Source organism: Odontesthes bonariensis, chromosome 16, assembly GCF_027942865.1.
Source record: "Odontesthes bonariensis isolate fOdoBon6 chromosome 16, fOdoBon6.hap1, whole genome shotgun sequence".
NCBI lineage: Eukaryota > Metazoa > Chordata > Actinopteri > Atheriniformes > Atherinopsidae > Odontesthes > Odontesthes bonariensis.
This window is the reverse complement of record NC_134521.1, coordinates 5081737-5224150: the sequence shown is the minus strand read 5'-3', so window position 1 is coordinate 5224150 and position 142414 is coordinate 5081737. Positions and strand designations below refer to the sequence as shown.

At 41.2% G+C, this 142414-nt stretch overlaps 7 protein-coding genes across 15 annotated transcripts; 2 read left to right on the top strand and 5 right to left on the bottom strand.

Annotated features, from left to right (window-relative positions):
- The first annotated feature begins 1687 nt into the window (after positions 1 to 1687).
- Positions 1688 to 24925, top strand: LOC142402030 (serine/threonine-protein kinase TAO1-like). 2 transcript variants are annotated; one of them, XM_075487481.1, is made up of 22 exons: positions 1688 to 2163; positions 3152 to 3274; positions 10438 to 10701; positions 11136 to 11207; positions 11976 to 12077; positions 12158 to 12203; positions 12353 to 12449; positions 12573 to 12686; positions 14249 to 14340; positions 14497 to 14590; positions 14827 to 14908; positions 16142 to 16309; positions 16531 to 16737; positions 17345 to 17479; positions 17635 to 17871; positions 18018 to 18146; positions 18649 to 18732; positions 18903 to 19022; positions 19104 to 19343; positions 19995 to 20207; positions 20326 to 20508; positions 21008 to 24925. In XM_075487481.1, the coding sequence occupies exons 3-22, from the start codon at positions 10570 to 10572 to the stop codon at positions 21524 to 21526; spliced, it is 3066 nt and encodes a 1021-aa protein (XP_075343596.1). In that variant the 5' UTR covers positions 1688 to 2163; positions 3152 to 3274; positions 10438 to 10569; the 3' UTR covers positions 21527 to 24925. The 2 variants fall into 2 exon arrangements, with proteins under 2 accessions (XP_075343596.1, XP_075343595.1); XM_075487480.1 differs by lacking the exon at positions 3152 to 3274.
- A 1890-nt stretch (positions 24926 to 26815) lies between these two features.
- On the bottom strand, positions 26816 to 29858 carry LOC142401901 (protein ABHD15). Its single transcript, XM_075487357.1, has 4 exons — positions 29845 to 29858; positions 28725 to 29580; positions 28315 to 28544; positions 26816 to 27548 (listed from the first exon to the last, which is right to left on the bottom strand). The coding sequence occupies exons 1-4, from the start codon at positions 29856 to 29858 to the stop codon at positions 26816 to 26818; spliced, it is 1833 nt and encodes a 610-aa protein (XP_075343472.1).
- Positions 29859 to 31888: 2030 nt separating this feature from the next.
- Positions 31889 to 41033, top strand: LOC142402028 (von Willebrand factor A domain-containing protein 7-like). Its single transcript, XM_075487479.1, has 17 exons — positions 31889 to 31919; positions 32497 to 32564; positions 33695 to 33882; positions 33976 to 34248; positions 34656 to 34749; positions 34900 to 35028; positions 35511 to 35697; positions 35801 to 35976; positions 36215 to 36327; positions 36423 to 36539; positions 37158 to 37367; positions 37465 to 37597; positions 37743 to 37892; positions 37987 to 38079; positions 38162 to 38439; positions 38519 to 38812; positions 38907 to 41033. The coding sequence occupies exons 2-17, from the start codon at positions 32555 to 32557 to the stop codon at positions 39708 to 39710; spliced, it is 3249 nt and encodes a 1082-aa protein (XP_075343594.1). The 5' UTR covers positions 31889 to 31919; positions 32497 to 32554; the 3' UTR covers positions 39711 to 41033.
- A 21769-nt stretch (positions 41034 to 62802) lies between these two features.
- LOC142402024 (von Willebrand factor A domain-containing protein 7-like) lies at positions 62803 to 80854 on the bottom strand. 6 transcript variants are annotated; one of them, XM_075487472.1, is made up of 17 exons: positions 80812 to 80854; positions 79727 to 79747; positions 78945 to 79132; positions 78545 to 78817; positions 77794 to 77887; positions 77523 to 77615; positions 76692 to 76878; positions 76412 to 76587; positions 75903 to 76015; positions 70883 to 70999; positions 70144 to 70353; positions 69902 to 70034; positions 69607 to 69756; positions 67436 to 67528; positions 67076 to 67353; positions 66700 to 66993; positions 62803 to 65482 (listed from the first exon to the last, which is right to left on the bottom strand). In XM_075487472.1, exons 3-17 carry the CDS (start codon positions 79119 to 79121, stop codon positions 63425 to 63427), a joined length of 4446 nt encoding a protein of 1481 aa, XP_075343587.1. In that variant the 5' UTR covers positions 79122 to 79132; positions 79727 to 79747; positions 80812 to 80854; the 3' UTR covers positions 62803 to 63424. The 6 variants fall into 6 exon arrangements, with proteins under 6 accessions (XP_075343587.1, XP_075343585.1, XP_075343586.1 ...); XM_075487470.1 differs by lacking the exon at positions 80812 to 80854 and adding an exon at positions 79951 to 80046; XM_075487471.1 differs by lacking the exon at positions 80812 to 80854 and adding an exon at positions 79957 to 80046.
- Positions 80855 to 86236: 5382 nt separating this feature from the next.
- LOC142402025 (von Willebrand factor A domain-containing protein 7-like) lies at positions 86237 to 93490 on the bottom strand. Its single transcript, XM_075487477.1, has 17 exons — positions 93402 to 93490; positions 93206 to 93226; positions 92424 to 92611; positions 92024 to 92296; positions 91273 to 91366; positions 91002 to 91094; positions 90171 to 90357; positions 89891 to 90066; positions 89487 to 89599; positions 89276 to 89392; positions 88543 to 88752; positions 88301 to 88433; positions 88006 to 88155; positions 87711 to 87803; positions 87351 to 87628; positions 86976 to 87269; positions 86237 to 86881 (listed from the first exon to the last, which is right to left on the bottom strand). Exons 3-17 carry the CDS (start codon positions 92598 to 92600, stop codon positions 86447 to 86449), a joined length of 2823 nt encoding a protein of 940 aa, XP_075343592.1. The 5' UTR covers positions 92601 to 92611; positions 93206 to 93226; positions 93402 to 93490; the 3' UTR covers positions 86237 to 86446.
- A 5623-nt stretch (positions 93491 to 99113) lies between these two features.
- LOC142402022 (von Willebrand factor A domain-containing protein 7-like) lies at positions 99114 to 106759 on the bottom strand. 3 transcript variants are annotated; one of them, XM_075487467.1, is made up of 17 exons: positions 106674 to 106759; positions 106478 to 106498; positions 105696 to 105883; positions 105296 to 105568; positions 104545 to 104638; positions 104274 to 104366; positions 103443 to 103629; positions 103163 to 103338; positions 102759 to 102871; positions 102548 to 102664; positions 101815 to 102024; positions 101573 to 101705; positions 101278 to 101427; positions 100983 to 101075; positions 100623 to 100900; positions 100248 to 100541; positions 99114 to 100153 (listed from the first exon to the last, which is right to left on the bottom strand). In XM_075487467.1, the coding sequence occupies exons 3-17, from the start codon at positions 105870 to 105872 to the stop codon at positions 99719 to 99721; spliced, it is 2823 nt and encodes a 940-aa protein (XP_075343582.1). In that variant the 5' UTR covers positions 105873 to 105883; positions 106478 to 106498; positions 106674 to 106759; the 3' UTR covers positions 99114 to 99718. The 3 variants fall into 3 exon arrangements, with proteins under 3 accessions (XP_075343582.1, XP_075343583.1, XP_075343584.1); XM_075487468.1 differs by having other exon boundaries at positions 106680 to 106756; XM_075487469.1 differs by lacking the exon at positions 104274 to 104366.
- Positions 106760 to 111226: 4467 nt separating this feature from the next.
- Positions 111227 to 121589, bottom strand: LOC142402021 (von Willebrand factor A domain-containing protein 7-like). The gene is made up of 17 exons (XM_075487466.1): positions 121505 to 121589; positions 120844 to 120943; positions 119910 to 120112; positions 119526 to 119798; positions 118957 to 119050; positions 118661 to 118789; positions 117248 to 117434; positions 116970 to 117145; positions 116566 to 116678; positions 114749 to 114865; positions 114073 to 114282; positions 113831 to 113963; positions 113536 to 113685; positions 113239 to 113331; positions 112879 to 113156; positions 112504 to 112797; positions 111227 to 112409 (listed from the first exon to the last, which is right to left on the bottom strand). Exons 2-17 carry the CDS (start codon positions 120851 to 120853, stop codon positions 111975 to 111977), a joined length of 2895 nt encoding a protein of 964 aa, XP_075343581.1. The 5' UTR covers positions 120854 to 120943; positions 121505 to 121589; the 3' UTR covers positions 111227 to 111974.
- Between the last annotated feature and the right edge of the window lie 20825 nt (positions 121590 to 142414).

The window sequence follows — 142414 nt, the reverse complement described above, 5'->3', positions numbered from 1 at the left end:
GCTAATATCCGCGGTCCTATTCTAGAGATATGTGGGCTGGGGGGGGAGTAGCATGCATTTACAGTCTACTTATGCGTATGTGTGTGCGTCAGGGACAGAAAGTTCTGCAGCCCATCTATCCGTATCATTTGCTTCAGTATACTGTGCCTGGATACAGACCACACAGGCAGGCCCTGACTCCCATCATCATGACAACAGGGATGCCAGGCAACCAATCAAAGCACCGTGAGCCATCCTCTGGTAGCTGATTGGTTTCTCAGCCCGCAGCCTGTTGTGGAATGTCCATCTTTAACCTCTCTGCTGCCATGCACATTGAATTCATCCCTTGTTTTCCCAGTGCAGATTATAGCGGCATGTGTGAGCTATCTGGAATTACGGAGTCATGCTTATCTTGATGTCACATTAAGCTCCTTCGATTGATGAAAGTGGAGTTTATTTCTGTCCTCTCTTGGCTTTAAAAACACAACGTGGTCAATAAGATGTGAGAAATGTAAACAATACTGTTAAGCAGCTACTGTGCATTTTCATATTCTCACCTGGTATCTGCTATTGAACAACACTCCTTATGATACAAAACGATATTCTAGGCCATAAGAGGGCCTTAGTGGTATTCACGTTGCACTTCTTTGTCAAACTATCCAGTTTTGAACCGCATCTTTGTTTACTTGGATAAATTGCAGCTCATTTAATTCCACTGCCGCCCCCCTTCCCATCACACACGGGCAATGGACTGTGGTCTTTGGCCAAATGTTGCCCAGATCCTCTAATCCTGCGATATAAACAGTTTTTTAACATTGTTTGAGAGCTGACTGTCTTTCTATTTATAGTAGAGATCAGATTAAGACCGAAACGGTTAATCAGGTTACGGGCTCAGTGTCTGAAAGTGCATGAGGCTAACACACACACACGGAGAAGATGAAGAGAGAATGCCCAGTCCCACACGATCTATTGCAATTAAGTGTACCAGAACCAATTAGTGTTGACGACCGTGCGTGGCTTTCTCTAACACGCATCTATGCTTTAATCTGTTGGACCGCACAGCAGTGCTTTACCCTCAGAATAGGGAGGGGGGCAAAATTTTGCTCTGTGAGGTACATGCAGTCATCTGAAACAAAAGCCATTCAAAAACCACCAAACGTCTTATCTCAAAGCGGATAAAAAGCTTCGTCCTGGTTCTTTTCTTTCTTCCAGGGGCGAGGCTAGGGTATTTTTAGTGGTGCCAAGGCACCACCGTGAGATAGCTCGGCAACCCCTGGCTCAGCACATTTTTAAATTATTATATTATGCAAAAACACTTTTTTTTTTTTTTTTTTTTGCTCAAGGATGCATTATTTAAGTGACAATTGTATTTATTTGCTAGCATTTGTTTTTGTTTTAACTCTTTACTCCCAAAATAAATGTTGAGTTATCTTCAATATTTGTCTCAGGCTCTCTGTCATCCCTGTCAAGCCACACAGTCTTTTGAAATGAAGAGGTCAAAAATTTAATGTTGTAGGGGGAAAACACTACTCAAAGCAAAACTAATATGGCTCCAAAATTTATAAATGTACTAGTTCGCCTCAATTAGTGAGAAATAATGTGCCTCTGTGAGCACTGGGGGGGGGGGGGGGGCTGGGCACCCCTAAAGACCAGATCCTAAAATCGCCCCTGCTTTCTTCTAAGATTCATGTTGCTTCTGTCACGGTGGAGGTTAGGTGATTCTCTGCGCCGCCATTTTTAGGGAACTGCCTATATCGAAAAGGGAAACTTTGCTAGCCCCTGCCTACGCTAGCAGCTAGCGGGCTGGCCAGCAGTCCGCTTGCCTGCCAGTTTGTTGTGACAGATAACGCTGGGCAGTCGTTAGCCGGCTCAGCTAAGCCTGCTGTCGATTTTATTAAATTATCATTCATGCTGCCAGCCAGTGTGGATGACAAGAGGCGGTTTGTGCGAGACTGAAAACATCGGATATACACTTGAATTAAGCGAGAATGTCTTCTGTTTTAGGTTTAGGGCAATTATGTAGTTAGATTAGCAAATTAGCATTGCTACCTTGAGAGCTAGCGAGTTCACACTTTGATTTCTCTGGACTGCATCGCCCTGCCTGTGATTTAGCCACCTTGCGCTGCTGTGTCCAGGGCGACCGGAATAAATCGGAATAAGTCTGTGAGGATCCCCTTTCTGCAGGTGAGTTGGTCGCTAACTTTAGCCCTTTTGCCTTTTGTGTGTGTTTTCAGTTGTACGGTGGTACGTGATTTTGGTGGGGCTTGATTTAAACACCCCATTAGCCTGCGAGCTAGCTACCCAGATATATTGCTATTTGCCTGCTAAGCAGAAGTTACTGTCTCAACTTGAACGGTCTTCATCGAAAGATTTCAGTTTTGCCTAATTTGGCAAGTTCAGTGACCAAGTTGTCATTTTGAATGTCAATGTGACACATCCGTAATGGATATATATAATCTACAGAGAGCATAAATAATCGAGAGTGGTTCGATGTAAATAATGGACACAGATTTGCTTCACCCTAAGAAGTGTTAGCTGGATGTGTTAGCTTTTGCTAATCCGCTTTATGCAACTATCGTTGTAAGCAGTGCCACTCCCTCGTTTTTTGTTTTTGTCCATTGTTAGCGGTGCGTTGACGCTATAATTCAGGCTCCACTACAGAGGTGTCCGTATGGGAAGTTTCCTTCTCCCAAAAGGGACATCATGAGTCACACACTGTGAATATAGGTGGTCGTGTGACGGCAGATGACATCGGCCAAGCTGCCTCCTGTGTGTGTTTGTGTGTGTTTGTGTGTGTGTGTGTCAATTCAAATTCAAAATGTATTTATATGGCACATTAAAACAGCCTCAGCTGACCAAAGTGCATTCACTGCATCACAAGAGAGTCATCAATAAAATAGCAATAAGAATGACTTCATCACAGATAAAAAATAAATTTGAGATAAAATTTGCAATAAAATAACAGTAACAATAACAATAAAAGTAGCAAGCCAAGGTGAACTCCATTTCAGCTAGTGGAAGGCCAGGGAAAAGAGATGTGTGTGTGTGTGTGTGTGTGTGTGTGTGTGTGTGTGTGTGTGTGTGTGTGTGTGTGTGTGTGTGTGTGTGTGTGTGTGTGTGTGTGTGTGTGTCGCACGCAGGTTTCATGGCCTGTCATTGTGTTTACAAGCAGCAGAAGCAGCCAGGGGAGTTGGACCGATCCTTGCCTCAGAGTCTGTCCTGCTGTCGTGTGAAAGAGCCGAGCCGAGCCGAGCCGAGCCATCAGCTGCTGATGGGTGTTTTTTTGTGAGCTGACGTGAGTCGCATTCCTCAGCTTTCTGTGTTGATATTGCGTAACACTGGGCTGCCAGTCGGACGGCGAGCAACACTTCTTGCTTGGCTTATCTGTCACTTCGTCGCTTAACTTGTGAATGACACAATGGAACAAGCGACACAAGAGCACCGTGACTAACGTCGGTTATCATCACCTCCCCAACAAAAAAAACGATGCGCTGTGGTGGAAGTGAGCTCTGAAATGTCATGTCAGTAGCTTTAAAAACTCGTGTGGTACACCCACATGTTTTATGTTGTGTGTGCTGTGTAGCACGCACTGTGTGTGTTTTTTTTAAATTTTTTTTCTCTTTAAATTGCTGCTTTATGCTGTTCTTTTAAATGCCTTGTCTTTATGTACAGCACATTGAGTTGCCTGTGGTATGAAATGCGCTGTATAAATAAAGATGCCTTGCCTTGCCTAGCAGTATATTTATTGTTTCAGTTGGGGTAACGCTGCAGTATGAGCAGTTCACCTATCTTTTTTTTTGCTTGATCTCAAAAGGCTGACAGGACTTAACCTCTCAGTCATCATAAATATCCTCCTGGGCGCTTGTCCCTAATTCCAGTGTTCTGTAAACCCGTGTTGATCCGCACACCTCTCATTTCCTTCATTTGCCTGCACGCCTGCCACAACAACAGTGTGTCCACAGGCTGGAGCAGCTCCCTCTCTTTACTTTCCAGAAGTACCTGCAGGCTGATGATGATGAGAGTTGCGCAGCAGTTATTGACTGCGAAGTGAAGCCCTGGCAAAGCAAATTTCTTTCTTTTTTTTTTTTTCTTTTTCTTGTGTGCCAATTCTATAACAGAGGGTGCTGAACATGGATGGATTCAAGTGTCTCCCAGGAAAAAATGGATTAGATGCTGAGGCAAAGCCTGCCCTGCTTCCCCTTGTCTCCATGCGAGGCTGCCAGTGAAAGTCTGCCACTGCAGAGCAAACACTGTCTCCACAAGATCATCCACAGCTGTATTTGATGCGTCTCCGACTGCTCTGTGTTTTTTAATGTAACGCAACAGTGTTTTTGTGTTTTTCTTAAGCTGTCATAGCCGTCTTCCTATCATGAACAGTCATCTTCTGGTTTTGATTGTGCTGATCAACTTGGCAGTCATTGGCATCTACATTCTTCTTCTTCTTCTTTTTTTTTTATGTAGTGAGGAGCTTTCCCCTAATAAGCATAAAGACAGCTTTTTACAGTTATTTTGATTACAGCTCTATTTTGAAGCCCTATGATACAAGCAAATAACCTAAATCAGGCTTTGGACACACAGCCAGAGTAGAGTCGGTTCATTATCGCTTCTTGTCTATTAATGGGATTTGTTCACGGTAGCCTAAGTAAAAACTTGTTGTCGCTCTCGGTTGCTTTTTTTTTTTTTTTTTGTCTTTTCAATGGAGGCTGGTTGCAGAACAGTTCAAAACAAGAAAAATATTTGATGAGTCAGACCGAGAGAACGGGATAAAACGGGAGGAAACATTCTGCACGACAAAGTAAATATCTACAAAAAGTAAAGTTCTGGGATTTATTCAGATATTTAAGTCGTATTTTCTGCAGTCTCAACATTTCCTAAATTTCCTAAATCAATTGAAGCTTTTTAATGGCCTCGTTTTAAAAAAAACAAAAACAAAACAAGGTCTAGTTTACGCTCACATCTGGTAACCTTCCTGCCTCATTTGAGTGACTTCATCCACTGACGTGACTTTGTGACTTTAAATGTTTCTCCGCCTTTATGTCCGGCCGAAGATATTTTTCCTTTTCTTTCTTCCTTTTCTTTACAGAACGACTTTGGTACTTTGTTGTTGCCACTGTCGTGACATTTATCTCAACAGGAGGAAATGGAGCCCTGTGAGAGAAATGGGATGGCTCAAATCCTCTTAGTGTTTGGTCACTTCATTCCTCTCTTCCATCATCATCATCATCTCTATAGCAGCAGAAAATGGGATATGTTATTGTTGAAATTGGTCAGCAAGAGAGTTTTCACTCCCTCCACTCAAAGTCCACAATCTGTAATCAGTCCGGACAGCGCGGACACCCCACCCTCCATCTTGGGGGATTGAAACATAGTGTGTAAGCTATTTGGATAACCGCGCTCATGTAGGTCATGAAATTAACATTTCCTCTGCACAAACAGCTGTGATGTTGCAGTGTCGCTTTTATTGAGCATCTGACTAATGATCGGTGTGTAATCCAATACCCACATTCAGCTTATCGACTGATTCCAGCACATACAGTGACCATTACTATTATTATCATTTCAAACTCTTTTAACCTCTCCAGACCCTGAGTTTGGCTGTTATTTCGTGGCAAAAGTAAACAGATGTTGGGCATCATTTCTGAAGTCCACCGAGCTGTAAGTGGAGACGGGCTTCTCTTTGGGGATAATCATTTGTGTCAGGTTGTTGTAAAGGTGCATCGGTACTTTTTGCAGGGAGAAACTAAGATGTATTTCATGTGGACCTGGACCAGATGCGTGTAGCTGATCAGTTTACAAAGATATATCCCCGAAGTGCATTTCTGTTTTGAATTATTTAGCAATGCAGCATTAAGCACCACGTTAAAATACATTCTGAAAGTTCACGTATAAAAGGATATATATATATATATATATACATACATACATACACTGTGTACACGTGTGTATGTACTGTATGTAAACATATTGGACATGCTTAGTGCTGAGGCATCTGTGCACAAGTGAAATGACGATAACCAAAGTGATCAGTAGATTCTGTCTGGACATCTTCAGGGGATTTCAGGTGTTGTGGTTGAAAACATTATTCAGGGGCCACACACTGAGAGTGGGTGTCATCAGCCAACGTGACTTAAAAACATGAATTTCGTACCATGACTGTATTTATTTCTGTGTGAAGGAAACAAAGCGTATGACGTGCCTCAACACTGGGTATAAAGTTCTGTCACAGCTGTGTTTACAGTCGTTATCAGTCTTTGTTGTTGCTTTAAGATGTTTGGGCAGCTGCCTAGTAAGAAAGCAAATGTTCACTGGTGTCCGATTAATAATCAATCGACGGGTGATTATGAAGTTGTGCATTTGCAATCGGTGTTTTTGCTTGAATTTGATCAGCTTTTCCTGAAATTTCTTGGAATATTAGTCCAGTCTTTTTTGTCTGGCTCTTGATAAATCAGCCGACCACGGGATGCTCCAGTGTTGCTCCTCTGTAGCTGACCCTGCGAAGCTCAGAGAAATTCACTGTGGGGAATCAATAGCCTGTTAGATTATTTATTACCCCTCCCCTCCCATTTCTTTCTCTGCCTCCCCTCCTCTGTGCTACATCTTTTGCTACTCAGCTTTTGTGTGTTGGTTGCCTCTTCATTAGGCCTCTTGGTTCTTTTACAGGGCAGAGGAAAAATCGGTTCCATTTTCTCAAGCAGAACGCAAGACAACTTTCGGTGCTTGTCTCGAACACACTGCTCTTCTCGGTGATTACACGTGCACACACGCATCCTGCAGTCTGGCTCATCCCGTCCAGATTTAGTCTTGTCAATTTGCGCTCGGTGTGCAACTAAGATATTTCTCAGTAAGAGCAAGAATTTGTGCAATTACATTTTATGGTCAGACTCCACAGGATGTGCTGTCCAGTCCGCCAAGGCAGCCACTTATAGGCCCACAGGGAAGGTTTCTGATATTAGTCATTTTAAAGAAAAGAGATGGTGTTGGAGATCTACATCACCTAAATGAATATGACAATCAGAATAGTGAAATATTCATTGGAAATAATCATTTTTTTTATCACGCACAGCTTACACATCAACATCGATTTCTTCACTTGGCGACGAGTTGTGCTTTCCCGGCTTCAGCTCGTCGTGTCCGCTACGAATATGCAAGTTTAACCGAAGAAATTACACATTTTGAAAGCAGCAGAAGATGGACACTTTTGCTCGATAAAGAAAGAAAACTGGACATGCTCATGAAGCAAAACATTGTGTGATTGATGTTCAGTAACACCAATTAGGAAAAGCTAACCTCCACACTCTTCCTCAAAGAACAAAACACAAGATTATTAAGCTTTCGAAGGACATTTCATTGAAACCGACAGAAAACGACCACCTCATTTCAAGCATGCTTAAAGGACGTGAGACGATATATTCCAAGTTTGGAAGTGAATCGTTTTGAGTAGAGGTTTTACTTTTCTCAAGTATCCTTTGATTGGAATTAAAAAGCTTGCTGTGGTAAAATAGTAAAGCTGTGTACGTGCTGTGAAGTGTAGATTGTATTGTTGAAAAAATGTTGATCAGCTGGACTGGCAACACATCCTAAGATGCCATCAATGAAGCTCTGGAACGCAGAGTCAAGTGCTTTCAGAGAGATCTGGTGTGTTAATGTGGGATGAAAAATGTAGGTACCGACTGCGTGTTGTTGTAGTGACATGTTTACGGCGCAGCTTTGAGATCCTCGTACGTCGTTTCCCCACATTAAGACAGATGGGATGTCGTGTCTTTTTACAGGATGAGGTATAGCGCGCTTTATATCACCGTGCACGTCAAACGACTCAAAATGAGATGCTAAAGAAGATGTGTGTTTTTTGCATCTGTACAGTGTGTACAGTCTGTGTTTTATGATCTGTTGCATTAATCTGTCGTGCTTTTGGAAAGGAACTGAAGATGATGATTGTAAGTGCTTTTCTTGCCCTTTGTGAAGTAAGTGTTAATTGTTTCAACAGATTTAGTGACCATACAGTCTGCATGCAGTGACTCGTAACTCGTAAGTTTTATGACGTGCACGCACGCACAAGAAAAAGAAAAAATATCGTCTGCTCTCTGGAATCCAACAAATACAGAGTCGGTGATGTTTTAAGTTTGTTCCCAGTAGCTTTTTTTCAACTTCTTTCCACCCAGGTACTAGTTGTCCTTCAGGGGTGTGTGTTTTTGTGTGTGTGTGTGTGTGTGTGTGTGAGTTTTGACTTTATCGCTGCCCCCACCCCACAGTCAGCTGGATAACTTCTTCAGCTGGACAAACCTCGTGATATTGAGATAGCAACATGGCTTTGGTACAGTGGGATTCTTGCTTGCACTGATATTTATTGCTGGCTTAAGTTACCAATGCGATGTGTGACAAATGATTTGAGTTGGTTTTTCCAAACCTCATCCAGTAAACAGGAATCCGTATCAATCTCCATCTTAATTACATTGCTTCATAGTTGCTAATTAAATCTCAAAACTTTCTCAATGATTTAATGAAATGACACAACCAACAACACGTTACTCATTGCTCACTGAACGCTGGCTACCTGTGGCTTTCCCAATCAAATCCAGGTCATTAATGCTTGCCTTACAGCGTGACTGCGGGGTCAGCACCCAGCTACCTTGATGTGGGCTGCCTTTTGTTCCGTTCTCTGCCAACATGATCCCACACTGCTTCAGTAATGTTGAGCTCCGGGCTCTGGGGAGGATTCATCCCTCCATCAGACCTGCTGCCACTGATTTTCAGCCCACTTCTTGTGTCCTTTGGCACAGCTCAGCCTTTTCTCCCTGTTTCCCTTCCTTAAGAACGGCTTCCTGACAGCCACCCTTCCATGGAGCCCATTTCTGATGAGGCTTGGGCCAACAGCAGATGGATCAGCTGAAGGTCCAGATGCATCTCTCAGCTCCTGTGTCAGGTCTTTGCTGGAGTTTTTCTTCTTTCTTAAGGACATCACTTTCAGATCCTGTTCATCTGCTGTAGATTATTATTTTTTTTTTTTTAGGCCTGACACTTCTTCTTATGTCCTTCTTTTAGGACACACTGCACACCATGCTGAGATATGCCAATTTCTGCTAATAGTGCTTTGGAAATCACCTTTTTGGTAGAAAAAAACACTATTTTCCGCCCGTTTAACTGGGTTATCATTTGTCATTGATGCGTAGGAACATCTTTTCAACATGCTGCTTCTAACAAAGTGCCTGAAGATACCATTTAAAGTTTGTTCTTTGATGAGTCGTCTGTTATACGTCGACACAAGATTGGTTCATCTCTGAGTTGGGTGCCTTCTTTTCTTTTCTTCTTTTTATATGCTTGAAGGATTCGTGAGTTGTTCATCAGTGTTAACAAATGCTTTACACATTCCTATGAAAATGGCCAGGTACAAGGACTGGACTGAAAATGAGTGGAAAAAACAGACGATCTCCAAAGAAAAACATTTAATGACCTTTAGGAAGCTTGGAGAACTTTTCCTTAGGAATACCTTAAGAGCTTGCAAGAGTTTTGGCTCTTTTGATCAAATTCTCACTTAAACAAGCACAGAAGAAGCTGCGACGTAACATGCGGTCATCATAAACATGCGGTCACATCCTGTCGGCATGTTGACTGCTTAGGATGGTGCATGTGAGCACATGCAAAATAACAATCCTACACGAGTTCTGCGTATTGAGTGGAGCACAAATTGATGAATCCATTTTAGAGAACAAGCTTTGTCTTAATTGATCAACCCGCATCTCAACCCTCATTACTATAGGCCCACCTCATAGCAGAAGACACGAAATCGATCCTTAGCTGGGAAATTTGCATCGCCCACGTCTGTAAGCCCAGTAGCCGACAGATCCACTTTAATTGTGGACGCAATCTGAACAGATGCGCTGGTGATGACTCTGCAATCAGCTGGTTGTATTAGTGTCAGCACCTATGGGTGTAACCTGGGGCACGAATCACAATGCTTAAAATATAGCCTCTTGTGAGGACTTTGAGAGCTGCTGTAGCATATTTGAAGGATGCCTTTAGCAAAAATTGAGTTGGAAATATTTCTGCGGCTGTGTCACGATCGAGGAATTTTTGTTTACTACGACTTATCGTTTATTTTTTTTTTCAGATTCCAAATAAAAACCTCTCATACACAATAGTGAATTAATTTAAAAAGCCAGATATGAGGTACGTCGTTTAGTGTGGCCAAATGTGCATCGACATTTCAACTGACTGAAGTAAACTGCCTTCAGCCAGTTTAGCAAAGTGTGGAGGTATTGTGGACGACTGCATTGCGAGGAAATGGGCAGTGCATTGCAGCATTTTATTTTTGCCTCTTTTCTGGCCTGTTGACTCATCTCACTTGTATCTTGTTGCTGCTCTGCAGGATGAACATGTTTCATCTTGCTGCTGCTCACACCCCGATCTCTCTCTCTCTCTCTCTCTCTCTCTCTCTCTCTCTCTCTCTCCATCTCCATCCAGGTGCCCATGTGCAGGTTCCTTCGGCTCATCCATTAGGCTACTGCAAATGAATCTTCAGCTGTTTTGGTGTAGCTCAGCACCCAGATAGTCCCGTCCCCTTTGTGTGGGTGATAAGGGACTACATCAGCCAGGATGCCCTCCTCCGTAAGGGCAGGGAGCCTGAAGGATCCCGATGTGGCCGAGCTTTTCTTCAAGGAAGACCCAGAGAAGCTTTTCTCTGACCTCCGAGAGATTGGCCACGGCAGCTTTGGCGCGGTCTACTTTGTATGGCATCTGCATCTTTACACCCACTCAAAATGCTCGTTAGTCTATCTGTGGACAGAAGTGTAGGTGCTAAACAGTAAACCGATCAGTTATGTAAAGGAAAACTGTCAGTTGTGAGTCATATTTGTTTGGTAAATACAGATAATTTGTGACTCATATTAGTCCTCGTGTGATCCGGAATAACTTCGAATTAAAGCTAAGAACTGAATCAAAGGCAACTAAGACTATGTTTCGGTTTGTCTGCCGTCACTGCAGTTTATCTCATCATTTTAAAAAGAGATGTGATTTCTTTATAAACATTATGCATAATTTGGACTTTGGTTGAGGAAAAAAAAACACACACACATTATATTACAGTATTGTGCAGAGATGAATTGTTTCAATGCATGTAATTGTTGAGATGTGTTACCAACAATACGCCCTGTGTGTCCCAGGCACGGGATATCCGCACAAATGAGGTGGTGGCAATTAAGAAGATGTCATACAATGGCAAGCAGTCTAATGAGGTGAGACGAGCGTGATTTATGTCTACATAATGAATCAGAACTTACATGTAGCATTTTCATGCTAAATGGGGAATAGGCCTAGCTAAAACGAGCCCCGGTTTTCATTTCCTGAGCGTTCACGATGGGGCCACAATGGGAATTTGAAAGAATGTCAAAAGGTGTGTTTCATCCATGCAGTGTCAAAGCCATTGGGATAAAAAGGAAGCCGGTACGTTTGTTATATAAACGAGGGGGGGAAAAAATTCATCTTTGTTAACTACAACATAGTTTTTGTGGCATTTCTTGAATTACATTAATTGGTTTGAATTAAAGATAAAGATGTTTGTGTTGCTCATGCCGAGTACTGAATATCCAAACATTCGAGGAAAACAAAGATTCCTTTTTCCTGGGCTCCCGAAAATCATGATGAAATATTCCACCATAGAATCTGGTCGCCTTCACTGAGATTTTGGCAGCGAAAAGGGCCCACAAAGATTTTCTGGGGTTGCATTTCCAATTATAATCACTGAACCTTAAAGGTCGGCCTTTTGTGCTCACTTTCGTTGTTGTTGTTCAAGTTGCAGTCCACTCTGCTGATGGTTTTAGATTAGCTATAATCAGATTATACATAATCTGTGAACAGAACCACCATACTTGTGTTTGCGCTTAAAGACGAGATTGCACACACACACATACACACACAGACACACACACACGCAGTCCACCCCCCCTTAATGCAGAAAGTAAAGCAAAGCATTTCCCGCTTTAAGTGCCTTCTGTCCCCAATAGAAATGGCAGGACATTATCAAGGAGGTGAAGTTTCTCCAGAGGATCCGTCACCCCAACAGTATAGAATATAAAGGTTGTTACCTCCGTGAGCACACAGCATGGGTGAGTCACCGCTCTGCAGCTCACAGACACCTGCCCGTATGTGTGCTGCGTTCTGTGTTGACACTTTTCCTTGTCTCTAGCTGGTGATGGAGTACTGTCTTGGCTCAGCCTCTGACCTGCTAGAAGGTGAGCGTAAAAAAAAGAAACAAAGAAAAGAATTTACACTCTTCTGAAAGACACGTGATGCTATCTGAGCTCATAAAAAAACAAAGAAAGACACAGACATTTGTTTGCCTTCATCAGCTGATGTTGATGGCTGAATTTCTCTTGTGCAGTTCATAAAAAACCCTTGCAAGAGGTAGAGATTGCTGCCATTACACACGGTGCTCTGCAAGGACTGGCCTACCTTCATTCACACAATATGATCCACAGGTGAGGGATTCTAAATGACCCGACGTTGCTCGTTTAAAAAAAAACAAAAAAAACATCTGTAAGCAGTACATCTCTTCACATACACCCCTGCACTGATGCTTTTATTTTTTGATTCTCTCTCAGGGATGTGAAGGCAGGTAACGTCCTGCTGACTGAGCCTGGATTGGTCAAGCTGGCAGACTTTGGCTCTGCCTCTATTGCCTCACCTGCCAACTCCTTCGTGGGAACTCCATATTGGTGAGTGAAAAAGTGGAAGAACTATTGAACTGACCAACGTTTTCGACTGTCCAAGCAGTATCTAATCGAGTGTCCAGTCCAAAAGAAAAAAAAAAAGAAAAAAGCTTTGCTTTATCAAATGGATTTGGCTGCAAAAAGCATTTGCCTGTCTTTGCATACTCGTAAAAGGTTTCAGTGCCTCCACGTGAACATTAAGGTCACGAAACTTGTGGGACCTCATTGAAAATGAACGTGTGCACTAGGGATAGGGTTGCCACCTTTCAGAAATGAAAATAAGGGATGCCCACCATGGCTCGTCTGGGCTATGTGTATATGTTTTCTCCGAACAAATTTATTTATGTACTGTTCCATACCTTATCAGTCTCAGCAGATGATTGGGGAATGAAGAGCTGTGACACTGAGGCTTGGGTCTGCATTCTTATGTGTCTGCAGTGTTGCTCTCCTGATTCATGTTGCCTGATATCAGACAGCCCACCGTGAGCCACAGAAAACACTCGCCGACACGTTTTACAATTGGCTTTATACTCATCGCCACTGACTCTGTCCAGCCATAGATGTGCCTCTTCCCATTCACGCCTGTACTTTTGTAAGCGTTTTCGCTTTTGAGGCTGTTGTCGAGCGTCGGGTGTGGTGGACAATATTAAAAATGCGCAGGTTTTGTGCCGCGCTGGTGTGTGTGTGTGTGTGTGTGTCTCTCTAAGCAACTGTGAGTGACAGCACCGCACGCAGGGAGCCAGACTCACAGAGGAGCGCAGCCGGGGAGGCGGGGCTTTGTGTGGATGCGTGTGGGACAGACAAGTGTATTGGACATTTGTGAAAATACGGAACAAATCGCGTCCCGTATTGGTTCAATACGGGACGCAACATTTTGTTGCCAAATAAGGGACGATTCCGTATTTCAAGGGACGGGTGGCAACCCTAACTAGGGGTGTGCAAAATAATCGTCATGACGATGCATCGCGATTCTAATTTTCGCGATCTACTGCATCGATTCTTGACGCCAAGTATCGTTTTTTTTTTTTTTTTTTAATAAATCCTATACACTTTTGTGATGAGTGTGTCCAGTAATATTTGTTTTAATGGCAATACCTCCAAAAGTTGTTTCAATAAATACAGTTATGAATTGATTTGCTTTGAGTTATGTATCAATTGAAGACACTATCCAGATCATACACAGCCAGTCAGCCACTGGTAATGGCTGTATTTTTTTTTTAAGTATCTTCAGTGAAAATATCGCGATGCATCGCGATAATTCAAGTATCGTGATGCATCGTGATAGTATCGCATCGTGGCATGTGAATCGTGATTCGAATCGAATCGTGACTTCTTTGCCAATACCCACCCCTAGTGTGCACGTGGGCTTTATGTTTCCATTGCTACAGATAAATAACCGTGACAAGTGAATGCCAGTTGAACATTGTGCTCAAAAGCCCGATGTTGGCAGGTGCTGGTGTTTTTTTTTGTTGACCGGTATAAAAGGCTTAAAGAAAGAAGTGAGTGAGACGGAGTATCTTTAAACCTTCTCTATTCTCCGTTCCATCTTTCTTTTCCACTTTATCCAGGATGGCCCCAGAGGTGATTCTGGCTATGGATGAAGGCCAGTATGACGGGAAGGTGGACGTCTGGTCTTTAGGGATCACCTGTATAGAATTAGGTTGGTGAGAACACGTTGTAGTGTAAACCCAGCACTATCTGATTACTTGAGAAAGACGTTTTTCACCTGCAACTTTAACCCTTCAATTGCATTTACCTATAACCCTTTAAATGAATAATAGTGAACACATACTGACTGCTGCCATTTCTGTTCCAGCTGAGAGGAAGCCTCCATTGTTTAACATGAATGCAATGAGTGCCTTATACCATATAGCGCAGAATGAGAGCCCCACACTTCAGTCCAGCGAATGGTGAGGTGTCACACAGACATATACAGTGTATTTACTTTTGCCCAGTTTAAGCAAACTATCTTTATATCATTGTTACATTGAGAAATGTAAAGCTGATATCGTTACTTTGGAGGCTTGTGCCAAAGTTCCCGTTTTACATATATTTCACACCGTTTAGATGGTGATCCTTTTGATGCAGGGCCTTTCTGCAGGTGTCTGTTTAGCTTCGACCCCCTTTCTTCTTGTGTCTGTTGCAGGACGGATTACTTTAGGAACTTTGTCGATTCTTGCCTTCAGAAAATCCCCCAGGACAGACCACACTCCGATGACATGCTGGGTGTAAGTGCACACACGTACTGTACGCCGTAGAGCGGGGTCAGCGTGTTAAGATGGGAGACTGACAAACTCTCTGGTGATAAATCTCTCTTTGATGCTTGCCCTCCGCTCTGACCCCCAAAAGCTTCTATTTTGATTGACTAATCCCCTACTTCCGGCTTCACACAACCAAGTCATGCACTGACACACACACACACACACACACACTCGCACAGATTGTTCTCGTGTAAAGAACACAGATGTAACTACTGTAGTGATGTGACTTTTGCACCCGTCGTTAAGTAACTGAGCAGCTGTCACTGTAATGGACTCTCGGGTCCTAATGGAAGAAGATGTCCTCGGGGTGTGGATGCATTATATACTGTTTTTCTTCTGTAAATGGTAAGAGCCACAGCAGCACTGGTCCATCTTAACCCTTGGATTGTGGTGGGCGTGTGGCTTTTTTAAATGAAACACAGTCGATACAGATGTGTTGCAGTTGACTTGCAAATGATGACTGCAGTTTAAAAAGGCCGGCTATAGTTGTTATTTTCAGTCGAGGATTTCATTTGTATTACTGATCAGCCAGATGGGATGAGGGTTTTGTTTCGCCTTTCCCTCCATGAGGCAAAGCATCGATGTTTGAGTCGGACAAATGACAACATCGAACGGCCGTAACCCCACATGACCATGTGATCCGTTCCATGCACAGATCACATCTTCCTCCCATTTAAATCCGTGGCTCTCGTGCTAAAAGCTAATGTTGCACTCAGAGCTAACTTGGAGGCTTTCCTCTTTCTTGCTGCCTCTAGTTTGTTGCAGCTTCAGGTAATCGCTGTCTTATGGGTTGTTTTTTTTTTTTTTTTTGCTCATCTTAAGAGATATTACTTATAAACCATTCAAATCAATGTGAACATCCCAGCACAGCTTAAGGGTTCAATTAAATTTTTATTTATATAGCGCCAAATACAACAAATGTCATCTCAAGGCACTTAAATAATAAAGTCCGATTCAAGCCAATTGGAATTCAATTCATTGTAATCATAATTATTTATAAAATAATCCAATTCATTCATATAGAGCCAATTCAAAAACAATTTCCTAGCTAAGGAAACCAACAGATTGCACCGAGAATGGGTGTTATTTGTGTTCTTTTCATGTTCACTCTCACTTGTTTGCTTTTCTTCCTCTATGACTTGTCCGTTCAATATGCTCCATCTCTTTTTTTTTTTTTTCCCCCATCATCCTTCACTCCAGCATGCATTTCTGCAACGTGAACGTCCGGATTCCGTGCTGATGGATCTCATTCAGAGAACCAAGGATGCCGTGCGAGAGCTGGATAACTTGCAGTACCGCAAGATGAAGAAGATCCTCCTTCAGGAGGCGCATAACGGGCCCACCACAGAAGCACAGGATGGAGACGAGGTGTGTTGATTTAAAATCCACACTAAATCAGCAGTGCAAGAATCAGATATGTGTCGGCATACAAATGCATTTGCCACTTAATCTAGAGGAAATAACGAAGCATACATTGGTTTTTGTGCATGTCTGTCTGTCCGTCTGTGTCTCTTGGTCTTTCTTGTGTTCCCTCTCTCTCTGTCTCTCCTTTGCTGTCCCTCTCTGTGCGCTTTTTGGCTCTTCTTCAGGAGCTGGAGCCGGGAGGCGGCCGGACGGGGACGGTGAACAGCGTCGGCAGTAATCAGTCCATCCCCAGCATGTCCATCAGCGCCAGCTCCCAGAGCAGCTCCGTCAACAGTCTGAACGAGGCGGCGCAGGACAGCCGCAGTGAGCTGGACCTGATGGAGGGAGACCACACGGTCATGTCCAACAGCTCCGTCATACACCTCAAACCGGTGGGTGAAGTAGGACTGAAACAACGGTCATTTAAGAGGGACTTTTGATCATTTTTAAACCGATATTAAATCAATTGAAGCACCTGGTGTTTTTCACTCAGTTTTTTTTAAAGAGCTGATGTCATTTTTATTTATTTTTTTCAATTCATGATCCAAAATCAAATTTCAATCTCTATGCAATTTAAGCCAGTGACACAAAACAACGAAAAGCGGCTTCTCGTTCAGCTCGAAACATGCGCGTGCGTCATTTTGATCGAACAGAACATTAGCATGTTAACTGGATCAGTTCACAGTTGGAAGTATTTAGCCAGATTTAAGGCTTCATGCATCATATTCAGCAGTCTGATATGAAATATTTAACTGCTGTGATATTTCTGTTGCTGTATGGTAAAGGAGTCATGTCTCAGTTGATTCATTTTTTTTTCCTTTTGTGTGTGTGTGTGTTATGGAAATTTCTGTGTTTTTATAAAAAAAATGTTTCCCTCAACATCAACTCGAGGCGTAACATCGTTCAGAAACAGTAATTTATTGAGTTGTCCTTTTGTCCTTTGTACACTGTTGTAAACTGGGGGGGGAAAAAGTTTATTCAATTGTCTTATCTGTCCAGGAGGAAGAAGAGAGTCTCTCTGGAGAGCAGGCAGCCAGCAGTGAACCTGCTGAGCCTCCGGCAGCTCCTGCTCAGGGCCCGAGGAAGCACTACCGCAACAGAGAGCACTTTGCCACCATACGCACAGCATCGCTCGTGAGTCTTTTTTTTTTGTTTTTTTTGTTTTACTTGTTTACTTAAATAATAAAATTCTTTTTTTGGGTGATTGTCACATTTCTGTATTTAACTGTAATTTCTGGATCGTTTAAGGTCTGCGTAGATTGCATTTTTCATGCGTCCATATCTCGCAGGTGACCCGTGAGATGCAAGAGCACGAGCAGGATTCGGAACTGAGGGAGCAGATGTCGGGGTACAAACGCATGAGACGGCAACACCAGAAGCACCTTATGGCCCTGGAGAACAAGCTGAAGGGGGAAATGGATGAGCACAGGCTGCGGCTGGACAAAGAGCTGGAGAGTCAGAGGAACAACTTCACTCAGGAGATGGAGAAGCTGCTCAAAAAACACCAGGCTGCCCTGGAGAAAGACGTAAGCAGACAAGCGTGTTAAGAAACGCACACACAGAATATTAACTCGATGGTGCATGTAAAGCAAAAGGAGCCTTTTCAAAGCATTTGCCTTCAACTGAAACAAGCACACAAAAAGAGGTCAGTCACTGCTTATTTTTGATTTAGCTGAAGACGTTTGCCAACGATGAGAAGAAGTTCCAGCAGCACATTCAGGCTCAACAGAAAAAGGAGCTCAGCAGCTTTTTGGAGTCACAGAAGCGGGAGTATAAACTACGCAAGGAGCAGCTCAAAGAGGTAAAACACACGGATCCTGCACGTGTGCACAAACTATGATACTGACTCGACATTTTAGCTGAACAAATTGACTAAATGCCCATTAAGAATGTCTGCATTTTTAAGATGTTTACGTGAGGTAAAAACCTGTTGCACTGTACGTTTGTACTAATTTTTGTGAATTGTTGTTGAATGCCCAGAAAATAAGCAAAGTTTTGGAGAATGGAAAATGACTTAAATTGAACTTTAAAGCTGTGCTGTTTGGGTTGGGAAAACATAATCTATTACGAGTTATTCAGTGGGCCTGAGTCTCAATATATTTGGGTTGCTGGAACTAAAGTCCTACCCAAACGTAGTTGGCTTCACATACTTTTAGTTTATTAACAGGAAAAAATGCTTGAAGGAAATGTATACCCTCGCTTCTTTTAATATAAAGACGCTATAAAATGTTGTAGTTATCTTGGAGCTTGAGTTGGCGACACCTTTTTATAATGAATGAACCTAATTGATGCTTGTGTCGCAGGAACTGAGTGAGAACCAGTCGACTCCCAAAAAAGAGAAGCAGGAGTGGCTGTCGAAGCAGAAAGAGAACATACAGCACTTCCAGGTGAGCATTTCTGAGTCAATATTCCCACTTTATGGTCAGTAGAATAGGAAATAGGATCATTACGGCTTACGGTGCAGCTCCACTGCCAAAACCTTTATTTGAATGGTCTTCTTGATACTGTAGTATGAGTTTATAAGGTTTTGTTAAGGTGTCGTTTTTTCCAAATGCAGGCCGAGGAGGAGGCCAACCTGCTGAGGAGACAGAGGCAGTACCTGGAGCTGGAGTGCCGGCGGTTCAAACGCAGGATCCTCATTGCCAGACACAACGTGGAGCAGGATCTGGCTCGAGAGGTACATGGAGACATGAGAGCCCCTTTTTAAAATCTTTAATGTTATCTACCTGACCTCTTTCACCTTTCTTGTGCTTTTAAGGAGCTGAACAAGCGGCAAACACAGAAGGACCTCGAACACGCAATGCTGCTCAGGCATCACGAGTCCATGCAGGAGCTGGAGTTCAGGCACCTGGGGACGATCCAGAAGGCCCGTGCAGAGCTGATCCGAACCCAGCACCAAACGGAACTCACCAACCAGCTGGAGTACAATAAGAGGAGGGAGCGGGAGTTGAGGCGCAAGCATGTAATGGAGGTCCGACAGCAGCCCAAGAGCCTCAAGGTACAAGTCCAATAAAGTGTTTATTAATTTTCTTATTCATTTTTATATATATATATATATATATATATATATATATATATTTTTTTTTTAGGGCTGGGCAACGATTAAAATGTTTAGTCTAATTAATCACATGATTTCCCTGCTTAATCGGGTTTAATCGCATTTGTATGCAAAATCCAAAAATGAATTCAAAAGTAGCATATAGCTTTTAGCATTTAGCTTTATTTTAAATGTGCTGCCATATGAATGAAAGTGCCATAACATTTGTTGTGCAAACACACTTTTAACATCAGCATCTTTCTGTAGTTTTTATGTAGAAGCCTCGCTCCACTGTCTGTTTCCTTGAATGACTTGCTGCTATCAGTTGTGTGTTTTGCCTTTAAGTGATATTTTAGACTGGAACTACTACGCTGAGAAGACAATTCAACTTGGCTGTGTTTACAGATGACTTTGGTTCTGTCGACTCCGCCGTCTGGAAGAACTTTAAAGTTAACGCGATAATAACGAGTTAATTCGCCCAGCTCTAATTTTTTATTTTTTTTAAACCTAAATGTTGTGCTGTAACTGATACTGCGACAGACCATAAACACAAAGCCCAACAGCACTTCAACACCCCCACTTAACCATTTCCTCTTCGTTTCACTCTTTTAGTCTAAGGAGCTTCAAATTAAGAAGCAGTTCCAGGAGACGTGTAAAACCCAGACCAGGCAGTACAAGGCTCTCAGGAACCATCTGCTCGAGACCACACCCAAGGCTGACCACAAGGCCGTGCTCAAGAGGCTGAAGGAGGAGCAGACCAGGAAGCTGGCGATCCTGGCTGAGCAGTATGATCACTCCATCAATGACATGCTCTCCACACAGGCTGTAAGTACCTGGAGGGAAGGTTTAAAAGAAATAAAAGTAAAAACTGTATCCAACATAAATCGTTTCCGATCACTGAATTGAACATTTAGAGGTGGTCTTTGACTTGTCTGCCCCTCAGCTGCGGTTAGACGAGGCTCAGGAGGGCGAGTATCAGGTGCTGAGGATGCAGCTGCAGCAGGAGCTGGAGCTGCTCAACGCCTATCAGAGCAAGATCAAGATGCAAACAGAGGCTCAGCACGACAAGGAGAGGAGGGAGCTGGAGCAGAGGGTGTCTCTGCGGAGGGCTCTGCTGGAGCAGAAAGTAAGGGGGGCCGTCCGGTGTTATCTCGTGTCAGGATGTGTGTGCGTGAATTAGGGAAAGATGGTAAACTCTTGAGTTTTGATCACAGGATGTATTCACATACTGCGTATCATGCTTTTTTTCTTTTCTTTTTTTTGTCATTTATTATTATTATTATTATTATTAGTTAGTAGTAGTATTTTTATTAGAATTGGTATTATTATTGTTGTTAATATACAATCATTGTAACTATTAATAATTTTTTTGAGCTACTTGACTAATGAATAGGGATGAATAAAGTATTCTTCTATTATTTATTTTTTTCTGATCCTTTGCATTTCATGTGTTCTGTTGTATTTTAGTGAGAGTTTAACATGTTTGATTGATAAGATTTTTGTTCCCAAAGCAGAACTTTTTAGATTTTTTTTTTTTTAGAATTATTGTGCATTAACTTAACTGTGTTTTTTGAGTGATGTGGTCACTGTTTTTTTTTTTTGTTTGTTTTTTCTTCCCTCCCCAGATTGAGGAGGAAATGCTTTCCCTGCAAAACGAGCGCTTAGAGCGAATCCGCTCGCTGCTGGAGCGCCAGGCCCGAGAGATCGAGGCTTTCGACTCGGAGTCCCTGCGGCTGGGCTTCAGCAACATGGTGCTCACTAACCTTACTCCCGATTCCCAGGGAGGCTGGGGTGGAGGAGGTGGAGCAGGAGGAGGAGGAGGAGGCCAGGGGGGTCAGGGGGGAGGTCACTGGCCCGGAGGAGGTGGAGGAGGAGGTGGCCACCATAGTCATCACCACCAGGGGGGCTCCAGCTCACAGCAGCCTTGGGGTCACCCCATGCTAGCTGGGGGCCCGCCACCCTGGAGCCTCCACCATCCTGGAGGAGGGAGTCAGAGGAGTAGCCAGGGAGGCGCGGGAGGGGTGAGGAACAGCCCGCAGGCTATGAGGAGGACGTCATCAGGGGGGAGGAGTGAACAGGGCATGAGCAGGAGCGCCAGCATCACCTCTCAGATCTCCAACGGGTCCCACCTGTCGTACACCTAGAATGCGTGCGCACACACACACACACACACACACACACACACACACACACAGAAGCAACACATTATTTGTCTTAAATTCTTGTGCTCGGAGGTAACACTGCACACACACACACACACACACACACACACACACACACTAGCTGTCATTTCCTATAACACACTGCGCAGTACTAAGGCTGGGTACATGTCCGTCACCACTGCTCTCTTGTATCAGTCTACTGCTGGCAGCATTCTGAGGAAACCCCGAAGAGACGAGACTAATGGAAGATAGCTGAGGTCCATTTGCAGTGTGCCACGGTGCGATAGTGTTACTTTTACTGAAGCCTGCCGGGCTGTTTCCATGTGCTTGTTTTAAGCCGTGTTAGTCTCCGTTGCCATAGACGCACACGGACATTCACCATGGAGCTCGTCCGGGGTGGTTAGCTTGCAGGAAGTTGTTTTATAGACACGTCTGCTAAATTGGAGCAGACGTGTAGTCTCGTAAGATGCCGTCAAATTGCTCACCGCTCAAGATTGAAACCCAGATGTTTTCGTATCATCGTTCACGCAAAGTTGGAGACGAATGAGACGGCATTGAGGACAGTCGACGCGGGACGGGTTAGGGAAGGAAATGAGAGGGAGAATGGAAGTGGTAAGTTAGCACCTGTGGTAAGGGGTCACTTTATAGTCAAAGTTCAAAGACTTTGGGTGTCATAGGTGGCTTAAAGTACGCAGCCCTTAATCCCATAACAGTTTGCATAAAGTTTCGGTGCCACACGAGTTTCCATGAGGACTGCGAAAGGAGGCTGCTAAGATGCCGGTTGTGAGAGACACAGAGTCGGATTTGTCAGAACTTGCCGTGCCAACAAACTATTTTAGTATTTACAGAAATGGTGCCAGAGAGCTTCACTGCAGTGTTGAGTCAGTTAGTGCCACAATTGGCCAAGTAGAAGTAGAAGTCATTCCTCTTGCACGCTCAGATCTATCGGCTCGGCTCTTGGGTTTCCACAGACCTCTGCCCACTCGCTCTCACCTGCCCAGGAGACGGCCGGTCTGAGGGACGCTGTAACCATAGTGGTCCACAGTCCTCACAACCGCAATCACTTTGACTAGTTTGGAATCTGGTGCTCACCCGTCGCCTGTTTGCAGTAATCAGCTGATGGAATTTGGCAGCGTCTTCGTGATGCAGTAAAAAGCTGAATCGTGTGTGTGTGTTGGCCTACCTCAAGAACATTCAAACCGAGCTTAGCCACAGCGGGTCCTGACAGTGAGTTGCACTTTGGCACAGGCCCTCACCCACTCTAAATGTTAACCAGATATATTCACAAACACATGCATACAGATGTTGATTTTTATTCCTCAGTCAAAAGTATGTAACCTTGGCTGATGGATGCATGTGCAGGGAAAGTTTAAACGTTAGTATTGTGGAAAAACAGCACACTGAACACAAAGGTTGTAAACGAGAAGGTCTCCGGAGTAAAATGTAAGAACACGGAGTGAGGGGAGGAGCTTTCTCCATCCTTCTGGCGGTTGTTGACTGCTGAATGTCTCAGTGGATGGACGGATGGACGGATGGATGAGCAGTGATGCTGTGATCTCCGCTGCCGTGTCCCTGCAACCTTCCCCGCTCTGACACCCCGCTCTGTCTCACCCCCGAAGACCACCACGTCACAATCTGACCACGACCTCCCCGCTTCCCTCCACCTTCGTTTCCTCCCCCCCGAGCCTTCTTGGTGGTCGACGCCCCCTCCCTGATCTACTACGGAAGAGCTCCTCAAGTAAAAGAAAAGAAGAAAATGGATATGTGTTTGTTATGCGTCTAAAAGAGGATTATAGAGAAGCAAATATGGAAGTCACATTGTGAAATGCAGAGATTATGCATTGTAGGATTATTCAGAGGTGGAATGTACAGGCAAACGTGTTAATATTGTATAGTTTGAAGCTGAACATACAGAAATCTAAGCAAATCAAAGGCAAGTTAAGTTGTAAAGACGGCACAAAGTTGTGGCTTTAGACCAGCGGTAGTCAAAGGAGCGTTCGCTGAGTTTTCACTGTCCCACTTGCAGCTGCGAGTTCTGAAACTTGTTACAGATATTCTGTTGTGAATGATAACACAACTTTAGGTCAGATTGCCTTCAGTAAACGGCAACACTTCGTTTGATAGCGTAAGAGGATGATTTTGCACATTATTTGAGATCTAGTTAGGTGTAGCCTTTGCCTGAGCACTGGCTACGTTGTACTGACATTATAATATACCCAAGTATAGACCCTGTCTGTTCAGGATCTTCATGCTTTTTAGAAGACTCTCAGGCCTAAAGTAAATGTTTTAGTAACACAGATAACTAAATGTCTTTTGAAGATCTATACGAAGCTTAGGAAGAAAAAAAACAAAAACCTGCTGAATTCTGAAATATTTGCTGCACTCTACAACCTGAAGTGGCTTCCAAATTCTTGCACAACACTGGGAATCAGTTTTTCTTTCTGTATGTAAAAAGGGTTACTCTAGGCCTCGTGAGATCCTCCTGAGCTCATACAGACTTTTATTTCTGATTTCTGAAACGCGCGGTCGGTTTTTAGTTTAAAGCAGTTTCACGCTGCACTTAATTATTTGCCTTTGGGGGGAAAAAAGAAAAAAGAAAAGGGGCAGAAAAATAATCTCACCACCCTGCACTCTAAGCGTTTTGGTTCCCTCGGTTCAGAAACAGAATTCCCATATGCCGTTGTACCAAACCTCTTTTATCAACCTTCTCTCCAGCTCCTTGTTGTTGTTTTTTTGTTTGGTTTTTTTTGTTTGTTTTTTTTATGCCCAAAAGGGTCATCGTTTTTATTTTCCGGATGTTGCCTGCAGAGGGTCAAAAGAGCGGCAGATTTTTAGACCTCTTGTTTACTGGAACTCCCGGGTGTTTTGTGAGGCAGGCAGGCAGGCAGGTAGTGGAAGGGTGGGGGGGGGCAGAGTCTAGCTTAAGACCTTGGTCACTCTGAACTGGGTCAGTTGCACTGATTGCACAAGTAGCTGACCAGATCAAAGAGTCTACTGTGAGGCCCCGGCAGCGCGCCGACGGGGCGGCCGCCATTGGCTGAAAGTAGGCGGGAGGCAGGGTCACGTCTCTGTACAGTCTGTTATCAGTATTCCTTTTTTTCTCTCCTGTCATTTGGTGGATCTTGCTGTTTTATTCTCCCTGGTCCAGAGATCTGTATTAAACTGTATTAAATTGTATAGATTGTGCAAAAAAACGCTGAATGTCGCATAGCAGAAGAGAGAAGATATTCCTTCCGATGAATAAGTGATTTAAAATGTATAAAAGAAACTCAGAAGCAAAGTTTAGGGGATACATGTAATATTTTGTTTGTAATTACTATTTTTTGTTGGAAGAGGGCTACTGGATAAAGAATCATCTGTAATAAAGTAATTTTAATATTTCTCTGTCTCACTGTGTGCTTGTCTGAGGGCCAGTTGGCTCTTTAACAAAGTTCTACTATTTTAAGTTTACAGAAGCTTTAATGTGTGAATTCTTTGGGCTGTTAGTCAGAAGTGCTCTAACGCAACTGTTTTCAGTCGATTTGCTCGAGTTGAGTTAGCTTTTTTTTAAATGTGTTTAAGCAGTCTACAATGATGAAGTGAGTCATTTTCTAAGAATAATTTAGAGAATATCATACAATGAGCCCATAGATCTACTTGAGTGCATAGTTGGGATAAGATGAGAAATTGATCAGACAGTCCAAAAGGCATTATGTCAGTAGCAAAAGTAGTACAAAGGAGATGAGTCTTATTTAAGTTAACCAAAATTCCTCAAAGAAAGTGAGGAGAAATATCTCAATAGTTCATGAAGAACAGGTATCGCTTCGGCAAAATTCTTATTAAAACATCCACATGGGAACTGAAAACCAACACAGAATGGCTGCACCTTCTGGAGTTTAGGTAAAACGTTAAAAAACGGACAAGATATCCAGGGCCGCCGATAGGGGGGGACAAACGGGTATTTTGTCCCGGGCCCAGGAATGGGGGGGGCAAAAAAAAAAAAAAAAAAGGAATATGCGCATTAGTCCGCAAATATGTCCAAATGTTTCAGGCATGCACGCCAATCAGGCTGAATTGATTTGAGAATCATCCCCGGTCAGCTGAATGGCAGCCAGTGTAACGCGGCTCTGGTTTAACCTTATTTTGTTTAAAATCAGCCAGTATAGACATGGCAACGTGTGAAATTGCCATTTAGATAGAGTTGAATGTAACGAATGGGTTATAAACGTGACGTTTTGGGGTAGCCTGTAACTTTCGTTTAGACTGATTTAACTTGACACTCGCCAGATGAATGGGCTCCGTCTTGTTCCCCGAACATTCTCAGAAAGTTCAGCGGACATACATGCGGGTCTGGGGATAAATAAAAGTACCCTTAACGTGATTCCCTTGGTCGAGTGAAAAATGGTTGATGAAATGTGCAGTTTATGAGCTCTAAATGAATAAAATAGCGTGAGTTTTATTGTGGTAGGATTTTGAAAGCCATAACTCCACTCAGTCCATATCCATATCCAGGCAAAGTGGTAAATAATCCTTTTGGTTTATCCGCAATAAATGAGAGACTGGGAAAGTAGAGCTGGGTGTGGGTGGGTTGCTCGGGGGGGGGGGGGCAGCCAAACCTGTCAGCGGCCCTGAAGATATCGTGATGGAAATTGCTGTGAGAGCTCAAGAAAAACTGCATTTATTAACAAGAGCTGGAAACACTGCTGCCTTCTCTGGGCCCAAGCTTATTTAATAATGGCTCGGGTGGTAAACCCATCTCTGATATCTGTGTGAAGTGAAATTTCAATTATACATGGAAGTCACAAATCACCACAAGCTGAAGAGGAGAATGAATGTTTCCCTTGCCATCAGCACAAAGCTCAGAAGCCAGAACCTGTGGTGGGATGTGAAGCTTGATGTGAACACCTGCGAAGGCGCAGTTAATGCTGAATGGTGCAGGTTTTGGAGCAGCACATACTGAGTATTTGTGAGAGTGTTTGTCAGGGAATGTATTGCTGGCATCAAGTTTAATATGAGAATGTATTTCATCAAACAGGTTTATACATATTACCAATTAAATCAGGCTTAAACTTATCTGCAAATCCTCTTGAATTCATTTTGTTTGTAGATCTTTTGTTGAACTTGATATGGCAAATAGCTGAGTTGGAACTCAATCCTGTTTCTGACTGCTTTATTTTGTCCTTGTTCTTTAATTTCCTCTTCTACCTGAAGTACTGCTCTTTCATCATCTCACGATGAGCAGAAGTGAAAACCCCTCAAATAATCTAAAGTGGGTGAAAAATCTCTTCCTCCTCAGCGGGTATAGGACCTCTTCCAGATAAAGTTCCCTTCTTCTACGTCATCCATACAGTTCTGTTCAGACTCCTGTGGTCTTACTCTCCTCATCAAAGTGGCTCTCCTCCTTCGGGGGGCTGCCATAGTGCTCATCCTGCTCTTCTGCCCAGTCTGACTATTCAACTCTGGCGGGTTTCTCCAGCTCACCCCATCTCTCTCCCCCTCCTTTAGGAAATCAGCCACCACTCTGAAGTACTCCAGAACTGTGATGTGACTCCAGACGCGTTCACCCTCCTCTTCATTCCACGTCCTCCCCCCCTCCACCTCCTCTCGGCCTTCCAGAGTAAAACCGCAGTGCCCTCCTCTGTCTGTCAGCAGCAGGTGGAAATAAGGATTGCTGAGGAAAAGGGAAAGGGGGAGGGTGGAGGCAGGGGGGAGCAGAGGGTCGTCTTTGCTGCAGATACAGAGCACCGGGACTGCAACCTCATCTGCCTCTCTCAGTGGTTCGTTTCTCCCCCAGTAGCTCTCCCAGTCCTTGGCTGGGTAAGCCCTTTCACCCAGAGTCCAGGCCACTGAGGGGGCCAGGCCCCGCCCGGAGGGAGAGCCGGAGTTTAATTTGCTTTCTGGAGACAGAGAAACTCCCTGCTGGAGCTGGGCTGAGGAGCAGAAAAGAGTTTCTTCAAAGTCTCTGAGGGAAGAGCAGCTGAGGGCACGATCCACATCCAGCACACTTCTGAAGGAACTTCCGTATCTTATACCAATACCATGTGGAAACAAAATATATTCAATAGTATATCCCTACTGTAGCCATATCTGTGCTGTTAAAGGGGAACTGCGGTATTTTCAACATTAAGCCTCTTTTCTGAGTCGTCTGCAATGTTTTAGAACCCCCCTCACCGCTTTTTTGATGTTTACTGCTGTCTCCGGTATTTGCCTAATTTTGATTCTTCTCAACCTGCTTCAGAACGGCAAGTCATATGCATGTCCTAAAAGGTCCGTAAAAGCACCATAAACGTCCGTTTTCAAAATCATCAACTCACCGGAGTGGTTACTGGTGTGCACTGGTAATCCATATCAAATTTCGTGGCGAAAAGTTGCTTCTGTCGTGTTTTATTTAACATTTTGTACTGGATGTTCGTTGATATTACTCCGCCACCGCTAAGAAAATAGCGCGAGCATGAACGAGCTGCCAAATAAAACACAACAGAAGCAACTTTTCGCCACGAAATTTGATATGGATTACCAGTGCACACCAGTAACCACTCCGGTGAGTTGATGATTTTGAAAACGGACGTTTATTGTGCTTTTACGGACCTTTTAAGACATGCGCATGACTTGCCATTCTGAAGCAGGTTGAGATGAATCAAAATTAGGCAAATACCGGAGACAGCAGTAAACATCAAAAAAGCGGTGAGGGGGGTTCTAAAACATTGCAGACGACTCATAAAATAGGCTTAATGTTGAAAATACCGCAGTTCTCCTTTAATATGTAATTATTTCTCTTTTCTACGTCTCACCTACTGAGCTGCAGTTTCCGGTGAAATAGCGCCCCCCAACGATAAATAGGAGGCATGGCTGTTTCGAACCACAGTTGGCCCAGCAGCACGGGTGAGATGGCAGCGGCCGCTGTCAGGTGTGTGCTCGAGCCACATTCTCCCAAGTAGGAAAGCAGGACCCCCGAGCCTGAGCCCTCACTCACTGCCACCAGCACAGAGGACGGGTGGCGGCTGTGGATGTACGCCACCGCCTGGAAATGGAAGACATTGGAAGACACTGTCACTGTCAAGTTTATTAGAAAAAAACAAATACATTTAAAAACCAAAACTAAGGTACATTTCTAAAATTAGTTTAATTAACCAGTAGACTTTCACCTACAAATAAAAAGGTAGAAAGGAATGCATGAGGAGGCTGCAGGGAAACCTTCTACCTGTTCCAGGTCAGCTGGGTCTCCAAACTCTGTCAGTCGTGCTGTGGTCAGCGGGGACCCGGCCGTGCCTCGATGATGAAACACCACCACGTAAAAGCCCTGCCGCAAGGCCTGTTGGCAAAGCATCTCTAAGTGGGAAGTCATCCCTCCCCAGCACTGAGGGATAAGGAGGAGGACAGGAGGTGTAGAGGTGAAGCAGCCAAGCGCCCTCCTCCCCTCCCACCTCTTTCTTGCCACCCTCTCACAAAGCCGTGTCCCTGCAGCCCAATCCAGAGCTACGACCCCCCCATCTTTCAATAAAAGGTGGTCCCTGGTGAACTGTGTGGTGTCTCCACGTTGTCCACACAGCAGACTGGACACGGTCTGGAGGTGGGGGTCTCCCCGGGGCCAGGCAGCCAGCTTTAACTTGACCAGAGAGCCAAATTGATGCAGCAGATATTTGGCCAGCGCTGTGGGTTTGCAGATGAGCCTGGCTCCGTCTGACATCTGATCTGAGCCCGGAAAAACACCTGCCTCTGGTGATTTGACCTCTTTGGTCCATGTTCTTGTACTCCTGTGTATTGGCAGCTCCAGGATCAGGCAAAGAATGACCCACAGTCTCCAGCCTGCAGCCCGGACAGCCAGCCTTGTCCAACAACGTGCTCTTGGCCAGTGGAGAGCCGGAGAGAGTAGAAACAGTAACAGGGTTGGGAGCAGACAGAACAAACAGTCCCACGGAACCGATGCCATGAGTAAATACACTAAATTGTTGTTGAATCTAGTGTTTTCTTTGAGTATTTTTACCGTGAAATCTTCTTTAACTTTGAACCCCCATTTTTTTTCCTTGTTGCCACAGAAACTGATGTCAAAGTCCAGCCTGTAAGGTCAATGGTTGCCTTCTTTCTCAAGCTTGCTTGGAAAAAGAGAAAAAAGGAGAAAACGGGGAATAAAAAAAGGAGTAATATGAAGAAAAGTCCTCAATGATTAGCAAAGACACACCAAAAAAGGGGAACTGGAGGAAACGTTTGTCGCTCCCCACCTTTCTCCTCCCTCCATAAATCATTTACTACGAGGTCAGATAGAAACCAAGCAAACACAGTAAATCTGTCCCATTAATTTCATGTGATTCGTAGTCTTTGACCTTGCTCCTTCCATGTCTGCGACTATTCCTTTTGCATTCGTGACCTGTTCACCGAACAGTTCGTGTAAATGTTTCTTTGATGGTTTTATTACTGCTCTTACAAGAGTATCAAACTCATGGAATCCTCTCACTTCCCATTTTTTTGGTTGAGTCATGGTCACCTTTTAAGTAGAGTGAATAAAATCACGTAATGTGTTATCAATACCATTTCACATGCAATCTGAAAACCAAAAATATCAAAGTTAAAGTTTTTGCATCACATGTTTGTCACTAATGAAAAATACATTCCTCTCGAGATTCATTTGCATGCTTTGAATTTCAAGCATGAAAGCATTGTGAATGTCCAGAGATATTAGTTCAAATGAAGTAATATTTGATTGTTGGAATATTTGATTAAAATGTTAAAAGTTGGTTACAGCAACTGTAAAAGTCTTGTATTTGGTGAAATTGAAATACACTCATGATTACCGATTAGTTTTACAGATGACAGCTGCTAAACCGTCTGATCTTGGGTCCTTTTTGTGAGTCGGCCAGCCGGGACATTTATTTATCCCTTTTTGTATTGATTTATCTTACTCAGCCATTCATTCTTATAACTGTGTTCTCCGTGTCATTGTCAGGCTTAAAGATGATGGGAGGAGCTTCCCCTCAGAAAGAGGCTTTCTAATATGTAGTCGCAGACTTAACATAACCAGACAGCGACAGAATGCTGAAAACAGTGAATTAGGATGGAAGAAAATGATTGGAATCACGAAATTAACTCTTCCAGTTGCAAAGCAGCTGATGTGTCCATCAAGCCACTGCAGCTTATTCAAGATACTGAGTTTTCCAAGATAGTAAAACACTTCTCCTGACTTCCAAAAACCTCTCCGGAAGTAAGGATTGCCACAGAATCTTCACCTGGTAACATATTTATGCTCTACAAGTCCTTATTAACCTTCTGATTTCAGCATTCATTTGATACTGTCTGTGCCCTCAGAACCAAAAGCAGCAACGCTGCCAAACAGCATGAAACAACTCCCCCATGTTTACTGTAAGTTTGATGCTCTTTACCTGACCGGTTTGATGACATATTTTGACATCCAAGACAAACGAGACAAGAAACTCTTCAGCTTTGTTTGAGGAGTTGTGGGAAAAGCTTTTTCACAAGCAAGTCACTCATTTAGAAAGTCTAAATAATATTAAAGAAAATAAACATTATTTTTCTTCATTGTGCATGATTCTGCATTTTTCTTCAATTTCAAGGGTTTCTATTTGACAAATCCTGATGGTACAGCACGTTAGTGTCACACTTTAAACAAATAGGTTAAGATAATAAACTAAACACAAACATAGGATTTCCTTCCCTTTGTTGGATATTCAACTGTGAGGAGGCAGATGATATAAACAGAGGGGTAAGAGTATTAAACTAAATGTCTTGTAAGATTGCATTTTAAAAAAGATCTCACTACCAATTATAAACTTTAGAGGTTAGTGTTGACGAGATCTTTTTGAAACATTGACACCTGTCAGTTATTTTCATTGTACTTTAACACAAACAGCTTTCTCGAAACCAAATACTTTCCACAACCTGTTATTACTGAAGATAAGAGTAAAAAGTGAGTTAAACTAACACACAGGTAATAATAACATTAAGGAAGGTGGATATGCTGGATAAAGACTGTAGAAACACCATTACATTTCTCCCTAAAAACAAAGGTGTAATAGGGAATTCAGCGGGTATAGAAAATGGATGGATGTTTTTTTTTTGTTGGTATCAACAGGTAATTATACTATAACATAATGTAATATCATATTATAATTGATTTTTAGCTCCAATGATTATAACTTATGTTTGTATCTTCCACTATAAATGTACATTAATGTTATTAAAGTATATTTTTTGATTTCTTGTAAACTGTTATCGTAGGATGTGGACAGACACCTTTTTGTTGCTGGTGTTTTTTCTCGCATCATAACACATATCTTGTCAAACAAGTTTTTTATCATCAAGACACCACCCCGTTGTTGGAACGATATAAAACGGAAAATGTCATCATGACGGAAACATTTTCAGGACAGCATCACGACCTAAGGTACAGGCAATGTCAGCTGATACTTGTTACGAATATTATTCTTTATTGCTTATTTATTCTGTAAGCTATGTTTTCCATGATTTCTTCCCCGTCTTTTATTTTTGGAAATGTACATATTGTTAACTTGACCTATTTAAATGGCCAGTGATCAAATCTGTTGTCAGTTAGATTCAGATTTTGTATGCAGGATGGATGGACGGATATGCAAATCTCATAAACAGATATTTCATTTACAATAGAATGGCAAAGCATCAAATTTTGCAAGTTAGTTACTGTCTTATGGAATTTTTTGTTTCTATATTCTATTGTGAATTAAATATTGTTTTCATGAGATTTGCAAATGATTGAATAATGTTTTTGATTTATATTTATATTTTGAGTTTTTGGGAACTGAGGCCGAATGCTTTTTATCTGAATATATAATAATATGTTGGTAATACTAGGGCAGTGTTCATCTTTTCATTTGTGTTAAAAAATGTTTTAGTCGAATAACTCAATCAATGAAGGAATTAATTCAAGCTTATATATAGTTCTCTGAATGGAAAGAAAAGTAAAACTTAACATTCTTGATTGACAGATCCAGCGCACCACTCCCTCCTGCTCATAATAGACAATAGAAATTCCTTTCCACTCAAATGTGTTTTGGTAAGTATCGCTTTGATACATATGTTTTTTTTTACCAGAAGACTGCTTTCATATTCCTATGAAAATAAAATTTTCTCTGGAATCGCCTAAAATTGCACCTACTTGCAGAATTTGACTGTTACATTGGCGAATTGTGCAGCTGTTTTCTTAAACTTGTTGCCTGCATAGAACAAAAATAGTTTTTAGGGTAAGCAGATGTCCATTTTGAGCAGGACTGCACAGCATCGTTATAGATTGTTGCACCAATTGACGTGAGGTCCAACATTTTGATTTGCTTTATTTTTCAAAAGTCAACACTGAAGGACGGACACTTGTCAGATTTGGCTTATATCCAGCGGCTGTGGAGACAGCATAAGGCTCTCATTATAAGGCGTCGTTTTGAAGTAAATCCCAGTTAAATTTGGGATTGTCTTTGCTGCTTTCGCTATACCCAGTGGGGAACATTTGGAAAGACCACAAAAGCACAACTTAAACTGTTCACATTTTAGTGGAATAACAAATAAATACGGAAGCTAAACTTTCAATTTCACACAGGTGATAATACATTGTAAAGTGACACAGTACATGTGAGTAGCTCAAAAAGAAATGTGCTGATATATGAATGCATTCCTGCTGAAACTGACAACAGCAGCTGAAATAGACGGAAGTTCCCAAACTGTACAGCACTCCCAGTCATACAGGCTAGAAAGAATAATTTCTTTTGTTCCACATTTGGGCAGTTGGGATCTGTCCAGTCTCAGTAAGGGAAAGTTTGTAAATGTCTTTAGAGTTATAAAGAGATCACTGACCATCTAATACATCCTTTAAAATGTTTAATGAAAAGAAACAAAGTATCATTTTTCAAATGTGGTCTAGAAAAAAAACTGCACTACAGGTGTGAACACAGCTTTAATGGGACCACTACTGTCCCATTAAAGCCTCCCTGAGGAGACATTAAGGGGTATTTAACATGTGACAGTAAAGACAGAAATAATTTATGATATATTATAATTTTGGATTTCATAGAAGTTTTAAAAACAGGACAGTAAACTCATCATCAAAACTGTCAGAATAAGATTAAAATAACTCATCCTTACAGTAATGAATTCAATACAATCTATTCAAATGTGCTTGAATTCGTTCTGTGACAGGTCGTTCAGGGATGTGTGGGTTGGCTGTAGTGTGTCTCTTGCTTCTTCAAACTGGAGTTCATGGTTTTAGTATATTATTTGGAGAATCTCTGAACCACCAAGAGATCACCAACAGAGCCATCTTGAACGTCACAGCTCAAGTGTGCCGTTCTCTGGCCCTGGCCGAGGGCAAGGACTTCGATTTTCCTGTGAGAATTGTTTTAACTACATGAAATTGCTTTTTTTTTCTCTGATTTCTGTCATTTTAAGTGTGTTTATACAGTGTGTCTGTCTACATGTAGCCTCAGCCTTTTACTGCTAAGTCCATTGTTGATGCGTGTGAAGCCCCAAAATCAGCCACGACTTTCCTCAGAACCATCCTCCTCATCCAAAGTACGAACTGGATAACAGACATCCGTCGCGTCTTCAACCCACCATACCACTTTGACAATGAGATGTTTACAAAGGGAAAGGGGATCATCATAAATGGTTTAGAGGTCGTAAAAGCTGCCAACAAGCGGCAGAACTTTTTGTGGGCAACAGTTAACCTAGGAGGAATACTCCACACCTTGCAGGTATTTTCTTTTTTAAGTCTTGCAACACATTACTATTCTGCATCAGTGTTTTTTGGAACTGTATACAGTCTTGATCCAACAAGAAAATGAAACACTGTGAATTATGGTCTCAAATCAAAGATGGGCCACACATAGCAACGCATCAGCTCGCTCTGCAGTTCGCTTCAGTTGTTTAGAAATTTACTCAACCTCTTCGTCAAATAGAAGATACAGGAAGTTGGCTGACTAATCTTTTGAAAAAAACGTGCACTGTTAATCAGTTGCTGTTAATTTAACTGGATTTACAACTTCAATTCATAATAGTTGTGAATTTTAGTTAAATGTCCCCCTTTGCCTGTAACTTGATAAGTCGAAGCAGTCAGCTAAAGAATAATCTCCCTTCTCCATTTTCTTTTTTAAATCTGAAGGATTTCTACAGTCACAGTAACTGGGTGGAAATGGAAAACAAACTCCCAAACTCCAATCTGATCAGTGCAGATCAAAGCATTGGAAAAATAGCAGGTAAAAAGATCATCTATTAGATGGGTATGTTTGGCTTAACAACTAAAATAAACATGTTCCTCTTCCTGTTCTTGCACATTGCTTCTTCTTGCTAATCAGATGCTAAACTACAGTGTATGTAACTGCACCATCGTTAATGTTGATCTGCAGACAAAACCAGAGCAACATGTCGCAACTGTGATGGAGACATCTGTAAGAGCAACATTCTGGAGGATATCCTGCAGGAAAAGATACTTACTTCAGGATATTTTGATGTTTTTTCCAGCGAAAAACCCCCAGGTAAACATGCTCATTACAATCACTTACATAGAACCTTTGTAACATTTTCTAGGTTATACAAAGGATTTTACATGAGTTTCTCATTCATGAATAAATGGGGGTGAAGCAGGAGTCTGTGATGACAGTGATCTTCCTCTTTTGCTGTTCTGCTGCAAAAATCAGATCAATTTTTCTGTGGACTCTGCTGTAGAAACAGTCTGATCAATCTACTATGGGTCTTTAAGTGCAGCATCTAAGACATAAGAACCAGCCACCAACATGTTGATACCTCGATAGGGCCCATGTCCATACTTTGATGGGCTAGAGTTAGCGCCTGGGGGGCCTCTTCAACATTGTGCTGATGTTGTTAATGTTGTGGCTTACAAGGGTATTCGCATGGCAGAATGTTATCTGAACATACAAAGAAAAGTGTGCAATAGTTTAGATTTAAAGAACAACAAAAAAAAAATGTATTGAATCTTTGTTATTCTAATGATAAACAGGAAAATGCAGCCATGGAGATTTCCTTGATGCAACACGTAAGACTGAGCCCAGAGGTGGGATCAACAAAGACAGACCAACATCCAGCCATGGACATCTGCACATTGAAGCAGCTCGTCTGGCTGTAGCTGCAACCAGTGAGCTGCTGGAGGACATTCGAGGGGCTGCCGGGGACAGACAATTTCTTCAGTATGAACGTCATTTTGCATGTTTAAGTTTTTCTAAAATAAGAGGATTAAGCAAATTTGAGAAAAATATTTTCAATCTCTACTTTTCTCTTTTCACACCTCAGGATGATGGGAATCAACAAAGGATCAAGTAAAGCTCTTTGTTTCGTGGTCGACACAACAGGAAGTATGGGAGATGACATTGCAGCAGTAAGAACCGTCACATCGTCTATAATCGACAGAAAAGTTGGAACAGACGATGAGCCCTCATCTTACATTCTTGTGCCTTTCAACGATCCAGGTAAATTTATGAATGTTTCAGACTGAACTTTATGATTTGGTCTACAGGTCTTTTGTTCTTGTTTTTGCCCTCAATGTTTGAATTAACTCTGTGTTTACCCGTTGAGCTATCACAATGGAAACAAATCAATGTGCTTTGTCAGGTGATTGTTCAAATAAAACACAATCCATTGAAATCCCAAAGTGCGAATCAAAGAGGAATATGGAATGCACAAGACATCTTTCTATTTAAATCACAGATTTTGGGCCACTGATACAGACGAGAGATCCAAAAGTTTTCAAGAATCATATTAACTCACTGGTTCCATCTGGTGGTGGAGATGAACCAGAATTGAGTCTCTCAGGACTTCAGGTGCTGCTTTTGAGTTTACTTTATATTTGTACCATAAAATTGATGATAGGATAAAAGCTGAAACTAAAGTCTCTCTTTCTGCCTTATCTTCGTAGTTGGCTTTGACTGGCGCTCCACCTAATTCTGAGATCTTCCTCTTTACGGATGCACCTGCTAAAGATGCCTACCTGAGAAACACAGTGATTGCACTCATAGAACGGACCAAATCAGTGGTAAAGTACAACCTCAAATAAGGAGAAGCTAGCACTTTATGGAAAAGGCAAATAATAAAACGATTGGTATTTAAACTTTAATTTCACGAGAGGCAGTTTTTTTTTTTTGTCAACTTCATTTACTTTAATGATATAGATCTGTTCCTGCATTTCAGGCCTGCTTTGTAATGTATGTAGAGTGTGCTTTTGCAATGTCTTCATGAAAAATACATGGAAATCTCTGGAAAGGATGTTTCGAATATGTTGCTCTAAAATTTCAACGATCCATCAATATTACCAAAGATGAGAAAATTACCTTTACAAAGAGCACTGATAAAGCCTGGCTTTTGGACTTGTTGCTAATAACAATCAAGATGGTTCTTTTTGGCTTTGTGCCGGAGAACACAGTTTTCGGTTCTTCAAAAAAAGATCTGGAATTTATATTGGTGTGTCCACATCATGTTTCCACTTTGTGATAGTCCATCTCAGATTCCTCTGAGTCCAGAGAAGTTGGCACAACCTCTGGAAAAGGTTAAAATAAGATGGATATCAAACATACTTCTAAATTGGTTTACTCGAAGATTTTGGGTGTAAGCAGGCTTCATGGCTGATTTTCCTGTTTGCCTCCTCTCATTTCAGGTGAACTTCATGATTACTAATGTTTTAGGGTTTCGCCGTCGAAGACAGGCTGACAATGACCAACAACAGCAAAACCGCCGAATGGCAAGATCAGATACCCAGCTGTACAGAGATCTGGCTCAGGCCTCTGGTGGTCAGGCTATTGAAGTCGCAAAAGGTCAGCTGCTGAAGGCCACCAGCATCATACAAGAGTCCTCCAGCTCCCCCCTGGTACAACTGCTCTCACTGGCTATTACATTTTTTTTTCTTTTTTAATTATTTATCTTTTGTATTTAATATACTTGCAAAGCAATGTTTCATTTCATAGGTGAGTCTTTTGCAAGTATCCAGGAGTCCCGGAAAGGCTGAAAATTTCCCCTTCACTGTTGACGAGTCAGTCAGAAACTTGACCATTTATATCACTGGAAGATTTGTTGATTTTACACTCATCGATCCCTCAGGTGATTGTGTCTGTAATAGTTGTGGTGTGTATTAACTGATTGTTTGATCAGAAGTGATTTACTCATTGTGTGTTTTTTCTGTTTGTTTTACCAACTTTAAACCCAAATTCAGTCGGCTCATTTTATTTCTTGGCTTTTATTTTAGGCGTGCCTCAAAGTAGCACCAACACATCTGGATCATCAATCATTACCTCCCAGTCAGTAGGAAACTTTCAGACTCTGCGGCTGCAAACAAAAGCGGGAGTGTGGGAAATGAGAATGGTGTCAACAAATCCCTACAGCCTGAAGGTTGTAGGTGAGTCCTCTGGGATTACATGGTTGAATCTTGTTTAATCACAATTTATGGCCACCTTGGTTGATTTCTTTCTATGCAACTTTTCTATTTGTAGGTGAGAGTCCGATCGACTTCCTGTTTGACTTTTTGAAGGAGTCACAGGGTCCCTTAGGAGGGTTTGATCTTGTAGACAATCGGCCAACAGCTGGTAAAGGAAGCGCAATTTTGTGATTTTATAAAGTAAGTGTTTCAGTGTCAGCATATCTGAGTGCATTTTCTTTTCTCCAAAGGTGGTAATGGTAGCCTGATGGTGACACTCACTGGGAGTGACTCTGCCACAGTGACAGAGGTCACTCTGGTTGAGTCATCAGGATCAGGGCAGGTTAACGGCAGCGTGGAGGCTCAGGGCGGAGGTGAATTCTTTGTCCGGTTTGACAGGATACCATCAGCTGAGTTTGTGGTACTTGTGAAGGGACAGAACAACAACAGTGCCTCCAGAGCTTCCTCAGGGATCTTCCAAAGGCAGTCAACCACCAGCCTGAGAGCTTCTACTCTCACTGTTACAGCTGTAAGCAAATGCAAACAATTTTACCTTTAAGATCAATAAAACTGCATTGGTCTTATAATGGTCTTTTTCCTTCTGTTAGGAGGATTCAGACATCATCTTAGAGCCAGGAACACCCCGTTCAGTTCACTTCTCTGTGATGACAAGTGGAGCAGGGGGAACCTTCACCATCCAGGCTGCCAATGACCAAGGCTTTGATTTAACCTTCCCATCCTCTGTATCCCTGGACACTGGAGGCAGTGCTAATGGTACAGTGAATCTCACAGCACCTCTTAACACTCCATCTGGTACAGGTGTCACACTGACCATTGAAGCTACGGCTCCAGGAGCCGCAGACACCAACTATGCTGTGCTGCGACTCACCGTCCTCCCAACGGTAATGCCTCATTCGAATCCTTGATTTATGTGTCTATTTAAGAAGGGCTTAGTGGATGACATGCTCTTGTATTTACATTTTCACTCTCTCATAGGTGACTGATTTCACTCAGCCAGAGTGTCAGCTGCTCAGCCTGCAGTCCAACTGCTCCGACAACTGCAGCCAGTCGATGTGGGAGCTCTTTGTCCAGGTTACTGATGGGGCTGAAGGGACGGGTGTCAATCGCATCAGCCTCAGAGAAGGCAACGGCATCTTGAACACCAGCATGGCAGCTGGCAGCAAGAACATTACTTTGGTGTCCTACACCGGTTCCTGCTGCTCGCCTGATGTGCAGCTGGTGGTTGTGGATGAGGTGGGTAATGTGGGAACCTGTAGATTTTCTGTCCGCACAAATGTCACACTAGCTGAGACCACCATCAGCCCTCCGGATCCAACGACAACAGATGTGACATCTGCTACATCTGCTACATCTGTTACATCTGCCACATCCGCCACATCTGCTACATCTGCCACATCTGCCACATCTGCTACATCTGCCACATCCGCCACATCTGCTACATCTGCCACATCTGCCACATCTGCTACATCTGCCACATCTGCCACATCTGTTACATCTGCTACATCTGCCACATCTGCTACATCTGTGACATCTGCTACATCTGCCACATCTGTTTCATCTACCACATCTGCTACATCTGTTTCATCTACCACATCTGCTACATCTGTTCCATCTGTGACGTCTACTACATCTGCCACATTTGCCACATCTGTTGCATCTACCACATCTGCTACATCTGTTGCATCTGCCACATCTGTTACATCTTTGTCTACCAGAGTTATTCAGTCTGTTCTTCTTTGCCTCTGCATCACAGTCCTGGGGTTCAGTCTGTCATCTTAGATGGGGATCCACTGATGATAACATCTCCATGCTGTTTAAATTCAGTTTGCTATTAACACGTAGATTACACTGATGCAGTCCAATACAACAGCCCCATAGTAAACTATGTTATATAAATAAAAAAATATATTTTGTGAAGCTTAAGAAAATCATCACTTGTTTTGCACATGTAACAATCAAGAAGTTCCAGATACACATTTTAGACATTTTTTTTAAAATATATTTTTCTTTTAAAAATGTATTGTTTTTATTGAATCAGTTTTAGAGACATCCATCCATCCATCCATTTTCTATTCCGCTGAATCCGTAAGTTTTAGAGACATTGAATTTCTTAACTTTATGCTCACATTTGAGGTTGTGTGCTGTTGATTTGCACAGCATTCAGATGGGTAATAACAGGATATCTATGTTGCCAGTAACTGCTGTGAAAGCCAACCTGAAACCCAAGAACACCATTTGAACTACATGTAACTTTATTATTGTATTAGAAATCACTGTGATATGATATCTGGGTGATGACAATAAAAGTAGATATAAAACAAACAAGTCCTCTGTGGTGGTTAAAGCTTTAAAAGTGGCATTTATTGAAAAGTAGTTAAATGACAACAATGAAACAGTATTAATCTTTTTTTCTTTAAGTTTTATAATACAATAGATCACAACCTAAACGGTCTATTATATCACTTTAAATTTCTTACAGAAATGACAACAATAAGGACAATCTACAAACCATAAATCATTAAACTTGCCCATAAATTGAGGGGTATCTAAGGGCTTAATTTCTTTTGAATCTTTTATGACTCCAAAAGCTGTGACACTGTATGCAATACAAAACATGCACAAATCTCATAAACCAAAATTTTATTGAGAGTAGAAAATAGAAAAACATATCAAATGATGAAAGTGGTGCAAAATACTGTTTCGTGAAAAGCATCAGCCCATCTTGAATTTTGTGACAGCAAGGTTGGGACTGTTGAAAAAAAAAAGGCTGAGAAAGTAAGCTGTACCAAAAAGAAGCAGCTTGAGAACATGTTGATACAAACTGGTCAGTGACATGATTGGGTATAAAAAAGAGCACCCTAGAGAATATCTCAGAGAGTATCTCCAAAGTAAAGCTGGACAGAGGTTTAGCAATCCGGACTGTTATCTATGGGGGAAATTTTGTGTCAAAAAATGAATAAAAATATGAACAAATTTATAAATGTATATATAATTAATATAAATATAAAAATGTGACACACAAATAAATGTATATATGTATATAAATCTACATACATTTGTAAATATATTTTCGAGATTTTAAAATAAATATGCTTGACTTTGTGTGTGCAGTCTGGCAGTCTGCATTTGTGGATCCATTTTTTTGCTCTTGTGTCCATGGCGTAATTTTGACACATTCCTAATGTGCTGCACGATGCACAAACAAATGCATGCCGATTTGAATGTGAACAGCGGCACAGCCCTCTATTTACGGAGCAACCACCATGGATGCTCTCCATGTTAGCTTCTTGGTAGTGTTTTTTTCTTCTCTCCTTACTTTTCGCGGGTTTTGTTTTGTTTTGTTTTGTCGTTGAATGTGGCGCTAAAGTAACACGTCGCTGTCGCAGACGGCTGCGCTGCATCAGTCCCGACCTGGTCCCGACTCATGTGCGAATGCGGACTGAAACACTTCCGCTGGGGAAGGACAGTTATCAGAACGAAATTCGAGGAGGACAGTTCTTAGAACGGCTCTGTCCGAATGCGGCTAATACCATTTATACTCCTAGCTTTCCAGACCTACCTTGCCAGATTGTCTAGGTTCCTGTGTTCCAAGCTCTCTAGCGTTCTCATAGTGTATGTATACCCGTGTTTGACCTTTTTCCAGTGTTTTTTGACCCTGCTCTTGCCTTGCCCAGTTTGATACCTCTGCCAGTGGATTTTTGACTTGGACTGTTTTTTGACTCTGCCTCTGCCAACCCTTGCCTGTACTTTTGCCCCGCGGATTTCCTCCCCGTGTACGACCTTTTTTAATTGTGTTGGATCTCTGCACTTGAGTCTCCAAGCCTGTTCGTTACACCCTCTTTGTTGAAATGTGTTATCAAAGGAGGCGGAGGGCGAGGTGAGCAGTTGTGCACCTAGCACTGTTGACTCGCAGCAAGAAGATTCCTGCGACACAGAACAGCAAAAGCTAATTGTTCATCACTGAAATAAAGCCACCCTGGATGAATGTGATTGGCTGACGCTGCTGTCTGTCAAAGCAGACACATTCCTTATGTTGCTGTTTTTATTTGTGTGAGATTCACTCTGAAGCCTGAGAGGGCCTTTAAAGCAAAGTTACCCTTTGGAGATCATTTAAATCAAGGGCGTAATTTTGGGTAGGGAGCCTAGGGTCACGTCCCTACCAATATTCAGCCCCCAGGGGGATACGTTTAAAATGTCCATACCAATTTTGAATGGGAAATTGCACATCGTTCAGGAAACAAAGGGTTAATTTTCCCCTTCTGCGGTTCCTTCTCTCAAAGACGGCTTGTCATTGGTGGGGACAGCCTTGCTATATGTGATTGGCTCACCTTCTGTAGCGCTATGCCTGGCTTGTTGTTGCGAGGTTGGTTGCTAAGTGGTGATAGCGGGAAAACAGCTCGTCAACAGAGGCTGAGCGAAGTTTCAGTGCTCTGAGGAGGTTGAAAACATGGCTCGGGATAACAATGACGCAGGCACGGTTGAACCATGCTGCTGTCTGCCATATCCACCAGGACAGGTTGGATAGCATTAACATAAAACAAATATACCAGCAGTTTGTCTGCGTCAATGACCGGAGGCGCCATGCATTTGGCTCATTCATACAAGATTTGGCTGCTACAAACTTAATAGTTTTTCAGGAAAAAGTGAGCCGTGGAAAAGTGTTTTTCATGTCACAGTTTATGTCTTTATTATTAATAAATGTTTGCTGGACCTTAATCTTTTGACTGCTGGTGTTTTATTTTTTTGGGAACTGTGCAGAGCTAATAAATGCTTGTTGCTAATGCTAAGTAGTCATTTGACTACATTTTTAAAAAATTTTACATTTCCACTTTTATTGTTCACACTTTTCACACTTATATTTGCAGTGTGCACTTTCAAAACTTCATCAGTTAATATTTTATACAAAATGCACCAAACTCATCAACTTACAGATCCTGAAATTTTAGAAACGCGTGTAATAATAAAACATCTTACTGTGGCAATGTCTGCCTGGGCCTGTGATAATGTTGAAGTCACCAGAAACTTGAGTGACTTGCATAAAAAAAATCAATTCTCAATCTTGCCATTATGGTTTACATTAAAAAAATCAGATGGGATTTGCCATTATTCACCCCAGAATTGGTTAAAATGCAGAAAATTGCGTCTATGAAATACAAAATTGCCTCTCGCTAAAAGGCAGCTGCGATAGGCTCAGCCCCCCCCCCACAATCCTGTGTTGGATTAAGTGGGTATAGACAATGGATGGATATCGCCTCACCATGTGATATGGTATCTTAAAGCGAACCACAGCTCTCATGAGTTAGTTATTTGACTGGAAACCAAAGTTGTGAAGAGCAGAATTTCCGCCCTGGCATTCTCCAAGATTTTCAGAGCTGGATCAGGATGGGGGGGGGGGGCATTGCTTCTCCCCGCTGCTCGCGGCCTCAGCCCCCTGTGGGCACGGCACTCGGGTGTTGGGCGGGGCCCCTGCCGGGGGGTTTTGGTGGCGCTCGGGCTCGCGGGGGCCGGTTCCGGCCCATGTCTGGGTGGCGGGGCTGGTAGGCTGCCGCCTCTGGTCGCCGGGGGGGCTCTGCCCGATGCTTGTGGGGGCTCTGTCCGGGAGCTTCCTCTGCTGTCTTCTGGGGGATGCGTGGTTGTCCCTCTTCAGAAGCAGGTGTGCTTCCTGCTTCTGAAGAGTGCAGACGTGTCTCTGCTTCCTCCTGCTGCTTATCGCTTTATTTGCTTTTAAATCATTTTACTTCTTTCCACAAGTCTTGGATATAATTTTATTCTTTTTCTTTTAAAGTGAACCAAGACTTTTTAAAATCATTTTTATTCTTTTTACATCTTATCTGACGAGCCAGCGACTACAATCCTTTCAACATGCCCTGTGAAAGCTGTCGGATATATCAACAAGAAATTTGGGCGCTACAAGTAAGGATTTTTGCCTTAGAAACTGAAATGGGACTTCATGAAACGCTCCCAATGGAATCCAGTGGTAAGAAGTCCACATTTACTTCCAAAGGAAAGGGTGAAAAAACTGCTACCTCCAACTTAAAGCTAAATGATACTGTGTCTTTTCCAAGACTCTGTAAAGACACGTATGATGGACTTGGTGCAAAGCCGAAGAATCGCCAAACTGTTGGTATCAACAGAGAATATGTAACATCACCCGGAATAAAGTTAACAAACAGATTTTTACCACTGTCAGAGCCAAATGTGACTGAGTGTAACAGACAGAGAGACGGTACAAAGAAGCAGATGGACAGAGAAACTGTGCCGAGTGTCAAGGTCAAAGATACTCTTGTGCTTGGAGACGGAGCCATATCTAATATAAACATAAACAGAATGGTTACATGCAGCTATCCAAGTGCCACTGTCTCTGATATCACAAGATTACTACCAGAGGTACTGGCAAAACACCAAGGGGTGAAACAGCTGATTGTGCACGTGGGTGCAGTGGACATCAGAGAGAATCAGTCTGAAATCTTAAAAAAAGACTTTGAGAAACTGTTTGAGAGTCTTGATAAAGTGACAATACCAACATTCATAAGTGGACCTCTCCCAAACATCGACAGGAGGATCAACAAATTCAGCCGGCTGCTTCAGTTGAACACATGGCTGTCCAAAGTCTGTGAGTCCAGAGGACCTCATTTCATCGAGAACTTTAATCTTTTCTGGCAAAGAGATGATCTCTTTCAAAGAAAAGGCCCACACCTGAACAGAGGTGGAGTGAGACGACTGACGGATAATCTTCTCCACGCTCTGAAGCATCAGAAGGGGCCAGGGCCAGGGCCAGGAACAGGACCAGGACCAGGACCAGGACCAGGTCCTGTGCTGCCGCAGAGAGAGAAGACGAGCCAGAGAAGAGCTCCTGCCTCGCCACCCAAGGACCCAGCAAAGGATTCAGCCACAGCAGCCACAGCAGCACCTCCAGCATCCCGAACACAGGATTCAGCAGCTCCACCATCGCCTTCACCACGGGCCTCACCACAGGCCTGGGACCCACCTGCTGCATCTACACCCTCCAGAGATGTTTCACCATCGTTCTCTTCTCCACCGTCACCCAGGAGATTTCCTGATCACCTTGAAAGCTTGGTGAAATCGGGGATTAAAATGGTTCCTCTCACGCCAAACATGGCAAGATCAAGAATTCTATCCTCAAAGAAGCATCGAGCCCCTCTCCCTCCCCAGCCTACTCCATCGACCAAAGCCCCCCCAGCTTGGCCCCCACCACCGGTGCCCACAGCTGTCATTTCCAACAGCGTCAATGCTGTTGTCTAGGACACTAAGGGCCTCTGTGTTGGTAAACACCATCTCAACCAGAGGTCCAAGGATGGAGTAAAGAGAGGGACAATCAGACTGTCCAATCAGAGAAATCTTATCCATATCCCTTGCAAGAACACAGCATCCAGTTCAACTATAACTAATCTCAAACACGCAGTACTCAATGTCAGATCTTTAAGTAACAAATCATTCTTAATTAATAGTTTTATTTCCTCTCACAATCTTGATTTTATGTTTTTAACTGAGACGTGGCTCGACAAAAACACAGCAAATGCAGTCCTGATTGAGTCTAGTCCACCTCACTTCAATTTTGTGTCTGAAACACGAGAAAACCAGAGGGGTGGGGGTGTTTGTGCCATGTTCAGGGACAATATACCCACCCACAAGTTGTCATTTGGGTTTTTTTCATCATTTGAGTATGTGTCATTCAAAATGGAGATAAAACAATCTTCCATACTTTATATCACCATTTATAAACCACCACAGAATTGTTTTACTGATGATTTTACTGAACTACTTTCAATTGTGTGCACTGCTTTTGACTGTTTAGTCACAACAGGGGACTTGAATGTGCATGTGGACGTAACGCATAACAAGGAAGCTAAAGAGCTCACTGCTGTCCTTGAAATGTTTGGTCTAACTCAGCATGTGACTGAGCCCACCCACAGCAGGGGGCACACTCTAGATGTGCTCATTTCAAGGGGTGTTGTTATTTCAAACGTGAATGTCGTTGATGTTGCTTTATCTGATCATTTCTGTGTTTTCTTCGACCTATCTACTTTACCCAAAACACCAGCTGGGTCTGCAGTTGTTCGGGGAAGACTCATAAATGACAGAACAGGGACACAGTTTATGGAAATGATTAGGTTTGAGAACACCCTGTGTTCTGATGTTGATGATCTGTTGAACTCTTACACATCAAGTCTCTTAAATGTTTTGGATACCATTGCTCCTGTCAAGGTTAGAATGGTTAAAAGTAGGCAAAGGGCGCCATGGAGGAAAGAAGAGTCGGTCAGGGCACAGAAAAGGGAGTGCCGGAGAGCCGAACGGAAATGGCGCAAGTCAAAGCTCCAGGTTCATTATGAGACTTACAAAGAAAAGCTATGTGTGTTCAACCAGACTTTGCGTAGAACAAGGGAGAGTTATTTTTCTGAAATCATCAAAAACTGCAGTAACAACTCTCGTGTCCTGTTTGCTACAGTAAACAGATTAACAAACCCTCCAGTTTCACTGCCTTTAGAACTCATTTCTACATCCAAGTGTAATGAGTTTGCAATATTCTTTAATGACAAAGTTCAAGGCATTAAAAATGCAATAATTTCCACAACACAAATAACTACTCTGCAGCCAGCTGGACACCTAGAGCTGACACATTTCACACCTGTTACTGACAAAACAGTCGAAGAGACCATCTGCAGTCTGAGTTCATCAACGTGCTGCCTTGATGAGTTGCCCACTAGATTCCTAAAGTCTGTGCTGAGCAGTTTGTTAGCACAACTCCCTCATCTAGTCAACATCTCACTCCAGACTGGAACATTTCCAAAGGCCTTAAAAACTGCTGTCATTAAGCCTCTTCTAAAGAAGAGCAATCTTGATGCCACAGTACTGAACAACTACCGGCCCATATCAAACCTGCCATTCTTAGGCAAAGTCCTAGAAAAAGTTGTATACCAACAGCTTAGTGACTTTCTCCTGTCTAACAATGCTTTTGATACTTTCCAATCAGGCTTTAGGCCCCACCACAGCACTGAGACAGCTCTGATCAAGGTGACAAATGACATCCGCCTGAACACAGATGCAAGTAGAGTCACAGTCTTAGTTCTGCTGGACCTGAGTGCTGCCTTTGACACAGTTGACCATGCGATCTTATTACAGAGGTTAGAAGACTGGGTGGGAATCTCTGGTCGTGCTTTAAACTGGTTCAAGTCCTATCTGGAGGACAGGAAATATTTTGTTGAAATTGGTAACTGTGTCTCAGACCAAATGGCTATGACCTGTGGGTTCCCCAGGGGTCAATCCTGGGACCCGTATTGTTCAATCTGTACATGCTTCCACTAGGCCAGCTAATACGCAGCTATAATGTGTCCTACCACAATTATGCAGATGACACTCAGATCTACGTGTCACTGACGGCAGGAGAACACGGGCCTGTAGATCCACTGTGTCGCTGCATCGAACAGATCAGTGTGTGGATGCAAAACAATTTCCTCCAGCTAAACTCAGACAAAACTGAAATCATTGTCTGTGGCCCACAGAAACAAAGAGAAAGTGTTATCAGTCACCTTGAGACTCTCTCTCTAAAACCTAACTATCAAGTTAGAAATCTCGGGGTAATATTGGACTCAGACCTGAACTTTAACAGCCACATTAAATCTGTAACATCAGCAGCTTTTTACCATCTAAAAAACATTGCCAGAATCAAAGGAATAGTGTCTAAAGCAGACTTAGAGAGACTGATCCATGCGTTTGTCTCCAGCAGGTTAGACTACTGTAACGGCCTGCTCACTGGGCTCTCTAAACGGGCTATAAGACAGCTGCAGTACATCCAGAACGCTGCTGCTCGAGTCCTGACTAGAACCAGGAAATATGACCATATTAGTCCAGTGCTCAGGTCTCTGCACTGGCTTCCTGTCGCTCAGAGAATAGACATTAAAACAGCTCTGCTTGTGTGCAAGTCTCTTCACGGTCAAGCGCCAAAGTACATCTCTGACATGTTAGAGCCATATGAACCAACTCGGGCTCTGAGAACCTCAGGGAGGGGTCTCCTGCTGGTACCCAGAGTCAGGACTAAACAAGGTGAGGCTGCGTTTCAGTTTTATGCCCCTAAAATCTGGAACAGTCTTCCAGAAGATGTGAGACAGGCCTCAACTCTGACAATGTTTAAATCCAGGCTGAAAACAGTTCTATTTAGCTGTGCTGAAAGTATTTTATCTGCACTCTTCACTTTTTAATTACTTAATGATTATTTTAATGGGTTTTAAATTTCTTTCTTTTTTAATTTCTTTCTTTTATTTTTTTTATTCCTTTTTAATGGTTTTATTGCCTTCTTGTGATTTTATGTAGCTGTAAAGCACTTTGAATTGCCCTGTGTATGAATTGTGCTCTATAAATAAAATTGCCTTGCCTTGCCTTGCCTTTTTCTGATTTGTGAAATTGCAGAACAGGGCCATTTTACTGCATTTTTGGTATTCTGCTCACACTAAACAGGGTCCTGTATGGAAACTACATTACATAGACTGCTCAAATCTGGATGGAATTATTCTAAAGAGGGTACAGATTCATTAAAACCTTGTTTGGGATTTGTGAAACCTTTTTCTGATTTGTGAAAACACAGAACAGGGCCATTTCACTGCATTTTTGGTATTCTGATCACCCTAAACTGGGTCCTGTATGGAAACTACATTACTTAGACTGCTCAAATCTGGATATAATTATTTTAAAGAGGCTATAGATTAATCAAAACCTTGTCTGGGATTTGTGTAACCTTTTTCTGATTTGTGAAAACACAGAACAGGGCCATTTCACTACATTTTTGGTATTCTGATCACCCTGAACTGGGTCCTGTATGGAAACTACATTACTTAGACTCACTCCCCGCTTAGGGCAACACAGGACTTGCACACCCACTTGTTGTTAATATACACATTCAATAAAACATTTGACAATTTATTTATGCCACATTTTTAAAAATACTACTCATGTGACCTCAAAGACCAAAAGTCAGTAATGAAGATTACCTTCATTACAGTATCCCATTAACCCGTTGTAATTTATTTTACTCTACTCTGGAGCCACAACAACACTACACATTTTTAACTGACCAAACTACACACTGTACTATCTATATTACAACAACTTAACAAGTAGTTTATTTCTCACTGGCAACCACTTGAAGATATGAAGAAATAGTTTAACCCAAAAGACATCTTCAACATTACAGAAAGACAAATCTTGATTAAGTAAATGTATTTCAACCTTACATTCACAAATTGTCTTGTCTGGTATAGGGTGAACTCTAACAGCAAAATGTAATGTTTAATATCCAATTCATCAGTGCACATAACACATAATGGCAAAATACTACGGGTTTGATAGACAATATAATTAGGAAGTTGTGGTACAGTATCTAAGATAGTGTTAATGAAGGGAGGAAGAAGGTCCTGTCTGCACTCAGATGGGAGGTAAGATGACTATGATGGGAGCAGGAGAAGACAAGCAGGGTCTGAAATGATGGCACATGTTAGTGGAAAGATTAATGAGAGGACAGCAATAAATTTGTGAGGCAGATTTCATCAAAGCATCCAATACAGAATAGGGCATAATAATGGTTGGACTATGGGATGTCTGATGCAGGCAACAATAAAGGCTGTGGAAGTAGTCAGAAAAATGAAACGGATTGAATCGGTGGCAGAGGTTGACCACGGGCAGATGGAAGAAAGGTGAGAGAAGTCATTGTTTCTAGATAAAAGAACATGAGAATAAAGTCAACAAGCCCTGTTTAGGGTGAGCAGAATAACAAAAATGCAGTAAAAATGGCCCTGTTCTGCAATTTCACAAATCAGAAAAAGGTTTCACGAATCACAAACAAGGTTTTAATGAATCAACAGCCTCTTTAGAATAATTCCATCCAGATTTGAGCTGTCTAAGTAATGTAGTTTCCATACAGGACCCTGTTTAGGGTGAGCAGAATACCAAAAATGCAGTAAAATGGCCCTGTTCTGCATTTTCACCAATCAGAGAAAGGTTTCACAAATCACAAACAAGGTTTTAATTAATCTAAAACCTCTTTGGAATAATTCCATCCAGATTTGAGCAGTCTAAGTGATGTAGTTTCCATACAGGACCCTGTTTAGGGTGAGCAGAATGCCAAAAATGCAGTAAAATGGCCCTGTTCTGCAATTTCACAAATCAGAAAAAGGTTTCACAAATCACAAACAAGGTTTTAATTAATATAAAACCTCTTTGGAATAATTCCATCCAGATTTGAGCAGTCTAAGTGATGTAGTTTCCATACAGGACCCTGTTTAGGGTGAGCAGAATAACAAAAATGCAGTAAAATGGCCCTGTTCTGCAATTTCACAAATCAGAGAAAGGTTTCACAAATCACAAACAAGGTTTTAATGAATAATTCCATCCAGATTTGAGCTTTCTAAGTAATGTAGTTTCCATACAGGACCCTTTTTTGGGCGATCAAAATGCAAAAAATGAAGTGAAATGGCCCTTTATGCTGAATTGGATGCCAACTTCAGCGTCATCTCGGACGGTCTATGATGACAGTTGACATCTTTCTATCTCCGCCCACCCCCTCACGCGTCCGTGTGCGTAGCCAGCTGATTCTCCGCTCAAGAACAGGCTGAGGTGAGGTAAGGTTTTGTGATTATCCTGTTTGCCGTTAAGTTTTTCATTTGTCCAGCTTTAAGTGTAATTTTATGGATAACATTACTATTTCTTGCTCGTATGGTAATACATAATTACTAGGCCAGCTAATACGCAGCTATAATATGTCCTACCACAATTATGCAGATGACACTCAGATCTACGTGTCACTGACGGCAGGAGAACACGGGCCTGTAGATCCACTGTGTCGCTGCATCAAACAGATCAGTGTGTGGATGCAAAACAATTTCCTCCAGCTAAACTCAGACAAAACTGAAATCATTGTCTGTGGCCCACAGAAACAAAGAGAAAGTGTTATCAGTCACCTTGAGACTCTCTCTCTTAAACCTAACTATCAAGTTAGAAATCTCGGGGTAATATTGGACTCAGACCTGAACTTTAACAGCCACATTAAATCTGTAACATCAGCAGCTTTTTACCATTTAAAAAACATTGCCAGAATCAAAGGAATAGTGTCTAAAGCAGACTTAGAGAGACTGATCCATGCGTTTGTCTCCAGCAGGTTAGACTACTGTAACGGCCTGCTCACTGGGCTCTCTAAACGGGCTATAAGACAGCTGCAGTACATCCAGAACGCTGCTGCTCGAGGCCTGACTAGAACCAGGAAATATGACCATATTAGTCCAGTGCTCAGGTCTCTGCACTGGCTTCCTGTCGCTCAGAGAATAGACTTTAAAACAGCTCTGCTTGTGTGCAAGTCTCTTCACGGTCAAGCGCCAAAGTACATCTCTGACATGTTAGAGCCATATGAACCAACTCGGGCTCTGAGAACCTCAGGGAGGGGTCTCCTGCTGGTGCCCAGAGTCAGGACTAAACAAGGTGAGGCTGCGTTTCAGTTTTATGCTCCTAAAATCTGGAACAGTCTTCCAGAAGATGTGAGACAGGCCTCAACTCTGACAATGTTTAAATCCAGGCTGAAAACAGTTCTATTTAGCTGTGCATATGACACCTGAAAGTATTTTATTTGCACTCTTCACTTTTCAATTACTTAATGATTATTTTAATGGGTTTTAAATATTCTTTCTTTTTTTAATTTCTTTCTTTTATTTTTTTATTCCTTTTTAATGGTTTTATTGCCTTCTTGTGATTTTATGTAGCTGTAAAGCACTTTGAATTGCCCTGTGTATGAATTGTGCTCTATAAATAAAATTGCCTTGCCTTTCCTAATTATAATATTTTGAAGTGTTTTTGTTACTACGTTGCAGTTGTGTTCTTTTATTTTTAGGCAGTTAGCTAACAACTAGGCAGTTAGCGCTGTCAAAGACAGCTGTCAAAGTTAGCTGTCAAAGACCTCTGCGGACTAGGTTCGTTTGCTGCTCGTTTATATCCAGGGCTCTAAAGTAACACCCGCCAACCCGCCAAATGCGGGTGAAAGTTATTTTTTTGTATTAAAAAAAACTCACTAGCCGGCTTTGCCGATGATAAATGAGGAACTTTACCATCTATTTCGCGGGACGCGCGAGCGCAGTTTCTATGGGAACGCATCCGCCGAGGCTGCCGTACTAGGGGAGTGGGTCACTCTTGATTTGGAAATACGATAGACGCCGGTGTTCAGTCGATTTCTCCTACTTGTCGAGAATTACTACTTTGTGCATGCGCCGAGCCAATTTTCTAAGTTTCGTTTTCACGCCCATAATGTTTTGCTACCCTGCGTCTGATTATTTTCTCTTTTGGAAGACATGCAAAGTAATAAAACAGTTATCGTATTAACAAGCAGTTATCTTAACATGCACAAATGGGGTGTCATTCACCATTTGATTTTTGTATTTGGGACACTTCTGTCTTTATTTAGGTGACTCTGCTCCATCATTGTGATGAATGCATTGAGAAGGGGGAGCATTATTTGACAGCGTGTTATTGGTACAAATACAGACGCAAACACTAACAAAATGTGGCGATGGTTGGGACAGCCGGCCGTGAAGAGAAAATATATGCCTGCCAAAGGAGGGGAGGAGGATGATATTTTGAATATATTGAATCTGGCATGGTGACAGTTTGCGCACACGCCGGCCACACTTTGTGAGAAAAGGGAAAAATGGAACTGATTTACATGGATCCGAAGACAGTTCAGAGAGCTCGGACGATGTTTAAGCATTTCACAGTATCCATAATTCCATAATTAGTCTCTGCACATAGTTTTGTGTTTAATTTTGTTAACGACTGCCGATCAATCAGAAGAGATTTTGTCTCATTGTTTTTTGTGTTGTTACTTGCAGCAACATTAGTTTGTTTTCTCTTATCATCCCCAGATAAAACTATGCCGAGCAAACAGCGAAGGGAGAAGTGTATTAAAAGAAACTTTGAAGATGCAGCTAAAAACTGCAAAACAATGGACTCATTTTTCAGGAGGTGAGTGGTAAATAATGATTCAAGAGGGAACAAGAAATTGTAGTTTGTTAGTATAAGTAACAGCACACCTAAAATTAAGGTGACAGATTATGACACTCTGCCCCCGATTAAAACTGTCCCCAATTTGAACGGGAGAGAAACAAGCTAAGTATATAAGTTAGGGTAACCAGTTAGTGTTTATTAGTTAATTAGTTCTATAAGATAAGTCACATTACCCTTTCAATTATACATCACATTACGTTTATTAATTTATGTTAAAAGTGTGTGATCAAATGGACATATTAAATTAAAATACTAATTGTTTTTTAGTTACAGTAAGGCAGATCAGTCAGTGGACAGAGAGCCAGAAAAAAAACAACAGAGAGTTGGACATGAAGAAGAGCAGACAAGAGTGGAGAGACAAAGTCCAGTGAACATTGATGAGAGAGGAGGAGATGATGAAGGCCTTGATAATGATAGGGAAACAGAAGTAACAGGAGGAGATTCTGAAGTACCAAGACAACGAGATGGTAGAGGAGAAAGAAATGAGACAGATTTAGAGAAGGCTGGAGGAGACAATGGGCTAGAAACCAGGGAAGAGAGAGGACAAGAAAAGGCAGGAGAAGATGAGAGCAATTACAGGAACAAGGGTGAGGAAAGGAGAGAAAAAGGAGAAGACATGGAGGGACCAGGACAAGGCCATGAACAAGAGGTAGATGCAAACAGCAAGAAGAGAAAAACCACTGCCACCACTGTAGAGTCTTGGGGGTATGACTGGCTGCACTTTGAGAAGGACAAGGAAGGCTATGTTACTAAGTTGTGGTGCTGCATCTGGAGGGAGCACTATAAAAACCGCACTGCACAACACACATATATCCATAACACAGACACATACATAACTGGCAGCACAAATGTTAAAAAATGTACAGCCAAAACACATTATGAGTCAAAAGCTCACATCACAGCATGGCAGCAATCAAATCAGGCTCCAACTACTTCGAAAACAGTTACACAGCTCCAGAAGCTCAACAACAAAACCGAAACAAAGATGTGCAAGTTATTTGACATTGCATACACTGTAGCATATACTGAGCAGCCGTTTAGTCTGTACAAGACTCTTGTGTCAGTGGAGCGCAAGCATGGGGTGGAGCTCGGGTTCACCTACCATAATTCAAAGTCCTGCCGCATATTCATTGAGCACATTGCTGGCAGCATCAGAGACCAACTTCAAGCTCTGAAAAAATGTGAGCCTTTCTACTGCTCCTTACTGTTTGATGGCAGCACAGACAAAGGAACATCAGATAAGGAAGTCATAAGCATAAAGCTTATTGAACACGGCTCCCCGACAATCAGATTACTTGGGTAAGAATAAGATAGACAAATAGTCTACTATATAGATGTAAAAAATATGTTTGTTTTGTTTTTTTTGCTTTACAATTAATTAGAAAAGGGGAGGAAATTTGAGAGAAAGAATGTAATGATTTTACATAGGTTCAGGTGATTGTAATTACATTTTCAGTTATTTAATAGTAAGAAGACCTAATTCTTAATTTCTTTTTTGTGTTCCACATTTTTTAAAGTATTGCAGAGCCAACAGCATGTAATGCAGATGGAATATTTGAGGCCATTATGGAAAAGTGTGCAGACAACAACATTGATCTGAGTGGCTGCTTGACAGCAACAGCAGCTGATGGTGCAGCAGTCAATTTTGGGAAGACAAATGGTGTCCTCACCAAACTACAGGGACATGTGCCGTGGATGCTTAAAGTACATTGCATTGCCCACAGACTAGAGCTATGTCTGAAGGATGCCTTCAAGGGCACATATTTTGAACAGGTAGGAGGAGTAATTCTTCTATAAAATATACAAATAGAATTTGTAATACAATGTCTGATTAATGCCTTAATAATGCCTGTTTAATTTTGTATTTTCTGTTTTTCTTTGAACAAGATTGATGACCTGCTCATGAAGATCTACTCTCTCTACCGTCGTTCTCCCAAAAAATGGAGGGAGTTGAAGGCCATTGGAGAGGAACTGGAGGAGCACGTCATTAAACCAGCTCGCTCCCTGGGGACCAGGTGGATAGATCACAGGAGGAGGGCTGTTTCCTGTCTTGCGACAAAAAACTACAGAAGCATTGTTACCCACATCCAGGAAAGACAGGATGAGGTATCACCAGACAAAGAAAAGATCAGGGCAGTGTTAAGGCAGTTGACCTCACCAAAGTTTATTCTTTATATGGCACTGTATCAGGATCTTCTATCTGACCTGGCTGAACTCTCACTGAATTTCCAAGGAGATCAACTGCCCTTGTCGTGTGTGCGAAGCAGGATCCTGGCTGCACAGGCTGCGCTACGCAAACAAACAGAGAAGCCAGGCCCCTATCTCCGTCCAGTGCTTGAGTCCTTCACAACCACCAGTGAGGAATTTGCATACAATGGAATAAACATCAGAAAGTCCAATGTTACTGCCGAAGCCTTCCTTCTGTCAAGGAAAAACATAATTAACAACATCATTGCGGCCATTGGTGAGAGATTCTCAACTTTCTCCACCGACCCTGTACTCCTGGCTGCTGAAATATTTGATCCAATCAATTTCCCAACAGAACCAAATCTCTTAGAGGAGTTTGGGGAGGAAGAAATCCATCATTTATGCAAACACTTCGAGCCCCTCCTGACCAAAAATGGCTGCAATGTGCCTGAGGTAGACAAGGAATGGTTCAGAGCCAAACACGACATTGTGCGTCACCATAGTAGGGAAACTTTCCTCTCATTATGGTCCAGATTCTTGTTGGAGAAGGGAAGAATGTACCCCAATCTGCTGCACCTCATACAAATAGTCCTAGTTTTTCCTGTCTCTACCTCTCAAGTTGAACGGCAGTTCTCAGTAATGAAGAGAATGCAGGGCGATTGGCGTTTAAGCCTGCACACTTCAACAATTGAAGATCTACTCCTCATCAAATCCCAGGGTTGTGCTCCAGTTGAATATCAAAGTGATTTAGCTGTGACAAGATGGTGGGCAGCTGGCATCAACAAAAGGAGACCCAATATTCATCCCTATGGTCAAAGAAACCCCAAAAGTCCAAATCTCCCTGACTCATCATCTCCATCTTCAAGTGACTCAGAATAAGGACACACCTTGACGTAGGCCCACTACCACAGTCTCACAGTGAGCCAAACATGTCTGTGCTATTAGAATCCTGTGTAGTTTTAATAAAACATTTGTTTAATTGCAATTTGGTGTCCATTGAATGCTTAATAAGTATATATAAAAGTATTGTAAATGCATATACAATCGTAGTCACTTCATATCATTTGTTAAATCATTGTTTTAATTTATGGCCTTGGTGCCCTGGCTTTTGGCCTTTGTGCCCTTAAAAAATTGACAACTCAAAAGGCCAAGTGGCCTTGCCCCTAAAATGACGAAATTCCAGGCCTGCCCTCAACCTTAGGTGGTGGTGGAGTGGCAAATATGTCCCCACCACCAGAAATTGCATTTAAGAAATGCAAAATTTTCTAGAGGAAGGCCCCATACTCTGGACTATTGTATATTCACAAAATGCATACATGTGTCTACATCATATCTACACATATATATATATATATATATGTACTGTAGAACAACTTCTGAGATGCGTGTCGCGAACCGACCCGCTGAAATCTCACTCCAAGGTTTTTGGAAAAGTTGGCAACCCTGTACTAACACACACACACACACACACACACACACACACACACACACACACACACACACGCACACACACACACACACCATGGCCCAATCCCAATTCTATTTTCTACCCCTTCGCCTACCCCTCGCCCCTACCCCTCGCCCCTTCAAACGTAGGGGTAGGCGAAGGGCTAAGAATGTCACCCCTTCGAATTGGGACAGCACTTCACACTCACGAACGTAATAAGTTCGCGCCGTCAGTTGTTACGTAACCAAAAGCGACAGCTTTAGCCAGAAGTAAACAAACATGACCGGTGCTGTGGTGTTCGCGCCGTCCTGGGCTATTCGGATATTTTTAGAAATATCTGCGTCGAATCGACGGAGTGCCATCAGGCGAAGGCGTCTTCGACATCTGGGAGCATTGCTGGATCTTGTTACGGTATGTACAATAAGAAATTAATGCAAATAACGCTTGTGAGTGAGCAGCTGGTAGCTTCCAGAGCCGGCGTGTGAAAATGATTGTGTGTGTGTGTGTGTGTTTGAAAGTGCTTCTAACTGTACATTTGTGATATCGTGTAATATAGAAACAATTTGCTTGTCTCGTTGGATTTGCTGATTTATTGACTGGAGTAGTATCCTACCCTTGCTAACCTAGCTGAAAGCATAAGCTAACGTTTAGCCTTTGTTACTCGCCTCGTTCCGTTTGGAATAAACAATGCGTTTTTGAAGCGGTTTTCTTTGTACCAGGTTCAGATTTGATGACTTAAATAAATGCACTGCATTGTGTGTGCTATCAATGTGTTGGTTTGGGAGGATGAAAGCCTGATCTTTCCATGTTTTTCTTTCCAGCAGACGGGTCATCCTACAAATTATTGCCCATTGGACCACAACATGTACCCCAATTTTTTTTGTTATCCCTTGTATAATAAATCTCTTCATACCAATATCCGTTCCAGTCGTTCATATGATGTTGATGTGATAATCATGCTCACAAACCTTTTGTCCTTAATTTATTTTATTAGGCTCACATTACAGACTGGTAAGGCAGCTTATTTTCAGAAATAACAGCTTAAAGTGTCTGCTGTAAAGTGTGTGGTGCAAATATGGACAATAAACAGTATGAATATAAACAGTATGAATATAAACGGGCAACAGTGCAATCATCAAGAACGAGATGACCGGAGCAGGAACAGCGGAGGGCGCATCGGAGGTGCTGGGCTCAGTGATGTTCTGGGGGAACAAGACACGATATGACATTATAGCATGCACTGTCATCCATTGTAAAAAATTAAAAAAAGGTGTTTCAGAATGCGGTAGTGGTGGCTGTGTGTACAATAGGTGCATGGCGCATCAACTCACCGTAAAGTTTGTCTATCATGCCCTCAAACCGAGCTAAAAAGCGCTCCGTTTTCTGCTCGTGGCGCTTCTGCTCCTTCAGGCTCTCCTGTATCAGGTAATCCATTATGGGATTGGACTTCCTACTTCTTTTTGGGGATGGGGATGACTTTAGAAACAGATCTTCGTTTTCGGCGCTAAACCTGATCAGGCTCTTTGTTTGTGCTTGAGTCCCTGTGAATCAGTCACGTATTTGAATACTTGTGATAATAGGTAGCGAAATGACGCTCACGTAACTCAAAAGGAACTTATCTATGGTTAACCAACTACATTGCTTGTAAATACTCGTGTTACAATTTAAAAAACGACAACTCTTTCACAGCACCTTCACATGCATTGACCGATTACTCCATGTAAAATAGCGACTTTTCCCATGTGCGTTTATAACAGAAAATAACTACACATTGCCACCATGTTAAACTCACACAATACACCAGTTATCACAACTTAAAACGATTAAAACAGTTAAATTATGGCAAAAAAAATAGAAGAACTTACATTTGTGTGGTGCTCTCTTTGCTTCTGCCATTTTTAAAAAGACTCGCGATCTCCCGGTAGTCGCGTTGTATTCTGGGAAATATATCATACCCCTTCAAACGGAGTCTGCCTGGCCGAACCCCTCCGTTTCAAGGGCTACAACGGAGGGGTAGGGCTAAGGGGAAGGGCTTTGGAAGAGTATTGGGACAACACTACCTCTACACGTGAACGCGCAAAACGGAGGGGAAGGGGTAAGGGGTTGGGCCAAGGGGTGAATTGGGATTGGGCCCATATCTACTGTAGATAGTTCTTACTCTACACATACTTTTCTTTACTGTTGAAATTTGAAATTTAATAAACTACAAACTACAAACACATTTGTTGACTGTCATTGATTTAATATGACTTTAACTGATAACGTCATGGAATATGGCCAGGACAGCCATACAGATTCGCGACACCTTGCGTTGCTTTGTGCTGTGTCGCGTCACGTTGCGTTGCGTCGCGTCACGGTCTGTCTGATCAAAAAATTCATAGTTTACCCACCTCTAATTTGACCACTACAGCCCATGATGGGCATGCAAACACCTCCAACAGCCCAGTTGGCAGAGATAAGAGCTTGCAGATGCTATTAGCTGCATAGCTAACCGTTAGCTAACGTTAGCTGCTAACGATGCAAACCCTTTCCTGTGGTAACAAGCTATGTAATAGACTTGTGGTCAAGACCGCCTAAACCGAGACCAAGACACTACCAAGACCAGAGGGTATCAAGACCAAGACCAAGACGAGACCAAGGCCAAGACAGACTGAGTCAAGACCAGGGCTCTCAAGTCTCTCTAGAATGAGAAAGATAGATAAATACATTACTCTATCATAAACAAACACACACAGAGAGGGACTGCTCAAGGGGCCCATTTGGGGTTATGTTTGTTTTTCTTAATTTAATTTGTCTGTTTTTTCGTTTGTTAAGACTTTGCATACCTAAAACAATTTATTTTAAAATATAGCAGAATTTAGTGTAAAAGTGAAGATTTGTGATTTTGGTATAAATAAAACAATTTCTTTTTTTCTTTAAGTAGCTAGTTTATGGCGATGGGATACTGCAAGGGACCCCCCCCAAAAAAAACCCGAAAGAAACCCCCCACGCACACGGCCTGGCCCCTGCCCCGCCCGAATCTCACTCCAAGCAAACTTGAAAACTTGAGAGCCCTGTATATAGCTTGTTACCACAGGAAAGGGTTTGTATCGTTAGCAGCTAACGTTAGCTAACGGTTAGCTATGCAGCTAATAGCATCTGCAAGCTCTTATCTCTGCCAACTGGGCTGTTGGAGGTGTTTGCATGCCCATGAGATGGTTAGATTGCTCATTTTAGACCAAAACCCCCTACTTCAAGCTTCCTGAAGAAGAATGAATCCGCAAATTCAGTGCATTTAATCAGGATAATGATTCATTCATGGTTCCAGAGTCAAAACGGTCAGTCTGTCTGTGTCGTTAGCTCTGCAGCTAATAGCTCGGTCACTGTCGCTAATGTAACGATAAATAGCATGAGGTATGCAAGTGGACACCTCATGTACTGCAACGCGAGTGTTGTGTACGTTTTGTTGTTTTGATAGCCGTCCTGCAGTTGGTGTTATGGCGCGCACGATATCTGCCTTTCCCAGACTGGGCAATACTGAAGTGACTACTGCATACAGTGCACCTCGCCACGGTGTCATCATTCTTCACCTTCACTAGGCATGGATATACTTTAGTATATTCTGCTGTAAAATGAGTCTCATATTTTCGTTTTTTACTCAAGGATTCACCCTCTGCCATTTGGCCGACTGTCAGAGAGTAAATCGAAGCCCTCCAACACCGAACGTTATTGGATTATTTTGCTGACTAAACCAATCAGCGCGCCCTGAACGCTCGTTGAACAGAGCATCGCTTTGGACAGATACGCACAGGTTTCACAAGCAACCTCTCCCCACACCCCTCTCTCTCTCTCTTGCCTGCGCAGTCAAAACACGCATGGTGCACGAGTTAGGGCCATTTCAGACCAGGGCGGCAAAGCGTGGCGGAACGGAAGCGATTTTCACCGGCGGAGGTGAAAATACATGGAAACAGATCTGTCCTTGCACACCGACGCGGCGGTAGTCGGGCGGTAGCGGCGCGGAGACGCCTCCGTCCCGCGCTGCTTTTGGAAAATAGAACTCGAGCGGAATTTGGACGGCAGCGGCCGGCGGTGTCTCGTTGAAATGAATGGGGAAATTAAACCAGCTATGTATTCATGTCTTCGAACTTGAAACGGTGATGACCACCCACCGGTTTTAAGGAGCGCTGCTGCTCTTCTTCTGTCGAAGTAAACACGACGGTCTAGAGTAACATAAATGAAATGAAGTTATCAACAATAATAAACCAATAATGTAAAACTTCACTGCGGAGTTATAAAATAGTCAACTCGGAGAGGCAAAGACAAAACTTACCCATTTCGCTGAACAAGTCTCTGGTGATAACTGTCGGTGTTTTCAACAGTGGCCAGATAGCTTCTGTCTCAGAGACACCTCCCCCAACCCCCTCTTAGAAAACAACAACGAGCAACTTGTAGGCCTAAAGCTATTATTATTATTATTATTATTGTTATTGCATCTATATGCCCAGTTAAATACATAGTCTGTGGGATTTACAGACAGGGCTGGAGCGGAACTACCGCGGCCGCGGACTGTCCGGTGTGAAAAGCCAAGTTGAACACACCGCCTGATAACCGGCGTAAGACTGCCGTCGTTTCGCTGCCGCCACGCCACGCTTTGGTCTGAAATCGGCCTTATTGTATTGCCTGCACGCTCTTACTTGCATTGAAAAAAAAAAAAAAACACTCCCTCGCATAGTCTAAAATCCGCGATATTTTATCCGACTCGCAGGCATCCGTGATTAACTCACAATATCAGGGAGACTCCCGGAAGCTCTTCGAGACTTGGGATATCTGCCTTTCCCCTGATTGAAATGACTCGCTACGAGCATCTTTGCAAACCAGAGCAATCAGCTGAGAATGTCAAAATCCTCACTCCTGCTTTCCCCTTCACGCACGCCTTTTTTTGCTGTGGTTTGTGTAGCACTTGCTTGATGTTTGACTGTGTTAGGAGAGTTGTTCACTAACTAGTTTGTCATATTGTCAAAGTAAGCTCACATCAACAGGTTTTCGCTAGTTTTACGGCATAGGGCTGCCGTGCCATCTACGTGCCATAGCGATTCACAAAACATTTGCGCAAGGTACCGCGGGCGTAAGTAAGGCCACACCCACACTAAACAGCTCATTCTGGGGATCCAAGGAAAGCTCATTTTTGGGACTGGCTGCAATTCTGCACCAAGGCAGAATTTGGGGAAAAAAACTCAGATACAGTATTAAGGGACCACTAAAGCCTATAAAAATATATAAAAGCCTCCATTTATTTTCATGCCATAGGACCTTTAAGAAAAGTGGGATATCAAACTGACTTTGAGGCGAACTAATGTTGCTTGGAGTTAGAACCCTTTAAAAAGTATAGTTTTGCTAAGCCTTTTTCGGCTGTTGCCACTCTGTAATTCCAGTGTACTGAGTTTGGCTATGTGGTGCAGCCTGAGTTTGTGAAATGTGGACACAACCAATGACAACAGTGAAAAGTGGTGGTTGTCTATACCAAACTGTGTGTCCTGAATGTGCTCCTTGAGCAGAAACACATCATCTGAGCCAATTTCAGCCCGGACAAACTGCTCTTTTACCGTCACACTGACAGCTTGCCCCGATACAGACCGCCGATCTTGACGCAACTGACCCCCTAGCAAGATGGCGGCGACATTTAACGCGACCCAGAGGCGAAAGGGGCCACACCCTCACTAAACAGCTCATTCTGAGGATATTTTCGTGTGTACCTTGGTGTGGTGTTGAAAGGCTGCTCTGTGCTTTTAAACTAAGTGCTGATAACAGTCCGGATTGCTAAACCTCTGTCCAGCTTTACTTTGGAGATACTCTCAGAGATATTCTCTAGGGTGCTCTTTTTTATACCCAATCATGTCACTGACCAGTTAATCTGATTTGTATCAACACGTTCCTCACGCTGCTTCTTTTTAGTACAGCTTACTTTCTCAGCCTTTTGTCCCAACCTTGCTGTCATAAAATTCAACAGTATTTTGTACCACTTTCATCATTTGATATGTTTTCTATTATTTTCTACAGTCAATAAAATTTTGGTTTATGAGATTTGTACATGTTTTGTTTTTATTCCCACATCATACAGTGAATGTGATCTATTAAATTATAAAACTTGAGAAAAAATAAATGCCACTTTTTAAAGCTTTAACAACCACAGAGGACTTGTTTGTTTTATATCTACTTTTATTGTCATCATTCAGCTATCATACCACAGTGATTTCTAATAGAATAATAAAGGTGAAGATTGATAAATGATTTCAAATTTAAAAAAAAAATCAACAATTGAATCAACAATTCCATTCCAACACATACTAGAATCTAAATATAAATATATATAAATATTTTGATATATTTAGTACTTAAACAATCACATGGTCAATGTCTGGATCAAAACATATTTGCAACCCTACGAATCATTTAATTTAGTACCTTCTAATACAATGATTACATGTAATTAAAATGGTGTTGTCCTTGGATTCAGGTTGGTTTTTACAACAGTTATTAGTAACATAGATACCCTGTTGTTACCCATCTGGATGCTGGAACAACAACCTCTAATATGACTTAAATGTCTCTAAAACTGATTAAATAAAAACATGTATCTGGAATTTCTTGATTGTTACATATGCAAAACAACTGATTACTTTCTTAAGCTTCACAAAACAATTTTTTTAATAAATATAAGATAGTTTACAATGGGGCTGTTGTATTGGACTGCATCAGTGTAATCTTCGTGTTAATAGCAAACTGAATTTAAACAGCATGTAGATGTTATCATTCAGTACATCCTTATCTAAGATGATAACCTGAACCCCAGGACTGTGATGCCAAGGCAAAGAAGAACAGACTGATAATCTACTCTGGTAGACAAAGATGTAGCAGATGTAGCTGTTGTAGCCATTGTAACTGATGTCACAGATGTCACAGATGTGGCAGATGTGGCAGATGTAGCAGATGTGGCAGATGGAGCAGATGTCACAGATGTGGCAGATGTCACAGATGAAGCAGATGTAACAGATGTGGCAGATGGAGCAGATGAAGCAGATGTAACAGATGGAGCAGATGTCACAGATGTGGCAGATGTAACAGATGTGGCAGATGTCACAGATGAAGCAGATGTAACAGATGTGGCAGATGGAGCAGATGTCACAGATGTAACAGATGGAGCAGATGTCACAGATGTGGCAGATGGAGCAGATGAAGCAGATGTAACAGATGGAGCAGATGTCACAGATGTAGCAGATGTAACAGATGTGGCAGATGTCACAGATGAAGCAGATGTAACAGATGTGGCAGATGGAGCAGATGAAGCAGATGTAACAGATGGAGCAGATGTCACAGATGTGGCAGATGTGGCAGATATGACAGATGTCGAAGATGTGGAAGATGTAACAGATGTGGCAGATGTCATAGATGTAACAGATGGAGCAGATGTCACAGATGTAACAGATGGAGCAGATGTCACAGATGTGGCAGATATGACAGATGTCAAAGATGTGGCAGATGTAGCAGATGTGACAAATGTGGCAGATGTCACAGATGAAGCAGATGTGGCAGATGGAGCAGATGTCACAGATGAAGCAGATGTAACAAATGGAGCAGCTGTCACAGATGTCACAGATGTGACAGATGTCGAAGATGTGGCAGATGTAGCAGATGTATCAGATGTGGCAGATGTCACAGATGTGGCAGATAGAGCAGATGGAGCAGATGTGGCAGATGTAACAGATGGAGCAGATGGAGCAGATGTGGCAGATGTGGCAGATATGACAGATGTCGAAGATGTGGCAGATGTAACAGATGTGGCAGATGGAGCAGATGAAGCAGATGTAACAGATGTGGCAGATGAAGCAGATGTAACAGATGGAGCAGATGTGGCAGATGTGGCAGATATGACAGATGTCGAAGATGTGGCAGATGTAACAGATGTGGCAGATGGAGCAGATGAAGCAGATGTAACAGATGTGGCAGATGGAGCAGATGGAGCAGATGTGGCAGATGTGGCAGATATGACAGATGTCAAAGATGTGGCAGATGTGGCAGATGGAGCAGATGTAACAAATGTGGCAGATGTCACAGATGAAGCAGATGTAACAGATGTGGCAGATGTCACAGATGGAGCAGATGTAGCAGATGTGGCAGATGTAGCAGATGGAGCAGATGTGGCAGATGTAGCAGATGTGGCAGATGTCGAAGATGTGGCAGATGTAGCAGATATGACAGATGTGGCAGATGTCGAAGATGTGGCAGATGTAGCAGATGTGGCAGATGTCGAAGATGTGGCAGATGTAGCAGATATGACAGATGTGGCAGATGTGGCAGATGTGGCAGATGTAGCAGATGTAACAGATGTGGCAGATGTAGCAGATGTAACAGATGTGGCAGATGTAACAGATGGAGCAGATGTCACAGATGTGGCAGATATGACAGATGTGGCAGATGTCGAAGATGTAGCAGATGTCACATATGTAGCAAATGTAGCAGATGTGGCAGATGGAACATCTGTTGTCGTTGGATCTGGAGGGCTGATGGTGGTCTGAGCTAGTGTGACATTTGTGCGGACAGAAAATCTACAGGTTCCCACATTACCCACCTCATCCACAACCACCAGCTGCACATCAGGCGAGCAGCAGAAAGCGGTGTAGGACACCAAAATAATGTTCTCACTGCCAGCTGCCATGCTGGTGTTCAAGGTGCCGTTGCCTTCTCTGAGGCTGATACGATGCACACCCGTCCCTTCAGCCCCATCAGTAACCTGGACAAAGAGCTTCCACATCGACTGGCTGCAGTTGTCGGAGCAGTTAAGCTGCAGGCTGAGCAGCTGACACTCTGGCTGAGTGAAATCAATCACCTATGAGAGAGTGAAAATGTAAAAACAAGAGCATGTCATCCACCAGTGTTGGGTAAGTTACTTTAAAAATGTAATCCGTTACAGTTACAAGTTACCTTGTTTAAAATGTAATTGTGATGTAACTTTTTGGATTACTTAAAAAAAGTAATTTTTTTTGGATTACTTTTGGATTACTTTTACCTATTTATGGTAGCCTATTATCTGTATGATTCCATCTGTATTTATCACATTTATTTATACCATGCTATTTTTCTTTTCATTGTACTGCCATAACTACATTATACATTCTCTGCACATACTATTAACCATCTTTCCTTACACTAGCTGTAAATAACTGCATTTTATCTCTAAATACTGCATGCTATACAATCTGCACGCGTTACACTTGATAAGATGCCAAACTGCATTTCATTAATACATGTGCAATGACAATGAAGTGCTCTACTTTAGTAATAAAAAAGCAAAGTAAGACTTTTACATCACATTTTATTTTTCTTTGCACGCCCTTGCTTGTTTGTGTGCGCCAGTACTTCCGGTGAAAACGTCAGCCTCGTTGCTAATGCTAGCCGCCGTAACGTTACCAACCATACCCGACGTCAAGGAGTTGGCTGAGCAGAGGCAAGAGTATGGGGCTGGCAGAGTTAACTTCATAATGGGTGAGTGCAGGTTTCATTCACTTGTTTTCATTCTTTCACAGGATTGATTCACTTCATTGGTTTATCCGATTGCTGGCCGCCGAGCCATTATGTGTCTGGGTTTGTGTAGGTTACTGATCATGGTTGTTAGCAGTCGATAGTCAGGTTGTGTGTGTGAGTGTGTATTTTTTCTATGGGTACATGCCATTGACTGTATGAGCGGTCTGTGCTCGTTTTTTTATTTTTATTTAATTAGATTGGAGATACTAATTAATACTGAGGGGGGGCTGGTCCCGGGGAAAATTGCCAGGGCCGATTTTTTTTCCCCAGCCTGCCGCTCTGTACTTCTGTCACTGCAACCTCGCACAAATTGTAATCCTGTTAAGTAACCCCCATTCTCACTGAATGTAACTGTAATCTGAGTACATCTTTTTTGCTTGTACTGTAACGGATTACAGTTACTTTTATTTTGTATCCTTTTACCGTAACGCCGTTACATGTAATCCGTTACTCCCCAACCCTGTCATCCACTAAGCCCTTCTTAAATAGACACATAAATCAAGGATTCGAATGAGGCATTACCGTTGGGAGGACGGTGAGTCGCAGCACAGCATAGTTGGTGTCTGCGGCTCCTGGAGCCATAGCCTCAATGGTCAGTGTGACACCTGTACCAGATGGAGTGTTAAGGGGTGCTGTGAGGTTCACTGTACCATTAGCACTGCCTCCAGTGTCCAGGGCTACAGAGGATGGGAAGGTTAAATCAAAGCCTTGGTCATTGGCAGCCTGGATGGTGAAGGTTCCCCCTGCTCCACTTGTCATCACAGAGAAGTGAACTGAACGGGGTGTTCCTGGCTCTAAGATGATGTCTGAATCCTCCTAACAACAGAAGGAAAAAGACCATTACAACACCAATGGAGTTAAGTTGATCTTAAAGGTAAAAATGTTTGCAATTGCTTACAGCTGTAACAGTGAGAGTAGAAGCTCTCAGGCTGGTGGTTGACTGCCTTTGGAAGATCCCTGAGGAAGCTCTGGAGGTACTGTTGTTGTTCTGTCCCTTCACAAGTACCACAAACTCAGCTGATGGTATCCTGTCAAACCGGACAAAGAATTCTCCTCCGCCCTGAGCCTCCACGCTGCCGTTAACCTGCCCTGATCCTGATGACTCAACCAGAGTGACCTCTGTCACTGTGGCAGAGTCACTCCCAGTGAGTGTCACCATCAGGCTACCATTACCACCTTTGGAGAAAAGAAAATGCACTCAGATATGCTGACACTGATACACTTACTTTATATAATCACAAAATTGCGCTTCCTTTACCAGCTGTTGCCCGATTGTCTACGAGATTAAACCCTCCTAAGGGACCCTGTGACTCCTTCAAAAAGTCAAACAGGAAGTCGATCGGACTCTCACCTGCAAATAGATAAGTTGCAAAAAAAGAAATCAACCATGGTGGCCATTTATTCAAGAGCTTCCAACAGTGTTTCCCATACATTGAGGAAACTATGGCGGCCCGCCATAGTTTCCTTTTGGCCGCCATAGTTTCCGAATCCCAATCTTTGAAACACAGCGATTTTTTTTTTTTTTTTTTTTATTGATTTTTTTTTTTTTTAAACACAGCGATTTCCTCGAAAACCAACCAATATGACTATACAACAGGTGAACTAGTAATTAAACATGTCCTAAAGTGTGCAATGTCAGAGTTTTGAAGTTTAAAGCAATGACGAGTAGGCCTACACTAGTATGTTGTCCGGTATGTTGCTTAAAAAAATAGTAAGCTCAATAGTTTCTGTTTAAAATAAGGTGTTTCATCTGTCCCGCATGTGTTTCAACCGTCCCGACTAGGCGGAGCGGGGTGAAGTTGGTTTTATATTCGACATTCGCCTATTTTCCGGCTTTGTAATTGTAATAGCGTCACGAAAACCGCACCAATTAGCGTCAGGATGGTATTAATATTTACAGAAAACTAAGACTAACATACCACAGGCTTTATCAACTCACCAAAGTAAGCCTGAAAGATCAGAGTAACCGCACCGAATATACTTCTAAGTGAGGGGGTCCGGGGTCAGTCCGGGTACTAAAGTATAATCACAGCCCCTTTACAGAAGGCCTAAAAAAAAAAAAAAAAGCCTCGCTTTCAATATAACACATGCACTCGCATTCTATAATTGCCATCAGAAAATTATATGAAAACAATATAAAACATCTTTTAAGAAAAAAAAAGACTGTTGTTTTTGTTTAAGGTTTGTAGATGCAATGTTCAGCTAGAAATGAAAGGCTAGTCTCATCTTTTGTCATATTTGCCTGTGATCACTTTTTTTAAGCGTATTATAATTTTATATAGGCTATCACGTTCTCCCAAACAACCAGCTGTTGTAGTTTCACTTAACTAAAATAAATGCAGCCTACAACCTACAATGGGTGTATAAAAAGCGGAAAATATGTTTGATATTAAATTAGCACGCTAATTTTATTTTGGCGTTACTTCCGCTTCCGGTCTGCCTGCCGTCATGTTCGAACGTAAGAAACGAAAAATGAAAAAAGTAATTTCTAAAAACCAAATTTGGGTCGTTATTTGATTTTGGTTTTTTCGTTTTTCGTTTTTTTTATGAAATCAACAAAATCCGTTTTTTTGCCGTTTTTTCATTTTTGGTTTAAAACGAAAAAAGGAAAAAGGACAGCTACTTCCGTTTTTCGTTTTTTCGTTTTGACAGAAAAACGGATTATACTTTAGTACCCGGACCATTCAACCAATGAACACCAAACCAATTCGGATGGGTTTGTGAACTCACTATAAACCTTTTACAGTCTTTTAGTTTCCAGAAAAATCAGTTTAGGTAGAACATTTACTCAGTGTGCATAGTTAATTCCATTTTAGATTTTTATTTTGTAATAGCTCTCTTGTTTTTAAATATATCAACACCAATCCGCTTCTGATGTGTTCCTGAACTCATTGTGTACTTCCCACACCCTTTGTTATCAAGGAAAACCTTTTCAAGTTTCTCAAAAAGGCACAAGTCCTCACTGTATATGATCCATTCATATTTTTCATGAAGTTTAGTTTTAACCTGTAAATATTTTCTATTACAATTGTTATCATTGGGTTTTAATGACAAGATGAGGTTTCCTCATAAGCCCACAAGGGTTTCTGACATCTCCAGCACACATTCCTTTTTTTTAATTTGTTGTGTTTTATTGTGTATTTTTTGTTATATTTGAATGAATGTGTGCAAATCAATCAAATAAAATAAAATCTGCAGTCGCACAAATTTACGCCGCACAAATTCACGCCGCGTGAATTTACCCCGCCCCCCCCCCATAGTTTCCAAAAATTCTGTGGGAAACACTGTTCCAAGCATGCACTTTACTCGTTTCCTTGATCATATTTGCATATTTGTCAATATTATGTAATTTAAGATATAGAAGATAAAGAATATCTAATAATAAGATTTTTTTTTCATTATTCAACCATGTAATCCCAGAGGACTCACCTACAACCTTCAGGCTGTAGGGATTTGTTGACACCATTCTCATTTCCCACACTCCCGCTGTTGTTTGCAGCCGCAGAGTCTGAAAGTTTCCTACTGACTGGGAGGTAATGATTGATGATCCAGATGTGTTGGTGCTACTTTGAGGCACGCCTAAAATCAAAGCCAAGAAATAAAATGAGCCGACTGAATTTGGGTTTAAAGTTGGTAAAACAAACAGAAAAAACACACAATGAGTAAATCACTTCTGATCAAACAATCAGTTAATACAGACCACATCTATTACAGACACAATCACCTGAGGGATCGATGAGTGTAAAATTAACAGATCTTCCAGTGATATAAATGGTCAAGTTTCTGACTGACTCGTCAACAGTGAAGGGGAAATTTTCAGCCTTTCCGGGGCTCCTGGATACTTGCAAAAGGGTCACCTATGATATCAAACATAGCTTTGTGTGTAAATTCATTAAATCCAAAAAATAAAATAAATGGATTAATAACAATGAAGAAAAATGTAATAGCCAGTGAGAGCAGTTATACCAGGGGGGAGCTGGAGGACTCTTGAAATATGCTGGTGGCCTCCAGCAACTGATCTTTTGTGACTTCAATAGCCTGACCACCAGAGGCCTGAGCCAGATCTCTGTACAGCTGGGTATCTGATCTTGCCATTCGGCGGCTTTGCTGTTGTTGATATTTGTCAGCTTGTCTTCGACGGCGAAACCCTAAAACATTAGTAATCATGAAGTTCACCTGAAATGAGAGGAGGCAAACAGGAAAATCAGCCATGAAGCCTGCTTACACCCAAGTTTCAAGTTAACCAATTCATAAGTGTCTTTAATGGCTGTCTGTTTCAATAATTGAACATAAGCAAATTAAATTTAATTCAATTGAACTGAACTTAATTGAATGGAAAAACGATTCATCAATGTGCACCCACTTCAATTTCAATTCAATTCAGTTTTATTTATATAGCACCAAATTACAACAAATGTCATCTCACTTAAGATGGAGATCCCCTGCTCTTGAGACCTTTGAAACTTGAAAATGTAATGACAGTGACCCTGTTCTGTTACCCACCTAAAGACATGCTTAGGAATGTGTTGAGGTCTGAAGTGAAGGTAGAGATTTATATTATCAAAGTAAATGAAGCTGACCAAAAAAAAATGTTTTGGGTTCTTACTGCCTCCAGTGACATCAAATTTGAGATAAATGTAAGAATGATTGTGTTTTGCCTTTTCCATAAAGTGCTAGTTTTTCCTTATTTGAGGCTGTACTTTACCACTGATTTGGTCCGTTCTATGAGAGCAATCACTGTGTTTCTCAGGTGGGCATCTTTAGCAGGTGCATCCGTAAAGAGGAAGATCTCAGAATTAGGTGGAGCGCCAGTCAAAGCCAACTACGAAGATAAGGCAGAAAGAAGACTTTAGTTTGAGCTTTTTTTCCTATCATGACTTCTATAGTACCAATATGAAGTAAACTCAAAATAGTGGGGCGGATTAGAGTCCAAATGTTCACAGAATATTTCAGTTGGTGATACAAGCACCAAATTTGGTACAAATGATGTCCAGGGTGTATTATTTAAGAAAAGTACGTTGTCCAGCTTCAAATCCATGATGGCCGCCAGTTTTCAACATGGCCGCCAAATTTAATGTAATAGAAACGCCTTTCAAGGTAGAATTTCATAGAATTGACATGTGTTGATAACCACAGCTTCAATATATACATATATTCTGTCTAGAAATACCCAGTGGTGTCAACTGCATTCAAATATGGTTTTCAAGATGACGGAAGTCATTCAAAATTAATGTTTTCGAATGTTTTCTGGCCAGACATTCTGCTAGATCATTCACTGGGTGATACAAGTGAAATTTGATCCAAATGATGTCAAGGGTGTACTATTTATGAAAATTATGCTATCTGGCTTCAAATCCAAGATGGCTACCAGTTTTAAAGATGGCCACCAAATTAAATTAAAAAAAGGAAACAAAAGCGTTTTTCAAGGTAGAATTTCGATTAATAGAAATATGTTCATGACCAAAGTTTCCAAATTATGCTGTGTCGAAATATTCAATGGCACAATCTGTATTCCAATATGTGCTTACCTTCAAGATGGCGTGAATCCTACGTGAAATCCCCGAATCACAGAGCGAATTTCGCTGAAATTTCGGCAAAATTTTGCTGTGTAGGGATGGGCCGTTATGTGACTCAAAATGAGTATTTTCAATGTCTTTTTGGCCTCAGATATTCTGCATCAATAAACATCCAAAATCACACACTAAACTAGTGTTATATAGTAACGAAGTAAAAATACTTCACTACTGTACTTAAGTATATTTTGGAATACTTTGTACTTTCCTCGAGCTTAAAATTTTTTGACAACTTTCACTTTTACTTCACTATATTTCCGAACTTAATTGCATACTTTTACTCCAATACATTTTCATTGTTTGGTTTAGTTACTCATTACAAAATAAAATAGAGAGAGAGAGAGAGAGAGAGAAAAAAAAATGCAACACTGTTTTGACCCCATGCATGTTATGCCTGCCCAAAGACGTGGAAATTCTATCTTACAGAAACTCTCCTTTTTAGGTTTTAAGGTAGTTTTACAAAAATGTCTTCCTCTTCAGATGCCAGATAAGCTGCAGTTCCCTCCCAATTCTTTTTTTCTTTTGCATGACCGGTTGTGTGTGCACCTCCTATAGCTTGTGAAGTACAGTAATCATTACAGCTTTTATTCTTGGTGATGTTGGCCGCATTTTCTGTACTGAGTTATTTTATTTATTTTTTAGAAAGGTTTACAAAAGGGGTTTCAAACTGGACTCCCTCTTCAGATGCCAGATAAGCTTCAGTTTTCTCCTATTTTTTCTTTAAAATTTGTTTATAATGATGGCCATAACAGTAGTAGCCTCTTTTGTTTAATTTTTTTCTCATTTTCAGCACTGACCTTACTTGAAGAAGAAAAACTTAAAGGTTCACAAAGTTTGTATTTTCTGTCTAAACCTGGTCTAAATTTTGCCTGCACTTGGTTGTGTGCAGATTTTAAGTGTATTTCACCTTCAAAGTTTACCAAAATATAAAAAATGTCATTCAAACTGCATTTGCCTTGTTTACTTTTTTACTCATACTTTTTATTACATTACTTAAGTACATCTTTTTTTACAGTAATTCTCATACTTAAGTACAAGACGTTTCGGATACTTTAAGACTTTAACTCAAGTAAGATTTCAGTCAGTGACTTGGACTTTTACCAAAGTCATATTTTGGAGGGGTACCTATACTTTTACTTGAGTGTGAGATTTCAGTACTTTATACAACACTGCACTAAACTGGTAAAGCTGAGTAATCTAAACTTTGTGTATTTTGCAATATTTTATATGAGTGATGTTGTAGCACAACCAGGGCACACTGGTGACATTACTGCTGTGAGACTCAGCATGGGATTCAGTGCTGGCTTGTAGTGTACTAGCTGTGGTTGTAAACTTCACTAAACATTGTTGTGTATTTACTGATAGTATACTCAAGTGTCCCAAATGCTATCTAATAAGCCCCTGTATAGACATTGACTAGAAGGCTAGTTAGTTGTAGTACTGTAGTTAGATAGCCGGACCTGAATTGACAGGGTGTGCCAGGACGGGAGAGCCGAGCCAAGGGTAAGAGGGCTGTAGTAACCTGGATGGTGTACTTATCGCACGGGAATTAAACGGCACTGGATGAACGGTCGGGGTAGGTGTAGGGAATCAGATTCTTGAATCTAGTCGTATCCCATATTTCAATGTGCTTTGATGTTTTTGTACGGTAAGGTAGTAAAAGGATAGCCCCTCGGCCTTAAACCGTATTATACACAATGTTAGGCAACAATTCGTTGAGTTTTGCTGGGACTGACTGGAGGAAGTGTTGCCTCTGTCAGACTGACACGAAAGAGGAGTTGAAGTCTTCCCCTACCCGCTATGAGTGTAGTTCCGATGGCTATTCGATGATAGCCAGAAATATTCCACAATTTCAAGCAATCAACTTATTGCCCATAAAGCTAGACCCATCCAGATTAGATGATGGTAGTGGTATTGACATGACAACCCAGGGCTCAGACCAGGATGCAGAGTTGTAGTCTTACACACTTCTCTGCAGCTTCCCACCTGCTGCTACCCCCCCAATCAATTAACACAAAAGGATGGAAGAGGTTTCTTCCTGTTAAAAGGGAGTCATTTCTCTCCACAGTCGCCTCAGGCACGCCGCTCAGGCCGGGAGATTGGACCGAAAAAACAAAAAGTTTTCAGTGCAATCTGTTGGTTTTCTTAGCTAGGAAATTGTTTTTGAATTGGCTCTATATGAACAAATTGGATTATTTTATGAATTATGATTATTATTAATTAATTGAATTCCAATTGGCTTGAATTGGACTTACTATCTAAGTGCCTTGAGATGACATTTGTTGTATTTGGCGCTATATACATAAAAATTAATTGAATTGAATTGAATTGAATTGAATTGAATTGAGGGCACACTGCGGCGAAACAATGCAAAGTACCACCAAAAATGTCGCCAAATGTTCAACAACAACAAACTAGAGCGTGCCACCAAACGACATGCTGAAATTGATGATGCACCTGACCATCCAGCTCTGCTTCCTTTGTTCAGAGATGCAACCTACATCAGAGTTGCGAAGAGCTATGACCATGCAGCTGAATCAGAGGCTCAATGAGTGTGCTCACAATCTCAATGATGGAAAGCTTCTAGCTTTATTGAATGCGGGAGATGTGTTTGCTCAGGAACTCAAATACCACTGCTCTTGTTTATCAGCCCTATACAATAGGGAGAGGGCATACATGACGGAACAAAAGAAAGAAAAATGTAGGTCGTCTTAAGAAAAGAATATTTTTACTTTGGTGTTCTCTGAACTTCTGACCTATATCATGGAGACAAAAAACAGCAGAGATGGGCCCACTTAGTTAGTCTTTACACGGAGCGACTTGTACAGTTTAAGGCCGACTTGCCTCCTGTGAACCGGACGCGACTGAAGGAGAGATTGTTATCAGAGATACCTGGTTTGGTAGCCGACAAGAAAGGGTGAGATGTACTTCTGACATTTGAGGAAGATGTTGGTTCAGTTATGTCAGAGGCATCATCCTACAGTGATGCCATTATTCTTGCCAAAGCTGCCAATATAATACGCAGAGAAATGCTTGACCGAAAGTCTAGGTTTAAGGGCAATCTTTGTGAAAGTTCAGTGCATGGTTCCTTTCCTTCAGCTTTGCTTCAGTTTGTCTGTATGATTGAGCATGGGGCAGATATAAAATCTCGGCTACGATTTGGAGTGACAACAGCTGACCTGGCAATGGCTCAACTCCTTCAATACAATTGCTTTTCCGAACACAAAGAAAGTGCTGCCACACAAAGACATTGCAGAGACAGAGAAACCCCATTCCCAGTCTACATAGGAATGTCTGTTTACGCAAAGACCAGAAAGAAACATCTCGTGGACATGCTTCATGACCATGGTCTTAGCATCCCATATGATCGAGTACTTAACATGTCAGCTCAGTTGGGAGATGCAGTTGTGAATAGACATGTTGAATATGGTGTGGTTTGTCCCTTCAAGCTGAGGAAAGGCATTTTCTGCACAAGTGTGATGGACAACATCGATCATAATCCTTCATCTACAACAGCAACTTCTTCATTCCATGGAACTAGCATCTCCATCTTCCAACACACAACATCAAAAGATGAAGGCGAAGTCAGAGAACCAATCTGATCAAGAACAGTAATGTAAGGAAAGTCCCAGAACTTCCAGATTCCTACACAAATGTCCATCCTGCTTTCTTCACAGCAAAGCATCCAACCCCTTCCAAGGGCAATGTAACATGTGCATCTCTATCAAGTCTGCCACTCGCAAATGAGTATGAATGGCTACAGATGGTTAGCCAAGTACAAAAAGTATCTGATGAGGTATAGTGAAGTTTTTAAACTAACAGTAAAGCATTGCCCTGTAGCAATAGAATGCACTACATTTAATCTTTTTGTCATAATATTTGATAATCTTAATTTTTGGAATGCAAGATACGACTGCCCATGTCCCAACACATCTAATTTGATGTTGATATCATCAAAATAGGACTATTTTGTAACAATAAAGCCCAAACAATGATTGAAAATACGTCAAATGGCGGCCATGTTGTTTTTTTTTTACTTGGAGAACGTACTTTTATGTTAAAAAAGGTTCTAGAGCACTAGTGTGCCAACTATGGTGCTTGTGTCACCAACTGAAATATTCTCTCACTAATCTGCCCTACAAAAACCAGCACCTGAAGTCCTGAGAGACTCAATTTTGCTGCATTTCCACCACCAGATGGAGCCAGTGAGTCAATATGATTCTTGAAAACATTTGGGTCTGTAGTCTTCATCAGTGGCCCAAAACCTGAGATTTAAAAGAAAAAAAAAAGAATATATATATATATATATATATATATATATATATATATATATATATATATATATATATATATATATATATATATATATATATATATATATATATATACATATATATATACTGTATATACATTCTATATATTCTATATGTAAAATATATATTCTGTTCTCTGTTCCTCTGATTTTTACTTTGTAATTTTGATGTATTTGTTTTTATTTGAACAATCACCTGACAAAGCACATTGATATTTGCTGATTTGTTTCCATTTATGATTGCTCAATAGGTAAACACAGAGTAAATTCAAACATTGAGGGCACAAACAAGAACACAAGACCTTTAGACCAAAACATAAAGTTCAGTCTGAAACATTCATAAATTTACCTGGATCACTGAAAGGCACAAGAATGTAAGATGAGGGCTCATCGTCTGTTCCAACTTTTCTGTCGATTATAGACGATGTGACGGTTCTTACTGCTGCAATGTCATCTCCCATACTTCCTGTTGTGTCGACCACGAAACAAAGAGCTTTACTTGATCCTTTGTTGATTCCCATCATCCTGAGGTATGAAAAGAGAAAAGTACAAATTGAATAAACTTTTTTTTTAATTCTATTAATCCTCTTATTTTAGAAAAACTTAAACATGCAAAATGACGTTCATACTGAAGAAATTGTCTGTCCCCGGCAGCCCCTCGAATGTCCTCCAGCAGCTCACTGGTTGCAGCTACAGCCAGACGAGCTGCTTCATTGTGGAGATGTCCATGGTTGGATGTGAAGCTGTCTTTGTTGATCCCACCTCTGGGCTCAGTCTTACGTGTTTTATCAAAGCTATTTCCATGGCTGCATTTTCCTGTTTGTTTATCAATTTATTTGTACATACTGTAAATATCCACTATTACACAATTTTCTTTCTAAGTTCAACTAACATTCTGAACTAAATTCTGAATTAAAGAAGCTTAGCTGCAGGTACTGAAGATAAACGAAGGCAGGTAAGTTTAGGAGGGTCTAAGGTGAAGAGAGTGGCAATTCAGTTTGTTCAAGAGGGGGAGAAAGTTGGTAAGACAATAAGGAGGCAAGGCAGCAAGGATGGAAAGTTAGGATATGTCCAGTGGAAGTAGAATGTAGAGGATTTGTTGCAAAGTCTGTTGTCTCATTGTTGAGGGAGTTGGGTGTAAGTGGACAGAGTGTGAGGAAAATAGTGAAGGAAATGTCAGATGAGGCAGTAAAGTCCAGTCAGTGGATTTGGATTAGAAGAGCCTTTTGAAACCAGGTCTTTATAGGGATTATAGGGAATTGTTCACTGAGTCTGGTCCAGTTTTTTCTTTAGCACAAGTTTATTGTGTTTACCTTGAATAACCCACAACATTAACAATGCCAGTCCAATGTTTTAGAGGTTCTGATAAATCACTCATTTATGATCAGCCTGCATTCCAGTTTAATTTTAAACATTAAAGATTTGATATAATGTCAGATTGTATGTGTTGTAATGTTTACCTCTGGGTTCTCTGGGGGGAAACAAGTGCAAAATGCCCTGAAGATAGTATCTTATCCTGTAGAATATCCTCTTAAATGTTATTCTGGTTTTGTCTGCAGAATCAACATTACATTCAACTTTATTGTCACTATACAGTGAAGGTGCAGTTGCATGCACTGTGGTTTAGCTTCTGATCAGCAAAGAATGGCAATGTGCAAAAACAGGAAAGAAAGAAAGAAAGGTAATTTTGCCCGTTGACCCAAACACACCACAAACAACTGATCTTTTTACCTGCTATTTTTCCAATGCTTTTGCCTGCTCTGATCAGATTGGAGTTTGGGAGTTTGTTTCCCATTTCCACCCAGTTACTGTGACTGTAGAAATCCTTCAGGTTTCAAAGGGGAAACAGGGAAGGGAGACAAAAAAATGTTTAGATAAAATTTTGTACCACTGTCGCTTAACTGACTAAATCAACTGTTAACTTCCATGTAGGGTAATTATTTAATTTGAATTCACAGTTACTATAAATACAGTTGTACATCCACAGTCAATTTAAAGCAACTAATTACAGTACAATCTTTCTAAATCTTAGTAGCAGCTCCATTATGACGTGAGGAAAATGTGTTCACCGAGTGTGTCTTTTATATTTTTTTTTAATTTTCATTTCAAGTAGTAAGCTAATATGTACAGTAACTTTTCTCACACAAATATATTGGCTAATACTTGTGTTGTACCCATCCAGCACATTAACAGCAATTCAATGCTATTTGGAAGTTTAGACCCTTTCTAACAGTGTCCACTGTTAACCTATTATATTTTTCTTCACAAATAAATCTGGTGAGGAAAAGGTTGAATAACTTTCTCATAAATGGAAGGGAACTGCAAAGCCAGCTGATAAGTTGTCAAATGTGGCCCATCTTTGATATTAGATTATGATTAACCATGTGTTTCATCCTTGTTGGATCGAGACTGCATACGGTTTCAGAAACACTTACTCAGAATGGTAATGTGTTGTGAGACTTTAAGAAACTGTCAGAAATACCTGTAAGGTGTGGAGAATTCCTCCCAGAGTTTCTCTTGCTGAAAAAATGTCTTGTCGCTTGTTGGCAGCCTTTATGGCTTCTAAGCCATCTTTGATGATCTTCTTTCCTTCTGCAAACCGCTCATCGTCAAAGTGATATGGTGGGCTGAATAGGCGACGGGTGTCTATTCTCTTGTTCTCTTTTTGGATATGGTTGATGGCTTTTCGGAAACTCGTGGCTGATTTTGGGGCTTCACATGCTGCAGCGACTGTCGTAGAAGTAAAAGGCTGGGGCTACACACAGGTATATATACACACACATAAACACACACATAGTCTAATATTACAGCAGAAATTACATTTATTCATATTACAATGTAGAGGGAAAAAAACAGTATAATTGGGTTAATGTAATTCTTACAGGGAAAGTGAAGTCCTTGCCCTCAGCCAGGGCCACAGCACGACACACCTGTACCGTGACATTTAATATGGCTCTCTCAGTGATAACTTGATGATTCAAAGAGTCTCCAATTGATATACTAAAGCCACGAACTATGGTCTGCAGAAGCAGGAGAGCCAGCAAAGCCAACCCAGGCATCACTGGATGACCTGTCACAGAGAGTGAGGGAGAACAAACTGAAGAATAAAACCTCTTATTTTTTTAAATACAAACATGTTTCGACAAGAGTTGGTTCGCTGTGTAAAATATCAATAAAAACCATAACGTCACAATATTGGACCCCCATCCTCTTTGAACAAATCTGTATGCCATGTTTGTGAACTAAGGATAACTGTTGAATTTCACTGTGGGTCACATGTCTGCACTTCCTGACCAGTTTAGACCAGTTTAGGCTGTTTTACTGCGCAGCCAGGCTGTTGTTGTATATACAGAACGTGGTTTGGCGTTAGCTGACTGAAACGAGTAATGCCTTCACTTGAACAGATTACATATGTGTAAAATATCAATGCTGCTGGAGTTTAGAAAGTGAAAGCCTAAATAATTTTTGATCATTTTCAAGTTAAATGTATTTCATAACCCCACAATATTTGTTTTAACAGGAAAAGTGAATTTAGTATATTGTATTAAAGTATTGTTTTGTGACACTAAATTAATAGATTAAAAACATTTTGAATTTCTAGATTATTATGAGGATGTATCTTTGAATTTTATTAATTTGGTTTGGGATTTAAAACATGGCATACCTGTACCACCCAAAGACTCGGCTGAAAGGAGCAGAAAGCACAAACATCATTCATTAATATTCATTTTAGATTCATAGTTCAACAATATGTACATAACAGTATAACATAGTGATAATAAATAAACAGTGATAAACAGTGTCCACATGTTCGGGCCAACTCAAACAATTCTCAAAATCAAACTAAAATGTTCAGATTTAAAATCTCTACATGAAAAAAACGAGTACCTGCACCTTTGGTCTCTGCCCTGTCCTCTCCTCAGTGTTGTTGTTTCATGGAACACTTTCTATTTGTAATGCCAGTGGGGTCGGGAGGAGTTTTAACGGCGCTCAACTTGTTTCACATGGACTGTTATCATAACACTTGTGATTTGAATGTGTGGAAAACCAAAGGAGCCTGAACATCGCGCCAAAAATGCATTGTTCCCTAGTCTAAAAACAAGCCATGTTATTAAATTTCACAGTAAAAGCTATATATATTAATTTGACGCTATTAACTTTAATTGCATTTTTGGTAAAATAACGCAGTTTCAAAGGCTGCTTTGTCAAGTTATACTTAAAAGTTATCATAAAGGAAATGCTGTATTTTCTTGCACACAGAAAAAAAGACATTATGTCTTAATCATAAATTGAAAGATTTACTTCGTATAGATAACATTTTCTTAAGAATGTCCCATTATTTTGGAAGATCTAAAATGTATCTGTAATGGTCAGAAAATTTGCAATTAAGGGGGAAATATTTTTAAATGTTGACAAAGACTGTCTTTTTTTTTTTTCCTATTTCTTTTGTCTCATAAAATTAATTTTTGGCATTTGATCATACAATTGATCTCATCTTTGTCATTATGTTTCAACAAGCCATCAAAAGATTGTCACAATTATTATCCGGTGAACTTGAGAAAACTTTTCTGCTCTCCATTAGTGAGGCCTCTCTTTGACCCGACATACAAAAGTTAGTCCTAATGAGAAAGACGTGAAAACACGGTAATCTCTACACTTTACATATGCTTCAGTAATTACAATAATATTTAAAAAAAAAAAAATCTATTTTGATTTGGGTCCAATTGAAGTTTTCTAAAATGTACATACCACTTCCTGGTAGTGATCTGATCCACTGATCCACTCGGGTACCACTGAGGTTCAGCCCAAGGATGCAAACATATGTTTAACCTTTGTGTTATCAGAAATAAAACACAGATCTTTTTTCGCTGTGCTAATGTCTCAGGAGGCACTTATAACCGAAACTGCATGACAGCAATGTTTTGATACCCTCATTTCGATGTTTTGTTTATCATTTATTTTGACCAACCGTGACTTATAACAAGTAAAACAAGTTGCTTAGGATAAGAGCGTCTGCCAAATACATAAACATAGCCCAAGTAGAAACATTACAGCTGAGCAAATGACTTATGGTTGAGGACAACCCAGAGCCGGCCCAAGGCATACGCCAACTATGCGATCGCTTAGGGCCCCCACGCCACCAAGGGGCCCCGAGAGCAATTTTGAATTTAACTTTGATTACAACTTTATTTTTCTGTAAGATAATGTGAATGTCATTTGATTCTATTTTGTATTTTGAACATTTTGCACACCATTGCACATCTGAAAGAAATTAAACTATTTAACGTGTTTACTATAAATGCAGTCTCCAGCCTGCTGATGTTACTTTCAAATAGTTAGATTAATGAGCCATACTTATACATCACTCTTTATGTAGAAGTTAATATTTATGAGTTTGCTATCCCTTTAAGGTTAAAAACAAGAATGACACCTGTATAATGTAAGAGGATTACAAATAATGCTAATGATTGTGGGTCCGTTACACTCATAACAGTGTAGCCTATGGAATAATGAGGCATCTGGAGCTGAGGTGATGGTAGGGGGGCCCTAAATGAAATTCTGCTTAAGGCCCCATAAAGGCTTGGGCCGGCCCTGGGACAACCCTAACACCAGTGCTAACAACTGAATGTCAGATGTCATACTGAACTGACATCTCAAAATAAAAAATTGAAAGTTCAAGTTTTGTTTAGTGCATTTTGATTAGCTGTTAGCACTGTTATAGACTGCTTGTCTCTTTCAGCCATCTATCTCAATGTGAGTGAGATCCAAACAGGCTGAGGAAGTGTTGCCAGCAGGTCCATCAAAATTCAGGATGGGTGGGCCCCAGACGTGTTCCAGGTATCTAAACCACCTGAGCAAGAAGGACAAGTGTAAGGGGTAGCTCCATTATACAGGTTGATAGAGGTACGTCATGTGCATTGACCAACGCTTAATCCTGCACCTGCCTTAAGGCATCCTTCCCATGCAGCCAAACCAACTGCATTTTGCCAAGCTTTAATATAGATAAATATGGCTTGTGGGTGGTAAACAGATGCATACCAGTGTCAGTCAGTCACAGTCAATGCCCCAACAGAAAACAAGTCCCACTCTTCACTCCTCAGCTTCTGCTACAGCATTACCTGAAGCATCCATTAATGCCAGCCCTTGTCCTGGCATGGTAAGGAAGTCCACCAGGGAGACGGCTGGTAAACTCTCCAATTCTCACCATTTACCAGTTCGCAGATGGGGCAACAACTTTCCAACTACTACGTTCAAGTAATTCCGTTCCAGTTCCTGCATTCTAATTTGCTGGCACTGATATAAGCAAGACCAGCGAGCTGTCTTCACACTGCTCGATCCTCCGGTGCCTTGTGCTTAATTGCATGGCATAAGAATCTTTTTTTTTATTTTTTTTTATGGGATTCCAACTTTCTGTTAAGAATCGGACGTGTGCCGGTTCTTACAGCTGTCCTTTGTAATCACTGGAATGACATCAGCCATATTGCAACTGCTGTTTTGTTCTGCTTTGTTTTGTCCTAGTTCTTTTTTTTTTTTAGTACGTAAGTTTGGTCTTTGTTCCCTAAGCAAGTGCACATTGTTGTGATACAAGGTGGTAAGAGTTTTGAGTTTTTGCACAAGTGTTCCAGGAGTGAGCTTGATTAAGATCGCTTAGACTTTGGAGAGTTGGCGCCAGATTCTCACCTGTCTTTTGTGGCCCCAAAAAGCGGTGTTTGGATATTTCCTTTTGTTTCTAACACTTCTTTCTTACGTTTGTTTTTGTTTGTGGGTTGCGTTGCTGGTGAGGTGAGGTGAGGCCCTAACCCTGGTAGATTTTACTCCACTGCTTATAGTCGCAGTTATCCTCCCTGGGCATTCATTTCTCCCTCTAAATGTATTGCTCATATCCAACTTTTTTTTTTTTTTTCTTGTCCTGTCCAGCATTATGTCAGCAGAACTGTAATCTGAATACCGTTTATGCTAAACACATTTGCTATGCCAAGGGAAGCTTTATGAATGTAAAGCTCCCATTGACGCCCATCCACTCCTCATTTTTATTTATTTATTTTTGTTACAATATTTAACATGATATGATAATAGTGCCAAACCGGACCGGGGGACAGAGAGAGAGGGAAAGCGAAGGAGAGAAAAAAAGAACAGAAACATGAAGAGACAAAAAAAAAAACAATGAAAAATCCGACAACCAGCTGCTACACCTGTAAAAACAAACTGAAGACGATTCACGGCTTTTGTGGGGAATCCAACCTTGGAAGCACCAGGAGCACCTGTAAGCAGACAAGCAGAGAACAAACACAGACACAAAGAAAAAAACACAAGCAGCAGCAATCTCATATACAGGTGACCTTAAACCACAGGACAGCACAACAACTGCTGAGTGAGCATGCAGCTGGGCTAATGAATGTGTGTGTGTGTGTGTGAGTGTGCATGAACATGCAATACACATAGATGGTCCCGCTTAAATATCAGTGCATAGTGTCACAATCCCCCCCAGCAATCAGAAGCAGGCCGAGAGGGCCCCCAGACCCAGGCCACCAACTCCCCCCAAGGAGCAGAGAACCCGGGAAGCACACCATAGGGCAGAGAGACAGGAAGCAAGGAGCAGAGAGAGGGGGAAGACATGCAGCAAAGGGCCACCCGGTGTGGGACTTGAACTGGGGCCAGCTGCAGCGAGGACTGTAGCCTCTGTACATGGGGCGCCTGCTCAACCCACTACGCCACCGACCGTCCCAATACTGGTGGGAAACTTAACAGGAAGTGAAATAAGGATGACACAATAGTTAACAAAATGAAAAAGGAAATTAATTGAGTCCAGAAAATGTCTATGATCTGCGAGCTTGACAGATGGTGTTTTTCCAGGTGTGCAGGTTGAAATTTCCATAGGCAGTAATACAGAGCACATGCACACTTTTAAACTAAGTGCTGATAACAGTCCGGATTGCTAAACCTCTGTCCAGTTTTACTTCTGAGATACTCTCTGAGATATTCTCTAGGGTGCTCTTTTTTATACCCAATCATGTCACTGACCAGTTTGTATCAACATGTTCCTCAAGCTGCTTCTTTTTGGTACAGCTTACTTTCTCAGATGCTTTTCAAGAAACAGTATTTTGTACCACTTTCATCATTTGATATGTTTTCTATTTTCTTCTCTTAATAAAATTTTGGTTTATGAGATTTGTTGATGTTTTGTTTTTATTCACATTGCATACAGTGTCACAGCCTTTGGGGTCATAAAAGATTGAAAAGAAATGAAGCCCTTAGATACCCCACAATTTATGTTGTTGTCATTTCTGTAAGCAATTTAAAGTGATATAATAGACCGTTTAGGTTGTGATCTATTGTATTATAAAACTTAAAGAAAAAAATATTGATACTCTTTCATCGTCATCATTGAACTACTTTTCAATAAATGCCACTTTTTAAAGCTTTAACAACCACAGAGGACTTGTTTGTTTTATTTCTACTTTTATTGTCATCATTCAGATATCAAACCACAGTGATTTCTAATAGAATAATAAAGATGAAGATTGATAAATAATTTCAAATTAAAAATAAATCAATGATTAAATCAACAATCCGATTCAACACATACTACAATCTAAATCTAAATTACTCATCGCCCACGTTTCATGTTAAGAACTTAAAGGGATAGTTTGGGATATTTGACATGGATCTGTATGGCATCACCATAACCAGTGTCGTGCATTCAAACTGACTTACCCCCGACAGTGTCCTGTGAGCCGAGTTCTTGTCCAGTGTTGGTCAAGGCGAAAGTAGTCCGGCTTGTTTGCTGGGGTCAAGAAATTAGCGCGTTTTTCTTCCCAAAACAGTACGTGTGCTAAAGAGTGATTTATTTCATCACAAAAACCGAAGCCGGCAAAAGTCACTCCTCGTTATCACTTGGGCCCTATACTGTCTCTCATTGTGTATCAGTGCGCACGTCATTCTGACCGCGAGCTGTGCACACGAGTCTTTCTGTTCTTTGGCAGTGCTCAACACTGTCTTACTCTGCAGACAACTGGCCATCGGGTCCAGCTGGTCTGGGACGCCTCTTCCAGTTGATCTTGGGAACATGGAAAAAAGTTCTCAAGACGCCTGCATTCAGGAGTGCAGGGAAGTCACCGTTATTTGTGATGCAGGCAGCAGCTGTCCCGCGGCCGCCGACATCCTCATCTATGGAAAGGTTTTGTATCTGGGGCATAACTAAATCCCACTCGTGGCAGCAGTAACATTCCACCTCTGTCTGCATTACTTCGCACTTCAAACAAGTGCACCAGGATTTGTCGGCCACCCTGGGTATCGCAGCTCCAGCAGTGACTCCAGCTTCTGTTTCCATCACTTCTCTGTCCACCCTCTCTCTTTCTGCCCGATCTAAGTCCATTTGGCGAACTTCCTCCTCAGTATAAACGGGTTCATAAAGATACCCCCTTGGCTCTGAACGGAAGTCAATATGTTCCTCGTCGCTCTCGTAGTCAGACATCTTCCCGAGCAGTAAACAAAGTGAATCGACTCGTGCGCACAGCTCGCGGTCAGAATGACGTGCGCACTGATACACAATGAGAGACGGTATAGGGCCCAAGTGATAACGAGGAGTGACTTTTGCCGGCTTCGGTTTTTGTGATGAAATAAATCACTCTTTAGCACACGTACTGTTTTGGGAAGAAAAACGCGCTAATTTCTTGACCCCAGCAAACAAGCCGGACTACTTTCGCCTTGACCAACACTGGACAAGAACTCGGCTCACAGGACACTGTCGGGGGTAAGTCAGTTTGAATGCACGACACTGGTTATGGTGATGCCATACAGATCCATGTCAAATATCCCGAACTATCCCTTTAAACAGTCACATGGTCAATGTCTGAATCAAAACATATTTGCATCCCTACTAATACAATGATTACATGCAATTAAAATGGTGTTCTTGGATTCAGGTTGTTTTTTACAACAGTTATTAGCAACATATATACCCTGCTGTTACCCATCTGGATGATGCAACTACAGCACCAACAACCTCAAATATGAGCACAAAGTTAAAGCATTAAAAGTCTCTCAAACTGATTCAATAAAAACAATACATCATCTTCCTTTACAAAAACATGTAAGAGGAACTTCTTGATTGTTACATGTGCAAAACAACCGATGACTTTCTTAAGCTTCAGAAAACTAATTATTTTATTTATATGAGATAGTTTACAACCGCTGGGATAGGCTCCAGCCCCCCCCCCCCCGCGACCCGACCGACGGATTCAGCGGGTACAGAAAATGGATGGATGAGTGGAAGATAGTTTACAATGGGGCTGTTGCGTTGGACTACATCAGTGTAATCTACATGTTAATAGCAAACTGAATTTAAACAGCATGTAGATGTTACCATTCAGTAAATCCCCATCTAAGATGATAACCTGAACCCCAGGACTGTGATGCCAAGGCAAAGAAGAACAGACTGAACAAGTCTGGTAGACAAAGATGGAACATCTGTTGTTGTTGGATCCGGAGGGCTGATGGTGGTCTCAGCTAGTGAGACATTTGTGCGGACAGAAAATCTACAGGTTCCCACCTTACCCACCTCATCCACAACCAGCAGCTGCACATCAGGCGAGCAGCAGGAACCAGTGTAGGACACCAAAGTAATGTTCTCGCTGCCAGCTGCCATGCTGGTGTTCAAGATGCCGTTGCCTTCTCTGAGGCTGATGCGATTGACGCCTGTCCCTTCAGCCCCATCAGTAACCTGGACAAAGAGCTCCCACATCGACTGGCTGCAGTTGTCGGAGCAGTTGGACTGCAGGCTGAGCAGCTGACACTCTGGCTGGGTGAAATCAGTCACCTATGAGAGAGTGAAAATGTAAAAACAAGAGCGTGTCATCCACTAAGCCCTTCTTAAATAGACACATAAATCAAGGATTCGAATGAGGCATTACCGTTGGGAGGACGGTGAGTCGCAGCACAGCATAGTTGGTGTCTGCGGCTCCTGGACCCTCAGCCTCAATGGTCAGTGTGACACCTGTACCAGATGGAGTGTTAAGAGGTGCTGTGAGATTCACTGTACCATTAGCACTGCCTCCAGTGTCCAGGGATACAGAGGATGGGAAGGTTAAATTAAAGCCTTGGTCATTGGCAGCCTGGATGGTGAAGGTTCCCCCTGCTCCACTTGTCATCACAGAGAAGTGAACTGAACGGGGTGTTCCTGGCTCTAAGATGATGTCTGAATCCTCCTAACAACAGAAGGAAAAAGACCATTATAAGACCAATGCAGTTTAATTGATCTTAAAGGTAATTTTTTTGCATTTGCTTACAGCTGTAACAGTGAGAGTAGAAGCTCTCAGGCTGATGGTTGACTGCCTTTGGAAGATCCCAGAGGATGCTATGGAGGCACTGTTGTTGTTCTGTCCCTTCACAAGTATCACAAACTCAGCTGATGGTATCCTGTCAAACCGGACAAAGAATTCACCTCCGCCCTGAGCCTCCACGCTGCCATTAACCTGCCCTGATCCTGATGACTCAACCAGAGTGACCTCTGTCACTGTGGCAGAGTCACTCCCAGTGAGTGTCACCATCAGGCTACCATTACCACCTTTGGAGAAAAGAAAATTCACTCAGATATGCTGACACTGAAACACTTACTTTATATAATCACAAAATTGCGCTTCCTTTACCAGCTGTTGGCCGATTGTCTACAAGATCAAACCCTCCTAAGGGACCCTGTGACTCCTTCAAAAAGTCAAACAGGAAGTCGATCGGACTCTCACCTGCAAATAGATAAGTTGCAAAAAAAGAAATCAACCAAGGTGGCCATTTATTCAAGAGCTTCCAAGCATGTACTTTACTCGTTTCCTTGATCATATTTGCATATTTGTCAATATTATGTAATTTAAGATATAGAAGATAAAGAATATCTAATAATAAGATTTTTTTTTCATTATTCAACCATGTAATCCCATAGGGACTCACCTACAACCTTCAGGCTGTAGGGATTTGTTGACACCATTCTCATTTCCCACACTCCCGCTTTTGTTTGCAGCCGCAGAGTCTGAAAGTTTCCTACTGACTGGGAGGTAATGATTGATGATCCAGATGTGTTGGTGCTACTTTGAGGCACGCCTAAAATAAAAGCCAAGAAATAAAATGAGCCGACTGAATTTGGGTTTAAAGTTGGTAAAACAAACAGAAAAAACACACAATGAGTAAATCACTTCTGATCAAACAATCAGTTAATACACACCACAACTATTACAGACACAATCACCTGAGGGATCGATGAGTGTAAAATTAACAGATCTTCCAGTGATATAAATGGTCAAGTTTCTGACTGACTCGTCAACAGTGAAGGGGAAATTTTCAGCCTTTCCGGGGCTCCTGGATACTTGCAAAAGGGTCACCTATGATATCAAACATAGCTTTGTGTGTAAATTCATTAAATCCAAAAAATAAAATAAATGGATTAATAACAATGGAGAAAAATGTAATAGCCAGTGAGAGCAGTTATACCAGGGGGGAGCTGGAGGACTCTTGTATGATGCTGGTGGCCTCCAGCAGCTGATCTTTTGTGACTTCAATAGCCTGACCACCAGAGGCCTGAGCCAGATCTCTGTACAGCTGGGTATCTGATCTTGCCATTCGGGGGCTTTGCTGTTGTTGATATTTGTCAGCTTGTCTTCGACGGCGAAACCCTAAAACATTAGTAATCATGAAGTTCACCTGAAATGAGAGGAGGCAAACAGGAAAATCAGCCATGAAGCCTGCTTACACCCAAGTTTCAAGTTAACCAATTCATAAGTGTCTTTAATGGCTGTCTGTTTCAATAATTGAACATAAGCAAATTAAATTTAATTCAATTGAACTGAACTTAATTGAATGGAAAAACGATTCATCAATGTGCACCCACTTCAATTTCAATTCAATTCAGTTTTATTTATATAGCACCAAATTACAACAAATGTCATCTCACTTAAGATGGAGATCCCCTGCTCTTGAGACCTTTGAAACTTGAAAATGTAATGACAGTGACCCTGTTCTGTTACCCACCTGAAGACATGTTTAGGAATGTGTTGAGGTCTGAAGTGAAGGTAGAGATTTATATTATCAAAGTAAATGAAGCTGACCAGAAAAAAAATGTTTTGGGTTCTTAATGCCTCCAGTGACATCAAATTTGAGATAAATGTAAGAATGATTGTGTTTTGCCTAGCTTCCTAGCTTTTCCTTATTTGAGGTTGTACTTTACCACTGATTTGGTCCGTTCTATGAGAGCAATCACTGTGTTTCTCAGGTGGGCATCTTTAGCAGGTGCATCCGTAAAAAGGAAGATCTCAGAATTAGGTGGCGCGCCAATCAAAGCCAACTACGAAGATAAGGCAGAAAGAAGACTTTAGTTTGAGCTTTTTTTCCTATCATGACTTGTATAGTACCAATATGAAGTAAACTAAAACCAGCACCTGAAGTCCTGAGAGACTCAATTTTGCTGCATCTCCACCACCAGATGGAGCCAGTGAATCAATATGATTCTTGAAAACTTTTGGGTCTGTAGTCTTCATCAGTGGCCCAAAACCTGTGATTCAAAACAAAACAAAAAAATATAAAAAATAAAAAATCCATATATATATGTATAAATATATATTCTGTTCTCTGTTTCTCTCTGATTTTTACTTTGTGATTTTGATGCATTTGTTTTTATTTGAACAATCACCTGACAAAGCACATTGATATTTGCTGATTTGTTTCCATTTATGATTGCTCAATAGGTAAACACAGAGTAAATTTAAATATTGAGGGCACAAACAAGAACACAAGACCTTTAGACCAAAACATAAAGTTCAGTCTGAAACATTCATAAATTTACCTGGATCACTGAAAGGCACAAGAATGTAAGATGAGGGCTCATCGTCTGTTCCAACTTTTCTGTCGATTATAGACGATGTGACGGCTCTTACTGCTGCAATGTCATCTCCCATACTTCCTGTTGTGTCGACCACGAAACAAAGAGCTTTACTTGATTCTTTGTTGATTCCCATCATCCTGAGATATGAAAAGAGAAAAGTACAAATTGAATAAACTTTTTTTTAAGTTCTATTAATCCTCTTATTTTAGAAAAACTTAAACATGCAAAATGACGTTCATACTGAAGAAATTGTCTGTCCCCGCCAGCCCCTCGAATGTCCTCCAGCAGCTCACTGGTTGCAGCTACAGCCAGACGAGCTGCTTCATTGTGGAGATGTCCATGGTTGGATGTGAAGCTGTCTTTGTTGATCCCACCTCTGGGCTCAGTCTTACGTGTTTTATCAAAGCTATTTCCATGGCTGCATTTTCCTGTTTGTTTATCAATTTATTTTTACATACTGTAAATATCCACTATTACACAATTTTCTTTCTAAGTTCAGCTAACATTCTGAACTAAATTCTGAATTAAAGAAGCTTAGCTGCAGGTACTGAAGATAAACGAAGGCAGGTAAGTTTAGGAGGGTCTAAGGTGAAGAGAGTGGCAATTCAGTTTGTTCAAGAGGGGGAGAAAGTTGGTAAGACAATAAGGAGGAAAGGCAGCAAGGATGGAAAGTTAGGATATGTCCAGTGGAAGTAGAATGTAGAGGATTTGTTGCAAAGTCTGTTGTCTCATTGTTGAGGGAGTTGGGTGTAAGTGGACAGAGTGTGAGGAAAATAGTGAAGGAAATGTCAGATGAGGCAGTAAAGTCCAGTCAGTGGATTTGGATTAGAAGAGCCTTTTGAAACCAGGTCTTTATAGGGATTATAGGGAATTATTCACTGAGTCTGGTCCAGTTTTTTCTTTAGCACAAGTTTATTGTGTTTACCTTGAATAACCCACAACATTAACAATGCCAGTCCAATGTTTTAGAGGTTCTGATAAATCACTCATTTATGATCAGCCTGCATTCCAGTTTAATTTTAAACATTAAAGATTCAATATAATGTCAGATTGTATGTGTTGTAATGTTTACCTCTGGGTTCTCTGGGGGGAAACAAGTGCAAAATGCCCTGAAGATAGTATCTTATCCTGTAGAATATCCTCTTAAATGTTATTCTGGTTTTGTCTGCAGAATCAACATTACATTCAACTTTATTGTCACTATACAGTGAAGGTGCAGTTGCATGCACTGTGGTTTAGCTTCTGATCAGCAAAGAATGGCAATGTGCAAAAACAGGAAAGAAAGAAAGAAAGGTAATTTTGCCCGTTGACCCAAACACACCACAAACAACTGATCTTTTTACCTGCTATTTTTCCAATGCTTCTGCCTGCTCTGATCAGATTGGAGTTTGGGAGTTTGTTTCCCATTTCCACCCAGTTACTGTGACTGTAGAAATCCTTCAGGTTTCAAAGGGGAAACAGGGAAGGGAGACAAAAAAATGTTTAGATAAAATTTTGTACCACTGTCGCTTAACTGACTAAATCAACTGTTAACTTCCATGTAGGGTAATTATTTAATTAGAATTCACAGTTACTATAAATACAGTTGTACATCCACAGTCAATTTAAAGCAACTAATTACAGTACAATCTTTCTAAATCTTAGTAGCAGCTCCATTATGACGTGAGGAAAATGTGTTCACCGAGTGTGTCTTATTTATTTTTTTTAAATTTTCATTTCAAGTAGTAAGCTAATATGTACAGTAACTTTTCTCACATAAATAAATTGGCTAATACTTGTGCTGTACCCATCCAGCACATTAACAGCAATTCAATGCTATTTGGAAGTTTAGACCCTTTCTAACAGTGTCCACTGTTAACCTATTATATTTTTCTTCACAAATAAATCTGGTGAGGAAAAGGTTGAATAACTTTCTCATAAATGGAAGGGAACTGCAAAGCCAACTGATAAGTTGTCAAATGTGGCCCATCTTTGATATTAGGTTATGATTAACCATGTGTTTCATCCTTGTTGGATCGAGACTGCATACGGTTTCAGAAACACTTATTCAGAATGGTAATGTGTTGTGAGACTTTAAGAAACTGTCAGAAATACCTGTAAGGTGTGGAGAATTCCTCCCAGAGTTTCTCTTGCTGAAAAAATGTCTTGTCGCTTGTTGGCAGCCTTTATGGCTTCTAAGCCATCTTTGATGAGCTTCTTTCCTTCTGCAAACCGCTCATCGTCAAAGTGATATGGTGGGCTGAATAGGCGACGGGTGTCTATTCTCTTGTTCTCTTTTTGGATATGGTTGATGGCTTTTCGGAAACTCGTGGCTGATTTTGGGGCTTCACATGCTGCAGCGACTGTCGTAGAAGTAAAAGGCTGGGGCTACACACAGGTATATATACACACACATAAACACACACATAGTCTAATATTACAGCAGAAATTACATTTATTCATATTACAATGTAGAGGGAAAAAAACAGTATAATTGGGTTAATGTAATTCTTACAGGGAAAGTGAAGTCCTTGCCCTCAGCCAGGGCCACAGCACGACACACCTGTACCGTGACATTTAATATGGCTCTCTCAGTGATAACTTGATGATTCAAAGAGTCTCCATTTGATATACTAAAGACACGAACTATGGTCTGCAGAAGCAGGAGAGCCAGCAAAGCCAACCCAGGCATCACTGAATGACCTGTCACAGAGAGTGAGGGAGAACAAACTGAAGAATAAAACCTCTTATTTTTTTAAATACAAACATGTTTCGACAAGAGTTGGTTCGCTGTGTAAAAAATCAATAAAAACCATAACGTCACAATATTGGACCCCCATCCTCTTTGAACAAATCCCTATGCCATGTTTGTGAACTAAGGATAACTGTTGAATTTCACTGTGGGTCACATGTCTGCACTTCCTGACCAGTTTAGACCAGTTTAGGCTGTTTTACTGCGCAGCCAGGCTGTTGTTGTATATACAGAACGTGGTTTGGCGTTAGCTGACTGAAACGAGTAATGCCTTCACTTGAACAGATTACATATGTGTAAAATATCAATGCTGCTGGAGTTTAGAAAGTGAAAGCCTAAATAATTTTTGATCAATTTCAAGTTAAATGTATTCCATAACCCCACAATATTTGTTTTAACAGGAAAAGTGAATTTAGTATATTGTATTAAAGTATTGTTTTGTGACACTAAATTAATAGATTAAAAAAATTTTGAATTTCTAGATTATTATGAGGATGTATCTTTGAATTTTATTAATTTGGTTTGGGATTTAAAACATGGCATACCTGTACCACCCAAAGACTCGGCTGAAAGGAGCAGAAAGCACAAACATCATTCATTAATATTCATTTTAGATTCATAGTTCAACAATATGTACATAACAGTATAACACAGTGATAATAAATAAACAGTGATAAACAGTGTCCACATGTAAAACTAAAATGTTCAGATTTAAAATCTCTACATGAAAAAAACGAGTACCTGCACCTTTGGTCTCTGCCCTGTCCTCTCCTCAGTGTTGTTGTTTCATGGAACACTTTCTATTTGTAATGCCAGTGGGGTCGGGAGGAGTTTTAACGGCGCTCAACTTGTTTCCCATGGACTGTTATCATAACACTTGTGATTTGAATGTGTGGAAAACCAAAGGAGCCTGAACATCGCGCCAAAAATGCATTGTTCCCTAGTCTAAAAACAAGCCATGTTATTAAATGTCACAATAAAAGCTATATGCATTCATTTGACGCTATTAACTTTAATTGCATTTTTGGTAAAATAACGCAGTTTCAAAGGCTGCTTTGTCAAGTTATACTTAAAAGTTATCATAAAGGAAATGCTGTATTTTCTTGCACACAGAAAAAAAGACATTATGTCTTAATCATAAATTGAAAGATTTACTTCGTATAGATAACATTTTCTTAAGAATGTCCCATTATTTTGGAAGATCTAAAATGTATCTGTAATGGTCAGAAAATTTGCAATTAAGGGGGGAATATTTTTAAATGTTGACAAAGACTGTCTTTATTTTTTTTCCTATTTCTTTTGTCTCATAAAATTAATTTTTGGCATTTGATCATACAATTGATCTCATCTTTGTCATTATGTTTCAACAAGCCATCAAAAGATTGTCACAATTATTATCCGGTGAACTTGAGAAAACTTTTCTGCTCTCCATTAGTGAGGCCTCTCTTTAACCCGACATACAAAAGTTAGTCCTAATGAGAAAGACGTGAAAACACGGTAATCTCTACACTTTACATATGCTTCAGTAATTACAATAATATTTAAAAAAAAAAAATCTATTTTGATTTGGGTCCAATTGAAGTTTTCTAAAATGTACATACCACTTCCTGGTAGTGATCTGATCCACTGATCCACTCGGGTACCACTGAGGTTCAGCCCAAGGATGCAAACATATGTTTAACCTTTGTGTTATCAGAAATAAAATACAGATCTTTTTTTGCTGTGCTAATGTCTCAGGAGGCACTTATAACCGAAACTGCATGACAGCAATGTTTTGATACCCTCATTTCGATGTTTTGTTTATCATTTATTTTGACCAACCGTGACTTATAACAAGTAAAACAAGTTGCTTAGGATAAGAGCGTCTGCCAAATACATAAACATAGCCCAAGTAGAAACATTACAGCTGAGCAAATGACTTATGGTTGAGGACAACCCAGAGCCGGCCCAAGGCATACGCCAACTATGCGATCGCTTAGGGCCCCCACGCCACCAGGGGGCCCCGAGAGCAATTTTGAATTTAACTGTGATTACAACTTTATTTTTCTGTAAGATAATGTGAATGTCATTTGATTCTATTTTGTATTTTGAACATTTTACACACCATTGCACATCTGAAAGAAATTAAACTATTTAACGTGTTTACTATAAATGCAGTCTCCAGCCTGCTGATGTTACTTTCAAATAGTTAGATTAATGAGCCATACTTATACATCACTCTTTATGTAGAAGTTAATTAAACCATATTTATGAGTTTGCTATCCCTTTAAGGTTAAAAACAAGAATGACACCTGTATAATGTAAGAGGATTACAAATAATGCTAATGATTGTGAGTCCGTTACACACATAACAGTGTAGCCTATGGAATAATGAGGCATCTGGAGCTGAGGTGATGGTAGGGGGGCCCTAAATGAAATTCTGCTTAAGGCCCCATAAAGGCTTGGGCCGGCCCTGGGACAACCCTAACACCAGTGCTAACAACTGAATGTCAGATGTCATACTGAACTGACATCAAAATAAAAAATTGAAAGTTCAAGTTTTGTTTAGTGCATTTTGATTAGCTGTTAGCACTGTTATAGACTGCTTGTCTCTTTCAGCCATCTATCTCAATGTGAGTGAGATCCAAACAGGCTGAGGAAGTGTTGCCAGCAGGTCAGCAGGTCCATCAAAATTCAGGATGGGTGGGCCCCAGATGTGTTCCAGGTATCTAAACCACCTGAGCAAGAAGGACAAGTGTAAGGGGTAGCTCCATTATACAGGTTGATAGAGGTACGTCATGTGCATTGACCAACGCTTAATCCTGCACCTGCCTTAAGGCATCCTTCCCATGCAGCCAAACCAACTTCATTTTGCCAAGCTTTAACATAGATAAATATGGCTTGTGGGTGGTAAACAGATGCATACCAGTGTCAGTCAGTCACAGTCAATGCCCCAACAGAAAACAAGTCCCACTCTTCACTCCTCAGCTTCTGCTACAGCATTACCTGAGGCATCCACTAATGCCAGCCCTTGTCCTGGCATGGTAAGGAAGTCCACCAGGGAGACGGCTGGTAAACTCTCCAATTCTCACCATTTACCAGTTCGCAGATGGGGCAACAACTTTCCAACTACTACATTCAAGTAATTCCGTTCCAGTTCCTGCATTCTAATTTGCTGGCACTGATATAAGCAAGACCAGCGAGCTGTCTTCACACTGCTCGATCCTCCGGTGCCTTGTGCTTAATTGCATGGCATAAGAATTTTTTATTTTTTTTTCATGGGATTCCAGCTTTCTGTTAAGAATCGGACGTGTGCCGGTTCTTACAGCTGTCCTTTGTAATCACTGGAATGACATCAGCCATATTGCAACTGCTGTTTTGTTCTGCTTTGTTTTGTCCTAGTTCTTTTTTTTTTTTAGTACGTAAGTTTGGTCTTTGTTCCCTAAGCAAGTGCACATTGTTGTGATACAAGGTGGTAAGAGTTTTGAGTTTTTGTACAAGTGTTCCAGGAGTGAGCTTGATTAAGATCGCTTAGACTTTGGAGAGTTGGCGCCAGATTCTCACCTGTCTTTTGTGGCCCCAAAAAGCGGTGTTTGGATATTTCCTTTTGTTTCTAACACTTCTTTCTTACGTTTGTTTTTGTTTGTGGGTTGCGTTGCTGGTGAGGTGAGGTGAGGTCCTAACCCTGGTAGATTTTACTCCACTGCTTATAGTCACAGTTATCCTCCCTGGGCATTCATTTCTCCCTCTAAATGTATTGCTCATATCCAACTTTTTTTTTTTTTTTTTTTTTTTCTTGTCCTGTGAGGGAAAGCGAAGGAGAGAAAAAAAGAACAGAAACATGAAGAGACAAAAAAAAAACAATGAAAAATCCGACAACCAACTGCCACACCTGTAAAAACAAACTGAAGACGATTCACGGCTTTTGTGGGGAATCCAACCTTGGAAGCACCAGGAGCACCTGTAAGCAGACAAGCAGAGAACAAACACACACACAAAGAAAAAAACACAAGCAGCAGCAATCTCATATGATACACAGGTGACCTTAAACCACAGGACAGCACAACAACTGCTGAGTGAGCATGCAGCTGGGCTAATGAATGTGTGTGTGTGTGTGTGAGTGTGCATGAACATGCAATACACATAGATGGTCCCGCTTAAATATCAGTGCATAGTGTCACAATCCCCCCCAGCAATCAGAAGCAGGCCGAGAGGGCCCCCAGACCCAGGCCACCAACTCCCCCCAAGGAGCAGAGAACCCGGGAAGCACACCATAGGGCAGAGAGACAGGAAGCAAGGAGCAGAGAGAGGGGGAAGACATGCAGCAAAGGGCCACCCGGTGTGGGACTTGAACTGGGGCCAGCTGCAGCGAGGACTGTAGCCTCTGTACATGGGGCGCCTGCTCAACCCACTACGCCACCGACCGTCCCAATACTGGTGGGAAACTTAACAGGAAGTGAAATAAGGATGACACAATAGTTAACAAAATGAAAAAGGAAATTAATTGAGTCCAGAAAATGTCTATGATCTGCGAGCTTGACAGATGGTGTTTTTCCAGGTGTGCAGGTTGAAATTTCCATAGGCAGTAATACAGAGCACATGCACACTTTTAAACTAAGTGCTGATAACAGTCCGGATTGCTAAACCTCTGTCCAGTTTTACTTCTGAGATACTCTCTGAGATATTCTCTAGGGTGCTCTTTTTTATACCCAATCATGTCACTGACCAGTTTGTATCAACATGTTCCTCAAGCTGCTTCTTTTTGGTACAGCTTACTTTCTCAGATGCTTTTCAAGAAACAGTATTTTGTACCACTTTCATCATTTGATATGTTTTCTATTTTCTTCTCTTAATAAAATTTTGGTTTATGAGATTTGTTGATGTTTTGTTTTTATTCACATTGCATACAGTGTCACAGCCTTTGGGGTCATAAAAGATTGAAAAGAAATGAAGCCCTTAGATACCCCACAATTTATGTTGTTGTCATTTCTGTAAGCAATTTAAAGTGATATAATAGACCGTTTAGGTTGTGATCTATTGTATTATAAAACTTAAAGAAAAAAATATTGGTACTCTTTCATCGTCATCATTGAACTACTTTTCAATAAATGCCACTTTTTAAAGCTTTAACAACCACAGAGGACTTGTTTGTTTTATTTCTACTTTTATTGTCATCATTCAGATATCAAACCACAGTGATTTCTAATAGAATAATAAAGATGAAGATTGATAAATAATTTCAAATTAAAAATAAATCAATGATTAAATCAACAATCCCATTCAACACATACTACAATCTAAATCTAAATTACTCATCGCCCACGTTTCATGTTAAGAACTTAAAGGGATAGTTTGGGATATTTGACATGAATCTGTATGGCATCACCATAACCAGTGTCGTGCATTCAAACTGACTTACCCCCGACAGTGTCCTGTGAGCCGAGTTCTTGTCCAGTGTTGGTCAAGGCGAAAGTAGTCCGGCTTGTTTGCTGGGGTCAAGAAATTAGCGCGTTTTTCTTCCCAAAACAGTACGTGTGCTAAAGAGTGATTTATTTCATCACAAAAACCGAAGCCGGCAAAAGTCACTCCTCCTTATCACTTGGGCCCTATACTGTCTCTCATTGTGTATCAGTGCGCACGTCATTCTGACCGCGAGCTGTGCGCACGAGTCTTTCTGTTCTTTGGCAGTGCTCAACACTTACTCTGCAGACAACTGGCCATCGGGTCCAGCTGGTCTGGGACGCCTCTTCCAGTTGATCTTGGGAACATGGAAAAAAGTTCTCAAGACGCCTGCATTCAGGAGTGCAGGGAAGTCACCGTTATTTGTGATGCAGGCAGCAGCTGTCCCGCCGACATCCTCATCTATGGAAAGGTTTTGTATCTGGGGCATAACTAAATCCCACTCGTGGCAGCAGTAACATTCCACCTCTGTCTGCATTACTTCGCACTTCAAACAAGTGCACCAGGATTTGTCGGCCACCCTGGGTATCGCAGCTCCAGCAGTGGCTCCAGCTTCTGTTTCCATCACTTCTCTGTCCACCCTCTCTCTTTCTGCCCGATCTAAGTCCATTTGGCGAACTTCCTCCTCAGGATAAACGGGTTCATAAAGATACCCCCTTGGCTCTGAACGGAAGTCAATATGTTCCTCGTCGCTCTCGTAGTCAGACATCTTCCCGAGCAGTAAACAAAGTGAATCGACTCGTGCGCACAGCTCGCGGTCAGAATGACGTGCGCACTGATACACAATGAGAGACAGTAGGGCCCAAGTGATAACGAGGAGTGACTTTTGCCGGCTTCGGTTTTTGTGATGAAATAAATCACTCTTTAGCACACGTACTGTTTTGGGAAGAAAAACGCGCTAATTTCTTGACCCCAGCAAACAAGCCGGACTACTTTCGCCTTGACCAACACTGGACAAGAACTCGGCTCACAGGACACTGTCGGGGGTAAGTCAGTTTGAATGCACGACACTGGTTATGGTGATGCCATACAGATTCATGTCAAATATCCCGAACTATCCCTTTAAACAGTCACATGGTCAATGTCTGAATCAAAACATATTTGCATCCCTACTAATACAATGATTACATGCAATTAAAATGGTGTTCTTGGATTCAGGTTGTTTTTTACAACAGTTATTAGCAACATATATACCCTGTTGTTACCCATCTGGATGATGCAACTCAACAGCACCAACAACCTCAAATATGAGCACAAAGTTAAAGCATTAAAAGTCTCTCAAACTGATTCAATAAAAACAATACATCATCTTCCTTTACAAAAACATGTAAGAGGAACTTCTTGATTGTTACATGTGCAAAACAACCGATGACTTTCTTAAGCTTCAGAAAACTAATTATTTTATTTATATGAGATAGTTTACAACCGCTGGGATAGGCTCCAGCCCCCCCCCCCCCCGCGACCCGACCGACGGATTCAGCGGGTACAGAAAATGGATGGATGAATGGTAGATAGTTTACAATGGGGCTGTTGCGTTGGACTACATCAGTGTAATCTACATGTTAATAGCAAACTGAATTTAAACAGCATGTAGATGTTACCATTCAGTAAATCCCCATCTAAGATGATAACCTGAACCCCAGGACTGTGATGCCAAGGCAAAGAAGAACAGACTGAACAAGTCTGGTAGACAAAGATGGAACATCTGTTGTCGTTGGATCCGGAGGGCTGATGGTGGTCTGAGCTAGTGTGACATTTGTGCGGACAGAAAATCTACAGGTTCCCACATTACCCACCTCATCCACAACCACCAGCTGCACATCAGGCGAGCAGCAGGAACCGGTGTAGGACACCAAAGTAATGTTCTTGCTGCCAGCTGCCATGCTGGTGTTCAAGATGCCGTTGCCTTCTCTGAGGCTGATGCGATTGACGCCTGTCCCTTCAGCCCCATCAGTAACCTGGACAAAGAGCTCCCACATCGACTGGCTGCAGTTGTCGGAGCAGTTGGACTGCAGGCTGAGCAGCTGACACTCTGGCTGGGTGAAATCAATCACCTATGAGAGAGTGAAAATGTAAAAACAAGAGCGTGTCATCCACTAAGCCCTTCTTAAATAGACACATAAATCAAGGATTCGAATGAGGCATTACCGTTGGGAGGACGGTGAGTCGCAGCACAGCATAGTTGGTGTCTGCGGCTCCTGGAGCCGTAGCCTCAATGGTCAGTGTGACACCGGTACCAGATGGAGTGTTAAGAGGTGCTGTGAGATTCACTGTACCATTAGCACTGCCTCCAGTGTCCAGGGATACAGAGGATGGGAAGGTTAAATTAAAGCCTTGGTCATTGGCAGCCTGGATGGTGAAGGTTCCCCCTGCTCCACTTGTCATCACAGAGAAGTGAACTGAACGGGGTGTTCCTGGCTCTAAGATGATGTCTGAATCCTCCTAACAACAGAAGGAAAAAGACCATTATAAGACCAATGCAGTTTAATTGATCTTAAAGGTAATTTTTTTGCATTTGCTTACAGCTGTAACAGTGAGAGTAGAAGCATTCAGGCTGATGGTTGACTGCCTTTGGAAGATCCCAGAGGATGCTATGGAGGCACTGTTGTTGTTCTGTCCCTTCACAAGTATCACAAACTCAGCTGATGGTATCCTGTCAAACCGGACAAAGAATTCACCTCCGCCCTGAGCCTCCACGCTGCCGTTAACCTGCCCTGATCCTGATGACTCAACCAGAGTGACCTCTGTCACTGTGGCAGAGTCACTCCCAGTGAGTGTCACCATCAGGCTACCATTACCACCTTTGGAGAAAAGAAAATTCACTCAGATATGCTGACACTGAAACACTTACTTTATAAAATTACAAAATTGCGCTTCCTTTACCAGCTGTTGCCCGATTGTCTACGAGATTAAACCCTCCTAAGGGACCCTGTGACTCCTTCAAAAAGTCAAACAGGAAGTCGATCGGACTCTCACCTGCAAATAGATAAGTTGCAAAAAAAGAAATCAACCAAGGTGGCCATTTATTCAAGAGCTTCCAAGCATGTACTTTACTCGTTTCCTTGATCATATTTGCATATTTGTCAATATTATGTAATTTAAGATATAGAAGATAAAGAATATCTAATAATAAGATTTTTTTTTCATTATTCAACCATGTAATCCCATAGGGACTCACCTACAACCTTCAGGCTGTAGGGATTTGTTGACACCATTCTCATTTCCCACACTCCCGCTTTTGTTTGCAGCCGCAGAGTCTGAAAGTTTCCTACTGACTGGGAGGTAATGATTGATGATCCAGATGTGTTGGTGCTACTTTGAGGCACGCCTAAAATAAAAGCCAAGAAATAAAATGAGCCGACTGAATTTGGGTTTAAAGTTGGTAAAACAAACAGAAAAAACACACAATGAGTAAATCACTTCTGATCAAACAATCAGTTAATACACACCACAACTATTACAGACACAATCACCTGAGGGATCGATGAGTGTAAAATTAACAGATCTTCCAGTGATATAAATGGTCAAGTTTCTGACTGACTCGTCAACAGTGAAGGGGAAATTTTCAGCCTTTCCGGGGCTCCTGGATACTTGCAAAAGGGTCACCTATGATATCAAACATAGCTTTGTGTGTAAATTCATTAAATCCAAAAAATAAAATAAATGGATTAATAACAATGGAGAAAAATGTAATAGCCAGTGAGAGCAGTTATACCAGGGAGGAGCTGGAGGACTCTTGAATTATGCTGGTGGCCTCCAGCAGCTGATCTTTTGTGACTTCAATAGCCTGACCACCAGAGGCCTGAGCCAGATCTCTGTACAGCTGGGTATCTGATCTTGCCATTCGGCGGCTTTGCTGTTGTTGATATTTGTCAGCTTGTCTTCGACGGCGAAATCCTAAAACATTAGTAATCATGAAGTTCACCTGAAATGAGAGGAGGCAAACAGGAAAATCAGCCATGAAGCCTGCTTACACCCAAGTTTCAAGTTAACCAATTCATAAGTGTCTTTAATGGCTGTCTGTTTCAATAATTGAACATAAGCAAATTAAATTTAATTCAATTGAACTGAACTTAATTGAATGGAAAAACGATTCATCAATGTGCACCCACTTCAATTTCAATTCAATTCAGTTTTATTTATATAGCACCAAATTACAACAAATGTCATCTCACTTAAGATGGAGATCCCCTGCTCTTGAGACCTTTGAAACTTGAAAATGTAATGACAGTGACCCTGTTCTGTTACCCACCTGAAGACATGTTTAGGAATGTGTTGAGGTCTGAAGTGAAGGTAGAGATTTATATTATCAAAGTAAATGAAGCTGACCAGAAAAAAAATGTTTTGGGTTCTTAATGCCTCCAGTGACATCAAATTTGAGATAAATGTAAGAATGATTGTGTTTTGCCTAGCTTCCTAGCTTTTCCTTATTTGAGGTTGTACTTTACCACTGATTTGGTCCGTTCTATGAGAGCAATCACTGTGTTTCTCAGGTAGGCATCTTTAGCAGGTGCATCCGTAAAGAGGAAGATCTCAGAATTAGGTGGCGCGCCAATCAAAGCCAACTACGAAGATAAGGCAGAAAGAAGACTTTAGTTTGAGCTTTTTTTCCTATCATGACTTGTATAGTACCAATATGAAGTAAACTAAAACCAGCACCTGAAGTCCTGAGAGACTCAATTTTGCTGCATCTCCACCACCAGATGGAGCCAGTGAATCAATATGATTCTTGAAAACTTTTGGGTCTGTAGTCTTCATCAGTGGCCCAAAACCTGTGATTCAAAACAAAACAAAAAAATATAAAAAATAAAAAATCCATATATATATGTATAAATATATATTCTGTTCTCTGTTTCTCTCTGATTTTTACTTTGTGATTTTGATGCATTTGTTTTTATTTGAACAATCACCTGACAAAGCACATTGATATTTGCTGATTTGTTTCCATTTATGATTGCTCAATAGGTAAACACAGAGTAAATTTAAATATTGAGGGCACAAACAAGAACACAAGACCTTTAGACCAAAACATAAAGTTCAGTCTGAAACATTCATAAATTTACCTGGATCACTGAAAGGCACAAGAATGTAAGATGAGGGCTCATCGTCTGTTCCAACTTTTCTGTCGATTATAGACGATGTGACGGCTCTTACTGCTGCAATGTCATCTCCCATACTTCCTGTTGTGTCGACCACGAAACAAAGAGCTTTACTTGATTCTTTGTTGATTCCCATCATCCTGAGATATGAAAAGAGAAAAGTACAAATTGAATAAACTTTTTTTTAAGTTCTATTAATCCTCTTATTTTAGAAAAACTTAAACATGCAAAATGACGTTCATACTGAAGAAATTGTCTGTCCCCGGCAGCCCCTCGAATGTCCTCCAGCAGCTCACTGGTTGCAGCTACAGCCAGACGAGCTGCTTCATTGTGGAGATGTCCATGGTTGGATGTGAAGCTGTCTTTGTTGATCCCACCTCTGGGCTCAGTCTTACGTGTTTTATCAAAGCTATTTCCATGGCTGCATTTTCCTGTTTGTTAATCAATTTATTTTTACATACTGTAAATATCCACTATTACACAATTTTCTTTCTAAGTTCAGCTAACATTCTGAACTAAATTCTGAATTAAAGAAGCTTAGCTGCAGGTACTGAAGATAAACGAAGGCAGGTAAGTTTAGGAGGGTCTAAGGTGAAGAGAGTGGCAATTCAGTTTGTTCAAGAGGGGGAGAAAGTTGGTAAGACAATAAGGAGGAAAGGCAGCAAGGATGGAAAGTTAGGATATGTCCAGTGGAAGTAGAATGTAGAGGATTTGTTGCAAAGTCTGTTGTCTCATTGTTGAGGGAGTTGGGTGTAAGTGGACAGAGTGTGAGGAAAATAGTGAAGGAAATGTCAGATGAGGCAGTAAAGTCCAGTCAGTGGATTTGGATTAGAAGAGCCTTTTGAAACCAGGTCTTTATAGGGATTATAGGGAATTATTCACTGAGTCTGGTCCAGTTTTTTCTTTAGCACAAGTTTATTGTGTTTACCTTGAATAACCCACAACATTAACAATGCCAGTCCAATGTTTTAGAGGTTCTGATAAATCACTCATTTATGATCAGCCTGCATTCCAGTTTAATTTTAAACATTAAAGATTCAATATAATGTCAGATTGTATGTGTTGTAATGTTTACCTCTGGGTTCTCTGGGGGGAAACAAGTGCAAAATGCCCTGAAGATAGTATCTTATCCTGTAGAATATCCTCTTAAATGTTATTCTGGTTTTGTCTGCAGAATCAACATTACATTCAACTTTATTGTCACTATACAGTGAAGGTGCAGTTGCATGCACTGTGGTTTAGCTTCTGATCAGCAAAGAATGGCAATGTGCAAAAACAGGAAAGAAAGAAAGAAAGGTAATTTTGCCCGTTGACCCAAACACACCACAAACAACTGATCTTTTTACCTGCTATTTTTCCAATGCTTTTGCCTGCTCTGATCAGATTGGAGTTTGGGAGTTTGTTTCCCATTTCCACCCAGTTACTGTGACTGTAGAAATCCTCCAGGTTTCAAAGGGGAAACAGGGAAGGGAGACAAAAAAATGTTTAGATAAAATTTTGTACCACTGTCGCTTAACTGACTAAATCAACTGTTAACTTCCATGTAGGGTAATTATTTAATTAGAATTCACAGTTACTATAAATACAGTTGTACATCCACAGTCAATTTAAAGCAACTAATTACAGTACAATCTTTCTAAATCTTAGTAGCAGCTCCATTATGACGTGAGGAAAATGTGTTCACCGAGTGTGTCTTATATATTTTTTTTAAATTTTCATTTCAAGTAGTAAGCTAATATGTACAGTAACTTTTCTCACATAAATAAATTGGCTAATACTTGTGCTGTACCCATCCAGCACATTAACAGCAATTCAATGCTATTTGGAAGTTTAGACCCTTTCTAACAGTGTCCACTGTTAACCTATTATATTTTTCTTCACAAATAAATCTGGTGAGGAAAAGGTTGAATAACTTTCTCATAAATGGAAGGGAACTGCAAAGCCAACTGATAAGTTGTCAAATGTGGCCCATCTTTGATATTAGGTTATGATTAACCATGTGTTTCATCCTTGTTGGATCGAGACTGCATACGGTTTCAGAAACACTTACTCAGAATGGTAATGTGTTGTGAGACTTTAAGAAACTGTCAGAAATACCTGTAAGGTGTGGAGAATTCCTCCCAGAGTTTCTCTTGCTGAAAAAATGTCTTGTCGCTTGTTGGCAGCCTTTATGGCTTCTAAGCCATCTTTGATGAGCTTCTTTCCTTCTGCAAACCGCTCATCGTCAAAGTGATATGGTGGGCTGAATAGGCGACGGGTGTCTATTCTCTTGTTCTCTTTTTGGATATGGTTGATGGCTTTTCGGAAACTCGTGGCTGATTTTGGGGCTTCACATGCTGCAGCGACTGTCGTAGAAGTAAAAGGCTGGGGCTACACACAGGTATATATACACACACATAAACACACACATAGTCTAATATTACAGCAGAAATTACATTTATTCATATTACAATGTAGAGGGAAAAAAACAGTATAATTGGGTTAATGTAATTCTTACAGGGAAAGTGAAGTCCTTGCCCTCAGCCAGGGCCACAGCACGACACACCTGTACCGTGACATTTAATATGGCTCTCTCAGTGATAACTTGATGATTCAAAGAGTCTCCATTTGATATACTAAAGACACGAACTATGGTCTGCAGAAGCAGGAGAGCCAGCAAAGCCAACCCAGGCATCACTGGATGACCTGTCACAGAGAGTGAGGGAGAACAAACTGAAGAATAAAACCTCTTATTTTTTTAAATACAAACATGTTTCGACAAGAGTTGGTTCGCTGTGTAAAAAATCAATAAAAACCATAACGTCACAATATTGGACCCCCATCCTCTTTGAACAAATCCCTATGCCATGTTTGTGAACTAAGGATAACTGTTAAATTTCACTGTGGGTCACATGTCTGCACTTCCTGACCAGTTTAGACCAGTTTAGGCTGTTTTACTGCGCAGCCAGGCTGTTGTTGTATATACAGAACGTGGTTTGGCGTTAGCTGACTGAAACGAGTAATGCCTTCACTTGAACAGATTACATATGTGTAAAATATCAATGCTGCTGGAGTTTAGAAAGTGAAAGCCTAAATAATTTTTGATCAATTTCAAGTTAAATGTATTCCATAACCCCACAATATTTGTTTTAACAGGAAAAGTGAATTTAGTATATTGTATTAAAGTATTGTTTTGTGACACTAAATTAATAGATTAAAAAAATTTTGAATTTCTAGATTATTATGAGGATGTATCTTTGAATTTTATTAATTTGGTTTGGGATTTAAAACATGGCATACCTGTACCACCCAAAGACTCGGCTGAAAGGAGCAGAAAGCACAAACATCATTCATTAATATTCATTTTAGATTCATAGTTCAACAATATGTACATAACAGTATAACACAGTGATAATAAATAAACAGTGATAAACAGTGTCCACATGTAAAACTAAAATGTTCAGATTTAAAATCTCTACATGAAAAAAACGAGTACCTGCACCTTTGGTCTCTGCCCTGTCCTCTCCTCAGTGTTGTTGTTTCATGGAACACTTTCTATTTGTAATGCCAGTGGGGTCGGGAGGAGTTTTAACGGCGCTCAACTTGTTTCACATGGACTGTTATCATAACACTTGTGATTTGAATGTGTGGAAAACCAAAGGAGCCTGAACATCGCGCCAAAAATGCATTGTTCCCTAGTCTAAAAACAAGCCATGTTATTAAATGTCACAGTAAAAGCTATATGCATTCATTTGACGCTATTAACTTTAATTGCATTTTTGGTAAAATAACGCAGTTTCAAAGGCTGCTTTGTCAAGTTATACTTAAAAGTTATCATAAAGGAAATGCTGTATTTTCTTGCACACAGAAAAAAAGACATTATGTCTTAATCATAAATTGAAAGATTTACTTCGTATAGATAACATTTTCTTAAGAATGTCCCATTATTTTGGAAGATCTAAAATGTATCTGTAATGGTCAGAAAATTTGCAATTAAGGGGGAAATATTTTTAAATGTTGACAAAGACTGTCTTTTTTTTTCCTATTTCTTTTGTCTCATAAAATTAATTTTTGGCATTTGATCATACAATTGATCTCATCTTTGTCATTATGTTTCAACAAGCCATCAAAAGATTGTCACAATTATTATCCGGTGAACTTGAGAAAACTTTTCTGCTCTCCATTAGTGAGGCCTCTCTTTGACCCGACATACAAAAGTTAGTCCTAATGAGAAAGACGTGAAAACACGGTAATCTCTACACTTTACATGTGTTTCAGTAATTACAATAATATTTAAAAAAAAAATCTATTTTGATTTGGGTCCAATTGAAGTTTTCTAAAATGTACATACCACTTCCTGGTAGTGATCGGATCCACTGATCCACTCGGGTACCACTGAGGTTCAGCCCAAGGATGCAAACATATGTTATCAGAAATAAAACACATATCTTTTTTTGCTGTGCTAATGTCTCAGGAGGCACTTATAACCGAAACTGCATGACAGCAATGTTTTGATACCCTCATGTCGATGTTTTGTTTATCATTTATTTTGACCAACCGTGACTTATAACAAGTAAAACAAGTTGCTTAGGATAAGAGCGTCTGCCAAATACATGAACATAGCCCAAGTAGAAACATTACAGCTGAGCAAATGACTTATGGTTGAGGACAACCCAGAGCCGGCCCAAGGCATACGCCAACTATGCGATCGCTTAGGGCCCCCACGCCACCAGGGGGCCCCGAGAGCAATTTTGAATTTAACTTTGATTACAACTTTATTTTTCTGTAAGATAATGTGAATGTCATTTGATTCTATTTTGTATTTTGAACATTTTGCACACCATTGCACATCTGAAAGAAATTAAACTATTTAACGTGTTTACTATAAATGCAGTCTCCAGCCTGCTGATGTTACTTTCAAATAGTTAGATTAATGAGCCATACTTATACATCACTCTTTATGTAGAAGTTAATATTTATGAGTTTGCTATCCCTTTAAGGTTAAAAACAAGAATGACACCTGTATAATGTAAGAGGATTACAAATAATGCTAATGATTGTGGGTCCGTTACACTCATAACAGTGTAGCCTATGGAATAATGAGGCATCTGGAGCTGAGGTGATGGTAGGGGGGCCCTAAATGAAATTCTGCTTAAGGCCCCATAAAGGCTTGGGCCGGCCCTGGGACAACCCTAACACCAGTGCTAACAACTGAATGTCAGATGTCATACTGAACTGACATCTCAAAATAAAAAATTGAAAGTTCAAGTTTTGTTTAGTGCATTTTGATTAGCTGTTAGCACTGTTATAGACTGCTTGTCTCTTTCAGCCATCTATCTCAATGTGAGTGAGATCCAAACAGGCTGAGGAAGTGTTGCCAGCAGGTCCATCAAAATTCAGGATGGGTGGGCCCCAGACGTGTTCCAGGTATCTAAACCACTTGAGCAAGAAGGACAAGTGTAAGGGGTAGCTCCATTATACAGGTTGATAGAGGTACGTCATGTGCATTGACCAACGCTTAATCCTGCACCTGCCTTAAGGCATCCTTCCCATGCAGCCAAACCAACTTCATTTTGCCAAGCTTTAACATAGATAAATATGGCTTGTGGGTGGTAAACAGATGCATACCAGTGTCAGTCAGTCACAGTCAATGCCCCAACAGAAAACAAGTCCCACTCTTCACTCCTCAGCTTCTGCTACAGCATTACCTGAAGCATCCATTAATGCCAGCCCTTGTCCTGGCATGGTAAGGAAGTCCAGCAGGGAGACGGTTGGTAAACTCTCCAATTCTCACCATTTACCAGTTCGCAGATGGGGCAACAACTTTCCAACTACTACGTTCAAGTAATTCCGTTCCAGTTCCTGCATTCTAATTTGCTGGCACTGATATAAGCAAGACCAGCGAGCTGTCTTCACACTGCTCGATCCTCCGGTGCCTTGTGCTTAATTGCATGGCATAAGAATCTTTTTTTTTTTTTTTTTTTTATGGGATTCCAACTTTCTGTTAAGAATCGGACGTGTGCCGGTTCTTACAGCTGTCCTTTGTAATCACTGGAATGACATAAGCCATATTGCAACTGCTGTTTTGTTCTGCTTTGTTTTGTCCTTGTTCTTTTTTTTTTTTAGTACGTAAGTTTGGTCTTTGTTCCCTAAGCAAGTGCACATTGTTGTGATACAAGGTGGTAAGAGTTTTGAGTTTTTGTACAAGTGTTCCAGGAGTGAGCTTGATTAAGATCGCTTAGACTTTGGAGAGTTGGCGCCAGGTTCTCACCTGTCTTTTGTGGCCCCAAATGCGGTGTTTGGATATTTCCTTTTGTTTCTAACACTTCTTTCTTACGTTTGTTTTTGTTTGTGGGTTGCGTTGCTGGTGAGGTGAGGTGAGGCCCTAACCCTGGTAGATTTTACTCCACTGCTTATAGTCGCAGTTATCCTCCCTGGGCATTCATTTCTCCCTCTAAATGTATTGCTCATATCCAACTTTTTTTTTTTTTTTTTTTTTTTTCCTTGTCCTGTACAGCATTATGTCAGCAGAACTGTAATCTGAATACCGTTTATGCTAAACACATTTGCTATGCCAAGGGAAGCTTTATGAATGTAAAGCTCCCATTGACGCCCATCCACTCCTCATTTTTATTTATTTATTTTTGTTACAATATTTAACATGATATGATAATAGTGCCAAACCGGACCGGGGGACAGAGAGAGAGGGAAAGCGAAGGAGAGAAAAAAAGAACAGAAACATGAAGAGACAAAAAAAAAACAATGAAAAATCCGACAACCAACTGCTACACCTGTAAAAACAAACTGAAGACGATTCACGGCTTTTGTGGGGAATCCAACCTTGGAAGCACCAGGAGCACCTGTAAGCAGACAAGCAGAGAACAAACACACACACAAAGAAAAAAACACAAGCAGCAGCAATCTCATATGATACACAGGTGACCTTAAACCACAGGACAGCACAACAACTGCTGAGTGAGCATGCAGCTGGGCTAATGAATGTGTGTGTATGTGTGTGTGTGTGAGTGTACATGAACATGCAATACACATAGATGGTCCCGCTTAAATATCAGTGCATAGTGTCACAATCCCCCCCAGCAATCAGAAGCAGGCCGAGAGGGCCCCCAGACCCAGGCCACCAACTCCCCCCAAGGAGCAGAGAACCCGGGAAGCACACCATAGGGCAGAGAGACAGGAAGCAAGGAGCAGAGAGAGGGGGAAGACATGCAGCAAAGGGCCACCCGGTGTGGGACTTGAACTGGGGCCAGCTGCAGCGAGGACTGTAGCCTCTGTACATGGGGCGCCTGCTCAACCCACTACTTCACCGACCACCCCAATACTGGTGGGAAACTTAACAGGAAGTGAAATAAGGATGACACAATAGTTAACAAAATAAAAAAGGAAATTAATTGAGTCCAGAAAATGTCTATGATCTGCGAGCTTGACAGATGGTGTTTTTCCAGGTGTGCAGGTTGAAATTTCCATAGGCAGTAATACAGAGCACATGCACACTTTTAAACTAAGTGCTGATAACAGTCCGGATTGCTAAACCTCTGTCCAGTTTTACTTCTGAGATACTCTCTGAGATATTCTCTAGGGTGCTCTTTTTTATACCCAATCATGTCACTGACCAGTTTGTATCAACATGTTCCTCAAGCTGCTTCTTTTTGGTACAGCTTACTTTCTCAGATGCTTTTCAAGAAACAGTATTTTGTACCACTTTCATCATTTGATATGTTTTCTATTTTCTTCTCTTAATAAAATTTTGGTTTATGAGATTTGTTGATGTTTTGTTTTTATTCACATTGCATACAGTGTCACAGCCTTTGGGGTCATAAAAGATTGAAAAGAAATGAAGCCCTTAGATACCCCACAATTTATGTTGTTGTCATTTCTGTAAGCAATTTAAAGTGATATAATAGACCGTTTAGGTTGTGATCTATTGTATTATAAAACTTAAAGAAAAAAATATTGATACTCTTTCATCGTCATCATTGAACTACTTTTCAATAAATGCCACTTTTTAAAGCTTTAACAACCACAGAGGACTTGTTTGTTTTATTTCTACTTTTATTGTCATCCTTCAGATATCAAACCACAGTGATTTCTAATAGAATAATAAAGATGAAGATTGATAAATAATTTCAAATTAAAAATAAATCAATGATTAAATCAACAATCCCATTCAACACATACTACAATCTAAATTTAAATTACTCATCGCCCACGTTTCATGTTAAGAACTTAAACAGTCACATGGTCAATGTCTGAATCAAAACATATTTGCATCCCTACTAATACAATGATTACATGCAATTAAAATGGTGTTCTTGGATTCAGGTTGTTTTTTACAACAGTTATTAGCAACATATATACCCTGTTGTTACCCATCTGGATGATGCAACTCAACAGCACCAACAACCTCAAATATGAGCACAAAGTTAAAGCATTAAAAGTCTCTCAAACTGATTCAATAAAAACAATACATCATCTTCCTTTACAAAAACATGTAAGAGGAACTTCTTGATTGTTACATGTGCAAAATAACCGATGACTTTCTTAAGCTTCAGAAAACTAATTATTTTATTTATATGAGATAGTTTACAACCGCTGGGATAGGCTCCAGCCCCCCCCCCCGCGACCGACCGACGGATTCAGCGGGTATAGAAAATGGATGGATGAATGGTAGATAGTTTACAATGGGGCTGTTGCGTTGGACTACATCAGTGTAATCTACATGTTAATAGCAAACTGAATTTAAACAGCATGTAGATGTTACCTTTCAGTAAATCCCCATCTAAGATGATAACCTGAACCCCAGGACTGTGATGCCAAGACAAAGAAGAACAGACTGAACAAGTCTGGTAGACAAAGATGGAACATCTGTTGTCGTTGGATCCGGAGGGCTGATGGTGGTCTCAGCTAGTGTGACATTTGTGCGGACAGAAAATCTACAGGTTCCCACATTACCCACCTCATCCACAACCACCAGCTGCACATCAGGCGAGCAGCAGGAACCGGTGTAGGACACCAAAGTAATGTTCTTGCTGCCAGCTGCCATGCTGGTGTTCAAGATGCCGTTGCCTTCTCTGAGGCTGATGCGATTGACGCCTGTCCCTTCAGCCCCATCAGTAACCTGGACAAAGAGCTCCCACATCGACTGGCTGCAGTTGTCGGAGCAGTTGGACTGCAGGCTGAGCAGCTGACACTCTGGCTGAGTGAAATCAGTCACCTATGAGAGAGTGAAAATGTAAAAACAAGAGCATGTCATCCACTAAGCCCTTCTTAAATAGACACATAAATCAAGGATTCGAATGAGGCATTACCGTTGGGAGGACGGTGAGTCGCAGCACAGCATAGTTGGTGTCTGCGGCTCCTGGAGCCGTAGCCTCAATGGTCAGTGTGACACCGGTACCAGATGGAGTGTTAAGAGGTGCTGTGAGATTCACTATACCATTAGCACTGCCTCCAGTGTCCAGGGATACAGAGGATGGGAAGGTTAAATTAAAGCCTTGGTCATTGGCAGCCTGGATGGTGAAGGTTCCCCCTGCTCCACTTGTCATCACAGAGAAGTGAACTGAACGGGGTGTTCCTGGCTCTAAGATGATGTCTGAATCCTCCTAACAACAGAAGGAAAAAGACCATTATAAGACCAGTGCAGTTTAATTGATCTTAAAGGTAATTTTTTTGCATTTGCTTACAGCTGTAACAGTGAGAGTAGAAGCTCTCAGGCTGATGGTTGACTGCCTTTGGAAGATCCCAGAGGATGCTCTGGAGGCACTGTTGTTGTTCTGTCCCTTCACAAGTACCACAAACTCAGCTGATGGTATCCTGTCAAACCGGACAAAGAATTCTCCTCCGCCCTGAGCCTCCACGCTGCCGTTAACCTGCCCTGATCCTGATGATTCAACCAGAGTGACCTCTGTCACTGTGGCAGAGTCACTCCCAGTGAGTGTCACCATCAGGCTACCATTACCACCTTTGGAGAAAAGAAAATGCACTCAGATATGCTGACACTGATACACTTACTTTATAAAATCACAAAATTGCGCTTCCTTTACCAGCTGTTGGCCGATTGTCTACAAGATCAAACCCTCCTAAGGGACCCTGTGACTCCTTCAAAAAGTCAAACAGGAAGTTGATTGGACTCTCACCTGCAAATAGAAAAGTTGCAAAGAAAGAAATCAACCATGGTGGCCATTTATTCAAGAGCTTCCAAGCATGTACTTTACTCGTTTCCATGATCATATTTGCATATTTGTCAATATTATGTAATTTAAGATATAGAAGATAAAGAATATCTAATAATAAGGTTTTTTTTTTTTTATTATTCAACCATGTAATCCCAGAGGACTCACCTACAACCTTCAGGCTGTAGGGATTTGTTGACCCCATTCTCATTTCCCACACTCCCGCTTTTGTTTGCAGCCGCAGAGTCTGAAAGTTTCCTACTGACTGGGAGGTAATGATTGATGATCCAGATGTGTTGGTGCTACTTTGAGGCACGCCTAAAATCAAAGCCAAGAAATAAAATGAGCCGACTGAATTTGGGTTTAAAGTTGGTAAAACAAACAGAAAAAACACACAATGAGTAAATCACTTCTGATCAAACAATCAGTTAATACAGACCACAACTATTACAGACACAATCACCTGAGGGATTGATGAGTGTAAAATTAACAGATCTTCCAGTGATATAAATGGTCAAGTTTCTGACTGACTCGTCAACAGTGAAGGGGAAATTTTCAGCCTTTCCGGGGCTCCTGGATACTTGCAAAAGGGTCACCTATGATATCAAACATAGCTTTGTGTGTAAATTTATTAAATCCAAAAAAGAAAATAAATGGATTAATAACAATGAAGAAAAATGTAATAGCCAGTGAGAGCAGTTATACCAGGGAGGAGCTGGAGGACTCTTGAATTATGCTGGTGGCCTCCAGCAACTGATCTTTTGTGACTTCAATAGCCTGACCACCAGAGGCCTGAGCCAGATCTCTGTACAGCTGGGTATCTGATCTTGCCATTCGGGGGCTTTGCTGTTGTTGATCATTGTCAGCCTGTCTTCGACGGCGAAACCCTAAAATAGCAGTAATCATGAAGTTCACCTGAAATGAGAGGAGGCAAACAGGAAAATCAGCCATGAAGCCTGCTTACACCCAAGTTTCAAGTTAACCAATTCATAAGTGTCTTTAATGGCTGTCTGTTTCAATAATTGAACATAAGCAAATTAAATTTAATTCAATTGAACTGAACTTAATTGGATGGAGAAATTACTTATCAACGTGCAACCACTTAAGATGGAGATCCCCTGCTCTTGAGACCTTTGAAACTTGAAAATGTAATGACAGTGACCCTGTTCTGTTACCCACCTAAAGACATGCTTAGGAATGTGTTGAGGTCTGAAGTGAAGGTAGAGATTTATATTATCAAAGTAAATGAAGCTGACCAAAAAAAAATGTTTTGGGTTCTTACTGCCTCCAGTGACATCAAATTTGAGATAAATGTAAGAATGATTGGGTTTTGCCTTTTCCATAAAGTGCTAGTTTTTCCTTATTTGAGGTTGTACTTTACCACTGATTTGGTCCGTTCTATGAGTGCAATCACTGTGTTTCTCAGGTAGGCATCTTTAGCAGGTGCATCCGTAAAGAGGAAGATCTCAGAATTAGGTGGAGCGCCAGTCAAAGCCAACTACGAAGATAAGGCAGAAAGAAGACTTTAGTTTGAGCTTTTTTTCCTATCAGGACTTTTATAGTACCAATATTATGGGGGACATTTTGGGTCAAATTGATCGACATATATGTGAGTAATAATAATTATTTATATGAACGAATTAAAAATGTATATATAATTAATATAAATATAAAAATGTGACACAAATAAATGTATATATGTATATAAATATACATACATTTGTAAATATATTTTTGAGACTTTAAAATAAATATGCTTGACTTTGTGTGTGCAGTCTGGCAGTCTACATTTGTGGATCCATTGTTTGCATTTGTGGATCTATTTTTTGCTCTCGTGTCCATGGCGTAATTTTGACACACTCCTACTGTGCTGCAAGATGCACAAACAAATGCATGCCTATTTGAATGTGAACAGCGGCACAGCCCTCTATTCACGGAGCATCCACCAGATGGCAGTGTGCAAGGCAAAGGGCAATGGCAGTGCCTAGCAGTCCAAGACAGAGGCTTTGGATGATCAATATGGAGTCGACAAGTGGAACAACTGGATGGGTATGACTAGCAGTTTAATCATTTATGACTTTTCCTAAATCCCTTTGGCTAGGCAGAATGAAAGGTAAAATGTTTTCTGGCACAACTTAACATGCCAAAAGAAAAGCTTTTGGCAAGCCTCTACGATGATATAACGTACAGTCGACGCCATAAACAAGCGAAGTCATTCATTTACTTATTTAATTATTTACTCAATTATTTAGCCAGGTTTGTCACTTTACCATGATCTTGGCTAATGCTCGCAGATGTTAGACCCAAAAACCACTACTGTATTACAAATACTGTGATCTCCACCTATAACCCGAGATTTTTTTTCTCATGCTTTGAAACTTGCAGCTTATAACATAGTGCAGCTGATGTTCATTGTGTTATATTTGTTATCTAAATGTTCAGAACATATGATCAATGACGCTAGTCATAGCAGCTCCGCTAGCATCAATAGCTATTCTGTTGTCGGAATGCTTTCTCCCACTGACCTAGAACCTGAATCGGAATTTATCAAAGATTCTGTAGGTTCTATCTACTCTGATTCTATCTATGTCAATGCTAGCTCCAGACCAGTCTTAATGAAGAATACCCTGGACTAATAAGTTTAATATATTTTACCTTTCATTCTGCCTAGCCAAAGGGATTTAGGAAAAGTCATAAATGATTAAACTACTAGTCATACCCATCCAGTTGTTCCACTTGTCAACTCCATATTGATCATCCAAAGCCTCTGTCTTGGACTGCTAGGCACTGCCATTTCCCTTTGCCTTGGACACTGCCATCTGGTGGATGCTCCGTAAATAGAGGGCTGTGCCGCTGTTCACATTCAAATCGCCATGCATTTGTTTGTGCATCTTGCAGCACAGTAGGAGTGTGTCAAAATTACGCCATGGACACGAGAGCAAAAAATAGATCCACAAATGCAGACTGCACACACAAAGTCAAGCATATTTATTTTAAAATCTCGAAAATATATTTAAAAATGTATGTATATTTAATACATATATACATTTATTTGTGTGTCACATTTTTATATTTATATTAATTATATATACATTTATAAATTCGTTCATATTTATATTCATTTTTACTCACATATATGTCGATCAATTTGACCCAAAATTTCCCCCATCCAATATGAAGTAAACTCAAAAGCAGCACCTGAAGTCCTGAGAGACTCAATTCTGGTGTATCTCCACCACCAGATGGAACCAGTGAGTTAATTTGATTCTTGAAAACTTTTGGGTCTGTAGTCCTCATCAGTGGCCCAAAACCTGTGATTCAAAAGAAAACAAAAAAATATTTAAAAAAAAAATCCATATATATATATGTATAAATATATATTCTGTTCTCTATTCCTCTCTGATTTTTACTTTGTGATTTTGATGTATTTGTTTTTATTTGAACAATCACCTGACAAAGCACATTGATATTTGCTGATTTGTTTCCATTGGGATTGCTCAATAGGTAAACACAGAGTAAATTCAAACATTGAGGGCACAAACAAGAACACAAGACCTGTAGACCAAAACATAAAGCTCAGTCTGAAACATTCATAAATTTACCTGGATCGTTGAAAAGCACAAGAATGTAAGATGAGGGCTCATTGTCTGTTCCAACTTTTCTGTCGATTATAGACGATGTGACGGTTCTTACTGCTGCAATGTCATCTCCCATACTTCCTGTTGTGTCGACCACGAAACAAAGAGCTTTACTTGATCCTTTGTTGATTCCCATCATCCTGAGGTGTGAAAAGAGAAAAGTAGAGATTGAAAAACTTTTTTCAAATTTGCTTAATCCTCTTATTTTAGAATAACTTAAACATGCAAAATGACGTTCATACTGAAGAAATTGTCTGTCCCCGGCAGCCCCTCGAATGTCCTCCAGCAGCTCACTGGTTGCAGCTACAGCCAGACGAGCTGCTTCATTGTGGAGATATCCATGGACATTGGAGATTTTGTCTTTGTTGATCCCACCTCTGGGCTCAGTCTTACGTGTTGCATCAAAGAAATCTCCATGGCTGCATTTTCCTGTTTATCAGAATAGCAAATGTTAAATACAGTTTATCTATTTATCAATTTATTTTTACATAATATTTCCATCATTTCACAATTTTCTTTCTATGTGCAACTAACATTCTGCTGTGCAAATACAAGCCACAACATTAACAATGCCAGTCCAATGTTTTAGAGGTTCCCCATATGACCTATCAAAGTATGGCCATAGGCTCTCTGGAGGCGTCCTGTATTATCAGGTACCAAAATGTTGGCAGGAGGTTCTTATGCCTTAGATGCTGCACTTTAAGACCTACAGTAGATTAACCAGGATTGTTTCTCCAGCACAGTCCACACAACTAGACAGTAAATTCTGAACCATTTTTGCAGCAGAACAACACAAAAGGAAGATCGCTGCCATCACAGACTCCTGCTTCACCCCAATTTATTCATGAATGAGAAACATATGTAAAATGCTTTGTATAACCTAGAAAATGTTACAAAGGTTCTCTGTAAGTGTGGACCATTCACCATCACATCAGAGACACTGGTTTTTGCATCTTTTGCATGTAGAGTAACAGCCTGGATGGTCATTTCATTTTTGGAATGTAGAACCAGATGTCAATTTTTCCCCAAAAACAGCTGAAACATGACTATGTGGCCATAAAGGCATCACAGTTTCTCTTGCAGGGCCACCTGAGAGCTCATAGGGAATGCACATACAACAGTGGGTTTAGTCTGTGCCACAGATTCTGAATCTTTTTATAATCAATTTTTATATCTTATTGTTGATATACACATCTGTATTTTCCCCCATCATTCACAAACATAGTACTGCCCACACTTTTATCTGAGTACATATTGATATGGTAATAACTGCTAACCCAATCAGATGGGAAACTGTGCTGATTTTCTGACTTGTTAACTTTAAGTGGTAAACTTCTATTCTATTTCAGTTTTCAATGTTGTTTTATCAAAGTGTTCATTACTGCACAGACACTTTCAACACTTTTGTCTCTTTCATTTCTGTAAAAATGAGTAATGTAATGTCAAGATAATGGAGAAACGGTACTTATCAGTCTAAAATGACTGATTCATGATAGTTTTATTATTGGCGGTGTGGCTTTATTAAAGTTATAAAACCACACAAATGTATTTTTAATCCTGATAAATCACTCATTTATGATCAGCCTGCATTTCAGTTTAATTTTAAACATTAAAGATTCGTTATAATGTCAGATTGTATGTGTTGTAATGTTTACCTGGGAGTTTTACGGTGGAACGAAGTGAAAAATACCCTGAAGTGAGTATCCTTTCCTGTAGAATATCCTCTAAAATGTTGTTCGTACAGATGTCATCATCACAATTGCGACATGTTGCTCTGGTTTTGTCTGCAGAATCAACATTGTATTAAACTTTAGACAGTGAAGGTGCAGTTGCATGCACTGTGGTTTAGCTTCTAAACAGCAAAGAATGGCAATGTGCAAAAACAGGAAAGAAAGAAAAAGGTAATTTTGCCCGTTGACCCAAACACACCACAAACAACTGATCTTTTTACCTGCTATTTTTCCAATGCTTCTGCCTGCTCTGATCAGATTGGAGTTTGGGAGTTTGTTTCCCATTTCCACCCAGTTACTGTGACTGTAGAAATCCTTCAGGTTTCAAAGGGGAAACAGGGAAGGGAGACAAAAAAATGTTTAGATGTTTACAAAATTTTGTACCACTGTCGCTTAACTGACTAAATCAACTGTTAACTTCCATGTAGGGTAATTATTTAATTTGAATTCACAGTTACTATAAATACAGTTGTACATTCACAGTCAATTTAAAGCAACTAGTTTAATTAATTATCTTTATAATTTTAGTAGCAGCTCCGTTATGAGTTTGCTAGCCTGCTACCAACTTTCTATCTCTCGTATCTGGTGAGGAGAAGGTTGAATAACTTTCTCATAAATGGAAGGGAACTGCAGAGCCAGCTGATAAGTTGTCATATGTCGCCCATCTTTGATATTAGATTATGATTAACCATGTGTTTCATCCTTGTTGGATTGAGACTGCATACGGTTTCAGAAACACTTATTCAGAATGGTAATGTGTTGTGAGACTTTAAGAAACTGTCAGAAATACCTGTAAGGTGTGGAGAATTCCTCCCAGAGTTTCTCTTGCTGAAAAAAATTCTTGTCGCTTGTTGGCAGCCTTTATGGCTTCTAAGCCATCTTTGATGATCTTCTTTCCTTCTGCAAACAGCTCATTGTCAAAGTGATATGGTGGGTCCAATAGGCGACGTCTGTCTATTCTCTTGTTCTCTTCTTGGATTTCGTCGATGGCGTTTCGGAAACTCGTGGCTGACTTTGGGGCTTCACATGCAGCAGCAATGGACTCAGCAGTAAAAGGCTGAGGCTACACAAAGACAAAATTGTTGTATACACACACTTAAAATGATACATAAAATTACGCATTTAGCTGAAAAGAGAAAAAAACTCAGTTTCATGCGGTGAATAATATTCTTACAGGAAAATTGAAGTCCTTGCCCTCGGCCAGGGCCAGAGAACGGCACACCTGAGCTGTGACGTTCAAGATGGCTCTCTCAGTGATATCTTCATGGGTCAAAGAGTCTCCACCAAGATTAAATATACTAGATATACCAAAGCCATGAACTCTGGTCTGCAGAAGCAGGAGAGACAACAAAGCCAACCCACGCATCCCTGAACGACCTGTCAGAGACAGAATTCACACAAATATTACTATTTACTATTTTGATGATGAGTTTACTGTCCTATCTTCCAAAACTTCTATGGAGATCCAAACACACAAAACTAGTCTATACTGTCACAACTTAAATTCCTCTTAACAAGACAGTAGAAGTCCCATTAAAGCTGTGTTCACACCTGTAGTTCTTTTTTTTTTTGTCTAGACCACATCTGAAAAATGATACCTTGTTTCTCTTCAGTCAGTGACCTCTTTATATCTTCAGTGACATCTACGAACCTTCCCTTATTGAGAATCACTCTAGTTTGACTACATTCCAACCACCCAAATATGGAACAAAAGAGTAAGCAAGAATACAGGGGGTATGTATTAGTATTTCAACACATCTTTTTTTTAAGCGACTTGTTTCTTTTGAAACTCACATGTACTGTGTTAATTATTATGTACATTGCTTTATCTCCCATATGAAATTTATGAACAGTTTAAGTTGTGCTTTTGTAGTCTTGTGTGGCGAAGCAGCAAAGACAGTGACCTGCGCTTGACCCACAAGTGCACATTTTGCCCTCATGATGAGAGCCTTATGCCGTCTCTACAGCCACTGGATATAAGCCAAGTTTTACAAAAGTGCGTGTGCTTCTGTGTTGACTTTTGCAAAAAAAGAGCAAATCAAAATGTTGGACCTCATTGTGCAACAAGCTAAATGATTACTCAAACTGTGAAGTGAGGCGGAACTTACCGAAATACATTTGAGTGGAGAGGAATGTGTTTTTAGTTTGATGAAACAGGAAGTGATGTGGAGCAGGAGGGAATGGCACACTGGACTGGAGTTGCTGTACCTGTTAATCAAGAATGTTCATTCAGAGAACTATATCAATTTGTTGAAGTTGAGAAGTATTGCTTTTGTTGTGTATAATGTTTTTTTTAGATTAATGAATTACATGACCTATTTTTTAACACAAATGCAAAGTTGAATGCTTCATATAAATATCATACAACCTGGTGCCAAAAATGATGGGACGCTGTGCAAAATATAAACTAAGACATTACATTTTTTGGAAAAATCTCATAAAACAAAATTTTATTCACATTAGAACATAGAAAACACATCAAATGCTAAAACTAAGACCTTTTACTATGTCATTAAAAATAATAGCCCAACTTGAATCTTTTTTATGCCCAATCATGTTACTTGCTTATGAAATATCAGTTTATGAGATTTGCAAATCAATATATTCTATTTTTGTCTATAAGACAAATTAAATAAAGATAAATTATTTAAACAAAATTGCGAGTTTAATTGTTTACAGATTTGATAATTGGTCATTTAATTAAATTAACAATTTGTACATTTTTAAAAATTATGAGACAAGGAAAACATCAGTTGGCATTGCCTGTACCTTAGGTCGTGATGCTGTCCTGAAGATGTTTCTGTCATGATGACATTTTTCTTTTTATACTCTGCCAGCAACAGGGCGGTGTCTTGATGTTGACTTGTTTGACGAGATATTTAAACAAAACCAAAAAAAGGTGTCTGTTCACATCCTATGACAGTTTATGAGGAACTGAAAAGACAAGCTAGTATAATCAATTTACATGAAGAAAAATGTTACAACCATTAGATCTAAAAAAATAGTTCCTTATTGGATATTCTTATATTTTTATTACACAATGACTTAGTGTGGAAATACAACCAGTAAATAAACCCTGAAAGTTGATTTTTCAAGATGTACATGATGTTGGAACCGACATTTCTTACAGTAAAAACTAAAATCATCGACTAACGAAATGCAACAACACAGTTTCACTGATAAGCAGAAACCAGCTAAACCAGCTGAGTGAAGCTGACACCCCACCCACGTGAAAAATTCAAGCAAATAGATTGATCTGTTAGTGCTCCGTTTGTGCTGGTTTGTGCCGTTAAAATGTTCGTTTGTGCTGCTTTGGTTTCTGAAATATTAAAGATTATTTTTTAGGTCATCCAAAGGTCACCATCCCCCCCATATTGCTCCAAAACAAACCAGAGTGGTCTACTTTTTTAGTGCTCCGTTTGTGCCGTTAAAACTGGCGTTTGTGCTGCTTTCGTCTCTGAGATATTATGAATTATAATTTCGGCCGATGACGTCACCATCCCCCCATCTTGATCCAAAACAAACCAGAGTGGTCTACTTTTTAAGTGCTCCGTTTGTGCCGTTAAAATTTTCGTTTGTGCTGCTTTCGTCTCCGAGTTACGTTTTACTTTCAGGTGATCACATGACTTCACTATATTGATCAGGAGGCAATGAATTTCATCTGCTGCAGGTTGTAGTCGTTCTGTTTTGTTCCAGTATGTTCTTTTCGCCAATTTAGTCAGTGGGAAGTTGTCGGATTTTGCTAAGGCAGGAGAGAACAGAAGGTACATTTGTTTTTTAAAATCCCTTTCTGCAAATAACAGTGACATTAGCCTGATAATGAAGTTATATATATTTTACGGAGTCAGTATTTTTTTAATTTAGTTTATTGATGGTTGGGAAGGAAATTGGTGCATTACCGTCACTGATGTCACTCAAGGGTTATATGTGTTACACCAGGGCTCTCAAGTCTCACGCAATGAGCGTGAGACACACGCATTTCAACAAGTTCACACGCTCACACGCCACACATGCCATTTCTCACGCTGAGAAATGATCAACTTCGTCGCACAGAAATTCTAATGGCCGATACTAACGAGTCAATGGCAGGTTACTGTGCGCTCGTACAGCTCAGAACTATAGCTCTGGTACAGCTGTCTTGATTTAGCAACCCATCGGAAAATCACAAAATAGAATTTCTCAGCCAATCAGAAAACAGAATTTCTTGTTGCCGGGTGTGAAATAGCTTTCAGCTGCAAGCACGCGTCCCATGAATGCACAGCGGACATAGCCTATTATGCTCTGAATGCGTGCAGAAGTTGTAGACGAGCTGGAGGTGGAAGAGAACCGTCAGGATCATCAGCAGGTCATATCTTCATTTATTTGAATCTTTTATTAGTTACTATAGTTTTCCTACTCCTTGTAAAAGACCAATACCTGCCGGTTAAAGTGTTCGTTGGAGTAGTAGGTCTAAATATTCAGCACACACCCTTTGACATGAGCAACTTAATGAAAAATGAAAAATATGTAGGAGTGTAATTAGGCTTCCGTGCATTCTTTTCAAAGGTGACTGATATGAACAGGTTCCCAATAAGGCTATCTACAATTGCCAAACTGGTTCTGCCACACTGAAATGATGATGCAGAAAGCAGTGGCGGCTGGTGATTCAATTTGTTGGGGGGGGGGGGGGCGCAGTTGCGCGTGACGGGTCAAATAGCACCTCACAATCAGAACACAACACACAAATTCTAAAAACCACCTAAACTAGACCATTGTTCAAGTATTAATACAATTAGAGAGATACTTTGGATATTGTTGACCTTAAATAAAGAGTTTTGGGACAGAATAGATAAAGAAATATAGGCTACTGTAATTAGAATAGACCACATGTTATACCATAACCACAACATAATGGTAGGGAGGGATGATGGTTCTGAATTTCCTATTCTATCGCAAAATGTACAAATATTCAGGAAAAACAAAGACCACATTAAAAGATAGGTGTGTCTAATGTTTTGAGGACTAATATAGAAGACTGGATCAATTCTGATGTTTTTAAATGTGCTATATTAATAAAGCTGACTTGACTTGACTGCATTGAAAAATGGACAACAACTAATTTCTACAACAATAGCCCTTTTCACACTGCGACCCGCTACCTTAGCGGGTCCAAATTGCACCTTCTACCTGCGTCGAGCAATGTGAACGCTTGGCGTGTCAGGGTGACCCGTGTCGCCTGAAGCCGAGTTCAGGGGGCGTTGCCTAGTGGCAGAGCGTCACACGAAACACATAAAATGGTGGGCGTGTACAATGACGTAGGCACAAGCCATGCGTCGCAGGTAGGGTTAAATACACCTGTCTGCATCAAATTTTTCAAACAAACGATGGCGGGACACCTTGAGAACTCGTTTTTGCAATGCAGTTCATGGAGATGTTACTTTACGGTGCGTCTTGCTGCGTGGGAAACCGAGCTCTCCCATCTTTCTCGCCAGCCCTTCCAGCAGAGGTCCATCTTTCACCGTCCCCGACATGTGGCGGTAAATAACGTCCTCTGCTCGGGGGCTGAGGAGCTCGCGGACCTCCTTGTCTCACCAGTTGACCATATTAAAAAATGTCTCGAACTTGATGTAGGCTAAAACAGAGTAAAACTTGTCCTCACCTGTCGCTATTGTTCTGAATCAGCTGTCCATTCTGTCTTTTAAACTCCTCACGTCACGCCCACGTCCGACCCGCGTCGATTGCGTTCACACCAAACTCGGCTCGGCAAAAAGACTAGGGTCCGACGCGGGTCGAAAGGCGAGTCGAGTTGACGCGGCAGCCCGGGTCGGCAGTGTGAACACAACAGCGGACACGCTAAATTCGCGAATTAAACGCGGGTTATTCGGCAGTGTGAAAGGGGCTAGTGACTCACCTCTGCAGCAATCCTACTGTCTGTGGTGGTCTTCCCGGAGAGCCGGCGCTTCCTCGGATGCTTGCTTGATGGACGTGATTGATTCGATGAATTGTCCAATAACGTTAAGATTAAAAATATGGAAAACTCTGCCATTGGTCTGGGCGCACAGCGATGCGAACTAGAATCAAATTTTCATGCGCCAATGAAAAGCTGCCTGTGCTTGTTCGCGGTAAAAAAGTTTGCTAGCTCTCATAAGCCCCTTTCACACTGCCGAATAACCCGCGTTTAATTCGCGAATTTAGCGTGTCCGCTGTTGTGTTCACACTGCCGACCCGGGCTGCCGCGTCAACTCGACTCGCCTTTCGACCCGCGTCGGACCCTAGTCTTTTTGCCGAGCCGAGTTTGATGTGAACGCAATCGACGCGGGTCGGACGTGGGCGTGACGTGAGGAGTTTAAAAGACAGAATGGACAGCTGATTCAGAACAACAGTGACAGGTGAGGACAAGTTTTACTCTGTTTTAGCCTACATCAAGTTCGAGACATTTTTTAATATGGTCAACTGGTGAGACAAGGAGGTCCGCGAGCTCCTCAGCCTCCGAGCAGAGGACGTTATTTTCCGCCACATGTCGGGGACGGTGAAAGATGGACCTCTGCTGGAAGGGCTGTGTTACCGGCGACCACCTGGAGGAGGGCTTTATATCCAGTAGCAAATAGCAAGCCTAGATTAAAGTCGAAAGCATTTAATGGTTGCTGGCAGTGGCATGTAGCCTACAGTAGAGTCTATCACACCACTGCACGAGTAAAAACGCAATGTACAAATGTATAATTAATTTCATATTTGTTATGGTTGATTCATGGGAGGGGCGGCGCTCTAGCGCCCTCGATTGACCAACCGCCACTGGCAGAAAGGGTTTTTTCCATGGTGGGGCTTAATAAAACCCAGACCAGGAACACGTTGGCTCTGAATGGAACTCTGTCATCCATCATGACTGTGAAAATGGCTGACATTGAGCCACAGTGCTTTAAATGGGAGCCCCCAATATCAGTCATCAAGCATCAAAATCTGCCACAAACAGTGGCGGAACTAGACTTTTTTTCTTGGGGTAGCAATGGGGTGGCCAAGTGTTTTTCAGGGGGTCAATGGTTTACACCACACACAAATAAGTTTATGCGCTAATGTAACGTTGTTAAAAATGCATTTTATTATTTGGTATTTCCAAATCGTATTTGTAAGTTTTATTTATCATTTCATGATTATTTTGAGTATTTATGAATTTTATCTCCGAGTTATATTCAATTACCATTATTTTATACATTTTCCCTGAGTTAATTACACACCTGCACTCTGCCCTTTTTGTTGCTCCTGGGCTTCTGTAGCCCCTCCCCTCTGCCCTCACAGTCCCGTTGTGTTTTGCTGAGGGTAAGTTGTGGGGAAAATACAGCAGTGACATCGTGTCATTTTCTTTGAAAATTTGGCCATTTATGATTTAAATATTTGTTGTACATTATTCTCTGTTATATACTTTATGTTACCAAGCTGTCTTGTGTTAATTTTTTTATCGTTAATATAAGTTTTATGTATGTTTTTAGGTTCGCGGTTTTGGCGCGATTTATCCATGCGTTAGGTTAGCATCAGGTTGCTGGTTTGCACTTCCTGGCGGTGTTTAACATTCTATGTGTATATGTTTAGGAGCAGAGGTGTAGGGAGAGACATAAGGCTAACAACCTCTGTTAATGTCTTCTGCAGGTATGTGTTTTTCATTTTTGGGTTATGAATTTTGTTTCTGTTTTGTTACTTCACCCCACGCTCTTGTGTTAATTTTGCCACGAGGTGGCAACGTTTTCTTCTCGTGTATTATTTTTTGTTCTATAAAATGTTCTTCTGCAAAAGAAAATTTAAAGCTCAGACAGTCCCGTTGTGTTTTGCTGAGGGAGCAGAGGTGTAGGGAGAGACATAAGGCTAACAACCTCTGTTAATGTCTTCTGCAGAAAATTAAACACAGAAAAGCAACGTCTTGAGTCCTCTTCCTACATGCCCAAATACACACCCGTTACACTGGTGCCGTGACACTTTGGATCTTCAGATCAGCTTGATGCTCATCGCCGTGGATGCTGTGCTACTTTCCTGATCTACACTTCAAGATTTTTATGTGGTCAGGTGGATGAGAAACTGTGGTTCAGGGCACTCTGCTTTAACTTTTTTTTTTTTACCCTCAGTGAGTTGATGACTTTTTGATTGCTGATATTATTCTTGCACTCTCAGTTAACTTGTTTTTCTACTCCATTTTGTTTATGTGTACATACACAACGCAAGTACATTTGATAGTTAAAAGCAGCTGCTGAAATAACGATGGATGGGTTTGGTAGTCCTGCTTTACCTAAAGGTAGGGGTATTTGGTTCAGTGATATTGCTGGCAGTAGAGCTGTGGGACATTCAAAGTTCACACCTGATGGTTGTACAGAATCAGGGTTAGGTTTGAGCCCAGGTTTTAATCCTGTTGGTGGGATAATGAGGGAGAGTCCCCTTACTTCCACCCCCCGCAGTGATGTTGATGACATTCGCCACCTCACAGACATGGTCGGGCAGTTAGGTGCTCAAATCGGTGAATCCATTGTTGCTAAGCTAATGTCAGCTGGTGTTGTTAACATGAATAGTGACCACCAGACTACCTCAGCCACCCAGAAAACACCATGTGACGTTATCAGACATGAACTCCCACATGTGACAGTCCATGTTAAACCTGACAAAGTGCTCCAGACATTCAGAGGTGACAACACTGACAAATACCCAGTCCAGGACTGGATTGACATGACTAAAGTTCACCTCAGAAAACAAAACATTCCTGTATGCGAACAAGCAGAAGAAATCATGAGCCACTTAATGGGCAAGGCCAGAGATGTCGTGAAGATTGCCTTGCGTAGTGATCCTGCACTTGATGTTACACAGAGACCTGAATTGATATACGATGTTCTTCTCCATTATTTCAGTGAGGCTCCCTCATGTCTCCCTCTCGCTGACTTTTATGCTACTCTGCCCAAGCACAGAGAGAACCCAGTCGACTACTGGATAAGATTGAACAAATCAGCAGACTTAGCTCTTGAGGGCCTGCACAGGCGAGGGAAAAAGATGGAAGCTATGAATGATGAAGTGGCTCTCATGTTTGTCAAACACTGCCCTGACCCGGAGCTGTCCTGCACCTTAAAATGTAAGCCAATTCATGAATGGACCTCACGTGATGTTCAGCTGAGAATCGATGATTATCAGAGAGAGTTGAGATCTTGTGGCAGAACCACTGATGCTACACAGCTGAAAAGCCACATCACCACCATCACCCCTGAGGTGCCCAGCCCACCATCATCGAGCCTAGCGGCGTATGAGCAGTGCCACGCTTCAAGTCCATTACCCTCACCCTTCTCTCTCCAAGCCCAACGTCATTTGTGTCACCCTCCTTGCCCCTCTCCAGTGCCTGTCTCAGTTCACGGTGGTCCCCAACATGCTCAGGGCCAAGCCTCGGTACCAGTTGTGGCACAAAATCTCCAGCAGTCAGAGGAGAGACTTCTCACTCGTATGGTTGACATGTTTCAGGAGATGATGGGGAAAATGCAGCAACGCAACACTTCTCTTCCTATTCGAGGTGGGAGGCTCCAGCGTGTTCCTCGTGAGCGACGTACCAGAGAAGCAGGTTGTAAAGTCTGTAATGACTCAAGCCACACCACCATTTCACACTGCATGTCTGAGAGGCTGTGTTTTGGCTGCTTTGCCCCTGGCCACACCAGACTGAACTGCCCTGCTAATAACTCCTCTCAATCCCAGTCTGAGGGAAACTAGCCGACCTGTATTCAGAGGGAGGCAGTACAGGTCACACCACAAACTCCCAAACCGACGACATGTCTGATGCTGAGACTGTTTACACATCTGTGAGAGACTCATGTAGTGACTCTGAAGTCGTTGTTTATCAGAATGTTCACAAAATTGGCAGCAGTGACAGTCTCTTCTACACAACTGTGGACATGGGTGGGACAGTTAAAATTGGTGGAATGTTGGACAGTGGGTCAATGGCCTGCAGCATCAGTGAGACAGCTGAAGTGAAGCTGAGAGAGGCTGGAGTGATAACAGATCAGAGACTGATTGATGTGAATGTGGTCCTTGTTGGATGTGGCGGACTTCGTGTTAAGCCAAAGTGTGCTTTTGATGTGGTGATGGAAGTGTATGGCTGTAAAATGTTAGTCCCCACACTTGTTGTTCCAGGACAGCATGACGAGTTAATACTAGGGATAATGAAAGAGAAGAAAGTCAAAAGGTACGTTGTCATTTACGTCTTTTTTAAACACTTGGCCAAAATCTTTTACTTTATTATAGAAGAGCAGCGGAGTTATGTCACTATTATAAGGTAAAAGATTACGGCCAAGTGTTTAAAAAAGACATAAATGACAACTACCTTTTGACTTTCTTCTCTTTCATTAATATGGTAGATCTCCCATAGATATCCCCTAATCCCACAGGTCGAGACCGCCTAGTGGCCTGGCGAACTTTCGTTGTGTTTTAATGTTTGCAGCGTTTCTGTCTTGCATGTGTTTTGAAGTTTGCAGCGCATTTTTTTCTTGCATGTGTTTTGAAGTTTGCAGCGCATTTTTTTCTTGCATGTGTTTTGAAGTTTGCAGCGTTTCTGTCTTGCATGTGTTTTGATGTTTGCAGCGTTTCTGTCTTGCATGTCTTTTGATGTTTGCAGCGCGTGTGCTCCGGTCGTTTTTGTGATTGCCGCATTTTTCTCTTGCAGCATTTTACTGTTGGATTTGTTTCGCCGTTTGCAGCGCGTTTGCACGTGTCGGCCACCGTACGTAGCCACCCCTGTAGCTCCGCCCCTGGCCACAAACACTTACAACAACACTCATAAAAAAAATTAGTTTGTTAAGACTTTGCATACCTAAAATAATTTATTTTAAAATATAGCAGAATTTAGTGTAAAAGTGAAGATTTGTGATTTTGGTATAAATAAACCTCCAGAAACCCTCCCCCGCGCACACGGCCTGGCCCCTGCCCCGCCCGAATCTCACTCCAAGCAAACTTGAAAACTTGAGAGCCCTGTATGTGTTAATTCTGTTCTCTCCTGCGTTAGCAACATATCCGACAACTTCCCACTGACTAAATTGGCGAAAAGAACTTACTGGAACAAAACAGAACGACTACAACCTGCAGCAGATGAAATTCATTGCCTCCTGATCGATATAGTGAAGTCATGTGATCAACTGAAAGTAAAACGTAACTCGGGGACGAAAGCAGCACAAACGCCAATTTTAACGGCACAAACCTAAACAAACGGAGCACTAAAAAAGTCAAGAGTCTGGCTGCACACCTGCACTGTCAGGACCCTGTTGGAGACCGTCACCTGCACTGTGAGGACCGGAAGTGCACTGCGAGAACCGGAAGTTGATTTTAAGCCTTTCAAAATAAAAGCGTGTGTATCGGAAGCACGTATTTTTAAACGATTTTAAACGCTATAGCTATATTTTTCAAGAGGTCCTCACAAATGAATTAATTAGTTAACAGTACGACATAAAATCTATCAATTCCCGGTCTACTGTTTTTATTTGTATTGTAAACTTTTGTTTGGTCACTGCACACATTTTCTCTTAGGCTCATATTCATAAGCCAACATCTCACAAGATGCCATAGGCCTATACTGTACATTTTATTGTGTACTATAGAGTAAGTCACTGCTATTTCATTATCATTTCATTTTGACTTTATCGCACTGGTCTTTAGATATATATTTGTTTCAATTAGTTTTTCTGTTGTATTATTCTGTATTTTTATCCTTAACCACCATAAATTTCATGTTTGGTTCTATGTCTATGCCAATTATGTTCTTTTTTTTGTTACTTTGTTTATTGGTAGACTTGTACAACATATACAATTTCATCATCAAAAAAAAAAAAAAATATATATATATATATATATATATATATATATATATTTCCCTTTCTTCTTTCTCTTCCTCCAGTTCACAGTGTATGCCCATACACGACTACAGTTATTTTCCATTATATTTCAACATACCACCATATAAACTTTTTTTTTTTTTTCACAAAAATATACACAAATGACACTAGACAGTTGACGCATAGACAAACACATAAGCATTCAAGAAAATGGGGCAGAGAGAGAGAGAAAAAGTAAGAGATAGAGAGAGAGAGGGCGGCTGGAACACCTTAGTACCACTAAATAGTACCCTAACTCTTGATATCGACAGTATAATCTTAGTCAAATTATTAAGGGATCAATGAGAAAACATAAAAAGCACACCAAGTCACAACATGATCAAATGTTCTGTAGTGTTTATTCAGTCAAACATTCACAATATGACAAAAAATCTTTGTTTTTGTCGACTACCTGTTCACAAAATATCAACATATCGTTAATATTGTGAAATATCATTTTGAAAGGCTCCAGGATCGCTTCTCTTTCATCCTCGTCCAGTTCTTCGTTCCACAACCTCCCATACTGTAGAGCAGCCTCTGCCTGTTCCTCTTCCCCCATGCCCAGAACGTCAGGCAGGTCCAATCTGGCAGACAACAGTGGTTTGTTGGCCTCAGCCCACTCTGCTGCATGTCTGCAATTTTGAAGAATGCGATCTTCAACCGAGTCCTATGGAAAAGACAGAAAGAAAGATGTCTGTACTATAGCTGCCACACCAACAGTATCTGACCAATAGATACTGTGCAAAGTACTCAACTATTAATATGAATACATGCATTATACATACTTTATACTCTTACCTGAATTTGTAGTCCAGTTTTCTCTGTCCAGTTGCCAGGATTTAGTGACTGGGATAGGTTTCTAAAAGACAGAAAGTGAGGTGTCAGATGTTCTTCACTGCAACCTACATTCCCTTCATTTTCCTTTTACCCTTTTACAAACCAAACCACAACCTGCCAGAAGTTAGTAGTGTTGGCTAATACTTATGAGTACAAACAAACAGACAAATACATTATGCTTACCTTTAAATAAAATGCCACCTTTTGTATGTGCCTCTAAGTGGCTCTGCAGCTTGGACAATTTTGTTGGTTTAAATTGTAGGCACAGAGGGCAGTGAAACAGTTTGCAACATGACGTGCAGCGTTCGATTTTGGGCATAGTGCCGGCGGTTGTTATTGAAATATGCATCTGTAAGAGACAAATAATGTCATAAGTAAAACTAAATTTTATATATATATATATATAAATGGTGCCTTTAAGTGAGCACTATCGATACGATAACAACGCTAAAGACTAGCCAAAAGTAAAGAAACCTGATTCTTTAAAATTAATATAACTTTACAGTATATAGTTATTGAAATATGCATCTGTAAGAGACAAATAATGTCGTAATAAGTCAAACAAAATTAAAAGAGTCAGCACTATCGACACGAAAAATGGCACATTTAAGTGAGCACTATCGATAGGATAACAACGCTGAAGACTAGCCAAAAGTTTTTAAAAAACCCTGATTCTTTAAAATTAATATAACTTTAGATATAGTGTGCAACGTAACGTTCCAGTGAATAAAGACTGTTTCTGTTTCTTCGTATGAAAGAAAGTTGTTTTCACTGGACTTTTACTCACCTCCTCGTCTCCACAGTTCAAATGGGGAACGAAAAATACGTGCTCCTCGCTTGTCGCTTCGGGTCCTCACAGTGCAGGTGACGTCACAGTGCATGTCTGCAACTAAGGGTCCTGACAGTGCAGGTCTGCAGCCAGACGCCTCTCGAACTTCTGACGATAGCTCTCTGGTTGATAGCGTCTGTGTCTCTCCCAAACGTGCTTACTGACCTGCACCAATAGTCCCGCCCCTTACACATCGAAAAACATTCTGATTGGCTCTTGAACTCGCTGACCATTTTATAACACCTTGAACTGTATTTATCATGAACTTTTTCTCTTTACATCATGAATTATTTTTAAACAACATCTTATTGTAATTTTTATACACTGTAACCTTTATGAATTTTTTACAGGGCTACACCTGTAAGAGAACTTCAGCTTCTGTTACGACAGCAACTTTTGTAATATTTGTGTCATCAGGGTTCTTCCTATGTGACCTGTCGACAAGTATATTTATTTCTGCATTTTCATAATGTATGGCATTCAAGTCTGGCCTGGGTAAGACACTTACAGTAATTTCTGATATACAATCTTGATGCTCTCCATCTCGTTGGGCAGGCAGCTGTGAGGATGGAACAAGTGAAGTCCATCTCTCTACCACGAGGTGTGGCTGTGAAAGAACAACAGTTATGCAGGAGAGATGCCTGGAAGGAGACAAATAAAATGTTTTGTTGAGTAACAACATCAAAGTCACTTTCTGAGGTACCTTAGTCATTAATGCGTGAAGTAACCGTATAGTTTCTGATGCCATAGATGCTACTACTTGAACACACAGCAGCCGTGTTCAGGCCACTGATTTAAAAAAATAAGATCTCGTCACTTTTCCCCCCTCCAGTGGACGCTGACCTTTGACAGCAATTCAGCTGTAGGTCTTTCATTGGGAGTTTTTCACTCCCCGTGCACGGTTTCAGCACCGACCCTGGGGGGCGGAAAGAGCGCCGAGATCTGTTTAGTAGGACCTAGTTGTTAAGAAAGTTGTTCTTTCAATGAGACTCAGTCTGTTAAAACAAACACACAGCAACAAGCACAAACATGTGTGTGTGCATGTATGTGGGTGTAGGAGTGTAAGTGCTCGTGCGTATATGTGTATGTATGTTGATATTTAAAGACTCTGTGGATAAATCACACTGGCCTTATATGGCTCGGGCGCAGCTTCTCTGTCTGCTTGGACCCTCCCACACACTCGAATCTAAATCTTTTTTCTTTGTTTTTTTTTCCGTTTTCCTCCAAAGCACTTGCTGATCTGGTATGAGACTCAGCCGATCCCAGATCAGATTATGTGCTTAACTCGAATTTTAAGCTGTGCATCTCTTAATTTTCTCCGTTGGTATTGATTACAGTTGATTAACCAAAAATGAATGTCTTTCAATATATTTTGGGATCTAACTCCAGCGCTTTTTGTCAAATATACGCGTAACCAGCTCTTCTCACCCCCTCCTTTTTCCTCCTCTCTTGTTTTGCCGTGAAGGCGCGCCCACAGGCCGCTTCAAGCCCGCACTGCCGCAACGCACACACACTGGCCCTCATTTATCAAACTTGCGTAAGACGAAAAACGTGCGTAGGTCGTGTGTACGTTCTTTTCTGCACAAAGGTTGGCATTTATCAAATCCATCGTGAGCGCAGGAAAGATGAAATCGCCACGACAGGTCTGAGGCCGGTGTACGCACTTTTCCATTTTGACCTGCGGTGACTGCAATACAGCAGCGTCACTAGTAGGTGCTCAGGAGTCGCAACAAATCTCTAGGTTAAAATTACAGACTTATCACTTCAAAGAAGGCCCATGTTTTATTTGACTTCAACATAAATATAAACATAAACGCAAATTAAATAAATTAAACAAGTACAACTCCGTAATTGGAAGAGTGATGGCTCATAATTCAACCGCGCAACCTCACACCGAACAGGAGAGGCGCTTTAACACTGCGCGTACGCGCACGCGTGCCACTGTGGAGAGGTGTATAGGGCTCCTAAAGCTGGATCTGTCTCTCGGCTGCGGGGGGAACCCTATACGCCCGAAAAGGTATGCAATATTATTATTGCATGCGGGGATCTCCATAACATTGCCCAAAAGATTGCCATTTCCAGATGTACACCCAGAGGACCCCGTACCCAGAGATCCCTACCACCAGCCTGCACAGCCAAGAGCGCTCAGGAGGAGAGAGGAACTTATTCAGCGATTCTGACTTTCGGTAAGCATTCTGTTATTCAAGGAAAAAAGAAAGGAGAACAACGATTTCTTTCAGCATTTATTCTGTGACTTCAGTGTTTCATTTATGTCTTTCAATGTACTGTCGATAGATTGCATGGTGTGTGTTAAAGCCATCATCCACTTCACGATCTCTGTTTGTCTTTCTAGGACCTCTGTGGTCAACACGGCTGGCCGGTGTGACGCTGCAGACCGGGGTTCAGAGGCAGAGGCTTCGGATGTTTACGGGCCGCGTATTCGTCGCGCGGGTCAGGTTGCCCGGATGCCACTTCGGATTCATCTGTGAATGAAAAATATTAGTTTGATTAGGAAACTCATTTGTGTTGAATATTAAAGCAACTGTGTTATTTAAACGTCTTGGGTGTGCAGTCATTCTTACCACTCTCGAGCTCTGACATGGGCGCATCATTGTCAAGTTTCCCCGGCACGCCCGATGAGGACGTAGCTCCGATCAGACCAGCCACCCTCTCCTCCAAGGCACTCAAATCCAAACCTGGATCGTACCCCCCCACCCCACATGCTGCGTCGGACAGCTGCGACCTTCTTTTTTTGGCCAATTTCATATCGGACCACTTCTTCCTGATCTTATTGGAGAAAAAGTAAAACATCGTTCAATTTTAGATTTCATTTAATCTGGAGTTTATCACATTTTATTGACCATCACAGTAGGGAAAAATACATACCTCGTCCGGTCTGCGATTTACATCGCCAACGCTGGTGACAGCGTTTCTTTGCCGCCTTTCGTCTATCCATGTCGCAAATTCTAGAGGTGCGGCCTTTTGTAGAAGGCGTGGTTAGGATCATTACAATGGATTTCAGCCACCGGATTTATCAACAGCTGCTCGGTTTTACGATGGGATTGGTGTGGTACGCATGTTCTGTAAATCTCACTTGAGCCTCTGCGTACGACGAGTTCTCCGCTCATATATACGATGCTTTCTACGACGGCTTGATAAATGAGGGCCACTGTGTCTTGGTCCTTTATCGACTTATATGGAGGGTCCTGAATTTTGGGTGTTGGCCCTCTTCTGGGTCTCTTTTCTTTTCACTCTTTCGTTGTGAACGCGCACACACATTCTCCGTTTCCTCACTGTATTTTCATTTATTTATTATTTATTTTTTAATTTTTTAACAGAAATGTGTTTATCAGAAAATGTCTGGATTATGCTTTGAAACATGCATCTGAATCCGTACACACTGATCGTCTCATTAGATGGACAGATCTCATCAGACACACAAGAACTCACAATATGACAGTTATTGTCCTGTTTTCAGCAATCACACACCCTTGCCATCCCCACAAACCACGCGAAGACACGCGCATGCCCATGTACTCGCATCTCACCATCCGTCAGGTCATCCATCATCAATAGGAACACTCCACCCAAGCACGCCAGTATAGTATGAAAGTTTGTGGATAGCTACCAACAGACAACATACACAGACAACATATACACACATAACATTTAAACCAACGACTTTACAACACATTTGAACCGAACAGCCAGACAACAGAAAACATTTACCCCCAAGCCGGCATATTTTCTCTCTCTATTTTCTCTGTGCGCGCACCCGCGTATCTTTACGCTCCTGGTATGTCGACAGCTGTTTAATATTTTAATAATCTTAGCGTGCACTGGGCCACGCCCGAACTCATTTTACCCACAAAAGTTACTGATCACTTAATGCCACAGTCAGGTCACCCGACCTGTAAATAACAACAACTCTTCTTTAGCGCTTGACGTGTCTCGACACCTGTGTCACCATAACACGCATTAATCAGTTTACCGAAGCGAAATTTGACCAACAACACTCTGTATAACTTAAAACACCTGATTATTGAACAACATGTCCCACCGGACAACAACCGACTTATCCAATGGCGGCAACGCGGGGTGGGCCTATGTTAAACAGCTCAAAATCCATTGCTATCACGCACACACTTTTTAATAACAGCAACTCACAGTCCTGTTAAAATGTACTTCATCAACTTCACTATTTATAACAACCTTAACAATTTAGGCAGAGTTCTTCCCCACTCACTGAACACCGCAGGCGACAGGGGCTCTAAGCATGCCCACTTGCAAAACGACAGTCATCCAGCCTCCTGTGCAGCTGCTCCCCACGAGAAGGTGAGAGAAAAAAAAAAAACAACTCACCGTTAGCCGGCCTCAGAGCATTCAGCCTCCCGGGGGGACAGACGACAGCCGGATCGCAGAGCAAAGCCAATGTTCGTGACGCCAAAATGAAGTGAATTCGATAGAGGAGAATCGCCGAACCGGTGTAAAAAATGAGTGATGAAGGAGTCTGCTGACAAGAACTCAGTCGAACAAAAGAAATCTTTATTTCTGTCGTCAGGTTCGTGTCAAATTTACTGAAAGATGCATCTTCTGGAGAAAGTCTGTGTCCAATAGCCCTATGAAATCCTTTCTTCTCTTGGAGAGATAGTCCCTTACTTTTAAAGAAGATTCAAGGCCACTGGTCCAGGCGTAAAGCCAAGAGATATGGTCTGACTGCACGAATGTCTCATATCAAATCTACCTTATTTGGTAAAATGTTAAGGGCTTGTTTTTCAGTGTATCTCAGTGTCTTGCACGGAGACGCGCGGAGGCGTCTTGAAATTAACCAGCTGTGGACTCATTAAACTCCGGTTCGTCCATTTTGTCTGTGGACTCAATGAACTCAGTTCAGATTTCCTCATGTGCCTTGGGCCCCATTTTGCCTGTGAGTCCATGCACCTCAAGGTTAAGTTGGGTTTTTGTCTCGTTTCATGTATTGTTTCGTCATTTCCTGTTTTATTTTGAAAGATTACCTCCCCTCTCGTTCCAGGTCACTTGCCCTTCCTCTCGTGCTCCAGTCTGATTGTGGTATGAATGATTCCACCTGTTTCCCATTACCCCGGTGTGCTTAAGAGTCTGGGTCTCCCCCTGTCTTGTGCCAGTGTGTTGTATCTGTCCCTGTGAAGTGCAACATTCTCGCGTTATTGCCAAGCCCGTTTACCAAGCCTGTTTCCAAGTTACCAAGTGGTTTTTATCCTCGTAAGAGTGTTTTTTTGTTTTCCATAGTAAGTTTTGATAAAGAAGAACCTGTAAGCGTTACAGTGTTGGTTTTGTTTATAGCCTTTTTGTTTTCCCTCCTAGGTGGAGTGGTTTTTGTTTGTAAATCTTATCATAGTGTATTTCCTCCGATTTTTAGGAGAGGTTCTTTGTTTTTTCCTCCGCAGTAGGAGTGATATTTAGTTAAAGTTTCATGGTCTTTGTTTTTTCCTCCGTTAGAGGACTGATTTTGAGTTTGATAATTTTTATAGATATACTTTTCCATTTTGGAAAAGTATATTATCAGATTAATATTTCCTAGCCCGTTTAGCTTCTCTAACGAGGAACTTGTTGATCTGCTGCCCTCCGAATAAAAGTATTGGAATTACATCTCCCGCATCTGCGTCCTCCATTCTCTGAGTGTGACATCTTCCACTCCTCCTGGCATCACTACAAAATAAAACAGGAGAATTCTTCTATAGAATAAACGTTCTGTGTTTTTGCTCATTCTGATCGCAAGCTAAAGAGAGGGAGTGTCAGGTTTTCTTTTTTCCTTTTTATTCTTAGTTTTAAATTCCAGAAAGTTGCTTCCTTCTCAAACTTGCATGGTGAGGGTTTTGAGTTGGACTGAGAAAGAGCATGTGGGAGGAAGCTGGGCTATTGGCCCTATGTGGCCCCGGCTGAGGGCAAGGCCTTCACTTTTCTTGTAAGAATTAAATTCCCCTAATTACACTGTCTTTTTTTCCCTCTACATTGTAATATGAATAGATGTGATTTCTGTTGTAATATCAGACTTTGTGTGTGTGTGTTTATGTGTGTGTATATATACCTGTGTGTAGCCACAGCCTTTGACTTCTACGTCAGCCGCTGCTGAATGTGAAGCTCCACAATCATCCAAGAGTTTCAGCAGATCTATCATCACGATCAAAACAGCAAACTGGGTGACATACATTCAACGTGTCTTCAATGCACATTTTCACTTTGACGGAGAAACCTTTATAGAGGGATAATGCTCATCACAGAAGGATTATCTGCTGTAAAGGCTGCCAACAAGAGGCAGAATTATTTTTCAGCAGCATTAAAACTGGGAGGAATACTCCACACCTTACAGGTATTTTCTGTTACAGCTTTACTCCTCCCTGCTGATAAGCAAACAGATTTGTTCTTCAGGAGTTACCAAAATAGCCCTTTAATGCTCTTTATATATACTGGGTGTGTATTGTATGGTTTTAAATGTGTGTCAGTGACTGAATTGTTGGGTACTTCTTAACTGAGATAAAGAGCGAATTTTTAAACCATGCTGAAATACTTTTTTTATAGATAGACATAATGTTCACTTTTTTGTTTTTCTCTTTAAACATTAAGGACTTCTAGAGTCATAGTAACTGGGTGGAAATGGGCAATAAACTCCCAAACTCCAATCTGATTAGAGCCGACACCGGCATTGGAAACATAGCAGGTAAAGAGGTCATGCTGTATACTAAAGAAGTTGTGTTTGAGTTTGTGTGTGGATTTCTGTGCTTGAAGTGAGCTACTGTTTCCTGATGAGATGCTACACTGAAGTGCATTAACTCGCTCTCACACTGTTCAGTAGCAGTAAAGTTTAATCTAATGTCGAATCTGCAGCTGAAAGCAACTGTGATGGAGATGACTGCAGGAACAACATTTTGGAGGATATCCTACAGCAAAAGATAGACTACTTACTTTAGGATATTTTGGCATTTTTCCTCTTCCAAACCCACAGGTAAACATCTTCACATCAGTTTGTTATTGAATTAATTATTCAGTCTGATAGAATATGATTAAAAAAAAAGAGAACGTGGCTGGTTACTTTGCCTACCTAAAATTGTTGCTGACAGCATCTGTGCCTGATAGCAGCAGCCTCTGCATGCCATTATGTTGTGCTACTTTGCAAGCATTGTTTAGAAAGGTCTTCAGTAATATGACAAAGAGTTCAAAGGATTTACTTTACCTCTAAAGTCTCCAGGTCTAAGTCAATTATCATACACTATATTGCCAAAAGTATTCACTCACCTTTCCAAATAATTAAATTCAGTTCTAATCACTTCCATGGCCACAGGTGTAAAAAGTCAAGCACCTCGGCATGCAGACTGCTTCTACAAACATTTGTAAAAGAATGGGTCGCTCTCAGGAACTCAGTGAATTCCAGCGTGGTACCGTGATAGGATTTCCAGTCGTGAAATTTCCTTGCGACTAAATATTCTACAGTCAGCTGTCAGTGGTATTATAACAAAATGGAAGCGATTGGGAACGACAGCAACTCAGCCACAAAGTGATAGGCCACGTAAAATGACGGAGCGGGGTCAGCGGATGCTGATGCACATAGTGCACAGAGGTCGCCAACTTTCTGCAGAGTCAATCGCTACAGGCCTCCAAACTTCATTTGACTTTCAGATTAGCTCCAGAACAGTGTGTAGAGAGCTTCGTGGAATGGGTTTCCATGGCCGAGCAGCTGCATCCAAGCTATACATCACCAAGTACAATGCAAAGCATCGGATGCAGTGTATAAAGCACGCCGTCACCGCACTCTAGAGCAGTGAAGATGCGTTCTCTGTAGTGACGATTCACGCTTCTCCATCTAGCTATCTGATGGACGAGTCTGGGTTTGGCGGTTGCCAGGAGAACAGTACCTGTCTAACTGCATTGTGCCAAGTGTAAAGTTTGGTGGAGGGGGGATTATGGTGTGGGGTTGTTTTTTAGAACCTGGGCTCGGCCCCTGAGTTCCAGGGAAAGGAACTCTGAATGCTTCTGAGATTTTGGACAATTTCATGCTCCCACCTTTGAGGAAACAGTTTGGGGATGGTCCCTTTCTGTTCCAACATGACTGCGCACCAGTGCACAAAGAAAGGTCCATAAAGACATGGATGAGCCAGTTTGGTGTGGAAGAACTTGACTGGCCTGCACAGAGTTGAAGAAGAGTTGAAGCTGTTATAGCTGCAAAGGGTGGGTACTTGTATTTTGCTTTAGTATTCTATGATGATGGTCATAAAACATGCATGATAGGTTAATTGATAACTCTAAATTGTCCCATAGGAGTGGCGACCTGTCCAAGGTGTACCCTGCCTCTCGCTTAATGACAGCTGGGATAGGCTCAAGCCCCCCCCGTGACCCTAAATTGGATTAAGCGGGTATAGGAAATGGATGGATTTATGGATGGATTTTATGATAATGGAACTTTACTGTTCCAGTAATATATTTTTGTTCTATAACAACTCCAAAGACAAGTCACTTTCCATGAATAATATTTTTGCTGATAAAACATTGAAATTTCCTCTGAGATACAATAATTGGTTACTTTAATTTGCAATGTAACAACTTGAAAGTCGAGCCAAAATTATTTGTCAAAATACAGATGAGCTATTTTACAGACCATTTATTTTTATCCCCCAAATGTCCTGAGACCATCAGATGAGAGGATTTTCCACTTGTCACTTAACTTTAAATTTGAATCATTTAGTATTTATTTCTTTTCATGTCAGTTATTTTGATGGTTGGTTTGTTGATTTTGATAAAAACACTTAGCTGGTTGTGCTACTGTCGCCTTAAAGGGGAACTCCGGGGCATTTGAAGCGTGTTTCCATTGCTAGAGGTTGTCAAATACTGATAGTAGGACACAGAGAGGTGCAAATCTGCGCTCCCTGTGTGGAGATAGCGCTGTTCGCTCAGCCTGTCATGCGAGGCTAATACGTGGTGGCTAGGGGCAAGTGCTAACCCTTCCACGTAAAACAACAACTTGCACACTGCAGAAACGTCACACCACTTTATAAACCATCCGACAATAAAGTCACAAGCCTTACCATCAAAACCATATGCATGGTTCTCACATTACTGGCATGGGGACGTTACAAAACAACTTTATAAACAGCATGTAACTCACCGGCTGGTTGTAGGCTCGCGCATGTGAAAGCCCAAAAGAGTCGATGGACGATAATCACATATACAAAACAATTATATTCTCTAGAAAAACTGCGTTCAAGTATTTAAAACATTACAACAATACATGCCCAGTAATATTGCTTTAAGGCTTTTAGTAATATTGTTGTAAGGCTTGTGACTTTATTGTCGGATGGTTTATAAAGTGGTGTGACGTTTCTGCAGTGTGCAAGTTGTGTGTCTGTGCCTGTCTGTGTCCTACTATCAGTATTTGACAACCTCTAGCAATGGAAATGCGCTTCAAATGCCCCGGAGGTCCCCTTTAATAACAAAAATGGTGCTTTTACTTGAGCAAATGATCGAAAAAAGTATCCACGCTGCAGTAAATTTCCATACACATAAAGCAAAACTGAATTTTCTCAAAAATATAGTAACATTTTTTCATGTTGTCATCATGTATGTCAGGAAGCATTGACATAAACTGCTGTTACTGAAGAAAATAGCCCTCAAAATCCGTTTCACTTCAACTGTACAGTCATATCCACATATTATAATATGCATAGTAACCATCAGACTGTTGGTTAGGAGGTATTTTACAGGAGGTAATAGATGACAGTAAAAAACGTATTGATATTTTTTTTGCCCCCTGCATGGTATTTAAGTTTTCATTTCTCAACAGAAAGCAGATGTAAACTGGCTGCGACTCTTTTCCAGTTCCAGTATGTGCTCTCAGACGTCACATACACACGGAGCTAACGCATGTGGAAGGCTGTAATTAGTTTCCTCTTAATTACAGCATATTGCATCCTCTTGTTATTTGTGACAGAGGGGATTACAGCAGGCCCGTTAGTTTGGCGCATGCGCAGCGAACACCCCCAGCCCTCTTCAATCACCCCGCGCGCGACCTCCTCTCGCGATTTAGATTAGGACGGCTGTCATGCACAGGAAGAGAGCATACAACACTTCCTCTTCGTGCCTTCAAAATAAGCGCGAGCGTGAGCGCGTGTCGCAGGCTCCCTGTGGGACATG

What these genes read in the sequence shown, in the direction of transcription:
- LOC142402021 (XM_075487466.1), bottom strand. An exon ending in AAGCATTGGAAAAATAGCAG is followed by an intron (nt 118,790 to 118,956) that starts GTAAAAAGATCA and finishes TTGATTCTGCAG; the next exon opens with ACAAAACCAGAGCAACATGT. An exon ending in CTACAGCCTGAAGGTTGTAG is followed by an intron (nt 113,332 to 113,535) that starts GTGAGTCCTCTG and finishes TTCTATTTGCAG; the next exon opens with GTGAGAGTCCAATCAACTTC.
- LOC142402024 (XM_075487472.1), bottom strand. Translation starts at nt 79,121, where the DNA reads ATGCCTGGGTTGGCTTTGCTGGCTCTCCTGCTTCTGCAGACCATAGTT. An exon ending in AAGCATTGGAAAAATAGCAG is followed by an intron (nt 77,616 to 77,793) that starts GTAAAAAGATCA and finishes TTGATTCTGCAG; the next exon opens with ACAAAACCAGAATAACATTT. An exon ending in GACTCACCGTCCTCCCAACG is followed by an intron (nt 65,483 to 66,699) that starts GTAATGCCTCAT and finishes ACTCTCTCATAG; the next exon opens with GTGATTGATTTCACTCAGCC.
- LOC142402022 (XM_075487467.1), bottom strand. Translation starts at nt 105,872, where the DNA reads ATGCCTGGGTTGGCTTTGCTGGCTCTCCTGCTTCTGCAGACCATAGTT. An exon ending in GCAAGGACTTCACTTTCCCT is followed by an intron (nt 105,569 to 105,695) that starts GTAAGAATTACA and finishes ACCTGTGTGTAG; the next exon opens with CCCCAGCCTTTTACTTCTAC. An exon ending in TAGAACGGACCAAATCAGTG is followed by an intron (nt 102,025 to 102,547) that starts GTAAAGTACAAC and finishes CTCTCATTTCAG; the next exon opens with GTGAACTTCATGATTACTAA.
- LOC142402025 (XM_075487477.1), bottom strand. Translation starts at nt 92,600, where the DNA reads ATGCCTGGGTTGGCTTTGCTGGCTCTCCTGCTTCTGCAGACCATAGTT. An exon ending in AGTCCTCCAGCTCCCCCCTG is followed by an intron (nt 88,434 to 88,542) that starts GTATAACTGCTC and finishes TTGATATCATAG; the next exon opens with GTGACCCTTTTGCAAGTATC. An exon ending in GACTCACCGTCCTCCCAACG is followed by an intron (nt 86,882 to 86,975) that starts GTAATGCCTCAT and finishes ACTCTCTCATAG; the next exon opens with GTGACTGATTTCACCCAGCC.
- LOC142401901 (XM_075487357.1), bottom strand. An exon ending in ACCCAGCTGACCTGGAACAG is followed by an intron (nt 28,545 to 28,724) that starts GTAGAAGGTTTC and finishes TTCCATTTCCAG; the next exon opens with GCGGTGGCGTACATCCACAG. An exon ending in CGGAAACTGCAGCTCAGTAG is followed by an intron (nt 27,549 to 28,314) that starts GTGAGACGTAGA and finishes TATTGGTATAAG; the next exon opens with ATACGGAAGTTCCTTCAGAA.
- LOC142402030 (XM_075487480.1), top strand. Translation starts at nt 10,570, where the DNA reads ATGCCCTCCTCCGTAAGGGCAGGGAGCCTGAAGGATCCCGATGTGGCC. An exon ending in TCACACAATATGATCCACAG is followed by an intron (nt 12,450 to 12,572) that starts GTGAGGGATTCT and finishes ATTCTCTCTCAG; the next exon opens with GGATGTGAAGGCAGGTAACG. An exon ending in AGCAGGATCTGGCTCGAGAG is followed by an intron (nt 19,023 to 19,103) that starts GTACATGGAGAC and finishes TGTGCTTTTAAG; the next exon opens with GAGCTGAACAAGCGGCAAAC.
- LOC142402028 (XM_075487479.1), top strand. An exon ending in AAGCATTGGAAAAATAGCAG is followed by an intron (nt 34,750 to 34,899) that starts GTAAAAAGATCA and finishes GTTGATCTGCAG; the next exon opens with ACAAAACCAGAGCAACATGT. An exon ending in TTCCAGCGAAAAACCCCCAG is followed by an intron (nt 35,029 to 35,510) that starts GTAAACATGCTC and finishes AATGATAAACAG; the next exon opens with GAAAATGCAGCCATGGAGAT.